Here is a 144,179-nt window from a genome sequence, read left to right on the forward strand (position 1 = left end):
CCACCAGTAAACACAAAGGGAAAAAGAGTAGGCTAAAACTGGTCTGTAAGGTGGAAGACTGGGTTTTATGTGAAACTGCATTAGTGGGCTACGTAACTTAGCAAGATGCTTCACCTCTCATGACCTCATAGTCTCTTCCTAGTATGGGGGGGCGTGGACTAGCTGATTTCCAAAGGCTTTTCTCTTCCCAAAATGATTCCGTGCATATCTTTAATGTGCACAGAAATGTCAGTGGTAACTGTTTATAGAGCATCAGCTGGCATCCTGAGAATTTTTAAAAGAGGCTATTTAATGAGAGGCCTGTGAAAGGAGTGGGAGAAAGGAAGTAAATGGTGGGTTGGGGATGGCTGAGAGTAGGAGACAGATTGTAACTTTCTACCTCCCAGTTTGGTGGGAGAACACTCAGAGTCAAATACAAGTGGGAAATGGAGCCACCCTTTCACTCCTCTGTCGTTTGTACCTTCTGGGTAGGTGGTGTCCCTCACTTTACTCAATCTCCCAAATTTCTAGATTACAGGAACTCAGTCTCACTTTCTTGCCTTTATGTGGTCCGCTTTCCCCATCTGAACTCCATATAATCTCTACCAACCAAATCCTACATATATGCAAAGTTTAACTTAAGCTCCATCACCTCCATGAAGGCTCTCCATAGCTCTCTTAGGCTATAGAGATCACTCACGCTTCGGAATGTGTATGGCTCTTGGGATGTCACCTCCTAAATCTTATTATAGACTGCTCTCTCATTTTAGCTACCCTTATTTTTATAGTTTAAATATGCTTCCTTTTTAAAATTTCATTACTTTCATATTGATTTTAAGTATGGAGAGATGCAAAGAAGAAAACAAGAATGAACCATAATCTTCCCCTTTCTAACACTGTTGACTTTTTTTTGTAAAAGTAATACCCATATAAAGGTTAGAAAATTCAAACTATGGAAAGGTGCCAAATGAAAAGCAAAATTCTTTCCCAACCATCCCTAGTCTCTTTCCCCACCATCCCTAGTCTCTTTCCCCAAGTTAACTATAAAATATTACATATGGTATTGTCCATAAAAAAAAAGAAAGCAACATATACCAGCATACATATGTATATCTATATTACAGAGCATAATCCTTTATCCTAAACCCTTGAGTCCAGAAGTATGTTGGAATTCAAAATTTTTAAGATTGTAACATGGTGAGATAGTGCTTGTGACATTTCGCATGTCACTCCCACAGTGGGGTTTGGGAGAGCAAAGACAGATTAGACATGTTCAATATTAATCAAACACATTAAAATTTGTCACACTATTTTGAGATAAATGAAGATTACAAATAGCCACATGTCAGTTAATATCAGGTTTTTCCCCAAACGAATTTGTGCCAAGTTTTGGGGAAAAAAAAAGTGTTCTGTTTTCAGGGGTTTTAGGATTAAGGAAGAGCAGATAAGGGATTGTCTTTGTATTCATATTCTCTCTCTCTCTCTCTCTCTCTCTCTCTCTCTCTCTCTCACACACACACACACACACACACACACACACACACACAGAGGGTACTATATACATACTGTTCTGCCCTTGCTTCCCTTTCTCCTGAATAACTTATATTAGGGAATTTTTAACGTCAGCCGATACAGATCTAACTTTTTCTTTTTGCTACCCCCCAGTATTCCAATGTATGGTTGCACCAATATTTACTTATCAAGTCCCCTACTGGTTGACATTTTGGTAATATCCAGGTTCTGGGTTTTGGTTTTGATTAGTTTTGTGTGGGTATTTTGGGTTTATTTATTTTATTTTTTTTTGCAATTACAAAGTTGCAGGGAATATCCTTCTTTATACTTTTTGGTGAACTTTTGCATTCTATCTGCTGTAGGGGATATCCTTACCAATAGAATTTGGTAAACTTTTATGTGTTTGGATCTTGTCTTTTTGGATAAGTTGCAAGCTCCAAAGAACAGAGTTTGTCTCTTTAAGTTCTTTGTTATCCACCTCAGAGCTTTGACATATAGTGCTAGTAAATGTTTGTTAAATGAGTAAAAATAATAAAGATAATGAAAAAAATAAGATAATGAAAACCCTTATGAAGGTCCTCATATAGATCTTAAAAATCAGACAAAAGTATGTAGCAAGAGCTTAAAAATAGCATAACCATTCGACCCTGTAGTGCATCTCCTAGTTATATTTTTCCTAAGGAAAGAATTTTAAACGTATATATTTATGAATAAAAATATCAGTTGGAACAGTATTCATAATAGCAAAACCTTTGAGAATGTCTAAATGCTCAACCCTGCTGGTTTGCAAAATGCTTGTTTGCAAAATGATATAGAGACAATTTTAAGATCAAGTGGGGAAAAAAAGCAAGGTAGAAATTATATATACAATTCTCAATTATCTAGAGGTGTTTTAAAGGCACTGTAATAAAACTGAACTAAAGCATGAACAGTGGCTGCATCTAGACAGAGGAATAATCAGGAATGTTTTTCATCTGCTTTATAACACTTTTCTGTACCATGCTTGTTATATTTCTACAGTGAGCTTGTATTGTTTTGATAATTAGAACCAAGATTTTTTTTAAATTAGCTAGAAGGAAAGTATCTTAGTCTATTTGGGCTGCTATAACAAAATACCATAGACTGGGTAGCTTTTAAACAACAGAAATGTATTTCTCACAGTTCTGGGGGCTGGGTAGTACAAGATTAAGGGGCTGGCAGATTCAGTGTCTGGTGAGGGTCTACTTTCAAGTTCAATAGACAGTGCCTTCTCTCTGTCTTCCTCCACATGGTGGAAGGGATGAGGGCTGTCTCTGAGGCCACTTTTATAAGGCACTAATCCTATTCATGAGTGCTCCACCCTCATGACCTTATCACTTCCCAAGGGCTTCACTTCCTAATACCATCACATTGGGGGGTTAGGATTTCAACATATGAATTTTGGGGGGACACACACATTCACTCTAAATCAGGAAGTATTCTCATTTTCATCTCCACGTGGAAGTGAGGGGACATCTTTTGGTACTTGCTCATATTTTCCTCCACCTGGTACCCTAGTGAATTCTCACAGGGTCCCTAGGATGCATTGCTAGCCATAAGGTATGTTCTGTCATGTACCCATTTTATAAACTCCAGCCCAGGTTGAATCATGCCTTCCTCAGAAAGTCTTCTTCTCCCCATCCCTGGCTCCACACATACCTACCCTTTGGACTCATTCTAGTTCAAATTAGTTAGGTTGACTACTTAATCATTTTAACAGCTTTTCATTCTTGGTATATTTTTCATAAGGGTTGGCTGGTCTCTCTCTCTCTCTCTCACTCTCGTTCTCTCGGATGTTTGCCCACTTGAAGTCCCCTAAGATCTGGGGAAGAGTCATGCCATTTATCAGAAGGAGGAAAGCCAAAGAAGTTAACAAGAGAGTCTGCTTGATTTGGGTCGTTGTCTGGCTCCACCTTTCTTCTGCCTGATTGGTTTCAGATGGATATCTTTTTCTGGGTTCTTTTTTCTTGCCTTACCTTTGGGACTTCATAGAGAGTGGAGGCTGTTTATAAAGCCAGGTCTGAGTAGTATCCCACCTCTATCCATCCAAAATTATGTTCCCAAGCCAGTCTTGCCTTTCTTATAGCCATGACCATATTTTCCCAGCTGATATGCATGATTACATGTTCTAACTGGGGAAAGGAGGCCTCTCATCTACATGCCACCTACCATGTGAAACACATTGATTCTTGGGACTTCCCTGTGGTCCAGTGGTTGACTCCGCGCTTCCACTTCAGGGAGCACCGGTTTGATCCCTGGTCGGGAAACTAATATCCCACATGCCACCCCGTGGCCAAAAAAAAAAAAAAAAAAAAGATATCTGGCTCCACCACAGATGCTGCAGGGTTTGGGGGTGAGGACTGGACATGAAAATGAGGAGAGAAGTCTAGAATGTCCCTCTGCTGCCTTATCTATGTGACTTCTCTTGTGGCCTTACACACCGGTGACCACTCTATTCTTGGAGCTCTCCACACTTTCTCCTCCATCTCTGGCCTGTTTTACTATTTCTTTCTGTGGCTCCTCTTGTGCTCTCGTCCATTATCTCTCTCCCATTAACCCGGGGTTCTCTCTTCTGTTGCCACTCTTTCAGGCACCTGGGTAGATAAAGGGGTCACTGAATTTACCCTTGGCTCTGTTGTTCTCGCAGCATCCTTCAGATTCTACCCAGAGAGGTATAGGTTCTAGAAGGAGTTGGAAGCCCTACTTAAACCTCTGACCTAAGCTATGTACTCCAACCCAACTTTCCTAGAGAACCATGTATTGAATTTTCAGCTTTTCTATTAAAATGATGTTTTGTCCTCCATTTGGCTACTGTTCTTTGCAAATCTTTCCCTTGGGAATCTCATGAGGGGAAAGGGCTGATTGGCAGCGAAGAATTTCAACATTTCCATGTACTATAGACAAATACCACCTAAATGCAAGCAAAATTTCAGCCCAATTCCCAACAGAAACCTTTTCTCTTGGTTCTCTTTTTTCCTCTCAGTCTGTTCTATCCCAGGCTCCATTACTAACCCTTCTTCTTGTGTCAACCCTTTACATGCTGCTGTGACCCCAGATTCTTTCTTTGTTCCTTTTCTCTTCACACTGTATACACTCTTCTTGATGAATCAAAAAATCTTTATCTCTAGTCTAGATTTCTCTCCTGAGCTTCAGACCCATATATTCATCTGCCTGCTGGTCATCTTAGCTTGGCTACCCCAAAGGCACCTCAAATCAACAGGTCCCAAAATAAATCAATTATCTCTACTCCCTCCCTTCAAACCTTCTTCTCTCCCTATGTACTCTTACTGCATGGCACCTCTGTTCCCCAAGACACCCAGGTCAGAAACCTGGGAGTCATCTTAGATTCCTCCCACTATACCTCCCTCACCACATTCAATCACTCACTCTGTCCCATGAATGTTACCTCCTAATTATCTCTGAAATCCACCCCTCCTCTCCATTCTTATTTCTACTATTTGCCCTGGTTTAGGCACTCATTATTACTCATCAAAAAAGAAAAAAAGCAACTATGGGAACAATCTGCTTCAAGCCTACCCCTTTCAATCCATCCACCAGACTGCCAGAGTGATTTTTCTAAATTGCAGAGCAGGTTGTGTCCCTTTCCTGCTTTAAAACCTATAACTCTGCAGAAAGTCAAGTCTAAATCCCTGTGTGTGGCATGTAAGACTCCGTATGATGTGACTTCTGCTTTGCACACTCTTCTTCAAATACATCCTGCCCTAGTTGTCTTGAGCACCTTGCATTCCTCAACTCCAAACACATCAAGCTATTTCTGACCTTCGTGCCTTTGCCTAGAATGCCCTTCCCCATACTACCCTCCCCCCAACAAATCCTGTAGCACAGCTTGTCAGAGCTTTGCTAGGTGACAAGCTAGCTAACATCTGATAGACATTCGCACCGAGATGGCTGGTGGCTACTTCTTGTCAAAAAATAATACTAGTAATAGACAATACTTATATAGTGCTTACCATGTGACAGGCATTTTTCTAAGTGTTTTCTTATATTAACACAGGTAATCTTCATGACGGCTCTATGAGATAGGTACTACAATAATCCTCATGTTCTCGATGAAAATACTATGGGTCTAAATCACAGTCACAACAGCTCGTGGGTGGTAGAGATTCAAACTCAGGCATTCTGGCTCCAGAGTGTGTGCTCTTGACCACAGCTCTCTTGGTGTCACATTTCCATAATTCTGTCACCACTTTGGGGAAGGGAGTATGGGCTCTTCAGCCAGAACTTATTTCAAATCGAAGCTCTGCCACTTACTCGCCATTTGACCTTGAACAAGTGAATTAACCTCTCTGATTCTCAGCTTCCTCTCTGTACAATAAGGATAGTTATTGTAAACGTTAAATGAGATAAGCAGTATTTGCGAATGCGTAGAACAGAACTTGATACATATTAAGTCTTTAATAAATACTACCATTGTTGATTGTTATAGTGAATAAAAACAATGACTCTAATGGTGATTTCAAATATCAAAGAGAAGGGAATATAGAAAAGTGGTTAAGAAAAGGACTTTGACTTCTAGCTCTGCCTCTTGATAACTGAGTGATCTTAGGCAAATTATGTAATCTTTCTGTGTCTCAGTTTCTTCATCTATTAAATGGGATAATAATAGTATCTATTTCTTAAAATTATTTTGAAGATGAAATGAGTTAATAGATGTAAAACCTTTAGAACAGTGCCTACATAACTGTTGGGTTATGATTCCCTTGAGGCCCTTGCCTCTTCTGCCCATGTGTATGGACCACCCTATATGCATCTTTGTTTTGGTAACATCTGTGCCAGATGGCTACTGGTTTTTAAAAAATCATTAGTGTCCTTCGTAGAGAATGGACTTGAGGACACGGGGAGGGGGAAGGGTAAGATGGAACGAAGTGAGAGAGTGGCATGGACCTATATACACTACCAAATGTAAAATAGATAGCTAGTAGGAAGCAGCCGCATGGCACAGGGAGACCAGCTCGTGCTTTGTGACCACCTAGAGGGGTGGGGGGAGAGTGGGAGGGAGATGCAAGAGGGAGGGGATATAGGGATATATGTATATGTATAGCTGATTCACTTTGTTATACAGCAGCAACTAACACAGCAATGTAAAGCAATTATACTCCAATAAAGATGTTAAAAAATCATTAGTGTCCTTAAAGGCAGAGAATTGACTTTTTCAGTATATCCCCAAAGCCAGCATAGTCTCTGGAGCATGGTCTGATGAGTCAATGAATAAATGAATGAATGGGTCTGAAGAAAAACATGAATAAATAAACAAACAGAAGAATGAAAAATTGGGTTGAAGTTCTGGGGCTGATATAATATCAGCAGGTTGGACCAATTTTTCTGACCAAACAGTAGAATGGAAAATTCTTTCCTGCCCACTCTGGGGACTTAATAAATATTTAATAAATGGCACTTAAATAGCAACATGCAAATGGCATATTCCATTTCATTTAGCTCAGTGTGCTGCCTCATAGTCCTTCATTTGAAAGAAAACATGACAGATCATTCATTTTGCCTTACATGTAAAGCATCAGAACGAAAAAGCTTCCTTTTTTCAAATCATGGCAGCCTGAGGGTCTGCAACTGATCTAGCTAAGGAAAGCTGAGGTTGGCTTTTGTGGATATGTCCACCTGTTAATTTTGGAGGCCCTCTAAGGCAAGGGTTTTCAATCCTGACTGTGCATCAGAGTAACTTGGGAGTTTATTAAATATGCAGATACCCAGGTCCTTTAACAGAACTACTCAATCATATCCTCCGGGAACAGAGGTCCAGGGCCTTGCACTTTTAAAAATCTGCCCTTACTCTAAAGCAGTGCCTTAAGGGTAGTTAAGATTGACCAGTAGATGTCACTGAATCCTTCCTAGGCTCTATCACCTACCTGTCCTGTTGTCTTAACCTTTACATACTTACTTGGAAAACTGTCTACAGCAAGTAGCTCTGACCATATCCCAGAGGCATCCATAGCTCAGGTCACATGGACCATGAGAGAGAACAAGGGCCCTGTCATACATAGCATCTGGAAACCAAATGTTTTCCTGGGCAGCTTGGTAGAGCAAGCTTGGTGAAGGCTGTGCAGGAAGCAGTCCCCAAGCCTGTGGTTTCTCATTCCATCTTGATGCATTGACTGCTAAAGTGATATAGTCTGAAGGAGCCACTGTTCCTTTGGGTGCCTGGAAATAAATAGATCTGTTAAATGGAGCACAGAATCAGAAGCAGCAATTTTGTTTTCTTTAAAAATGAAAGAAAAAGAAAAAGAGTTTAATTTGTAAATCGACTTCAATTTTTAATATTTCTAGTTCTAAAGAAACAAGGGGGGGGTGGAAAGCACAGCAAAAGAAGGTGCAGAAATAATCCCATCTGCTACAGAAGGCCTCTACAGAACTTGACCACTAAAAAAAGAAACAGACTGTTCCTTGCTTCAACAACTCAGCCTCTCAGGGTTCAGTCGAGACAATCATACCACAAAAGGATTCAGGGATTTGCTCAGAAATGTGGCTTTAGTTTAAAACACAAATGACCCCCTGCTGGAAAACAGTTGTGGTGCTCCTTGTCTGGGAAGGCGGGCACCACTCATTCACACACCACACACCACTGCTTCCCATGTTTAGGGGCCTCAGATCAGGGTGGAGTTTCCTCTTGATTTGTAGCCCTTTCCTCCATGGCCGCTGTGTGCACATCTGCATGTGCCTGAAGTGGGTTGGCAAGTATCTTAGTCAGCACGGACTACCAAATACCATAACAAATACCATAGACTGGGTGGCTTCAACAGCAGACATTTATTTTCTCACAGTTCTGGAGGCTGGGGAGTCCAAGAGCAAGGTTCAGCCGGGTTTAGTTTCTGGTGAGAGCTCTCTTCCTAGCTTGCGGACAGCCCCCTTCTCACTGTGTGCTCACATGGCCTCTCCTCAGTGTTCGCCCATGGGAAGAGACATTTCTCTCTCTTCCTCTTTTTGTAAAGCCACAAATTTGATCAGATTAGGAGCCCATTCTTATGACCTCATTCAACTTGAATTGCTTCCTAAAAGTCCTATCGCCAAATATTGGGGGTTAGGGTTTTAACATATGAATTTGGGGATGGCGGGGGACACAATTCAGTCCATAGCAAGAAGGCAGTGTAGGAAAACTGCAAAGAGACACCTAGACCGGCCTGCAAGCACCTTCTGGAAAGGCTCAACCGGGAAAGAAAAGCACATATCAGATGAGGGAAGGAGCCCAAACTCAACTGACACCGAGCCAGTCAGTCTGCACTCCCCAAATCCCACCCTGCCCCCCACACACCACCCTGTGGCCATCCCCGAAGGCCAGATGTGTACACTCTGCCAAGGCATATCGGCTTTAACCCCCATTTCAACAGGGACCCCGGCCAGAGCATTTATACTCCCTAAGGCTCAATTATTCTCCCTCTAAGGAGAAGGAGAAGTTGGATACATTGGGTACCAATTATCAGCATGATAAGTAAGAAAAATGAATACTAACCAGGTTTCACAAGAGCAGAGACGTGAAAGGCTTGCATAATGATGATCATAATTGCATTTGTAGAGTGTGGTTTACTTTGACTAAGTACATTCAGGTATGTTACCTATTTGATCAAAGTAAGTCAGGAGTTATTAGTCCCATTTGACAGATGAGGAAACAAGTACAAATGACCTATGACAGTGCCCAAGGTCACAGACCAAGTTAGTGTTGAAACCAATACTGCACTCTTCAATTTTTTTTTTTAATTATTAGCACCTTTATTTATTTATTTATTTATTTGGCTGTGTTAGGTCTTCGTTTCTGCGCGAGGGCTTCCTCCAGTTGCGGCAAGCACCACTCTTCGTCGCGGTGCGCGGGCCTCTCACTATCGTGGCCTCTCTTGTTGCGGAGCACAGGCTCCAGATGCGCAGGCTCAGTAGTTGTGGCTCACGGGCCTAGTTGCTCCGCGGCATGTGGGATCTTCCCAGACCAGGGCTCGAACCCGTGTCCCCTGCATTGGCAGGCAGATTCTCAACCACTGCGCCACCAGGGAAGCCCCAATACTGCACTCTTAAAGAATGTAAGCAGTCGTTGATAAATTAACAGGGCCACACTGGCCCCCTGGGCACCAGAAGTGCTGTTATGAGGACAGCACCACACAATTTAGCACTGAATTTCTTTCCTATTCTTTCATATACATTTATCTGGTCTCCTTGAATTGTGAGTTTCTCAAAATCAGAGACCTAGGTTTGTATATTATCAAATTGCCCATGAGGCTTAGCATAGGGCTGGGCCAAGAGAATGAAATCATTGAAAATACTTAACTGTTGGTATAGCACTTTACAGTTTGCAAAGTGCTCTCACATATACTATTTTATTTCATCTTTATGACAACCACCAGAATATCACTTTAGGAAAAGTCATTTTGCCTTCTCATTCTCATGATGCTTATTTTAATGCATTCATTTTATGAAATATTCACTGAGAACTTACCATTATTTTTATCATGAATAACTAACACTGATTGAGCACCTACTGTGTAACAGGCATTGAACCAGGCACTGGGCCTAATGCTGAGAATACAAAAATAAATCATGTGTCCCCACCCTGAAGGAGTCTCCTGAATAAATAAATAATGCCGTTTGATGAATGCCTGTTAGTGATCATTTGGCTTCTGAACTGTACTGCTCTAATGATGAGGATCTAATTATCTTCTAAGTAGCTTATCTCATTTTATTTTCCAGATAGTTCTGGTACAAAGCTCTTCCTTACCTCGTATCTCCTTTGCTTGCACCCCTTTGCTCTTAGACCTAGCCCTGGGGCCACACAATATAAGTTTTCCTTTTCACTTGACAAACTTCCAAATATTTGAAGGCACCTGGTATCATCAGCCACCCCATCCTAAGCTTCCCTGTCTCTGGCTCTGCCTGCCCTGGCTCTCCGACAGCTGGGCCCACTGATTTACCCCCGAGGACTCAGCCCTTCCCCAGTTTCCAGAGCAACAGACGCTTGAGGTCAGAAGCACACAAGTGGCCAGCCTGAGCCTCCTCCATTCCAAATTCCAATCACTGAAGCTCTGCATTAGGGCGCTCTCCTCGTTCTGTTAGTTTCTGAATCCCAGCTTCTTCCCCACCTGTGCCCTAGTTTGTAAAGCAAGAGATGAACCTGCAGCTTGAGCACCTTAATTAAAGGGGAGGAGGAACTGATAAGGGAAAAGAGGGGATTCCGTGGGTGGACCAAAGCGCTTGAGGAGATAAGGATGAAGTCCAGAGCAAAGGTGGAGATGATGGGATTGATCTTGATCTGGAGGAAGGATGCCTTATCCACAGAGACTGAAGGAAAATGGTGAGCTGAGCGGAGCTGTCGATAAGTCTGCTGTTGGAGAGGGCTGGGAGTTGAGATTGTTCCTGAGGCTGATTTTGACCTGGTTAACACCAACATGGTGACATCACCTGTTAAAGCTGAAGTGCTTTCTGAGTGGGCAGGGGTAGTCCTTTACCTATTGTTATATATTTTCTTCCAGATTCAGTGAGATATAATTGACATACAGCACTGTGTAAGTTTAAGGTGTACAACATAATGATTTCACTTGCATACATCATGAAACGATTACCACAATAGGTTTAGTGAACATCCATCTTTTCATACAGATACAACATTAAAGAAATAGAAAAAATTGTTTTCCTTGTGATGAGAACTCTTTGGATTTCCTCTCTTAACAACTTTCATATATAACACACAGCAGTGTTCATTATCTTTATCATGTTGCACAATACATCCCTATACCTATTGTTATATATTTTTAATAATAACCTTGGGTTCCCAAATGAAAACTCTGCTTTCACACTGAAGTGGGAGTTGAGGCTATCTGTGAGGGAGGGAGGCAGGCCTGTAATTGCAGGCTTCGGGAGAAGAGTGCTATGTGTGGAATACTTCCTGAGGGGAACAGGAAACTGGCCGAGGGCAAAAACAGAAGCTCTCAGCTGGAATTCGAGCCTCTGGCTGTGTAGTGGCACCAATTTTTCTTTATCTTTTCATTATCTTTCTTCAGCAACCACAACAGCTCAGATACAGGAATGGAGAATGCAGTTTAATTCATTCATTCATTTATCAAAAAAAAAATTTAGTGAGCACCTACTTTTTATCAGGCAGTATTCTAGGCTCTGAGGATATAATAATGAACAAAAATAGGGTCATTTACAGTATCAATATGTCTGCATAGGTCAGCATTTTCCCTTTCACTTCCTGGAAATTATGCAAGAACAACAAGGAGAATGGAAAAAAACTCTCCAAGCTCCACTTATCTACCAAGACAGATATAATCTCCAGACTCCAAACTGCAGCTGCTGAAAGTATTTGAGATAGGGGAGGAATGGGAAGAAGGCATGGGAAGTGAAGAAGCACTGAGAGTGTAGAAAGAACACAGAAGATCTTAGGAAGCTTCAACAAAAGTATACTTCCTGAAGGTGACTGGTACATCCTGAGGTATGAAAGCTAATTCCCTAGTTGGCAACAACAGGTCCAAGGACTAGGATGAGTACAGCAGGGGCAGATATCCTCCTAGACTACGTTTGACTCAGAGAAGCTGACAAAATGAGACTAGAGAAAGAACCTCACAGAGGAGCCATATTTGCTGTAAGATATCCATCTCTTTGCCTGCAGGGGATAGAGCTTTGGGGTAGTGAAACATGGAAGGCTACTCTGGCCCATTTTCCATCCCTGGAATCTCCTGCAAGTAGCTGAGACAGGATAATCCAAATCATTCAGGGATGGATAATAAAAAGAGAGCTGACATAGTGTTGATAAGAGTATATTATCTGGGCTTCCCTGGTGGCACAGTGGTTAAGAATCCGCCTGCCAATGCAGGGGACATGGGTTCGAGCCCTGGTCTGGGAAGATCCCACATGCCGCGGAGCAACTAAGCCTGTGCGCCACAACTACTGAGCCTGCGTTCTAGAGCCCGCGTGCCACAACTACTGAGCCTGCGTGCCACAACTACTGAAACCCACGTGCCTAGAACCCATGCTCCACAACAAGAGAAGCCACCGCAATGAGAAGGCCATGCACCGCAATGAAGAGTATCCCCCACTTGACTCAACTAAAGCCTGCGTGCAGCAATTAAGACCCAATGCAGCCAAAAATAAATAAATAAATAAATTTATTTTTTTAAAAAGTATATTATCTTTTAAAAGGTGGAAATGTGCAACAAAAACAAAACACCATAAACAATTTTGCCACTGAGTAGATGAAAATTGTTTCCAAAAATTCCTCCATATATTTAAAAAACAATGAGGTAACCAACTCTCTGAATGAAGAACACAAAACAGAGATGAAAATTCTGGAAGAGATAGTGATATAACAGAAGGTGAAACTAGCAGAACTCAAGGGAAGTGATCAGATTCTGGGTATATTTTGAAGATGGAACTGATGGGATTTACTGATGGCTTGGATGTGGGATATGAATTCCAATGCCCTAGGAGAGTTCCTAGCAATGGGTTCACATGGTAGTGTGTTTCTATAATATTTACAAACATAGGAGAGCTTAACCTTTTGGTTAAAATTGGTTAAGACTGCTATGATTGTCAATTTTATGTGCCAACTTGGCTATGGTGGCCAGTTGTTTGGTCAAACACCAGTCTAGATGTTGCTATGAAGATATTTTTTTAGATGTGATTAACACTGAAATCAGTAGACTGTGTAAAGCCGATTGCCCTTCATTATATGGGTACTTCCCACCAATCAGTTGAAGGCCTTAAGAGCAAAGACTGAAGTTTCCCAGAGTAAAAGCAGCTCTGCCTCAATATTTCAAACTTGTTAACTTCTCAGTCTTTCTCTTTCTCTTTCTCTCGCTCTCTCTCTCTCTCCCTCCCTCCCTCCCTTTCTCCCCTTCCTTATATTTTGCTTTTTTTGGAGAACCCTGACTCGTATAAGTGCTGTCTCATTCCACTCTCATTTCCCTCCCTTACACTTTCTCTCATGTTTGAGATCCAGCAAAGGGGAAGTTCAGCAGGAGATATATTTAGTTTGTGTTCAGTGACATATTTATGTGGTTTGCAGTCAGTCCTGTGTATAGATAAATCATTGCTAAACCATCCTGGTAAATGTATGACTTCCAGAAATACCTCCACCGTTCACTCTGCTGACTTATCCAGCATGGTAATACAAAGGTGCAAAGCCAGAGGTCTTATCACTGTATGAATGCATCTTACGGTCCTTGGCGCTGAAAGTGTGTGGGTACTGAAATAAGGTTTGAAATGTATGGATTCAGAAGCTAATCTGAGGAAAATTTCTTCAATCCCCTGGTGTGCAAAATGGTATGCAGAGTATTTGGTTCTCACTAATGCCTGAAAACAGAGGAAGTTTTCTTCTGTCAGAAATGTACTCAATAATACAATGTATACAACTATGCACAGTACTTTTATTTATTCTGCGATGGGAGTTGCATAAAATATAATTTATCAGAATTCTTCTGTGTATAGAGCACAAACCTGAATCAGTTCTACAAGTATAAGTTCTACTTCAAGTGTATGAAGTTGCATGCTTCAGCTTTCCAACTATCAATAATAACAATACATTTTGATCAACTATGCTAGTGGAAAGAGTAAATTATCTTCCTATTCTCTAGATAGGAAATGATATTACAAAACCACTGTTATATGAAGAAGCCAACAAAAATATAAAGCCAAGAGTGTAGGAAAAAAGTATTATAGAGGTGTGTTGGGCAGTTAATTCATAAAAAAATTTTTGCGTTGGTTTTCTTTTTTATTGTTATGTATGTGGTATTTGTCAGCTTTTAAAATTTTGTAGTTAGTTGTGATTTCTCATTCTAAATAAGTACTTTAATATCTGGTTGTGTATTTATAATTAAAAAAAAAATTCTCTTTCGTAAAGAGGGCCTCCAAGCTGTCTAAGTTTCACAATTCACAAGATGTGGATTAGCCCCTGTGTGTGAGAGAAAGAAAAGAGTTTTAAAAGATACATTTGTTTTTTTGGATCTTTTAACTTTGCTTGTTGGGAAGAATACATATGTTACATTTTTGTCACAGAACTAGTTTTTAACACCTAGCAGGTTACAAAAATTTTATTTCCCTTTCCCCTTTTCCTAGCTCTAGTTAGTTCCATGGGTATCATGGTGGCTCAGCAAATGCCATCCTTCTCTTGGCCATCTACTGCAACATGACACACGCCTTGATTACTTCCCCTTTTACCCTCTCTTGTTTGTGTGACTCAGCCCCCTACAACTGGATAAATGTGAATTACCATAGACTCATGGCTTGAAAGAAATGTCAACTATCCTTCCTTCCCTCTGTTTTGATCTTCTCAGATTTTTCTGGGAAATTTATTTTTGTGGATGTGTCTTCTTTGGAAAATGACATGTATAGTAGGAGAATGAAGTAGGTATAGCCAAGATGGGGGAATAAAATGTCAAGTGTGGGCAGAACCAGTGGGGAAAAAAATTGAAGTTTGATTAACAGATTTTAGGCCTGTAGAATATTTTCAATATATTTAGAATTTAAAGTCTTTTATCTGTGCCACATAGCCAATTTTGGATCCACGTGAAAGAATTTATAACCTGGGAGGTAGTATTTAGTCTTACGGAATCAAGGAATAGAAGAATCAAAAGGGACATTAGAGATCGTAATCCAGTGACTTCATATTATAGAACAGTCATTGGAGCTAAATGAGCTAACCAAGATCATAAATATGTTGGTGGTTGTCTCAAGGACTATAAACCATGTAAACCAATAACAAAAGCAACCAACATGTCTTGTTTTATCAGAGCAGTGAATCCAACCACTTAAGAGTTATATCTGGGGAGAATAGGCAGCTATTTCAGCATAGGTACTAAGGGTGAATGAAGAAAATAAAATGGCTGCCTACTGAAGTAAGGGTGTGTGTGATAGCTAATGTTCAAACTGGACTTTGAGGAACTGAAGAGGGGAAGGGAAGTAAGATAAATGCCAGGAAATCTTCAGCCAATGTTTCTCAAAGTTCTGTAGTCTCAGGACAAACTACATCAAAGTCTCCTGGGAAGCTTGTTAAATTGCAAATTCCTGGGTCTTATGCTAGAACTACAGGGTCAGTTCTCTGGGGGCAAAGCCAGGGAGTGTGCATTGAATAAACGCCTGCCTGAGGTGATTCTGATACAGATTGTTTGGAGAGGACTTCAAGAAGTACTCTTCTAGATTAGTATCAGAGAAAATAATGAAGCCATAGCAGTAGTGTCCTATAAGCATAAGAAAAAGAAGGTACTCAGAATAAAGCACGATAATCATTCTACTGGAATAAGAGTCCAAGATATCTGCGTTTTAGTTTCACAACCATCAACTGTAAAATTTGGGGTTAGTTGTTTAACTCTCACGGTCTCATTTTATTCACTTTGCAATGGAAGCTTTTGAAAGATTTTAAGCAGGGGAGTGACATGAATTATATTTGTTGCTGAAAAAATATAAATATAAATATTTGTGCTAAACAGATAAGAGAGTAGAACAAGAGCAGGCATGGCAGATCAGTTAATATGCTATTGAAATAGTCTAGGGAAAGATAATGATATCTTAAAATAGGTTGCTGACAGTAGAGTTGGAGAGCAGTGAATGGGTTTTGTTATTTATTTTGTTAGGATCAGTGATGGATCATATGTCAGCTATGAAGGAGAGGGAGGTGTCAAGGATGACTCATGAGTTCCTGGCTTGTGATGAATGATTGACATTTTAAGGGGTATGAATGATTTGAGGGTTCAGGTGATTGAGCATGAGGTTCAGATCAGGTAGGTCAAGGCTAAAAGCCTACGAGGAAATGGGGACGTCAGAGGACTTTGAAGTCTCTCAGAAGTCAAAGGGCAGATAGAGTAGGAGTAGGAGAACTGGGAGGGTGGGAGACTGTGGCCAGAGAGTGGGGTACTGGTGTATGTGATTTCTACGGTGGAGCGGTTCTGCGTGATGCCAAGGTCTGTGTTAGCCATGGGCACAGAGGACTCAAGTGGAATGGATGTGGGGGGTCTGTGGAGCTGGAGAGGGCAACGAGCTAACAGGCCAGGGCGCTAACTGGGCCTTTGAGCCTGGAGAGGACAACTGTGATTGGGGGCCAAAATCATCATCGCACTTAGGATAGTGACCAAATTGTTAGATGAGAGTAAACAAGGACCAGCTGGATGACAGGGACTTTAAAGGAGCCGGAGCTTTTTATACGAGTGGCAGAGAAATAACAGCTTAGAACCTGCACTGGGGAGCCTTTAAAGAAAATACCTTCCCCTTTGATATGTGAATTGTGGGAAAATGAACTCCTCCATTTTTGAGACTTTAAGTTGCAGTTTAAGGCAGGAGTTGTGGTATCAAACAAACAAGTTTTGCAAGCAACGAAGCACAAATGTGATATCATTTTGTTTGGTTGGTGAGTTCTACGTTTTGGTTCCAGGAGTAGCACTTTAAATTTTTCACTATTAAAAATTTCACCTTTACGCATACAAAAATATTTTTGGAGGAAATGCTATGATGTCTGGGATGTGCTTCAAAATAATATAGGATGGATGGGTGGGAGCTAAAAATGAAGCAAGATTTGGCATGTGTTGAGAATTGCTGAAGCCCAGTAATGGTGACATGGAAGTGCCTTGCACTGTTCTGTTTCGTGCAAGTTTGAATTTTTCTTTGATAAAAGTTAAATAAACCACTTCATCTTTATAGATCCAGCCTATCGTTTTGACTTGCACTTTTTATATTCTCACTTTGTGAAGCTCTCTTATCCCCTCTCCATGAGGTTCACAGGGATAACTATTTATCCCCATTTTACTGATAAACTTCTCTGATCCTGTTAAGGGATTTGTCCAAAGGTAAACATCTGTTAAGCGGCAGATTTAGGACTAGAACTCCATGTTCTTTTGACGTCTGGACCAGTATGTTCTACCACCTACTTGAGTGAGTTTTTAAGTTTCCATTAAGAGGTTGTTAAAATTTAGAGTAGTTATCTAGGGACTTTGATCTTGGAAACAGTCTTCATTTGGTTGCAGGTCTGACAAAGTGAGATTGCCTTTGCACATGCTATTTCTTTTGCATGGAATGTTTGTTCTCATCCCCTAGTTCACCAGGTTAACACCTGTGCATCCTTCAAAGCTCAATTTAGTTTTTCCCACACACATACACTCTCTGTTCCATTCCAACAATCATTCCCTCCTTTGCCTCGTACATAATGGCAACATCTAATATGGAGTTATTCAACAACTCCCACCAACTAAAACCATTGATAGAGGCAATAGGCTAATGAAAAAACATGGGAGCCAAAATAAATACCCTGGACTTGGCCAGTTTGTTTGTGTATCTGAGGAGTGAGTACTTGGATGTGGTATGAAATTTTGGTGCTGTGGAGAACATTTCTCTTTTTGGAAACCGTCCTGTCATTCAGGTGTCTTCACTCAAATACCACAGTGATTGCCAATCAATGTGGAAACTATTCTAAGACCAAATGACTTACACTTTTTTCCTCCAATAAAACCTTCCTTCAGGATCATGGCAGGGGAGGCCCACAGGATGGGAGGTGCAGTACCACAGAGATAAGAAGATTGGTTATAACACTGGATAATATATAGAAATGCTCCTACAATGTGATCTTTGTCACTTTTGAAGGAATGCTTGCTTTTTCTCTCCACAAGTGACTGCTCATTAAGAACTAGGTACAATATATTTCTGAAAGAAATGCTTCACAAAGCTTTGTAAGAAGGTGTGGTTAACTTAATGCTGTCTTCTTTGTCCTGAAAAACAGGAGTGGGCTTTCACACGTACAGTTTTCAAAGCACTCATCATAAATATGGAGGGAATTTAGCCCAATTTAATAAAAAAAATCAAATTTAGAACAGAATGAATTCTATACCCTCTCCCTATCCATTCTGCAACACCCATCAAGCCCAATTTCACTGTGAAAAGTGTCATTTCAAAGCCTGTGGGGATCTTATCCTCCCGGGTCAGGCTGGGACTCAGTGGTAAACAGGAGGCACAGAGAGGGCAGTGTAAAGGCAGCTTTAACATTTTCAGTGAAAAGAGCCAACTTGTTTGTGGTTTTGATTTGCTTTTAATAACAAGCTCCCTCAACCAAAACTGATGAATTGGCATAAGCACAAGGGTACAAAAGGAACATCAAGGGGCCTTCCAAAATGCTAACCAAAGGATGAATTCTCTGCTTTGGGTGGCCATCATTTTATCCCTTGGAACCAGGAGATAAAAAGATGCAAAGCTTTTAATATATGCTGCCCGAGTATATAAAGGAACTGATTAGACCATGTGGCCCGTGGTGGTGTTGTCTTAATACTTTATAATCACATTCCATACTTTAAGCAAATGCAAATTCTGCCACATGCTGCCCTTGAAAGGCCATTTCACTGCATACTGAATTGAAAGTAATCACTGACACAGCGTAAATAAAGCCTCTGTTGGGTAAACACCAAAGCATTTTCCACACAGTATTGCATTTTAAAATAGCTAAGTTTATTGTCAGTGAAAAGATAGGCACAAAAGTGGATTCAAACCTGCTTAACTTTATTGGAACTAGCTCAGTCAATTACAGAATGGGGTCTCAATCATTATGGGGCCACATACATTTTAAACCAAAGGTGATCCTTGTCTAGCCATCTGCCAACCCCAGCTATCCATTTTACAAACACATGCCATCAATCACAAGGGAGGCCAGAAGGAGGTTTGATGGCTCCATCGTTGCTACCGGAAAAAAATAAACAAACTCCCAACACTTGTCCAACTGATGATGGATGGTACTTGGAAGCTATATTTCCAAGGATCATGGCGGGCTAAAATTGGTGGCAATTAGCCCATAGCTGATGCCTTCCTTTGAAAACATGTTCAGTAAGAATGCACACATTTTAAGTAACACATTCCATATGTGAATGAGCAATTGAGATAACAGGAGATGGTATGGCTAACAGACATGAGAATATCATTTATAAAAGTTAGTGCATATGTATACACTTGAAGCTGCCGCATTATGAGTGTTTAGGCTCTTCATAAAAAGTAGTCTGCACAATCAGTTTGTTCCATTTTCCAATTGGTGTCCCCAACCCAACTGTGTAACAAGAAAAAGAATGCACGACGGGGATCTCGGTGTGTTTCCTATGGCAGATGACGGCAGATATTTCAGGTTCCTGCTATCCTGTCATCCTGAAGCTCAAAAGCAGCACTGAGAATAAATCCTTCATTAAAACAGCAATCAAGATACATGATCTTAAAAGACAGCTCAAGCTAGTTTTATTTAATAAAAAAAAATTGTTAATAGGAATTTTATATCAAGTAAAGTTTGTTCTAATGAAGTTTTTCTGTACATGGGACATTGGTGTACAACTGACTTAGAAGGTCCCCAGAGACCACCAGGCAGTACAAGTTAAGACAACAAGGTCACCCTCCTGTCCTGAGGTGCCAGTAAAATGCATAGATAGATGGGAGTCCAGAAAGATCCCCCAAACGTTATTACATCCACACAATCATGAAAAGGTGGCTAACTTGAGATTTCTCCCAGAAACCTGAATTTTTTAAATGACACCTATTAGAGATTTTCTGAAAAGGCTGGATCTATCCTCCTCGTAAACATAATACACTGACATGGACTTCTTCCACCTCTTAGATGTTCCATATTATTTTAGCAAATTACCTGCGATAAAAAATTGAGCCAAAAGGAACTGCCTCTGGTGTGAGGGGGCAGAGAAGTTGTGGAAAGTTCAAAATAGTAGTTGGCCGAGAACTTCCTCCTTTCCCCAAAATATATGAGTCTAAAGAGATGGCTGCCCCACAGTGTGGAATGTATGACATTTGTCACCTTACAGAATGTGATTAAAACGATGGCTCCCAGAGCTAGCAGAAATTCTGGCAATGTGTCATAACCATGAAAGGAGTAGATGAAAGGTTTCTTTTTATTTATTTTTTATTTATTTGAATAGAAAGTAGCAGTCCTGAAGTTTGCTACTTGTTGCTCCTACTATCTGAAGGATTTTTTTCCCCTGTGACTATAGGGTAGTATGAGTATTAACACAACTGCACTTTTAATTTCTATTTGGGATTCACTTGATGACTGAGGACTCGTGTAGGATGATCACTTCATTTTTTGAAAATGTCAAGACTGGCTGAAAAATCACATCACCTTCCCTCCTGTCTCTCCCTCACCACATACAAAATAATTCCTTTTAGGAATGACCAAAAAAATATTGTTAAATATACCATTCCTACACTCGCAGAGGAACCCTGTAAGATGATCCGAGATGGCCAATCCCATAGCAAGAAAAGTGAGGTTGATTTCTTAGGGGGATGTTTCATGTGGCTCAGTGTTGAAATAAGGATCAGGAAAGGGAAAACCTTGCAAAAGGCACTGCAGGAGAGGCAAGATAGGAATTCAAAACCTTGGACAAATTACTCAAGCCAGGGACATTTTCCAAAATGCATGTGCCCTGGGCCGTGTCAATGTCTTTTCTTAAAATGGGGCTTTTTGTATATAAGCGTTTCCCAAATTAAGCATGGTAATCGGCAGAGTGGAAAGCTGTGTTGTGTGATCTTGAAAAAGTCACTTAACCTCTCCAGGTCTCAGATTCCTCATTACTAAAATGAGGGGGTATGGCTATATTGCTAAAGTTCCTTCCAGCCACTATGCCTCACAATGTAATATATCAGGCCTACTCTTCTATGAATTTGGTTTCTAACTAACACATCCCCAAACCTCTACCCCCCCACCCTTACCTAATACCCCCCACTCCCCTCACCCCCCCAATACCCCTGAAAACTGATCTTAATGACATTGTCTATGGATTTGTCACCTTAATGAAGGGCAGAGAGGCGACACAGGGCAGAGACCTGTGGCAATAGGCAGCCCTTCTGTGTCCCTGGAGGCAGACCTAAGGCAAAGCTTGGAGCCATGGCCTCCTTGGTCCCTGCCCACATGTGCGTTTCCTGCTGCTCTCCAAAGGTATTCCAAGATGGAGTCACTGGCAGTGAGAAGAGGTAGCTGAGGGGACTGCTGCAGCCCCCCTCTCCCCTGACTGCAGCATAGTACTTTGGGCTTCTGATGCTATTCCCTTGGAGGTGATAGTCATATATGCCTTTTAAGACGTATGCTAAGAATTTGGGAAAACAACATGAGTTATTTCAAAGTAGTCACCAGAAATTCAAAGCATTCAACCTGTCAACAAAAACGCTTCCTCATTTTGCAAATGATCGGCAATTTGAGACTGGTGACACAGCCAGTGAGTTTGTGCTGGAGAAGAAATAAACACCAAGCAGGTTGGTCTCGGGAAAGGCAAGCGAGCTATGTTCCTGGCTACACACAGACCACACAAGTCTGCATACAGCACCTCATGCAACTCTCCATCAAGGCCTCGGATGGTCTAACTCCCTACGAGAGAAGAAGTTGTACATCACTCAGCTAATTTACTCTCCTAGCATCTGAAAGCAATATATTAATTATCCAAATGCATAAATTACTCCACAGTATATATATGAATGTATGAACCTCCACGAGGGAACCAAAAGAATCCACTTCCAAAGCACCACTGAAATAAAGATAAACACAATCTCCTGGCCCAGGGTAGCTGGGAAATTGGGAGGGAAAATTAGCTCCAGCACCCTTCCACACCCCAATACTCCCTACCTTTTCTCCAGTTTACATAGCTCTTAAAACTATTCCCTTTCATGTGCCCGAGGCGAGAGCTCTCTCTGGATGCTGCCTAGATGGAAACTATACAAAACAGCACACACCCAAATCCTCTCTGGCTTCGACTTCTGAACTACATGTTACACACTGTCTTCCAAACATACTGTGCTCTTCGGTAAAAGAATGATCCAGAATATGGAAATGCTAAACAAATTTCAGCACATTGAAAACATTGATGTATATCCAGCTATTAACAGTCCCAGAATTTGTATAAATCCAAACAATAAACTTTAGAGCACATTCTGATGGATCTGGCTTTAGAGGTACTCTCTAAGTGTACCAGAACAGACTGGAGTTCATATGGTATTACCTAAGTACTATGTTGTTTCAATAAAAAGTCCCTTTAAAAAACATCCCCCCACCCAACCCTTGTCCTCACCCTCAAAATAAGAACAAACAAAAGGGAAAAATGATTAAAAGCATTCTTGCTGATAAACTGCAGCTCTTGATTAGGCCATTTAGATGAGATATTCCACCATCTCTGCATCAGGCTCTTGTCCCAGGATCTGAATGGGAGCTTTTCTTTCCAGAGTACTGGAGTGGAAAACAGGGCCATCTAAATGGAAATAAGGGGTTAGAAAACACTTAGGGACAAGGTGAAAACTCAAATTTTAGAAGTGGCTTTAGAGCCCCCATTAAGCCTATGGCAAAGTGACATTGGCCCACTACACTCCCCGTCTTGTTCACCTGAGCATTTACTTTTACTGGGAAAATGACCTTGACTTGGGCTTCCCTGGTGGCGCAGTGGTTAAGAATCCGCCTGCCAATGCAGGGAACACGGGTTCGAGCCCTGGTCAGGGAAGATCCCACATGCCTCGGAGCAACTAAGCCCGTGCGCCACAACTACTGAGACTGAGCTCTAGAGCCTGCGAGCCACAACTACTGAGCCCGCATGCCACAACTACTGAAGCCCGTGCACCTAGAGCCTGTGCTCTGCACGCAACAAGAGAAGCCACTGCAATGAGAAGCCCGCGCAACGCAACGAAGAGTAGCCCCCGCTCACCGCAACTAGAGAAAGCCCCGCGCGCAGCAACGAAGACCCAATGTAGCCAAAAAAAAAAAAAAAAAAAAAAAATGACCTTGACTCATCCCCGTTCTATCCTGGAGAAGTCATTTACAGACTCCCTGCCCTTATCTCCTCTGATTCATCCGCTTTAGAACTTGAAAAGCCCTGCCCATAGGACCAGCTGTGCCTAAACAGCAGGCCAACCATCCAATCTGTCACTGAGGGCAGAACCCAGGGCTACCTGATCCAGAGAATTATTATTACCTGTCTTATCTGGATTGCAGCTCAAACTTGGTATAGACAAACGACGTGGTCCAGAACCCGCAGCTGGACTTGCAGGAGCCTCAGCCTGAGCCAAAGCTGGAGTTGGAGCTGGAGCTGGAGGAGCAGCTGCAGCCGGAGCTGGAGCTGGTGCCTGAGTCTGAGCTGGAGCAGAAGCCTGAGCCGCTGCTGAAGCCGGAACTGGAGTTGGAGCCGGAGCTGGAACCGGAGCCGGGGCAGCTGGAGCAAGCTGAACCGCAGCAGCAGCAGCAGGAGCGACAACAGCAGCAGCAGCAGCAGCGGCAGCAGCTGGAGAAACAGCGGCAGCAAGAGCAGCAGCAGCGGTCGCCGGAGACGGGGCGGCGGCGGCGGTGGCGGCGGTGGGCGCGGCAGCAGCGACAGCCACTGGAGCAGCAGCTACCATGGTGGTGGTGTTGGTGGCGGCGGTGGCGGTGTTGGTGGCGGCGGTGGCAGTGATGGCGGCAGCAGTGGCGGCAGCGGCAACTGGAGCAGGAACAGAGATGGGAGCGACAGCTGCGGTCTTGTTGGGTTCCGTTCCCCGTTCTGTTTGCGTGCTGCAGTCCCGGCTGCCTGTCTTGGAGTGAGCCGACAGTAGCGGAGTCGAGGGCGGCACAGGCGAGGGGGTGGAAGGGACAGACTCGGCACGGTAGTCTCCACCCAGGAGGATACCTACAAAGGAGAGAGGGAAGGAGCTTAGAAAACTACAGGCTATTCCAATATAGACATCTGATTACCTCTTCTTCCTTGCAGGAGGTTCAGGAGGAATAGGAATGGTCCCAAATTCTCTACTTTTGCCTCCAGCGAATCCAGGAATCAGTTTGTCAGGCACCTCCCACCGTGGCTAAAAGCTCCTTTCAGACTTGGCAGATCCCTTCTGGTTCTCATTCTCTAATCCCCCAGCGAAACATATTAAACCTTTAAGTGTCCTGGGTATCTGTTCTGATTTATTTTTCCAATGGTGATTGATTTCCAACGAGCTGTCAGAATGCTTCTACTTGGTTCCACTTATAACCAACACCAGCCATTACCAAACAGCTGGAAAGGATCAGGGAAAGAAGTCTGTGGTCGCAGAGGAGTGTGATGGTAATTGTGTGATCTAAGGTTCTAACCATGACCAGGGTCCCCCAAATACCTACTCTAACCAAAGGACACTGCAAGTGTCAGAGGACCAAGAAAGGTATTAGAAGCAACAAAGAGAGCTAAAATAAAAATATATATAGCTTGTTTCCTCAGGCTCCAAAAATGTGCCTCGTGGTATCCACAATACTTCTGGGGTTTTGATTAGAGGGGAAGGAATGGACAGGAATGGAATGAAAAAGTACATTCTGTTCTCATCTCAGAATATTCTGGTAACAGAAACCTGCCACCCAGCTCCATTTAGCTTAACTAGAACTCTGCGTCCTCCTATTATATGGGAGGAAAGAACACAGAAAAAGCTGGAATTTTGAAATTTTCAATGACACGAAAGCCACATGGGCTTTGGACAAAGACAAAACGTTCCACAGGGCAAAGGCCAAAGCTGAGAATTTTTAAGAGGAAATTGAAGTTATCTTCTTTCCCACCCAAACAGAACTCAGGATTCTTATCGTCTGGGGCTGTGGCTTCAACCAGTGTTCTCTCAGTGAGACTTCATGGCGTCTCCTAAATATGCAGTCAGCCTCTCAGGAGGACAAAACCCAACCCGTTATATCTTCCTCTCTAGAAGTAGGACCATTACTCCTTCTCATTGCCACGTGGGCACGTATCCAAGTCAGGGCTCTCTTTTAACGTGTCACTTTAATCTTCCTTATTTACTGTCATTACCTAGGCTCCCCTTCCAGCTCTTGTCATCCCGCTTCTCTTCCATGATGGGGGTGCCTGTCAGGGTGGAAGAATGGGAGAGCAAGCCTGATCCAGCATTGGAAATGGACATCAGAGACTTTGCTGGCCGCATGGATGACAGCTGCTCTGTCTTACTTGGCTCCTTCCGGGAACGCTGCTGGAGTACCTTGATCATGGCATCCTTCTCAATAATCTGGGCATGGAGGGTCTTAATCCTAGGAGCCAAAGACAAAGAACATATAAAACATTGTTGCCACCTCCAGGTTCTGGTCTCACTACCTGCATGGACTTGAGCTTCCGTTATCTTTCTGACTAGGGGGCGGTCTACTTATTTCTGAGTTGTAAGACAAGAGACAGTGTGCAACAATTTTTAAGGCACACCCATATGGGCACAGAGGAACATCCAGGAGTTGTCACTTAAACCTTAGGAAGCCAAAGAAAAGCATCTGTGAAAAGAAGGGCTGTATATGAGAGAGTAAACTGATGTAGTGGGTACCTTAGTGAAGAATCTGAGTCAATGGAAATGATGAGTCAGTCAGTGAGAAGATGAGAACTTCTAAGAATGGGCTACTTCGGCTAATAAGTAAATGATCATGCGCTTGTAAGAGACATCAGATGCCCTATCTCCGAGTTTGAGTGGATGTTCTTTTACCGAGCACTCTGCTGTACCACAGAGTTGAGGTGCAATGCTAGAAAGAATACCTCAGAGTGCAAATACCAACAATTCAGTTCTGGCAGAGGGCATATGGAAGCAATTTACCAAGGACAATGGGGAAAGCAGTGTTACTTGGAATTCCAGAGTTAGTGGGAGTGATCAAGGTAAAGGTCATTGCATCTCAAATCCTAAATAACAGGCTGGCAGGGGTGCAGGGGTCGCGAGAGGCTGCATTATCAGGTTCCCCTGTTGTGAATGAAGATGCTTGCCCTTCCCTACTGACCTATCTGGTCTCCATACCAACTTCTCAGATCCACCAGAGTCCAGATCAACATTTTACCTGCCCTCCATGTCAAGGCAACGCTTGTTGGCCATCAAGATTTCTTCTTCCTCCTTCTGGATGCGAGCTTCTAGAGCTGTGTCATAGCTGGTGTTAGGAGAGTGGCTGATGACTGTTGTGTCCCTGGGAAGGAAAATGGCAGTGATAATGATGGGAGGGCAACAAAATCTCTGTCCTAAGTCAAAAGCCTTAGGCTGGAAGGCCCTACGCTGAAATCAAACTTATTAGGAATGGTTGGTTTCTGGGTGACTTACTGATAAGAATCTCCAAGATGGGAAGGTTCAGCTTTCAGAGCTAGAAGAGGTTACTGACAGACATAACTGCAAAAGTCAGTGATGGATTCTATGAGAAGTGCACAGGCTTGCCTTCAGAACTAGAGAGACACCCTCCCAAAACCTCTGGCAGAAAGTCCCTTCAAGTTTGTAGATTATGACCAGGCAATAGGAAGATATTCATATTTCCACTTTATATGATTATTTATATTACATATGAGATATGCCCACTTTATTCTCTTGACAGTCATGAAGGGGAAAAGGCTAGACTTTGAAGGAAGTCAGAGAAAGTACCAAAGAGGTATTGCTACATTCAACAGCAGTAACTCCACCTGAGTGTTTGCTAGAAATGAACTCTAGACATGTCAACAGCCAAGTTCAGGTAGGGCATGGGAGCTGAGTGAGAAGCAGGGCCTTTGAGTCCGTGCCCCTTGATTCCTATCTAAGCTATATCTGAAACATTCAAGTGCCGAATCAATGAGTCTCCCCCAACTAAGTGACTAATCTCTTGCCAGAGTCCCAACTGCATGAGGGACCATCGTGTTCCATCTGAAAGTGTCTCAGGCCATTAACTCGAGGGGTAATTAATAAGGAGAAAAGTGTGTGTGTGTGTGTGTGAGAGAGAGAGAGAGAGAGAGAGAGAGAGAAGAGAAGTGAGGAGAGGAGAGGAGAGGAGGGGAAAGGATGTAACCCATGGGCAAGGCTGATGTTTAAACAGCACAAGTCAAAGACATAATGGGAATCCTATACCCTCCTGATAAGTGATGTCATGCATCTTTCTTTAGTTCATTTAGAACTAGTGGTAGAGAAAAGAGGGAAGGGAAGAAAGAAAACTGGATCGTATTTGAGTAACTTGGAGGGAAAGAAAACGAGTTTCGGAAGAATGTTGATGTAATTATATTGGTCTTAAAGAAAACCAGACTATAGGCTGAGGAAACAATGAACTGGCACTGCTGCGTTATACTTCCTCTGAGAATGAGGATCTGTGGGAGAACTCCAGGCATCTTTTCTGCTGGCAGCTGGTTATGTCCTGTTAGCATAGAGATTGTGACCAGTGCAGATGGCTGTGAAGGAGCAGGGGAATGAAGAGGCAGAAAGCTGGTATTAAAGTTGGGGAATTTTGGTGAGCTTCTGCAAAACTACTGTTCCCCAAAATGCTTGCACCTTGTATGCGAGGCAGAAACAATTCATTTGAGTGGGGAAATAATTGGAGAACAAGAAGGGAAAGGACCACAGTGGCTTTCATCATTTGCTAAATTCAAAATATTTTAGTATCTCGGAATTCTACACTTGCTCTAGTGCAGTTCACTTGCTTGTAGTCCTACTGGGAATGGCCCCTGTGTTCCAAAGTACCCAAGAGGAAGCAGCATTGTGTAGTGTTGAGAGCACAGGCCCTGACTATAGGCCACGCCAGGGTCAAGTTCCACTTTCCCTAGTCCTCTGCCACTAACAAACTCTATGAGCTCAGGAATTGGGTTAACTGCTCTAAGCCTCAGGCTCCTTGTTTGCAAAATTGAGATAATAATTATACTTATATCTCATGGCATTTTGGGGGGGATGAAATGAAAGTGTGCATGTAAAACATGCAGTGCCAGGCACAGTAAAAACACTCAACAAGTTATTATTAAGAGAGAAAAGTGTAGGTAGAAAGAGAATAACATGCAAGAGAGTATGAGTTGAATGAATTCCAGCTCTTGGTATGATCCTGGAGGCGATCCCCACAGTACAGAGTTCCAATGTGATGGCAGAGGCTTCAGAGCCGGGCCTCTTTTAAAAGTGCATAGTGTCTATGGACACTGGGGACTTGAACGTACGGTTTGTCCCTGGGGGAGCCACTTTCATTGCATAAAAGACCATTCTGGGGACACAGAGCCCTGCCAGCTAATTGATATGGACACTGTGAACTCCTCAGGAATGGAGCCTGAAAATGTGGGGCACTTAGTGAATTCCTACAGAGCTGCCAGGACGGCCTTAGACATCAATCTTCTTCTAGAAGACTGGGGCTACTGAGCAATGGCTTAAGCAAAAGCAAGCAGGCACAGCATTTGAGGGAGCAACTTGACCTGCTAACTTCCAATACTCTGAGCCTACCCTTAAGCACATCTGTAGAGAAATGCTGGGCTTGAAATGACAACCTACAGACCCCAAACCGCATATCCCTGAATTACTATCCTGCACCTCAAATTCTTAAGGAAATGGTTTCTGGCAACTATTCCTCCAGTCATCTTCTCTCTCCTTCCTCTGATGAAGTTATCCCCGTCACATTACTTACATTGCTTTCTAGAATGTCACCCATGACCTCCTCCTAATTAAAACATCTAGCGGCCTTTTAAACTTCAAGGCCATCTTTTTCGTATCGGTAGCACCCTTTTGTTTATTTAAAATGGGAACTCAACCATGAGTGGAGCACTGCGTTTGAAGTTCCTGGGAGGCTGGAGAGCGGATGGACATGGGTAAGACTAGTCCCCGACTGTAGGGAACTTGCAAGGGGAGGGGATAAAAGTAAATAATTAACTATTACGGAAATGAGTTTGGACTTTATTCCAATAGGCACTGAAGCTTATTAGAGCTTTTCAAAGGGAATGAAATGATCCAAGCTGTGGTTCAGGAAGACAGCATTATCTCTGCTGAAATGTAATGGAGGGATTAGAGGAGCCATAATACTGGAATCGGGCAGACCAGTCAGAAAGGTTATAATCCCAGCAAGAGATATTGAAAACAGGACCCGGCGAAGTGGCAAGGGAAATGGAAACAGGCTACAGGAAGCAGAATTGCTAGAACTTGGAGACTATTGAAATGTGGGTGTTAGGGAGAGGGAAGAATGAATGAGGACTTTGTTATTTCTAATTCAAATGACTAGAAAAGATGGCATACTGCTCGTTTTCTGTGATAGGAAACCAAGGAGAACTTTTTTTCTTTTTGGAAAATGCCTATAATGGGTTTTGATTTTAGTTACAGTGGACTTAAAGTGTCTTATGAATAGCCATATAACAATATCCATCCAACAAGTTGCTGAAAATTCTAACTTTAATCTTTAATCTAGAGATGTCAGAGTTACTATTTGAAGCTATAGTAGAGAACAAGATAACTAAGACAGAAGGTAGAATGAGAAGAAAGCAGAGAACGGAACCTGAGAAAGGCCTCCACAACGCAAGACTAGGTAGACATGTGTCACATGTGTGACCAGTTTCTACCTTCTGCTTTCCCTTCCTTTACTTCCTTCTTTCCCAGATTTACTTTGTCCCAAATAAAAGTGAAACATTGCACATTCAGAGAAAGGTAACAACCTGATTCAGTAAGTGCAAAGAAATAAATTACTGGTTGATCGGGTGTGTTATCTTTTTATCTTTTTGCTGCTATTCAGAAATAAATCACCATTTGTGAGCTGAAACTAAAAATCTGCACTGCCAAATCAGTTCTTCTGAGATGAACTCCTACTTGGTAGCAATTTCCCTCATCTACATTAAGCATCCGGAGAGGAATCTCTAGGAACACAATACTATGAAGTTATAATATAGGCCATGTTTTTGTGATTATTTATAATAATCTAAGAAACTAAATAATAAGCCTCAAATAGTAACTCTTGAACAGGTAATACTCCCTATCTCACCATCTTTGAAATCATCCTATCTGGGAGGCAGCAGAGTATATATAGCACTTAAGGTGTCAAAAATGTAGATTTAAGAAGTCCTGGTTCTTCTGCCTCTTAGTAGCTGTGTGATCTTAGGGGAATTATTTAATCTGTCTGTGCCTCAGTTTCCTCATCTGTAGAATGGATACCAGTACTTCTCTCAAAGAATTATTGTGAAGATAAGCAATAATTGTAAAGCGCTTAGAAGCGTACCTTATATAGTAAACACTACATGTGATTTCTTGCATTGACAGCTTTCCCTTTGACAAGAGATGCTTCACAGAAGCAAAATGCCGGAATGGGTATAAAACAGATAACCCAATATGTTTTCTCACCTGAGAAAAGACAGATGTCTATTCTTATATTAAAAATCTATATTTTATTATTCACAGTGGCCAAACACTGGAAAAAATCCGAATATCCATCATCAAGTGAATGCATAAACTGTGGTACATCCACGCTATGGAGCACTACTCAGCAATAAAAAGGAATAAACGATTGATATACGCATTAACTTAGAGCAAGCTCAAAGTAACCATGCTGAGTGAAAGAAATCAAACAAAAAAAGTACATATTATACGGCTCTTTTTATATGACGTTCTAGAAAAGGCAAAATTACAATGACAACAGATGTTGTCTGGGGTCAGGCATGGGAGGAAGGGATCAAGTTAAAGGGGCATAAGGGCACTTTAGAATGTGTCCTCTATCTTGATGGTAGTAGAGGCTACATTATTATATACAATTACCAACATTCACCAAACCAGACACTTAAAATAAGTGGTTTTTAAATATGTGAATAATACTTCAATTGAAAAAATTCTACAACTACCATTGTATGACCCCAGCAACATTTCCTAATTGCGCAACTTATTATTTATGTATGAGCTATTATTTTACAAATATATTAAGTTTGAGATACTTAATATCTCATAAGCAGAATACACAGAAACCGAGCAGGCTGGTACAATGTGGCACTAGATTTAAGGATTTAAGTTGTATAGAGTTAGAAAGCATTTCCTTTCTTCTTTTACTTCTTCCTTTCTCCCTCTTTCTTTTTTCTCCTTTTTTTTCCTTCCTTCATTACTCAAACATATGTTGAGCACTTTCCATCTGCAGCCAATATCCTAGGCACTTAAAAATTATTTTGGGGGGCTTCCCTGGTGGCGCAGTGGTTAAGAATCCGCCTGCCAATGCAGGGGACACGGGTTCGAGCCCTGGTCTGGGAAGATCCCACATGCCGCGGAGCAGCTGGGCCCATGAGCCACAACTACTGAGCCTGCGCGTCTGGAGCCTGTGCTCCGCAACAAGAGAGGCCGCGATAGTGAGAGGCCCGCGCGCTGCGATGAAGAGTGGCCCGCACTTGCCACAACTGGAGAAAGCCCTCACACAGGAACTAAGACCCAACACAGCCATAAATAAAAATAAATAAATAAATAAATAAAAATTTAAAAAAATTATTTTGGAAGAAAATAGAATATAAAGCCTTTACTACAGAAAGGGGTGAAGAGCAGAACCTTGGTCAGTACATTTAGGGTTGGGAGGAGGGAAAGTGAAATCACTGGACAGAAAAGAAATGGCAAGAAGAGATGTTGGAAGGGAAGGCAGAAGAGCCCACAGGTTCTGAAACAAAGTTTTCTGAATGTTACTTTCCAAATTTGAAATCTCATAAAGAAAGAAAGAAAGGAGGAGAAGGAAACTAATCTCCGTGGCAGAGCATAAGAAGCAAATCTTTGGAAAAATAGTATAATCTTAGCAATAGAAGGGTCTGGAGCAATCACCTAGTCCAATTCTCTCATTTTACAGGAATTCAAATACAATCTCTCAGTCTCTTCTGTGGGTTGTATTAATAGGCATGCAAAAGGTACACAGTCCAGATATGGAATGTTTGTCCGGGGAACTATTACAAAGTGTTCCTATTAGGTGGGAACTGGCTGCTTATTACCATATTAAATGATAAGCATGCACATTTTACTGAAAACAGTGATTGCATGGAAAGTTTCTACCTGGTGATTTAAAGGAATTCAATTTAAATTAAATCTGTTTTATGGGAGCCACAGATTCTGGAAAGAAATCCATCTGAAAGGGGATTCTCCCAATATTCAAAACTTTCCAGGGAGGAAGGAAAGGGGTAGTTTCTTTATACAAGGCCCCCAAATGACAACCTCCTAGCTTTCCTGCATTTTGACCTGGAGTCTATTCTGAAGTCAGTTTCAACAGTGAACTTCCCAGCACCGAGAACCCTGGCTTTCCAACATTTTCTCACACCACACACCTTCATGAGCTGTATCTTTCTAAGTTTCTGCCCAAAGATGACAGAAATGCCCTGCACCTCTCTGTCAGTGTTAGGGTTTCCCGAATAACCTCTGAACAAGCACTGGGCACAGGTGTTTTCTTGGGAACCAGCAGCTAAAATTACACTTCATTCTGCTTCTAAGCTGCCTACAAACTTCTCAACCATCTTCCAGCCCAGCTGGGGCTTCTCTGCACTCTATTACTACACTGGCATGGACCGAGCACACCATTCTCAGACAAAAAAAAAAAAGACAGGTACCAGTTTAAGCCCATGAGGACCTCAAAATCAAGGCACAGGCAATTTCAATCTGTTTAAGGTTTATAGGGGGTATCTGGAGACGGACAGAGCATGTTAGAGAAACGTAAGATGTCTTCCTGAAGAATTGGGAACAGGTTTACAAACCACCAGTCCAGCTTTTAAGCATTGACCTCCCTCTGATTTGGCATGAGAAGGACTCGAGAATAAATGTATCCACTGCCCCCTCCACACACATATTCCAACCCAAAGTCTGGCAAGTGCTGCCAGACTCTGCCGGCTCACCACATTTAGGAGAATGCTAAAAACAACGCCATGATTTTTAATAACTTTCTGGATAGAGACCTATCTGGGTGCAATATGCTATAGCCTGCCTTAGATACCCAACTCCAGACCATGGCTCTGTCTGTATCTCCAACAATCCACATCATCTCCTGATTTGAATTTAGTTTTTGTTTCTTTCCCAACTGATGATTACAAACAGCAGCGAGACAAACTGGATAAGAGCACTGTGTCCTCCAAAGAGCAATAATAAATGTTTATAATGAGAAAAGGGGAACACATAAAGGGCAAAAAATGAAAACGCCTCCTGCCACTTTCTCTCCCTTACCAAATGGAATGTGACTGCTTACATGTGATGAACTTGGAGGCACAGAGAATGTGGGCTTCAAATATAGACCTTGTCAAAGGGCAGGGATGGATTCATGTTCAGCACAGCCTTTGGCATACCTTGGACAAGCCAGAGCTATCAAATGGCAGTAGCCACTCCTGAGTGACATTTAGTTTCTGAGTGGAATTTCTCTGGAGAAGTTTTCATTCCAGTCCTGGGGCTAAACAAAGAAACCTACACATGTGGCTGAAAGAACCTGAGGCTTTGGGGAAGGAGGTGTGCGGACGTTCAGTTGATCCCATCTGCAATTGTTCTGGCTCCTGAAGAAAGCTGAACTATGATTCCAGTAAGTTCGTCAGTAACTTTAATTTACAAATCCCGGACCCTCTGCCCCACAGTTGTTCAGTCTCTGCATAACCAGATTGAAGAAAACAAAAACCACACACTTAAGCAGAAACTGAGAAAAAAGAAACAGAATATGATGGGAAAAAAAAAAACACTGGAAAATCTATTAATCAGTCACTTTTCTGTTCTCCACACCACCCCTGCCCTTCATTCAGGGACTCTACCAGCCAGCTACTTACCTCTGAGCAGCTACAGTGGCGGCAGCATCCAGAGCAAAATGTCTCATCACATTCTCCTCTAAATACTTCTGCTCCCACTTAGTCATGTCAGCTTCCAGGGCCAGGATCCTCTCCTCTTTCTCACGAAGGAGCTCCATCAGTGCAGCGGCATTGTATTCTGAAACATTGGTGGGCTGAGAGTTGCCCTGGCGCTGTTGGAGGAGATGCCGAGACCCCTGATGTTAATGAGTTAGGACCATAGTGGCTGAGTCCCATTTGAAGAGCCCTTCTTTTTGGAAAGGATTACTGCCCAAGTCACTTCAGTTTGGATTCCGATTCAGAAGCAAGGGGAATTCATAGGCTTTCTACCTCGGGCTTGAGTATGAGGATTTGGTCTCTGCCTTGCCCCTAAACTTGTTGTGTGACCTTAAGTGAGTCATGCCACCTTTCCTGGGTCTTGATTTTCTCTCATCTAAAAGTGAGGAGATGTATGGCCAAATGATTCTAAAGACCATTTCCAACCCTAAAATGTCCAGGAGTCTATTTGTATAGCGTCTTCACTTCTCATAGGGCCTACTGTTTCTGGGGTTCACATGAAAACAAACAGTGCAAGATAATAGGCATTAAGGATTTTGCTGCGATAGGAAGCTAAGGAAGCCAACTTCGTCTTTACAACTGGGAGGCGCTCTGCAGTAAGATCCGTTGGGGCAAAAAACCTGAAGATGAGCAAGAGTGTGGTTTTTTGATTCTATCTGACAAATAAGCAATCAGGAGCAATCTCATTTTCTTGAAGTTCTCCATACCTGCTGGATTCGGAGGGACTCCAGCTCTCTCTCCAGTCGTGTCCGGAGACGGTGCTCCAGCTGTTCTCGTTTTTCACATGCTGCCTGGAGCTGTACAAGAGCTTGCTGCATCTTTTCCACCTTATCTACGTACACTTGCTTCTTTTTCAGCTGAAAAGCCAGGTTGGGAGAATTACAAGATAGAAGGAAAGAGAACAACAGGGTCAGTTACACAGCCCCCAAATCCAGCCCTGTGTTTAGATCTCTTCCTGTCCAGCTCCAGAAAAGCATGAATGGCAAGAACGTCCTTCATGAGTATCGGGCTGCCTTGTATTTACCATACAGAGAATGTCTCAAGGGATAGGAATTAGGAGCTCCTTTTTCATCTTTCCCTCCTTCCCCCTCTCTATGTTTTCCCCAAGTCTATTTCTATCAGTAGAGTCTGTCTTAGATGGCAAGCTCTTAAGATGCCCATTTATGGATGTCCTCACCTCTGCTCTTCTTCACTCTAAACTGTAACATTCTGGGGGAGGGTATATCTTACTTTGGTCATTATAGTAGGGGAATGCTAAAAAAATAAAAGGGGGGCTCTCCAGGGAGAAGAGTTTAATTTGGAATGGAGAGGAAGCCTACCCACTTTATATAGCTGTCTCCTCTCCAAGTGAGAGAAAAAGGGTGGTCAACTGCTGCACGTAGAGGGAGGCCAGAACTGTCTTTCTGAACTCTACAGTCCTGATAATTACTCAGTGTAATCATCACTGCTCTCCTGGAATGTTTCTGCTCCTCAAAAGTGAAGCTGCTGGGACTTCCCTGGTGGTCCAGTGGTTAAGACTCTGCGCTCCCAATGCGGGGGGCACGGGTTCGATCCCTGGTCAGGGAACTAGATCCCACACGCCGCAACTAATGATCCCGCGTGCCGCAATGAAGATCCCACATGCCGCAACTAAGACCCGGTGTAGCCAAAAAAAAAAAAAAAAAAAAAAAGAAAGTGAAGCTACCATGCAATGGTTCATCTTTAGTCTCTTCATTGACCAGCACTGCCCCCACCTCAGTTCTTTATTAAAAGAACACAGGTCACTTGCGATTTCTGCCTCACTCATGAGCCTGAGTTGATAACATTGGACCGTAATCTCTCAACTATCACTCTGGGACCTTTAAAGATATCTAAAGATGCAAACTAATGAATCAAATCTAAGACTAAATGAGATCAAATATGATTCTTCCTCTTTGCAAGCTTATGAACCATAACTGAAAACAAAGGTAGAAGCAGGTTGAGACTAAGAGTTTGAGTTCTTTGTACCCTTGTAACTTCCAAGGCAAATCCCATCATGGTAAATCCCTGACTCCGTTGAAATGAAGGAATGAAGAGAATTTCAGAGCTTTTTAAAGAAGGCATACATACCCTCAACACCTAAGAAGATAGGGGAAAGTGCAGCCTTCCCAAATTGTTAGGAATGACCAGATGTGCGGGTGCCTCTCTTGCTAATAAAATCAACGCATGGACTCTTTCTAAAGTAGAAGTTCTTCCAAGCTGGTCACATCTGTTATTATTATTTTCGTGAAACCTGCGGTTAGGGATACTCTCATTATTAAGATTTAAATATGAAAATATTATTGATAACATGGTCCAAAGGAAATTCAAGAATTCAGCTCAACTCTAACTTTCCAACAAATTCCCAAGCCCTTGAGATACCTAGATAGACAGTTGCAATGTAAGAGGTTACCCACTTTACCAGCACTGCCCACATCCATTTAGCTGGGGCCAGACCAGCAGAACCAACCTGACACCCTCATTGCAGAAACCAGGTAAGACCTTCGTGGTAATGTGTCCAAATCACTGCTCTCTAGAATGTCCAGTCAGACAGCAATGGCATGTGCTAATGGGGAAACTCTCCTTGTCTTATAACTGCTCTCTCTCCAAATTAGAATTGCTGAACTTTCTCTAGGTGGAAGAAAACTTATATTTTCCTACCAGACTTGCATTATGCCTTGCCTAGGTGACAGGGAAAACTTTAAAAATTCGTGCTACACTTCTTGACATTTCCTTTCATTCCAAGGCCTAGTTCAATTTAGCCTTGTAAACCAGTTGAGGTGAGTTATAAGTCTAAATGTTTTTATCCATTAGACCTTTCCCTAGGAAATAAAAGAAACAAAAATTGCCATTCTCATCCTCTCAATAAGCTTAAACCTTTCTTTCCTGGGATATGCGACTATTTGTAATAACACTGACTAGGGCAGTCAAGACCTTTAGGCCATGGATGCCGCTGCCTTCCTATTTGCTAAGCTTTTGAATAATTGGAGAGCAGAAAATATCCTCTATTCTTTGCCTTTTGGGTTCTATAATCCTGATGAGCTATTTAAAGTTGAATGCATTTATTTGTGAATCGCTCTGAAAACCCTAGGGGAGCAGTGCAATGTTAATGCAGAGAGTGTTAACTATAATTACTGAGGCTTACAGCAGTTATACTTAAAGGCAATTAAAGTTAGATAGTATGCAGTTCTTGCCTTGATGGTAAAGTACTGCAATGTAAGCTCAGAGAACTGAAAAATAAGCAGTCAGGACTAGGTGTATTTCTCTATGCCCTGCCTTTCTTGAGAAAGGAATCCTCAATGTCTTAGCTAAGGAATCCCCAGCAGTGGAAGTCACCGAGCCAACTGTCTGGAAGGGAAAAGCAATAAAGGCCCAGAGAGTTTTCTGAGTTGGCTGAAGATAGTCACACAAGTCAGACAACTTCCACAAACCAGGCCAAGGAAAATCCCATTATGCTTTGCCACTGGGATGATTTTCCACAAGTTACCAGGACCTCTATTGTTGGCATAATTCTTCTACTTCCTTTTTTTTTTTGCATATCTTTTTTTTTTTATTGTGCAAAGTGCCAATCTATTATGTCAGCAGATCCAAATAACAATCTAGTAATATGGAAAACCAAAGACATTTGCAGATATTAAAACCAAGAGTCACAGACATTAAAGTCCCCAAAATAACTATTTTAATAAGAGAGAAAATTTTACAACATAATATCCAAATCCGCAGGAATTTTTCCAGATAATTTCAAAATTCTCCAAACCCTTTGCCTATCATAGTTTTCTCTGAGGAAAACTTTTACATCTTCCCTAACAAATCTCTTAACTTTACGACCAATTATGAAATCACAATACCCATATACAGGACCAAGAAAAAGTGCAGCTCAGCCATAAACACCAAGATCACCTAGTAAATGCTTAATCCCTAGGTAATTTAGGGTACAAAAGGACAACTGTTGGATGCTACCAGTGCAAGACCCTATAAAGATGCAATCCACAAAGTCAGCTATCTTCTAAGTTACATATTCTATGTTTTCTAGATCTCATCTATACATAGAAAGGAACAAAGGTCTATGCGGCTTATTAACTCCTCTAGTATCCTGAACTTTATATGCTTCACTTTTTCCTTCATTATGGTAAATCCCCTTTTCTGCCTCTCTTCTATAAACTTATCTCCTGTGCTAAGCTCCTCAAATGTTAGCTTAGTAATTAAGACATCCTAGATCCCCAACTTCACCTTTCAATGCCATCAGAAATGTCAATGGTTCCTTCTAGGTAAAGAGAGAGGCCATACAGTAAAATGGTTAAGGTCATGAGCTCTGGCCTCAGGCTACCCCATTCCAAATGTTGGCTCTCCCACTTACTAGGTAGGCAACCTGAGGAAAGCTACTTAATCTCCCTGAACTTCCCTTCACTCATTCATACATAACATAGAAATGATGATAATTTGATATACCTCTAAAAGGAGCAAATGAGATAACAAATGAAGTGTCTGGCACAAAAAGTACACAGAGTTGTTTTTCTTTTTTAAAGAAAAAGTTAATCCCAATTCACACATACTCTAGTCCTCTCAACTATGAACATTCATTCCAGATAGCCTTGACGTGGTTCTCATTATCTCAGTAACTCTAATTAACACATCAATCAAGACATTAAAAACACAGCCATTTTTCCCCAGGAAGACATATAACACTAGGCCTCAAACCCTTCATGCAACAGAGCTTCAGATATCTTTATAGGGCAAGGCCTTTCATTGGAGATACAATTAGAAGAGAGTACTGAGTAGCTGCAAGGACACCATATTCTCTCAAAATGACACGATTTAGAGGGCACCTCCACTTTGTGAGAGATACTTTACCTATAGTCAAAGGTACTGTTTAACTAAAGACACTTAGGCAGAGCTCATTCCCTGCCACACACACGCACACACATGCATGCACACACCAGGAATTTCTATTTGACAGCAAATTGAAAGGTAAAGGAACAAGGTGGCAATCAGGAGACTTGGGTTCTAGTCTTAGCTCTGTTTTTAATAGTAATTTGCTTCCCTGTTCTCAGCCTCAGAGTCCCCATTTGTAAAAAAAAAAAAAATGAGGGGGTTTTTGGGGGGTCAGCAAACCAAGATGGTCAGCAGTGGGCCAAATCCAGCCATGCCCATTCATTTACGTATTGGCTAGGGCTGCCTTCCTGCCATAATGGCAGAGTTGAGCAGTTGCAGTTGCAAAAGAAACTCTACGGTCCACAAAACTGAAAATATGTACTATCTGGTCCTTTAATAGATAAGGTGCCAGCCCTTGGAGTGATTTTCAAACTGTGTTCCACAGTCCTAGTGTTCTAAGGAGTGCTTCAGAAGCCACTACGATGGGTGAGTTGTATCAAGTGTCTCCTCTTTTATGTGTTTTACAATGAGGGTTCTACATAAAACTTAATTTCAAAAAAAAGACTGTTACATCTTTGAAGATACATATGAATATCCAGTTGACCCTTGAACAGCATGGAGGTTAGGGGTGCTGACCCTCCCTGCAGTCGAAAATCCATGTATAACTTTATAGTCAGCCCTCCATATATGCGGTTCCTCCATATCCACAGTTCCATATCCAGGGATTCAACCAATGGCAGATCGTGTAGTACTATAGTATTTACTACTGAAAATGTCTGCATATAAGTGGATTCACACAGTTCAAACCAGTGTTGTTCAAGGGTCCACTGTATATACGTTCTTGTGCTTTGTCTGTTTGCCCTAAAGAATGGGCTTCCCATCTTACCTCACTCCATCATCTTTTCACACTTGACACTTCAGCATGGTTAAATAACTTTAGGTTCCCGAGGACCCCCTCGTATTTTAGCCCTCATTGCCTTTGGATATGGCATTCTCTCTCTTAGGAACGCCTTGCCCACTAGGTTTTAAGAAGTTTAAAAAAAAAATGGCAACAGTAGGATAGACAGATGTCTATCTAACAGTCTTTCAATTCACAAATATTTTATGAATCTAAGCTTTCCCTGTTCATCTTCAACACTGACCAGTAACTAAGGGGACTGGACAAAATGGGATCCTAGAAATCTGTATAGGCATATTCTTGGAGGTAAAAAAACCCATAAAAGTCCTGCCTTCGTTTGTGTGTATGTACATGTAAGAGACAGATCATATAAGGTGTGTACTCTCCATAGGATCCTAGATGATTTATTTTTCTATGTCTTTAGTGTTCAAGGAAGTGAAAGTTCACTGGAAAAGTTTCTAAAGCCAAGGTAGTGGTTCTGGTGTAGAGACGAGTACCCACAGATCTCCAGAAGAAGCCAGAACCAAATTCCCTCTAGATACTCAGTGAATGGGGGAACTCATTCCATCCATTTAAATTTTCTTACCAAATGCCAATTTTCAAAAACCTGTCAAAACCCCCCTTCCCTAGCTTTCCCTAAACCTGTGTTCTCCTAACATCGTTCCTTAAATCATTCTTACTTTCTGTCTTGATCTTTTAGACCCACCTTCCCTTCCAATTTCATCCCCATCTCCTGCTATACCCCAAAGGTCCAATCTATGGTAGTTTACTCTTTTACCTCTATACTGATGGTTCTTAACTGGGGGTGATTTTACCCCCAGGGAACATTTAGCAATGTGTGGAGACATTTTTGGTTGTTACATCTGGGGGTAGGTTGCTATTGGCATCTTGTGACTGGAAGCCAGGGATACTGCTCAACACCCCGCCGTGCACAGGGCAGCCTCCTCCATCACTATCACCAAAGAATTATCTGGCCCCAAATGTCAATAATGCCGAGGTTGAGAAACCTTGCTCTCCACTTCAGTACTACTGGAGATTTCCTTCATGCCACAATTCTCACAACTGCTTATATTCATATTTTAATGTTATTATGCTCTCTTTAGTCACAGACCCCTAGCTGAGGGCAAGATTTCTCACTCTGACACAATGTGCCCCAGACTGCTTTCATCTTTATCCAAAATGATATCCCTTCAATAGTTCAGCCATTATAAACATTTATCCTGTTTTTCCAGTCTCCAAATCTTGGAATTATTGTCCTTTCTTCCCTCTTTCCTTTGACCACCATATCCAATCTGTCACTATATCTTAATTTTAAATAACATCTCTCATATTCTTTCATTTCCTTATATTTTCATAGCCTACATAGTTTAAGTCCTTATTTCACAACTAAATAATTAGAATAATAACCTAATAGATCTTCTTACTTTGTTGCCCTCTCCCATCTACACACAAGCACATATGCACAGATGAATACACACACACACACACACACACACACACGCACAATCAGTCCATCTGACATACAATTGCTATAACAGACTTGCTCAAGTAGAACATATGGCACTGCCTTATTTAAGAACAAGAGCAATCTACTGCTAGCACATCCATTGAACTACTATTGATTAGGTACCTACTATATATCGAAGGTAACTTTACACCTCCTCTCTCACTTCTTTAGACCACAGCTATTCTTTCTCATCCATATTTTAAACCACTTGGTATTTTTCAATTCACCCCCCGATCAACTGTCTCATTGTCCCCTGTCCGTCCTAGATATGCCTCTTAGAAATGCCTTTATCAATGTTCTAGGCTCCTACTGCCTTACAATTCTACCAGGCCTACTATGCAAATGATCAACCTTTGTATTAGTCTGATCATTTCTTCATCCTTCCTCACCATATCAGTAAACTCTCTAGGAGTTCTTCCTGAATAATCTTACCTGACCCTGATCGCTGCTTTTCCCTAGAGCCTCTTATAATGTGCACTCTATTAGCAGTCATTTTATAAGATTTTGTTCAAGTGTGGATTCATTCATTCATTCATTCAACAGATATTTACTGAATGTTTATCACACACCAGGCCCTATTCTACATCTGAGAGCAGTAGTGATGCAATGGGAGGCAAGACAAAGTCTCTGCCCCATTGGAGGGCAGTATCCCATAAGCCACTTAAGGGTAGGGCCCTCTATTTTCCTTCATATTTCTCTTAGGTTCTAGATCTAGTTCATTTTTCACTACACTCTTGGTGACCAGTTAATATTAAATAACTGTCAAATACAAAAACAAAAATGAGCAAAGCATAGCTTAGCTATAACACTGAAAATATAAAAATAATAAACACACACATTCATAAATGTATTCACTTTGCTTGGAAAGTCAAGATAAGGGTTTCAGATCATTCCTATTAACAGATAAGTTTTTAAAGGGGAGTCATAAAATTGGGAGGAAGAACAGCAGGAAGGCAACCTATTGAAGAATAGAGCAAATACTCTTGAGCTCAATCAATCATGTTTTTCCATTGCACTTCTGCAATAATTTGAACCCATTCCCAAGCATTTGGCAGATCTCTTAACCCCCTTCTGACTCAGGAAAATCTGATCCCTGCAAATGAATACCACGTGATGGCATCTCTTCCCTCCTTCCAACAACTGCAGATGTCTTTCAAATTTATTTTTTCAAGGATGGCTATATACAAAATTACCTCTAGGGCCCCTAAAGCTACCCATTTGTCTCAGCCATTTGTAAGGAAGTGATTTAATCATCAACCTTCTCCATTTATTCACTGGTGGACAAAGCATAGTATGGGATATTTTGGAATTAAGAGATCTGGGTTTTCTTCTAGATGTATTACTAACTGTATAAACTGTCTGCACTTTAATTTCCTACTCTACTGAAACTTCCAAGCTTCATAGTGGGGATGTAGTAAGTATTTGGAAATATTTTTGAAAGGTTAAAAATACATGGTAGGAATGAATAGGCAGAACACAGAGGATTTTTAGCACAGTGAAAATATTCTGTATGATACCATAATGATGGATACATATAATTACATACATTTACCAAACCCACAGAATGTATACTACCAAGAGTGAACCCTAATGTGCACTACAGACTTCGGGTGATTATGTGTCAATGTAGGTTCATCAGCTGTAACAAATGTACCCCTCTGGTGGGGGAAGGTGATAACAGGGGAGCATGGGTAATGCTGTACATATGTGGCAGCAATGAGTATATAGGGAAGTCTCTGTACCTGTCCCTCAATTTTGCTGTGAACATAAAACTGCCCTAAAAAAGTAAAGTCTTAATAAATAATAAAAAATATAATATGGATAGAGGGGGTGAGCTACTATTATTAGGTAGATGAACACCAATATATACACACACTCTGATGACTAAAGGACATTGAGACTAATAATACAGAACTCAGTCCAGTGTCACAGAGGCCATCCTTCATTATGTCTGATTTTCATCTTCCCTTCTATCGCCCAGAACTCCAAACACTCATGGTGTCACAAATGTCACAACCGAAGTGTACTTTCTTTGATCCTCTCCTTCATACAACTAAGTTATATGTTACTCCATGAGCCTTCAGTGATTTCCATTTGATCTTATTTAGCCTTGCCCAGGAGCCCATGGCTCCAAGTAAGAGTTCCCTCTGAAGCAATTTGGTAACACTACCCTGGTATTAGCAAGTTGCCTGTGTCCATTGCCAAGAAGCTGTGGTCCACTGGTAGATATTAAAAGAATTGAAGAGTAAAAAAAAAAACCACGCCTAGAAAGTTGCTACCAAGGGAATGGAGTTCATTCTCTTAAGGAGGCTAAAGAAAAATACACAAGACTTTCAATTTGGGAATTTCAAAAGCCAAAATCATAGGAAAAACTGAGAAAATCAAGCTTTGAGAAGTAGCTCCACCTCTATTGGGGGTGGGGAACATAATTTCTTATACTGAGTGGAGCAATACCTACTTCAAAGAAAATATGCTGCCATAAATATGGGAAAAGTCATCCTTAGATGAAATGCCCTTCAAATAAGTCAACAGAAGATTGACTCTGGAAGATTCCTGGGTAGATATGTATTTTATCTGAATTCCTATCAATACTCTCAATGCACACATAATTCATACCGTCAGATCTTCTATCACATTTATAATCCATCATAACTATTGTATGAGTTTTACCTATACCAACAAAATCCTACTGTTTGAGGATTATTTTGGATTAGACATATAAATGTCTATGCCTAGGACATCTTCCTCTAATATTGGGAAAGAAGGAGACTAGTTATGGTGCTGTGTGGATAGGTGTGATAGCAGAAAATGATGTATCTCTAAAACCAAAGAGACAAATCAAATAAATGGCAAGAGATCTAGAAATAAGAGAAAATATGAACCATGAAGAATAATGGTGGAAATGAAGTGAAACAATATGAATTTAGTTTTGGAGAATTGAGAGGAGTGGCAAAATGACTCTGGAAAATGCACCTCCACTAAGAGTTTTCACTGCAATGTCTAAATGTCTGCACCAGACATTGCAGTTGAGAAAAGGTTAACACTTGGGTCCTTTTTTCCCCTGAATCTCTGTGGCTGTCAATCTAGCCTAAAGCCAAAGAACAAGGCTCACTGGCTCTTTCTGCCAGCCCTCCCACATTCCGCTCTATCCCTTCCTATGCACTCTGCTCAGTAAGCAGCCCACCCGCAGCATCTTCCCTCTTTGATCTTGCCAGGGCCTTTTTCCCACCATCCCTGAAACAATTACCCAAGCAGTGGCTCGGCTCTGGATCATCATAAGACAGCAGCCGGCCAGAAGCCTGGGCTGCCTTGAGCCTTCTGAGTGGATATGCCAGGCATCTGTCAAAACTCTCCAGTGAGGTCAAATTAGTGGGGGGCAGAGGGAGGTCTCTTTGAATGGGAGAATACCATGGTTGCTGTAGGACACAGAATTCTTTTGACTTGGAGTTTAATGAACCTCCACTTCAACAGGACCTACGTGCCCCGAAAGATAAGGGCAGGGATGGAAAGGCACCATTTACGCCAGCCAGCTGCCTGCTGCATAAGCTGTAGATTGGTGGCAAGACCTGGATTATAGTGAATCACCAAAAAACAGGTCTGCTCTTTAGAGTGCTATCCCGTTCCCGGCAAGATACCGTATCCCTCGATGTCAGCAGAGCAGGGTCCGTGAGAGAATCTGTGCTGAACTTGGAAGAGGAAGGAAGTTGTGATTGCAGGAGAAAGTTCTCTGTAAGCCTGAGGCACCATTTCTGTATAGAGCTTAGAGCACAGTGAATGTTGAGTGTCATGGGCAAAAGACTTAATAAGATTAGAAAGATGGAATGGATTTTAGGGAAAGTATCTAAATGAGGACGTTGTAAAGAGAAAGACATAAATATATGCAAGAGTCTTCAGACCATTAAAGTAGTCATAATCGTTCCCTAACCATCTTTTTTTTTAAATTGAGATATAAATGACTTGTAACATTACATGAGTTTCGGGTGTACAACATAATGAGTCAATATATGTGTCAACCTGACCATCTTGATGCAACGCAAAATAGTTAAACCTGAGTGGCCTTGCACTTAGTAGGCTAAGAAAATACTCCCTAGAAAAAAGGCTTAATTTGGGAAAGTTCCCCTAATTCTCATTTGCTAAGTAGACTAGAGAGGTTTTCCCTAGAAGAACTTCTAAGGAAAATGCATGGTGCCATTTGTAAGCCATAACTAAATTATCTGTTTCTATGAGACATAGGCAGGCATCTGACATATCACTCTGCCTTCCAACATGACCTGACTTGAGCCATCTCCAACAGATAGAGGGATATATTTTCTATTTGTGAATACTCTTATTGATTTAGAAATGCTCACTAATTTTGTGAAGGAATCACAATGAAGAATCCTTACTAGATTAGTTCCAGGGCTACCTACTCACCTTAAGTACCTCCTAAATGTTCTGTACTTAAAAATTTTACCCCAGGAAAAATGAGACCTAGTGGGGGTTGAGTCACAGCAAAAAAGCAAAACTTCAGTTATCAATTCCTGTCTTTGAAGATAAGGGAAAGGAATGTTTTCCTTTGAATATTATGGAGGAGAAGATAGGACAAATACCACCCAGGAGCAGACTCAGCTCTGATAGGCTACTAAAATGAAAAGGAAAATAGGAATCTGTGGATTTTCCCTGAGATGTGGTTTCAAGCCCCTATATGTGCTAGAGGCGATCTGGCTTGAGAGTCTGGAAGGCATTACATGGCCTCTGCCTCTGATTCCACCGGGTAGAAGCTTGCTCTCCCCATCAAAGGTTCCGCCTCCTTTAGCAACAGCAGCTCAGAATTTCCCAACAACTAGACTCCATGCAAAAGAAAAGGTTGGATGAGGACTAAAAAATTAACAATAATTGATGAGTTCATGTGAGATATCTCTGACCACTAGATGCCATCATTCAATCCTAGCCCAATATTTAGAGCTTCTTCTTTAAATTGTAAATCTACATATTTTGGAGCAGGGCCTTGGAAAATGACTAAAAATCTCTGGAACAAATTCCCAGAAAAGCCTCAGAAGTCTGAAGCCAGAAATATATGTCAGGCAACTGTTTCAGTGAGGGCTGCCCGGTGGGAACTACAGACTAACTGGTTGTTAATAATGGAAATAGTATACCAGTCAGCCCTCAGACACTGCAAACCAAGATGGTTGCAGAATCTTTGTATCCATTTATCTCCAACTGGATGGGCACCCTTCCAGGAGGGGCAGTGGGGCTGTATATATACCCCAATCTCAAAGCAGTCCAGACAAGCTTCTCATAGTCTGTTGAAAAACAGGGGTCCAATGGGTAAAGCAATTTCTTTTCAAATTAAAAGATGCAGAGGTTACTAAATCTGAACAGGCGCCCACATTTTCTTTTTGGGAGTGGAACCAAAGGATGATTCAGACGGGGAGACAGGCAGCAGGGTCTAGGGAATGAAGAGTCATGAGATTCCAGTTTTATTCCTGGCTCTGCCCAAGACTTGCCATGTGACCACCAGCAAACAACTTCTCAGCGGGTCTCTCAGTTTTCCCTTCTCTAAAAGAATACAGTCTTATCCCCGGTCCTGTAATTTACTCTGTCATTTCCTTGCAAAAAGGGAAAAGAAGGGAATATATGAGGTATGGCGAAGGGCTGGCTAAAGGGTGTGCTAAGCTCTTAAGACCTGGACACCAAGCATGTACAAGTATCCCTCACTTTCAATAAAGCAACTTGGCAGTATTTCTGATCTAGACAACTGATGAAGCAGAACAACAGCGTGACTTTATACAACCTGAAGTTTAACAATTAAGCAATTCAGGTTAAAGGACATCATAGGTTAGATGGCATCACCTACTAGAAAAGCATGAGCCCACAATATAGCTCCAACAACTGTGTTAACACCCACAAAAGAAATCAAAGGATATCTGTAAGTCAGGAGATCTTTAAGAACTAGACATTCTTACTAAGGGAGAGGAAGCAGGCAGTGAATGAAAGTAGGAAAGATACCTCACCTGCAATAGCCAGAATGCTCAAGGTTTGGTCACTAAACACTTTTTTAATCTCAAGTTTATAAAGATTTCAGCATCTTATAATGGAGGCTATTTTTTTTTCTTTTAAAACAATTCCAATTTTAGAATAGACAAGTCAGTGAGATGTGAAATTTTCTTTACCAAGTTACATTTTAGCATCATTTTTTTGCTGGAATATACCCATTGCCTGAAGTGCAAAACATCTAAGACCTAGTAGTACTCCAATACAATGACAACTAACATCCAAGATTAATGAATGACAGGCCAGCAGCAAAGTTCCCTCTATTTCATATAAACACAGCTTAGTGTTGCAATTGAGTAACATCTACATTGAGAGTAATCAGATACATATTAATCAGATGCTTAGTAGTTTGGGGGCCCTTGCATTTGTCAAGGAAAGTCTCCATCCTTGCACACAAATAACTGAGAACTTCACCCTACCACATACCTACATTCCAGAACCTAGCCAGTAAGAGCCAGGGCAGAGCTCTTGGCCTACCATAAACTGTAAATGGTCCTTGGATCCCATCCTGTCCCAGGCACCCCAAGATTGCTTCTATTCAAAAATCAATCTGCAAAATAAATCCAACAACAAGAGGCATAGCCCTCAAGATTCATTTTTTTGCCTGAGAGGACCAACTTCCCACTGAGCATGGGGAGACAAGGACCATTCTGATTTCAACATCCTTGGGGTACCTTAAAATATCCGGAATCATTTTCTAGCCCTTCCAAAATAAAGCTTTAAAGCCCTGTAAGAGCAGGACTATATATACATACATACATATATATATATATATATATATATATATATGTGTGTGTGTGTGTGTGTGTGTGTGTGTGTGTATGTGTGTGTGTGTATATACATACACACACGTGTACATATACATATGTAAGTGTATATATATATATATATATATAAAATCTGTCATAGGCTTAATTTAAGGCAGGGCTAGGTACACAGTCAGAACTTAGGGAAGGCGGGTGGTTAGCTTATTATATGAATAAGCAAATGAAAATTTATCCTTGACCTTGGTGACTTTCTATTCTGGAGCAAAAGGAAGGAACTTGAAGAGAAGAAAAAAGAAATCAAAGTCTACTCACATCAGCACAGTTATAACTAGAAGTAGCAGATGGCACCTTCCTGTTGGGGGATGATGCAGCTGACAGTTCGCCAAAGTGGGGGGCCCCCAGTGCCCTTGGTTTCCCAGCTCTTCTACCCTCAGGCTCATATGCTACCCGAGGAAACTACACATACCTCTTCCTCCAGCTTTACCACCTTGGCCTGGGCGTTGCTCAGGGCCTGGTCTCGGATTTCAATGTGTCGCCTTTGGTCCTCGTTGGTAGAACGGGCAGTGGCCAGCTCCGCTTCCAGTTTCTCCTTCTCCCGCTGGCTCTCCTTATCTATCAGGACATGAAATATCAATACTGCCATTCCAGAGCTAGCTCAAAACCTTACCTGAGCAAAACTGACAATCATACCCATTACTAGACGTTCTAAGTGTTCTCACACACAGCCACAAGAACCAGGACACCAAGATCTGGACTCTCATCACTGGCTCTACCACTAACTTGCTGTATAAATTCAGAAGTCACTTAACAATGGTGGTTGTGCAGAAGCAGTGAGAAAGTAAATGTAAAAAGTGTTGTGGAAAGTATTATACAAAGAAGAATATACACACATACACATACACACACACACATATGTCAGAAGAACAGGTAGGCTTGTCTCCTCAATTTTATTTCTTCAAACAGTCTTGTCTTGGCCAATGAGCAATTGAGCCTCTACAAATTTTCCCCATTGTTTCCTCATGACAGTATATTACATCAATATAAAAATGGTATTTCATAAAATGCATAAAACCGCAAATCCCACCCTTTACTCACTAACATGATTTTCTAACTGAGGTCAATCCACGATCACATTGTAGCTACAGATGACCATGACACATGTAGTTATGCCTCATGCCTTTCTAGGTCCCTCCCCTTTTAACTAGGACAGACCTCATACCAGAAACTCAAATGAGCGGTTTTGATTCTCATTGGGAGGTAGAGTGCCCTTCCTCTCAAGACATTGATACATAAGTTTGTAGGAAAGACTTTAATAGGACAGCCTCACCTTCCTGCCCACTCTGACTTTACATATCTATTCAGATGTACCTTGGGAAGAAATAAACATCTGTTGAATACTTATTGCATACCGAGTATTGTACTAACTTAATCCTCAGAACAACCATACACGGCAGGTGTTGTATTATTCTCTTCTCCATCGTGCATATGAGAAAACAGAGCCTCTGAGGGCTTGAGTAACTTGCACCAGGTCCCACAATTGGAGAGTAAGTAGTGGAGCCCACACTTAAGGCCAGGTTGTTCTAAGCTTTTTGTACTGTACCACACCGCCTTCTCCTAGGATTGCGTTGGTCTGGCCTCTCTAGGGGGCCTTTTCAAGAGGGCTTTCTTGGCTCCTGACATACTTCCAACCATGTGGCGCCCTGTTGATGCCCAAAGGCAAAAGAAATTAAAGTCATGTCCTCTTCCCTGCCTACTAGGTAGAGTTCACTTTTCCCTTCTAGAACCATTTGACAGTCTTTCACCCTGCTGTGAATACAATTTGACCTACTAAATTACCACATTTTATAAACCAGCAGCAGAACTCCTAGGACACCTGAAATACCATCTCCATGCAGGGAGAAGTGTGAAGTAGCAGATCCAGGGCCAAGAATCCATACATTTTCTGTTTAGTTTTATACTGGGAGGCTGCCACCCTCTCCACCAGTGAAGTAGCTTCCAAGGTAACTGTGACACTGGCAACTTCACAACAATTTACACTAAGCACTGATGACACCAGAAAAACTACATTCCTTTCTCTAAGACATACTGACAAAGGAACAGGAGGCTCAGGGAAACGAGGAAGAAAAAAAAAAAAGCCCTAGTTCTAAAGCCAAAGCACAAGAGAGCAACCCAGGAAGGGAGGGAGATATTGTTAAGTGAAGATCAAACAACTTGTAAAAGCTGACTGGAAGCCGCATGGAATGACTTGAAAGGGTCATGTGGAGGCCCAGCAAAGATGGGGCCTGACAAGTCCCCATCAAGCGCTCCTCCAGCTGGGAACCGCACTGGTGGAGGCTAGGGGTAGGGGACACCAACTATGGGCATCTGCAGGAGTCAGGGTAGATCATCTGTTTCCCCCGAAATTCACTCTCCCTATGGACTCAATCCACTGTGTAGTTTTTATTGCTGGTTTTACTGTGGCAATTGGAAAGAATGAGGCATTGTCTAGCTGGGTGGAGTCCATTAGGGACCCAATAAAGAAGAGGATTAATTCATTGTCAGGGTCCTAAGAGTATTTCCAGACAAAGGAAACACTATTTAGGAGGAAGACATAGCTCTGCCCTCCCCCACACCCTCCAACTCCACACCAGAGTCACTAGTTGAGGCCTTAGCAGTGGTCTCCCTCCAGCTACCCTTGCAAACCCCCAACATGGAATGATACGATATAATACAGGGTGTTTAAGGGAGCCCCAGGTACAAGTTGGGTATTCTAAGCACTAATCATCCATCCTGCATGTTAATCCCATCTCTTCCAGAGCCAACACATGGAGCCTTCAACGATGAATCCCTTCAATATTAAGGGACCCCAAGTTTATCAAGGTCCTTTTCAGCTAGCATGACAAAAAGCAGGGATTCCAAGGGGCTTCTCTGTTTCAATACGGAAGGGGTTATGTTGATGTGACTAGATGTTGCAGCAAGCAGCCTTCTTGGCCGGAAGGAAAAGAACACAATCTCCCAACTTCATGCTTGAACAGGAAAAAGAATCCTTAGATGACATTCACTCTGCCCTGGCTGTTCTAGAAGGCTAAATAGAACTGTGTAACCTTTTCATACACCTCACTCCCACCCACACATTAATACCTGCTGCTGAAGCTTTCAGACTTACTTTTTGCAAAGAGCTGAGAGATGGTTTTTCTGGTATCTTCTGACCCCTCATATTCCTTCTCTGCAAGCTGCTTGTTGGCCGTCTCTAGACGCTCTGTGGAATTTGGAGACAATCAACAGGGCCCTAAGGACAAACTCCCAAGCACATGCTATTTGCCCTCTAAACAGTGATCTTGGGCAAAACAAGCATGTCTCTTCTTGTTACACAAGAAGGGGTGACACAGATATAGGTTTGCAAATGTGGATCCCAAAACAATACTAGACCATGACGGGGAAGGAGGAGGTGAGTACTTTAATACTTTCACTCCTCACTGACAAAACCTTAGTGCAGATTTCTAAATTCCAACCAAGGAATCCATCCCTGAATATACGATAGCTTTCATTCACCAGGAAAAAAAAAAAGCATCAAAGTTATTACAAAATCTTTAAACCTGGAAAGGAAGAGAGGTAACACAGACTATGGGGACAGGCCAAGTGGGTCCAGGAGACCCGGGAGGGATACTGTCTGATTCACACATCAGTTCATCCCACTTTGATTAAGAAAGCTTAGGACCACACACTATTGTAGTCACAAAAACCTAGCCTGGTCTATGCTCTGCAATTTGCTGACTATCCTAGTGGGCTGGACAAGACCTAGAAGCCTCGCCATGTGCTCCTTAGCTTAGCCCTTCCCTTCACCATCCTTTTTTTTTAAAATTGCAGTATAGTTGATTTACAATGTTGTGTTAATTTCTGCTGCACAGCAAAGTGATTCAGTTATACATATTTATATATATACATTCTTTTTTATATTCTTTTCCATTATGGTTTATCACAGGATATTGAATATACTTCTCTATGCTATACAGTAGGACCTTGTTGTTTACAGTAGGACCTTATTGGTCCCTTCACCATCTTGACTGATGCTTCAGAAGTGATTCCCTCACCTCTCAGATCCCTGTTGAAGTCATGCATCCTCCGAATCTCGCCCTCAAGCTTGTTTCTCATGGCTTTCTCCAGGGCCTCTCTTTTGGAGGATGACTTCACAAGGTTCTCATATGCCTCTGAGACACGCTGGATTTCTGTCTCCACCTGAACAACAACAAAAATGAAAGATAGTGATGATGACAGGAAGTTGATGGGGAGGACGATCTGAAAACATATATGTAAATCCTTAATGAGAACTTCTCCCAGGGCTTTACAGATGGCCAGGAGGCAAGCATAACACAGTCAGATGAGAAAAGTTTCCTGGAAGAATTTCTAAGTTCAACTTTGAGCTCAGTAATTAACTCACCGGGTCACGAGATTTCCTCAGGTTAAAAACAAATACATGTTTCTGCCTTCAGAGAAGGTGGTAGGAGAGGATAAATTTCATAAGTATAGTTATAAATGATTTTCCTTTCCAAATAAGAATTTCTTAATTTTGAAAATATTAATAATAATGTATATAGTTATTGCAGAGCGTTCAAAGGGCTTTCATATGTTTATTTCAATCCGGGATGATATTGGCCTACACAAGGGTACCTCTCCCCATTTTAGCAGAGAGAAGACTTCAATGGCCTTTTCTAGAGCAAGTCAGTGGCAGAGGTGAACCCTAAAAACCCTAAGCCTCAGCCTCATGTAGTTAGTTCAGTTCAATTTAACAAACATTTACCAGGGGCCAAGTATTACAAGAACTCTTTAAAGCACTGTAGGGTGTGTAAATATGAATGAGGACATTATAACTGCCCTCAAGAAGCTTTCAGTCTAATCAAGTAAAAGAATATAGGGAAAGATACATTATTAAGAAAAGTAGGAGTAAAGTTATAAAGTGTAGGGGAGGAAGAGGTTATTCCTGCTTGGGGGTGAAGTGAGAGGAGAAGAATTTCAGGGAGGAGGTGGCATTTAGAGTCGGATCCTGAAAGCTGGGTCAGATTTCAATGAGCAGAGGTGAGGGGAAGGGTATTCTATTCTGAGTGAGCGAATGCATTCCCAGAATGACCAGTAGTCTCGTTTGGCTGGACACTGTGGGGTACACAGGGGGAAGCTGGTGAGATCTGGCTGCAAAGACAGATTGGAGTCAGATCATAAAAGGGCTTTAATGCCAAGCATTTGGACTTTATCCCGTAGTCAGTGGGAAACCAGAACAGATTTTTTAACAGAAACTCACGATCAGAGTTGTTAACAGAAACTCATGATCAGAGTTGTGTTTTATGACACCCCAGCAAATCTTGTAAAAGGGAAACACACACACACACACACACACACACACACACACACAAAAACCTCAAAGAGAAAGGGTCCTGCCCTGAATCAGCCCAAATCAGGAAGAAAATAAGAAATTAGACTCCAGAGTCTTTCTGGAACCAGTAGAGTTTCATTGCACATATCACAACCACAGAGATATTTGCATATGATTTGTATAAGACAAGTAAACCTCATGGCCTATTAAGCAATTTTCAAATAAAATTTGACTCCTGCAACCATTCTGCATTCCTTCTCAGCTTTCCACTATCCTCCTTAACAAAGCTCAGGGTACTTCATGGGGACAAATATCAGGCCCCCCGTGGGAGACTCGGAGAAAGGTGGGGTTACCAAACAACTTAGATTCCACCTGTCCCAGCTCCAAAATGATGCCTGAGGCAGGACTGCCTGCAAACAAATGAGGATTACACCACAGAAAAGAGCAGACTTGAGAGTGTTTTTCTCCTTGCAGATGGCACCAAGATAGCAGCACAGAAGGTGAAAACTGGTGAATGGCATTTAGAGACAAGATCTGCAAGGCCTGAGCCTGATAAAGCTTTTGCATGAAATTCAAGTGCTCAGTAGAGAAAATACACATTTCCATTTGAAAGAGCAGGCTTGGTATTGGTCTGCTCTGGGCAGCCTTTAGGGTACAAGGCTTTCCAGTGCCCCACAGAATGCCACACCTGGAAGGCAGTCCCCATCTTTTGTTTGTTTGTTTATGGTTTTTTATTGAAGTATATCTGATGTACAATATTATATGTTACAGGTGTACAATACAGTGATTCCCAATTTTTAAAGGTTATACTCCATTTATAGTTACTATAAAATATTGGCTATATTCCCTGTGGTGTACAATATATCCTTGTAGCTTTATTTATTTATTTATTTATTTTATTTATTTTTGGCTGCGTTGGGTCTTCGTTGCTATGCGTGGCTTTCTCTAGTTGTGGCGAGCAGGGGCTACTCTTTTTGCGGTGCGTGGGCTTCTCACTGCGGTGGCTTCTCTTGTTGCAGAGCATGGGCTCTAGGCACACAGACTTCAGTAGTTGTGGCACGCAGGCTCAGTAGTTGTGGCGCACGGGCTTAGTTCTGTGGCATGTGGGATGTTCCCGGACCAGGGCTCGAACCCGTGTCCCCTGCATTGGCAGGTGGATTCTTAACCACTGCACCACCAGGGAAGCCCTGTAGCTTATTTTATACACAATAGTTTGTACCTCCTAATCCCCTACCTCTATCTCTCCGCTCCCCCTTCCCCTCTCCCCATTCTTAACCCTAGTTTGTTCTCTATATCTTTGAGTCTGCTTCTTTTCTGTTATATTCACTAGTTTGTTTTGCTTTTAGATTCCACATATAAGTGATAATGTACAGTATTTGTCTTTCTCTGTCTGACTGATTTCACTAAGCATAAAGCCCTCCAAGTCCATCCATGTTGCTGCAAATGGCAAAGTTTCATTCTTTTTTATGGCTGAGTAGTATTCCATTGTGTGTGTGTGTGTGTGTGTGTGTGTGTGTGTGTGTGTGTGTGTGTATACATACCACATCTTCTTTATCCATTCATCTGTTGATGGACAGTTAGGTGGCCTCCATATCTTGGCCATTGTAAACAATCTTGCTATGAACATTAGGATGCGTGTATCTTTTTGAATTCGTGTTTTTGTTTCTTTCGGATATATACCGAGGAGCGGAGTTGCTGGGTCATATGGTAGTTCTAGTTTTAGTTTTTTGAGAAACCTCCATACTGTTTTCCACGGTAGCTACACCAATTTACATTCCCACTAATAGTGCACAAGGGTCCCCTTTTCTCCTCATCCTCGTGGAAGGCTGTCCCTTTACTCAAGCTGTTCAGAGGACTCTTTCAAGATGTTGTACCGATCCTTTCCCTACCCTCTTTGTAGATACTGTTCCCTCCAAAAGGGCAAGTTGTACATCTGTCAACAGGACCTTCCAGAAAAAGAAGTCACAGAAGGGCATATCCATTGGTTTGGTCTGTGGGCAGGGGAGAGGGAGGATGGTGGTGGGTTTCCAGACTTATTCAGTCTACTTATTCCCCTCATGAGCCTTGGACCTTCTTCTTTTTTCTAGTACTAGCTGATATCTACCTTATTCTCCCCACTTTCCTTGTCCTCTTCTCCCCCACCTGTGCCTCTAATGCACTGCTGCACTGGGTCGGCCTTCACTTCTCCCAACACTCAAGCTGTCCCGATTACACCTGGTTGAGGCATCTTTCCCCATACTGGGGAACAAAACAACAACCCAAATCCTATTCTGCTCCACTTCCCTGCCACCCACCCTCCCCCTCAAAAAAAAATTCACCATCCTCTGGCAAAGAGAGCCTGCAGAAGATCTGGGTCCATCCTTTGTTTACTGCATCAAAGATGGGGCCAGGGCCACCATGAATAGAGAGTTTAGGGAGCAGTGTCAACTGTTAAACCTAATCAGCCAAAGGGCCAGTCTGCTTCTAGTGTGTGAGTATGATTAATTTATTGTACCAGTGTGATGGGGGTCAGGTATGAGAGGAGGGAGAAAATTTTAAATTGTGGGCAAAGCTGGGAAGAAACATTTCTTATCCAACAACCCCCATCCAGACTTGGGAACATTGGGTAGGTGGTAAGCATTTTTTGCTACATAAAAATACTTAGCTGATAGTAAGCCCCCCTCTTCATTAGGACCCAGATCTGGTGTTTACATATTGTCAGCTTCATTCAGGCCCCTGAAATTTCCACTCCTGGGTGTCTCCTAAGGACAGAGTTGCTGAACAATACCAGGCAACATTCCTTCCCTCCTCCACCTTCACCCTCACCTCCCTGAACAGTCTGCATTGTCGGGAGATCAAACCACAGGAGCTCCACAATGACAAAAGCTGTAAAGAGGCTGCCAAAGGCATAACCCCATTCACCAACAGCCACTGGAAGCCAAGAGCTAAGGTTCCTAGCTTAGGGCACTCAAGAGCTAAAGTCCCAGCTGCAGTAGACTCAGGAGGGGCCCAGGAAAGAATGTGAACTTGGGACATACACTCCTTTTGCTACTTCCTCAGCCTAGGGCTGTCACCTGTCACCCAGCTGTGGTGCTAAGCCCCTCCTGCCCCCCACACACACCAGAGAAAGAGAGCAGATGTTGAATTTGATCTGCAGGGAAGGACCAAAGCAAGAAGAGGGAAAAGGAAAGGGTGTTGAAAAAGGGTTACTGTGAGAACTGCCACTCGGAAAAGTACTCTAAGCCCTTTCCAGAACAAGGCAGGGCAGGATCTAACTTCAGTGGTGAGATTTTTCTGGGAACTATGGGTTTATATTGAACATTCAAAATCAGTATTTGGGAAAATATAATCAAAAGGAAAAGTCTTTATGCTGGCAGGTCCTTCACCTACGCAGACCTCTCCAGTGTTCTTGACCTTCTGAAGCAGTTTCTCTGCCTTTCATAATTCTCAAACACTCAATTAAGCTTTCTTGAGGGCTATGGTGTCTGTGAAATGTTACTTCTGCTAGAAAGACAGGCAGAAGGCTTGTCCAAAGTTTGCTCCATCTATAACCTTGAAATATAAGAATCCTGAAGACGCGCCCATAAGTCATGCAGGGACCCACAAGTGGAGACTTTTACATCGATATTAAACCAATAAGATTTCAAAAAGACTCAAATATCCCCATGGGGGGCCTCACCTTCTGCAGTCTCGCCACCTTCTCGTAGCATCCTTCCAACTCCTGCCGCAAGTTCCGGTTCTCATCTGAGAGAATCTCAACCATCTGCTGGGCTCTGGAAACAATGGCAAAAGGGTCGGCTGGCATTGGCTGATACGAAGCAGACGACTGCTGAGCCCGAGGCATAGCTGAATAGGCTTCTCCCGGCTGCTGCTGCTGCTGCTGGTGATGGTGGTGATGGTGTGGCGGCGGCGGCGGCTGCGGCTGCTGCTGACTCAGGCCAGGCTGGGGGAGACGGTAATGATCCCCCTGGTGGGCCTGGTTAGCAAGGAAATGCTGCTGTGGCCTAGGCAGGTGAGCTGAGTGGTCTCCTTGGTTTGGGACCAAGGGGTGTTGGGCAGGAGACAATCTAGTGGATGGTGGAGACTGCAGCAAGGGTAAGGAACCCCCAGACGTGAGGGAAGAAGTAGGGCTGTGAGGCTGAGAGTTCCGGGCTGACAACGGCAATGAGATGTCCTGCGTTGGCCTGGAAAACACGGAGGGTGTGCTCAGGTTAAGCTCCCTCTAAAGGCACTGGGGAGAGGGGCACAAGAAAGGGAGACGAGGAGGCTCCCAGGGCCCCCAGGCAGCTGAGAAATGAGGAGCAGGAAGGGTCAGACTACGGGGTCCTGTGAATACCTGACCGACAGAGGTGTGATCCCGTGCAGGATGGAACGAGATGATCTCAAAGGTTGCTTGGTGAAAATCTAAGTGATGCATCCTTGTACACTGGTTATTCAAGGGTAAGCATTTCAAATTCGTCTTCAACTAGGTAACTGTCACCTCAGGATTTTAAACTAACCCTTTGCTGGCATTCTATATGTGGCCCAGCACACAGAAAGAGTCACAGTTAGAAAGTTCGTTCCACTTGCGCAGAAGGAAACGGCAAACCGTCGTCAAAACAACCCTTCATCGTATTATCTGCAACTCTCTTGGATAATTCATATAGTCACAAAAAATTACTTGAGGATATATAGATACTTATTACATTAGAGACACCAAATAATTATTGTTGATTACAGTTAATAATTGAATGATGCCTTTTAGCAGCAATAATCCCAAGATTTGGAGGGGATTACAGGCAACGCTACCATACTATTTTTGACTTAACTGAATCACAAAATGTAAGGACTGGAAAGGCCTTAAAGAAATCCTTTAGTCCAACTCTGTCATTGGACAGAGGGAGAAACTGAGGTACAGAGAGGGGAAGTGATCTGCCAAATATTACAGAGTGAGTTAGTGGCAGTTCCAGGGTAGAACCTAAGTCCCATTTTCTGGTTCTTTCCACTACTATAATGCATTGATTTCCACCAATGTTCAGATTCCCAGCCTATTGCTTATAGAAAGTTCTAGAAAGAGAACTTTGGTACATGGTTTAAGGTGACTCTTCCATTTTTGTACCTAATACTGGACTATCAGCCATTAAGGGAAACAATCAGAGTCTGCAGATGGATCACTTCTACCATCACCACGACCAGGAAGAATATGTCGGTATACACTGAAAACAAAAAAACCTGTTCACCCCCCAGCCCATGCCCAGCTACCCTCATATACTCCCACATCCTGTGGATGCCTGTCCTACAGTTGATATTTCTCAATCCAGGGAAGACAGATGGCTAAGAGCACAGGATTTGGATCCCAACAGAGTTTGGAGACCTTTCCTACTGCTTACTTCATCTGCATGAACCTATTTTGTTCCCGAGGTCACAAATGAATTACAAAAATACTGGACTCTTCTCAGTTTTGAGCTCCATAGGAATTACAAAGAGTCTCCTATCTACCTCCCAATGAGAATGGTTGACCCTGTTAGTGATTTTACTTATGGGATATCCACTTAATCTTTGCACTAAATTGCATAAAATTTGTGGTGAAACTGGGACGAATCACCAGGAGCAATTAACTTTTAACAGGCATTCCAGATGCTAAAGCACATCCCTCCCACACATACTCCAGTTGTCATTACTGTTCATTTATCTCTCTCTACAAGAGATCCTCACTATGAGGGATTTTTACAGCTACAAAACCATTCCAAACACTTGCTCACAGATATCCAATAACCCAGATGTTCGCCAGAGCCCTCAAACCTGCTCAAGCCGAAGGTTGTCTCTCAGCCCCATCAATGCGTCTGGTGTACCCACATTCTCCCAATTTCACACATCTGTCACTATAAATAATTGTTGAATATTGAAGAGGGAAAAGTTTTTGTAGACAGAAGAATTTACATGGTTTTTATGATTACAACTGGAAAGTTGCTACCATACATAACCGTTATGTCGAGGAGCTCAAAGCACTCATTCAATCAAAAGCCTGGGAGCTGTTTATAAACTTATTTGGGGGAGAGTCTTCCTGCATTTTTCATGCTGTGGATCTTCAGTTTCCTCAGAAGTAAAATGGACTATGTGCTCTCCTTCCACTTCTAGTAAGAGCTATTATAATTTTTATATATCCCTAGAGTTAAAGCATGATGTCCTGGGATTTGTTGGGGCTTTTGTATATCTTGCGCAGAAAAGAAGGGCTTAAATTTCATGTTCTTCAATCCAGCTTTCAAATTTTAAGGGGTAAATGACCATATTAACCTTCATCCTCAGTGCCACGATTTGGAAACCCAAGGCCCGGGAGGTGTTCTCTTTTAAAGACTGAATGCCCAGTTGTGAACTGGGCCTCCTTCCCACAGCTCCCCTGGGTCCCATCAGCAACCCAGACCTCTCTCTCAAACAGACTGGCCACTGGCCTCCCTCCTGCCCTGGCCTCCCTCCTGAAAGGCCCCTCCATGCCCTGGACAGAACATGGCCTCCCAGGGGCCTTGGGAAAGGAGAGACCACAAGGTCTCTGGGAGGAGGTCTCCAGAGTAGGATAAGCCCAGGATGGCAGTGGCCCCGGCCACGACTCTGGGCTCTGCCTAAAGATAAGTGGAGAAAAGGCAGCTGCCCCTTGGGTTCCCCAGGCTGGAAAAGGGAGCAGACTTCAGTGCACCGTGATGTTGGGAAAACCAACGCAGTCCGCCCCTGGCAGGTTTGCAAACACGAAGCAAGGTTTGGGCAGTCGCAAAAGGAGAGAAAGCCCTCCAGCCAACGAACTCCATCTGGACTCCGGCATCCGCCCACCATGAAAAAGTAGGACAGTATTAACACTCCTGTGAATTTCCCCCTGAGAGAAGGGGGCTGAGGAATGACGGGAGTGGGAGCGAGCTGGGGGAATGTCAGAGGAAGCAAAACTACACTCAAGATTAAAAAATAATCAGAGTAATAGTAATAATAAAGGTGGCAGCTGGGTGAGCGGCACACTCCCCAGGTCCTTCCACTGCACAGCAGCAGGAATCTCTCCCCACTGACACATTAACCAGGAACAACAAGCCGCCTGTAGACAACACAATCACATGATCCCATGGACGCCCTGACCTGCCTCCCTGCCCCTTCCCTCCCTTCATCCTTCTCCTTCCTAAGACAACCTGGGCCCCAGGTGCTCTGCGGAAAAGGAGACCTGACATACACGCAGGACAGAGGCCAGTGACCAAAATCAGCATCTCCTCAAAGCCGGGGGAAATCTCTCCCAGAGACAGCTTGTGAGGACACAAAGGGAAAGCAAAAGCAGATCCATTGAGCTGACACAGCAACTTCCACCCTGCCACCTCTCTGACTGGAGCCCCTGCCCTTCCCAGACACACAGCCCCCCACACACACCCCCAACGCACACTATACACTCCTGGCCTACACGTGTGCAAGCCCGCACATGCACACTCTCACCAGAGCAGGTGCCAACAGCCTGGAACCCAATTTATTCTCCCCACAGAAACTGTGCCTTTCCCAGGCTCTGTGATGGTTACTCTCTGAATCCTGGAGAGGGCTGCAAATTCCTGATTGTTTCTCTTGCACAACCAGCTCCGCTCTGAACTACAGAGTTAGGTCACCCTTAGATTCCACTAAAAAAGGATTTCAAGAAACCTCAGATCTGGGCACGATTTCAACAATTGAAAGGAGGTGGCTGCTTTACAAACAGAAAGGATTTAATTTTTAAAAGCAGTTGATAAATGTATAAACCCCGGATGCAGAAAAGGCTCAGCACTTAGAAAGACAAAGATTCAGAAAAGTTTTAATTCTTCAGATGGCTTGGCCTTGTTTCCCATCTGGAGTTCTGGGCATTCAGGATATTTATTTTTTAAGTGGGGAGGAGGACATAGGGAAGATGAAGTAATAAAAAAGTCTGTTTATAACGTTTTGTTCATTTTAACAGCAAATCTCTAGCATTTCACCGCACCTCTAAAGGCCAACAAAGGTTTTTTGAACAACAGTTTGTTCAAAGAGCTTACTCTGAATCTTGATCTGTAATTTGTGGATTAAGAACTAAAGATTTTGTCTTCTAATCGTTTGGTGCTAGTGGCAGTTACTTGGAAAGGTACTCACAAACTGTCCAGCTAGTTGGTTAAAGGAAATAAAGGAGGAAAAATGTGCCACCACCTAAAAGTGGTATAATTACGGAAAGCAATTCAAGGACCTCCCCTTGCCAGTAATTTGTCAATAGGGGCCACACCCTCACCCCAGGCTCTGCAAAAATTTTATTGCCAGAGTTTGTCTGCTGCAGACCCAAAGCTCACAAAGAGCATCTTCTGGTTAGGATTGTCTTAGGCTTGATTATTCTTTGAGCATATCAAGCACCCTATTCCTCTCCCATAGAGGAAAAAAAAAAAACTGTTCCAGCAAACCTGTGTATTAAAATACCGCTCAAGAGAAGGTAATCAGCGTGGAATCTACTGCTTTGGGGAATAGAGCGAGAGAGCCACAGATAACATAGGAGGGAGGAGAAAATACAAATACCTTCCGGTTAAATATATGCAGCTAAGTTTCTCTGGTGGTTTAATCAGTATGGGGAGGGAAAAAAAATCTCTCTTTGGGCTCCTTAATATTTATTTAGGCAGATCAAAGGGCTTTTCTATCTAGCTTCAAACACTGTGGGAGTCATTTCAGATCACAAACAATGCTGGTGAATGAGTTCTGAAAATAGCTTTCCTGGGAAGGCGGGCCATGTGTTGAGCGGGGCTTGGATTCTGCTCCACACCCCAGCCAACACTCTCCCCTCCCACAAGGCAATACACTTGCAGCCCACTCACATACAGGAGGGAGGCCCACACACTCTTCCATGCTGATGAGAAGAGCAAAATAAAACCCCCCAGCTTCACTGCCATGTTGCTGGTTTGGATGGGTTTCCATTAAGCTAAGCAGTCCAATGGACCAACCCCTCCCTGGGTCTTCCGTTTCGTTGGGCAGATGGGAATTGGGTTCTTGCTCATTTAAACCGGAAGGGCCCTGTCCATTACCCCATTTCCTGTTTCAAGCCACTTATCAGACATTAGGCTCCTGCCCTTTGAAAGCTGCACAGAGGAGGTTGAAAAAGGTTAGGAAATCAGCCTGGGTTAAGGAATTAAAAAAATCCTAAACTGGCAAAGTTAGGGGTGGAGCCCAAAGTGAATTGCCTCTGGCTAAAAAACAGGACCTAGAGGTGAAAAAAATGAAATACCAGGAAATGCCAGGTGCATTCTCTTACCTTCACCCTACTCCACCCCCTGACTGCCTTCTTTCTTGAGTCACCCACTATACTTCAAGCCAAGAGACTCTTTCCCAAATGAGTAAGAGGGGACAGGAGGCAAAAAGTTAGGCATCAAAGAGATCACAGGCCTCGTCTAGGGGCTGCCTATAGAAAAAAGCCACCCATAACTACCCATGGTAACAAGGCAGGATACCACACATAACTGCCATCATTTTTGCCCAAGGTTGAAACCTTCCCTCTGTCCCATATGCTTAAATACTCCTGACTGGAGACATGGCCCCAACAGGAACAATAGGAACAATGAACAGAATCATAGAATCATAAGGTCTGGTTGATACAGCAATGAGTCAATGGGTCCCTGAATAATTCAGAAGTACATTTGGGAATTAATGAATATACAAAACAGTCCTCCTGAACTAACGGCAAGTTGTACAGAAGCCATGGGAATATTTTTCCTTCTGCATTTTAGCATCTATATGATATGAGGTGAATTTAACTTTGATGTTTAAAAACGTCACCGGCAGCTAACAAACTCTCTACAGAAGAAAGATGAAGCAGTCCAGACTTCATGAACTGCAAGGAAGTACAAGGCAAGTCACATTCTGAACCTGCACATATATAGTTCTCCCAACAATAATATCTGGATGTTTGTTTAGTGTCTGAGAAAATCATACAAATTCTGCAGAAAGATCTGTTTGCAAAAATTAGTGAAGAGAGCTTTGTGGAGGAGAATAAATGAAAGTGATAGGATATTCCAGACTCAAGCGCAAGATAATTTACTTCCCCTCAAAGAAGGGCTTAATAACTCACAAGAAGAGGAACACTGACTCTTCCTTCAATATCTGAGGAGACAGGACAGCTGAAAAGCTGCTGAAATCAAGACTTGTGCTCCTGTTCAGCCACTAGGCAGTTGGGGCCATGCTCAACCTATAAAGTCAAGGGTATGTTAATACAGGGCTAGTGACGGCTGAAGAGGCTAGAAATTCAGGTTGGCAGGAAATTTGCTAAGCCAGGGGCCAGCCATGCACTGCAGAGTTTGTTATACCAAACACCTGCCCATTCCTTCCCTTAAGATTCCCAACACACAGCAGAAGCTGGTTGGGGATGAGGTCAGGGAATGACAGAAAGGGAACTCTCTTACCTGGCTGCTCCATACTCAGGGGGATGCTGATACCTCATCAGTTGCCCCTCTGTTCTCCCTGGCTGGTTCAGACGATGCTCACTATAGAAGTGCCCTGGCTCTTGGGGCTTGCACACTACAGATTGGGGTGGCATGCCCTTGAAGGGATACTCTGGTGGGGGGCCTCGGTGTTCCATGCCCTTCAGGCTATGCTGGCTGGGAGGTGGCCCTTGGGCCTTGTAGAATTCACTGGAACTTGTGGGATTCTTGTAGAGGTCATTGGGTTGTGGTGGGGAGAGGGGAGCGCTGGTAACAGGCGGATGGGCCTTAACTCCACTGGTGGCCAGTGACATCTGCATTAGTCGTTCACTCAAGGAGCGAACGTGTCCTTGCTTAAGGTCTCTGAGTCCTTCATCCTGATGCATCTTTCCAGGATTGAGCCGCTGAACTGACGGGCGTCCCTCAGTCCTCATCTTCTGGTTGGTCACTCCAGTGACATAGAAGGCAGCTCCGACACTGGCATGCTGTTGGCCCCGAAAGTACTGGGACTGGACCTTGGCTTCCTCATAGGTCGGGAGTTCTTCATTATTCTGCATTCGAGGGGAAAGCTGCTTCTCCATGATGATGTTTTCTGACTGGATTTCCTGCCCCTGGGGTTCTTGTCGAGCAGCATGAGCCACAAGCTGTTGGTGGTGGTCTTGGGGACTCAACACATCATTCTGAGGGCCTGGGTTCCCACTGCCACTGGGGAAAGGAGGGCCGTTCCCTGTGGCTTGCTGGTGTATGGCAAGCAGGTTGCGATTCTCATTAGGATTGCCATAGCGGAGCTGCTCTTGTAGCAGACGCTGCAATACTGTGGTTCCTCCACTTGGCTGTTCTTCAGAATTTCTCATCTCTATTGCTGGTGGTGCCTTGTGAAGAGAGAGAGAAATTGGGCACCTGGGCTGCCCTTGACCTGGGAAGGGGAAACAGGAAGCTTAACATCCAGGTGATGGATAAATCAGTCCTCTAAAGGGGAAGAAAATGAGTATTTGGGGGTGAGGATTCCACTGCAGAGACAAAGTAGAGAACTGAATCTAGAATTAATCGGTTAATTGTTGGCGGCTTCTGGCTCTAACATCGACATGATGAGGAACTTGGAGGCATAAGAGCCCTCTGTTTCCTCTTTTACTTTTAGCCTGGGTTAAGTATTCAATCTTGACTTAACTCTTAAAAGCACTGGGGAAACGTGAAGCAGCCAAGTAGGGTGATCAGAGAGGGCAATTTTCCTAGGTCCTTACAAAGTTCATCTCTCTGTATTCTACTGAAATGAAAAATCCAACTCTTATGGTTGTGGCAGCGGGGGAAGGACCGTGAGGGAAATTACCCCATAGGCAGGATCTGTAAAGCTGTTCAGCATGTGGAGGGAGCTACAAAATGCCAAATAATAACTCAAATAAATAAAAAGTGAAGAGAGCTTGGCTTGCACCAGATAGAAATGATCTCTGCTTGATGCAAATCTTTTTCTCTGATCTCATAAAACTCTGAAACATATCTTTTTTTTTTTTTTAATCCTTTTGGTATTGTCCATTTTGGATACTCCTTGGCTTAGTAAGAGAAGGGCTTGGGATAATTGTTATTGACAAAGTTTCTCTTTCAGCCATCCAGAAATAGTCATTGAGAATTTGTTGTTGTTGTTGGGTAGGAGGAGCTTAAAGGGGAAGCCCTCTTTATTTGAAGTGTGCCACTGACAGCATTTAGAAATTGAAAAACTAAAAGGTCATCCTTCTGGAAAGGGTATGATTACCATATCCCTTCCCCCACCCCAATTCTTCTTAGGGAAATAATATGGGCTGAGTGAAATGGATATCAGTAGTAAAGACAACTTAAGACTCAAATTCTAATCATGCTATGGGTTTACAGGTTAACCTAAGCAATTGATTCCTCTTTTCTTGTCTTCCGTTTTCCCACCTGAAAAATGGTAGTAGGTGACCTCTCTCTTCTCTCTCTCTCTGCACAGCATAGTCTACGCAAATTCATTAGAGGCTCATAAAATCTTTGGACAGAATCTGTCTGTCATGTTAAGTCCTGCAATTCAATACTAATATTCAATAGTGAAACTTTCACTTCAAGGATCTTAAGTAGTGTTGGAGAATGGACATGATGTCACACAAAAAGTCACAATTAGGTCAACCTAACCAGCCTCGGGTTCCTAGATGAGAACTTTGGAGTCCTGGCTCCCAGGCCCTGACTTCTATGATTTGAAATAGTCTCCAGTCTCTCTGGAAACATGACCCCCTTTCCTTTAGTCTTGCAGGGATTGACCCAGAAGATGCGTGTGGTAGATGGAAAAAGGTCATCCCCCCCTCCTTTTGCACGTCTTGCATGATTACTGCTACCTGGTTTCTAATTGTTCTACTGAGCAGTTTCACCCCACAGTTAACCTTCCAAAGGCCCCTTTTAAATCCCATTCATCATATTTTGGGGGAAAGTACGCACCAAGGGGCTGAGCAACCTGCCCTTAAGTCCACTTTCCCTCTCTCGCAGTGACCCTCTGGGCCTCCTGTACTTAAACTGTCAGATTGCAATTTTCTATTAGGCTGACAGGTATAACATATAAATTTCTGCTGGTGCCTGAAACTGGAAAGATGACTAGAAAACTACTTCTCTTCTCTCCAAAAAATAGAAATGGGAGCATGCATGGTTCAAACAAAATCACTTAGAAACCCTTCCTGAAAGGCAGGGAAATGCAGACTCTGAAGAGCGCGCCACCCCCTCCCACCCCACACCCGCCCCGCCCTGCACACACCCGGGCTTGCACGCACACACCGGCACCCACTCACACCGATGGTCCATACCTATTTCTGCTTTCTTTTAGGCTTAAAGCCTTGCTCAGGATAGGGAATTCTTGCTTATGAGCAGCTCCAGAAACCGCAACGGCAGATTCCCTCTCCCCTAACACTCAGGTTCAGGGTAAGCGCCGCCAAGAGTCCAACCACTGGTCACTCTGAAATGGTCAGGAGGGGGAGGGAGGGAGAAATAAAAACGTCGTTTCTATTTTGCCACCAATGGCCAACAGTTAACCAAACCAGTCCTTCCAAGGGGATGACTTTACCTCCCGTGTGCTTGCCTTTTATGTGAGTGGCAGAGTCCATTTCCACAAGGACAAAAAGAAACCTCACTCTCCAGCGGCTGTGTTCAGGGGGTCGTCCAGTCTCCAGGGGATGGAAATGTTCAGGATTGCTCTGCTCTAGCCTCACAGCCCCCAGGAGCAGCTGCTTCCATTCTGACTTGGAATGGTAGGTGACGACAAAAGCTATAACCACTGTCACCTTTTGGGTGCAACATTTAAACTGCTATCAGTAGCAGGAAAGGTGAGTGAGGCTCACTGGCCCACATCCCAGAAGGGAAGGCAGTCATCAAAAGGTAGATTTTAGACAAAAAAAGAACACTCAGTGAAGCTCCTGATTTAACTGCTACAGCCTCAGAGGGGCAGAAGAAAACCCAAGCTTCTTTTCAACCAAGTCATTAAGTACTTGGTGCATCCTGGCTATTCCACACATTTGCCAGCCTTGTGCTAAACACAATGAGGGATACAAAGGACGCACAACACATAGTTCCTGCCCTCACAGAGCTTACAATCTGATCAATGGCCCATCCATTCTTACTGGAGTAGCAAAAGTGATTGCCCTTCTCCACACATAGCAGCAACTCTTCTCCAAGAAGATACCTCAACTTGCTTTCTCAGCACTTCCACTGCCCCGGTATCTCCACAAAAGGAAACTACTGGACTCACATTATAGAGACTAGATGCAAACGCCCACCAGATATGGATCTGACATAGTCCTCATTTCGAATTACTCCTTTGACCCTCAGAAAAGCCCTGCAGGTCCAACCAAAATGGTTATGAAACTGAAGGGTTTGTGTTTAGGTGAGAGGCACATGTTCTACATTCCTATTTTCTGCCCTGGCCTAGCCATGACTCACTCATATCGCTTAAAGGAAAGCCTTTAATCCGCACCAGGGACACCATTTGAGGAGCAAAGCAATGCAAAGGAAGCACACAAGCATCCCTGTATTTTGGGAGCATGTCCAAAACATCCAAGTTTAAAAAAAAAAAATCCACAAAACCACACAGTGATTAATTTAACATTATTTCCTTGCAATGTTGCCAAAAATAAAATGAACAGATATACAGTGAACAAACATGGAAATTTGTCTTTCCATCTTGTTTCGGTCCAATGTATAATCACAAGCAAAAAGCAAAATCATCTCCAATATGCAAGGTAATTATTTTTGGGTGTCTCCCCTAATTTCAAAACAGAGGAACAACTTCTAATTGGAATCAAAGCTGGGCTATTAACAGAGCTATGGTAAATAACCGCCGTGCTTCTATTGTCCAATTTTGAACAAAACAGTTGTCTTTTTTTTTCTTCAACTGAAACACACAGAAAACAGCCCAAGGCTTTTAAACTTGAGCCCCTGGTGAGAAACCACTACAATTCTTCTCCAGTACTATTTAGATTCTTCAAGCTGATTTTGACTGGCTTGCTCCTGACACCCAGCTCCTCACCAAGAAAACTTTACATATCCAAAATCTTACTCTCTTCCTTTAATTTTGTCCCCTCTCCTCCATATCCTTTTCAAAACCCAAACCACTTTATGTCAACCGGACACAGATTGTCCCTCCCCACCATCCCGCCCCCTGGCCTTTTTTGTTTCTGTTTAAAAGAGGAAAAGAAATCCGTCTAAGAAAAAAGCTTTGCTGATTCCTCTCCAGTTTACTGATTTTTTTTCCTTAAAGAACTTATGTTCATCTACATGATAAGAGTCACATAAGACGGGGAACACTACTCCATTTATTTACTAGAGAAAGGAAAGGAAAAGATTCCTTGTCTCATGCGCAAGAATTAAAATAGTTATGAACTCTGCAACCTTTAATCTGCCCACAGCTTTAATCATGCCACTGCCAGGGGTCTGACATCATCTTCAATCAATAAAATAACCTTGTTTCCCCTGGACAAACAGACTGTCCCTGAGGATACTTGATAGGGGAAGAAAGGATATCCATGGTTCTCTCTTTAAAAATGCAATTTGAATCTATATATTCAACTCTTTTGTAACAACAACAGGGCAGCAAGGCCAAGCTAAATTCTTACTCCATTTGCAGTCATCGGCCACTCCCAGTATACCTGAGGGGCTGAGCCAAAATGAAACACATTAGTGAGAGCCCAGATATTTCCCAAGCCAAGACCCAGAAAATCAACATTACAAGGTGGGCAGGGCAGACCGAATTCCTACCCTTCAATTAATTTTGAAATCTGCCTATAAGATCTTCTTTCTATCCCTTCTACCTCCTCCTCCTATTCTGCCCCCACCCCTCACTCCACCAACCAGGATAAAGAATCTAAGTCTAGGAAACCTGTTTCTCTGCTAAATCTTGGTCAACTTGTTTCATACCATTTTACTTCCAGCTAAATGGAAAGAAGCCAGTTCAAAGTTTCCCCTATACCTACGTGCATGTATTTGTGCATAAAACACACACACAGCCTCCACCCACCCACACACACCCACACACACCCACACACAACCTCCCACACAAAGATGCAAAACAGCCCACTGAATTCTCTCATGTTGGTCCATATTGTGGCCTGAAGTGTCCTAGAGAACAGCTTTCCCAAGAGTCTTGCAATGCAAGATACTAATTGCTTCCTTTGGGAGGTAAGAAACTAATGGTCCCTTTGCAGGTTATCCCTAAACTTTCACTGGGTAATGGGCAGGCAGTATAAATACCATGGTTAAAAGCCTGGGTCTAGAGTCACACTGCCCAAGTCCAAATCCTGGATCTATGACTTACTAACTGACTTCATACATGTCTCTTGATCTCCCTAAGTCTCAATTTCATCATCTGCAAAATAGGGCTAACGGTGCTCATACCTCAAAGGGTTGTTATAAAGATTAAGGGAAGTAATCTATGTAAAGTGCTAAGCTCAGAGCCTGGTACATAGTAAAGGCTCAATAAACATTATCTATGAATATTATTATTTCAAAGGGGTCTTCTTCTAGAAGGGTACAGCAATTTTATGAAGTAAGGGTTTTTTCTTTTGAACCCTTTATTTGCAACTCAGTCTTTTGTGCAGGTGTCCTTAGATAAGTGAAGGCTAGAAGCAGGAAGACTCTTGGGAGACCATCTAGTGCTTCAACCCTCTCTTTCTATAGATGAAGCTGCCAGAGCTTAAAAGTGGTCAGAGCCAGGACCAGAGTGCAGGTTTTATTACTCCTAGGGTAATAGCACTTCCACTACAATATATTATCTAGCATATTAGCTCGTACATAGAAGATGCTTAATAAATATTAATTAAATTGAATCGACTCTGGTTTTAACAGATTATAAACCTGGCTTAATGCTACATTCAATTTTCCAATTCCATTGTAAGTAAAATGTTAATGGCAGGAGGGAAAATTCAAAGACGTAAGAGGAAGGTGTTTAGCCAGAAGTATGGCAGAAGGACCCTGCAAAATCTCTCCTCTTTAGGCCACGATATGCAGGTAGGTTGGAGAGCAACAGGAATCTCCACTGATCAATGTTTCCAGGACCCTGTTCTAGGTCTTGTCAACATCATACCAACTTGGCACTTGCTGTTATTTAAGTTCAGCGCTAGCTTAAGAACAGGCTTTGAGTCGGCCCCACCTCTTCGCTCCTATCTCTACTTCTATCTAGATTAGGTTGGAAAATTATTTTAAGAACCACAATAAGTCCTTGGCATTTCCAAATCTTGGATCAGTGTCAGTTATCTGTTTCGAAGATGATAACTCAAGGCGTGGTCAATTTGGTAGTTTTACTCTTCTGAACTCTAAAACAATTAGCTTGAACATGGTAATAGGCAACAAAGGTGATTAACCCTAAAGTGTACATGAGCAGTGAAACACTGAGTAACAAGGAGAATCCTGTTGCCACCACCCCTCCACCTCCCTCCACGCACACCCATTCCAAGGGAGGAACAGATCACACCATCATGTCCTATTTCTTCTTGCCTCAGAAAAAGTATACGCAGTCCATGAAATCAGATTGAGCATAAACTGAGAAAAGTTTAAGAATATACCTACAAGCTGCCTGCTTTACCAATCTCCTGTCTTCACTGGCATACTACCCACTTTTATTTTTACTTTATTTTACAAGTAATATAAGCACAACATGCAAATATTGATAACAAAGAGAAAAAAACCACTCATAATCCCAGCACCTCAACCCAAGCATTGTTAGCATTATAGAATATTTCCTTTAGTTTTTTTCCTATGTGTTTTTGTATTTTTACAAAGCAGTGGAATATTAATGTACATATCATTTTGGGTCCTACATTTCACTTAGTCATCAGCACTTTCTCCATGCTGTGGCCATAGACTTCTTAACAAACATTGTGTGTAATAGTCCATTAAACCAGTGTATCAAGATTCACCAACCCATTCTCCAATTATTAAGAGATTTAAATTGCTTTTCATTTTCTGCTAGTCTAAATCATGTTACAAAAACATCTTTGTGATTTAGCCTTTTTTTCAATATTTTGGATTGTTTCCTAATGATAGTACCCCGGAAGTGAAATTAATGGGTCAAGGAACATGAATGTTTTCAGACAACCCACTAAAAAAATAAATAAATAAAACTAACAAAACACCAAAGCCCCATGAAATCTCTCCATTTAATGAAAAGTTCTCCTGCTCCCATTTTTCCACCAGGGCAGAGCAGGACTCCTGGGAGGGAAAGAAGCCAAGAGGAGCAGTGTAGTATCCCAGTGGCTTGCGAAATGGCAGAGTGGAATGTGGGCTCCCCTGTGAATCCAGCTTGCATGCACTTGCCCCAAATTGCCACCCAGCCAAGAAGCTAATTAGTAAAAGCATCGGGTGGGTGAGAACAGGTTCATGGCCTGTAATGGCTGATATCATGTTTCATTTTTGCCCTTGGAAAGATCTGACAGTCAGCTCAAAGACATTCAGTTCTAGTGACCCAATGTGCTACATTCTGAGACTTAAATCTGTTAATTTTCAGAACCAATCTTCAATATATTTTAAAGGGTATTTTGCTGTATAGAACTAAGCATACATGACCCATGAGCCTGTATGTGTACCTCTATTTTCAACCACGGTTAAAGAGGCACATTTAAGGTCAGCCTTGTTTAATATTATATGACTAAGTGGCACCTGTCTTACATGGTCAATGTGTTATAGACAGAGGTTTATTTGCAGATCCGACCATAAAAGTCATCCAGTCCTAAGGCAGGGGAGGCAACTGGCCAGAGATGCCCCTGGCTTAGCAAGAGCAGACACAACAAGCATTTCTTTCCTGGGCTGCTTTGTCAGAACTCTCAGAAGAGGGCAGTTCCGCTCTCCACCTTCTCCTTGAAGACTTTTCCCTAGTCCTTCTCCATCTTCCCCCTGCCCCCAGCTCTGCTCAATATGGAAATTTAATTCTCTCTTCTCAGTCTTCCTACGGGACTTTGGACACACATCTCTATCACAACATTTATCACCATATTTTCCACAAACTTTATTGAGCACTTACTATAGCCAGGTACTGTATAGGCCCTAGGATGGATAAAAAGGAGAAATAAAACAGAGTCCAGTCCTCAAGGAGCTCCCAGTCAAGCAGAGGGGTCACAATCCAATGGGAAACCAGAGGTACGAGCAGATAGCTCAGGCAATGCAGAGGACCCTGCAAAAAAACTCTGGGCCACCTGAACAAAACTTCCTAGAGGAAAAAACTCATGAGCTGAGTAGGAGACATAGAATCTGATAACCAATGTTGGGGAAGCTGAAAAGGGAGGAGTCAAAGATAGGTTGATATACATCTTCGAGAGTTATTAGCATATGGATAACAGGTAAGGTCAAAGAGTGGGCTGGATCATATAGAGTAGGAGCAGAACAGAACCAAGGATGAAGCTAAGGATAGACGCCTGAAAAAAAGTGATCATTCAAGGGTCAGGTACTTTGCAAATGCGGGAGTGAGAGAGAAATTCCTTTATTTACACTGCACGGGTTTTCCCCCACATACCTTCAATCTAGACCTTGTAGTACACCGCTCCCGGGACAGAAGTCCCCAGTTACAATGCAGAGAGAAAAAATGAAGTTAATTCTTGTCTTTTATGCTTCTAAGTACCCAGGTAGAAATCATTATAATAGGCTGAGCCAGGAATGGAAGTTGCAATCTTAGAGGGCATGGACTGGGTGCATGATTTTCCTCTGTATCCTTCCCAACACCTAAAATATCAACTGGTACATAAAGCATGCTTAATAATTGCCTATAACTTTCCAAAGACTTTGCTAGAGGCAACAGAAAGAGAAGAAAAGGAATGAAAGACATAGAATAACAATAACAATAATACTCTTACCTTAAGTTTCTCAGCCTTTCTTCTAAGGAGACAAGAGCTCTTTCACTTCTGTTATCTTATTTGTCCTTCTCCGCAGCTCTGTGAGGAAATAAAGGCCGATGTGATTAATTCCATTTTACAACCGGAGAAGCTTAAGTCCAGGACAGATAGCTCATGATAATTAATTTGACCAAGGTTTCACTCTGGCTTACTGGTGAGGTCAGGATCAGAACCCAGGTCTTGTGACTTCCTGCCCTGTGCTGGGTTACTAGACACAAACTTCTACAGAACTGACTCTCCAGTTATTAAGAGGACAGTTCACAGGAGAAATTCATTAGGAAAGCAAATTCCCTAGGGAGTCCAACCGTCTCTTGAGCAAGCCAGCGCACTGCACCTGTAAGAAAATATCTAAGACATTTCCCCATACCAACACTAGAACGGCTGGATGTAATCGTTCACAGTCGTGCTCCACTAACATAATTGGGAGCTCCCCGTTTTGTTGTACCCCTTTTGAAGGGAGCTCCATCTGCCTTCAGTCTGGTTTTTGTGTCTGAGTGGGGCTCAGGTGCTGATTGCAGGTGTGGCATCCAGCAGGTGCATGGACAGAAGCCAGCATTTCATATCTTCATACCAAAGGGCCTGAGTCACTCCCCAAAGGCAGCTGCTCCTCCTCCCTCTGACTTGCAAGCCCCAGGAGCCTGTCTTGACTGAGTTGCCACTGCAAAACCAAATCTAGACCCTGACTTCTCAGGAAGGGGTAGGGTGAAATCAGTTAAACTACAAATTAGATAACTCAGCCAACTCCCCCACTTACTCTCCAGAACTAGTGCAGGCATATGCCGCAGGCATAGCATCAGGGAATATATGTACAGAATGACTGTCCCTTACTAGTTATGGGGGAAAGGAAGACTACAGCAGACCCATATTACATATTTAGCTACAGAGCACTTATTCTATTGCAAATGGCCTTGAACCCTCAGGAGCAAGTATTCATTTCCTTACATAAGATGGAGTACAGTAGAAAGAACATGCTAGAAATCCTGCACTCCAGTTCCCATCATAACCACTCTCCTTCAGGCTGCCAAGGGAGAACCACTCAGTGTAGTCACAAAAAGTACCAGGACAGAAAAGTCATCACGTTGTCCTAATGGAAGCCTAACTGAGAGCCTGAGGCAGACAGAATGTTCTAGGGGGTAAAGGGGGGGGGGGGTCATCAAATTTTTCTTAGCTCCAAAAATTTTTGTTTTAAAAAGAAAGCAGGGGCTTCCCTGGTGGCGCAGTGGTTAAGAATCCTCCTGCCAATGCAGGGGACAAGGGTTCGATCCCTGGTCCCGGAAGATCCCACATGCCACGGAGCAACTAAACCCGTGCGCCACAACTACTGAAGCCCGCGCACCTAGAGCCCATGCTCTGCAGCAAGAGAAGCCACCGCAATGAGAAGCCTGTGCACCGCAACGAAGAGTAGCCCCCACTCGCTGCAACTAGAGAAAGCCCACGCGCAGCAACAAAGACCCAACGCAGCCAAAAATAATAAATAAATAAATTAATTAATAATAAATAAATTTATGTTTAAAAAAAGCAATTTGCCTCCACCAAACACACACACACACACACACACACAGCAAAGAGAAACTAATTGTAGGAGGAAAAAAACCCCAAATGTTATTTTAATAGAATGGTTTATTGTCATTTGTCATATTTCTTCAATTCATATGGGAAACTCAAATTAACAAGCTTTAGTTTACAGCCCATGATCCAGAAAGTAAAACTGGCTACTAAACTAAAATGTGATCACTGTATATAAACAGAGTGAAAGAAAAATCTGAACTGAAAACCTAAATGTAATAAAGAGGAGATTAGATTTCTTCAAAATAGGCAATCTAAATAATTTTCCCCATCTGTGATTTTTATCTTAGTTTGCTATCACATGGAAAAGAATGTCATTAATACAATGCAAATCCATGCCCCTTGAAAACAACCAAAATGAGTAAGTGATGTACTAATTAGCTTCCTAATGGGGAAGGTTTTAATTGAACCATTCTATAACAACCTTCATCAAAGTTTCCAGGGCAACTTCATAAAAGGATGTCAAAGCTGGCCCATATTTTTATCCCCTTAAAAATAATTCTCAATGCACAGAAACACGGAAAGCTTATTTCTCTTCAATGCTGTTAACACTCAGGCCACTACATTTTCTGATGTCAGCAATCTCCTTCCCACAAATATTCCAAGTATGCACCACCGTCATTCTCCTTTCAATTATGTGGTTTCTCTGCTCCTTTACTGATTGAGTCCAGGCCTCTCGGATAATGAGAAGCATGTGCAGGGAAAATATGCTCTTAAAAAACACATACATCAGTTTCATCTGCATTATGAAAGGGGGGGGGATCATTTGTCCATATCAAAAGGATCAAAATGTGAAGTTTGCTATGGGATATATAAAGGAAAAAAAAAAAGATCAGCATCAATGCCTAAAGTTGGGGGGCAGTTATTGTGATCTGAAGCAACACCAAAAAGAATAAAGAGGACTCCCCCAATCCACCCTTTCTAGCTTGGCCACATTTATACTTAATGTTATCTTAATGTTGCTTTGGGGGGTATTTAAGTTCTGACATACACATGGAAATGAGCCACGAATTGTACAGCAAGCATAAATATTCCATCATTAATAAAAACCAGCTGTGTATAAAACACTACAATGGCTGGGTTTCAGTTACTGGCTATCATCAGTATGTGTCACAAGCAAATGTTACTCAAAACTTTCCCCCTTAAAACACACACACACACACACACACACACACACAGATACATGCAGAATTTTTTTTTTTTACTCTTTTTAATCTTTTGGAAGAGCTTTGAAGAACTCACTGATCTCTATGGCACATACCAACTAATGTCTCTTTTTGAAGCTATTTTTCATCACCCCAGCAGATGCTAGAGTCCTCTTATTAGAACTTCAACTTACCACATAAAATGACAATGCTTAATTTTTTATAAAAGCCAAGAGGGTCAATAATACAAATGTTGGGACAATCAATTATAGTCAGTAGGGCATTTGAGGCACCAAAGGGCACTGTATAAGAGAGCAAAGCTCATTAAAAGTGAACACCTGCTCAGAACCCTATAATAAGCCTGCTCCGCCATCATGCAGACACCTTTCATCCAATGACCTCAAAGCATGTGCCTAATATGAAGCATGCCTAAACACCTCTGTGAAATATTAATATCCTTGCTTCCCAGAAGGGTAACTGAAGCTCAGAGCATCTAATTCATTTACCCTTGGTCACATGGCAAGTCAGAAAGGGTTGGGCAGAGAAACCCAGAGCCTGGCTTCAAGTCACGCAGTCTAATGGTATTTCATGGAGTCGGGGCAATAGTGAAAGTGACTTAACAAATGTCAAGGGCAGCCTATACAGTTAAAAAAAAAGTAGATTTTCAAAAATCACCTTAGGAGATGTTAGCAAATATATCCATCTGCATTTTCCCCATGAACACATATCATAAAAAATGTTCCTGTACTTAACTTGGTACTTTCTAAGTACTAAAACCCATACTTTACTTTCCTATCCTGGCTAATGAAATTTAATCTAATTTATGAAGAGCCATTGGTTTCCAGGAATGAGTCCATCCAAAATTGGAGATCATATGTATACTATACCTTCATTATCAAAGGAAAATTAAAGGACCGTGTAACTGAACTTTCATTATATGGTAAAGCCTCAAATGAAGAACCTCTTATGTGTGGGTCATCCTGCTACACCTACATGTCTTTTATTTAATTATCTAAAGCCCTTAGTTTCCTTACTATTATTTATTCTAATTTAAACATATTATTTTCAAAGCTATTAAAAATTTTTGTGCTTTCCCGCTTTTCCTTTCTCATTTGGGAGATTTCATAGTCTACCCAAATTTGTACTCTCTTGATGCGATATCATGATACAGTGATTTAAGAATCATTGCTAATGATTTAGACAAAGTAAACAGTGAATCCTAGTTTTCTTTCTGCTTAATAAGAGTGGAGGAAGGGTAATGAGGTCAAGGGAGTAGAATTAAAAGCCTTGCTACATACATGAACACCCTAAATTACAGAAATGGTTTAGGGATTACTTACTTACTAAATCTGTTCGTTTCTTCTGGCATTGGAGGAACAAACATGTGTGATTCCTCATATGTACTCAGTCAGGTTCTGACTTCATTCCTCCACATAGGTTTACAAAGCTAAGTCTTAGGTGAGCTCTTTTTAAAATTTAAAAGCAGCATTGTACATTTCTATGACCTTCACTCTGTAAAATTCATACAAGTACAGAAACAAGGACTTGAAAGGAACTAGGAAAAATGAAAACAGGTGATCTGTTAGGATGATGGGATTCTTGATGAAGTTTTGGGCAGGGTCTTAGCTTTTTAATTTGATATGTTGTTAAAATACAAAACACAATGCATTTATATTGATATATTGATTATTGATATCTCCTTAGAGGTCTTTTTTGTTTGTTTTTTTGTGTTTTTTTTTTTACATCCAGGTGACTACATGATTGCACTTCTAACAACCGTTGCACCTCATTCTAGTAGGAATCATTCACATTCACACCAGAAATCGAGGCCTAAGAAGAGAACCATAAGCTTTTGATAACTGGTTCTCAAAATCACGCTGTCCAATCCCCCACAATTTACAGAGGAGGAAACTTGCTAAGGGTGGTAAACTGATTTAGAGTTGGGCCCAGAGCCAAGTCCCTCTCACCAATAGGCTCACTAGGAAAGCTTATTGTGGATTCTTTGATTAAAAATGGCATCAGTTGCTATTATTTTCGACAGCCTTGCTAGATACATGAACAGAATACCAGAAAAAATTTTCTGGATCCTTGGGTTATTCAAATACAACAACTAGAATTTAAATCTTTTACCTATATGGGATAGAGTCCCATCCTTAGACTTACCAAAATCCATGAAGTCTGATATATTTCCAGAAAATCATACTAGCTCTCTTCTACAAGTAGATGTAGGCTGGGGCTAAACGTGGCCAGCATTATTACAAGCCAGAATGATTTAGACAATTAACTCCATGCCATGTAACTAAAAGATTTCAAAGGCCAAATAATGGCCTCACTTAATTCAAGAAATAATCATTACAACAAAATTCTAATGCCTTCCTTTATGCAATAAATATGTTTCTGAGCAGTCTCAGTTATAGTGAATTTTTATATATCAAGTCATAGTTCAAAGGCACTAACTAGGAAAGCTATTTCTTTCAAAGAAAACTGTAGTGAATTCTTTTATAAAGCAAATGACCTCCTATTTTCCTGCTTTTTCCTTTTTTCTAGTTCAGATTTTGTGTGTTGTGTGTGGAAGGGGAGACATCCCTCCTTTCTCTGTTTTAAAAGGGGTCAGAAGCCCACCATGGAGGAGAGTAAAGCAGTATGGGCAGCTTGTTTAATGCCCCCTTAGTTCCTGAGACCAAATTCTAACCTTTGACTTGGGGGTGGGACCCTAGATTTTGGACCAAAGTCCACAAAAGGCAGCAAGAAACGAAGAAGTAAGCAAGACTAAAGACAACACATCATAGTAAACCACCAACGAAAATTCCTGGAGACAGGAAATCAATGGAGCACAATTCTAAACAAATTGGTTTAGTCCCAAGCTAATTAACTTGTCAAGCAGATCTCCAAACCCACTCAATCCATGGGGGAAAGAGGTGATGTAATAGGAGATTTGGGAACATTTACCCATTTACCATCCTAAAAGGCTCAGCCACGACCACACACACCTCTCTCCACTCCTTTCAGTGGGTTTAAGCTGGGCTTAATGGGTGCAAAGGACAATTTCTTCCAGACAGTCCCTAAGAATAGACTGTTCTCATGCATTCCAAATGCTCAGTCTCAATGGAGGAGGCTACCTGGTCACAAACATGTCTCAAGAAGGAATATATCCTCAACACTTCCTCATTGGTAACACCCCCTCACCCCAACAAAACACAATTTCTAACCATCCTGAGAACTTTGGGGCACTTTTGGGGGGAGAAAGGAAAAGAAACCTTAAGAGGAAAGTAGGAGAATGTGAGAAACTCCTCTTGTCTCCAAATGGAAAAAAGCCCTTAAAAAGTTGGATCGGAGGAAGAAAGGGGGATGGGGGAGAAAGACTGCTTAATTACAAAGACACCCTTTTAAAGAAGGCACAGGCCCTGGGAGAGGGCTCTTAGGAGAGGCACAGAAGCCGATGTACCCACTTAGCATTCTGGCACTCAGTGGGACCTCAAGGTCATAGCATCCATCCCTCTGCTTTCTGAATAAACTGTTCTTAAGGCATTCTAGAAAGAGACTGATTCGTTCTTTACAAAACTTCAGAAAAAGCAACTCCACAAAACGCCTTACTAATGCATTAGTCTAATAAATCCTACTTCATAAACCAGAAATGAGATTTCAATTTCCAAATCCAAAACAGTATTGAATGTGAATTTTTAAATTCCCTTCTAAAATCTTTTAAATAGGTAAACAGATCCACAACTTTCACGTAAAAGTCACTCTACATATAAGCATGGTCAGAGGTTTACTTCATATCTAGACTATGAAGTAAGAAAAAGCACTTTCAATTTTACGGAGCCATAGACTTTTCCAAAGAAAGAAGTATCTTAAAATGAAGTATGATGTAGTGCCAGAAAGTGTCTGTAAATGACACCGGATAAACCCATACAGAATAGCTGGAACCTGAGTTATCATCTGTAAATAGATGCAACTACTCTACAACCACCTGGCTATTAAAATGTCCCAGGCCAGTTATAAAATGTAGTTTGGTCAGGCCAACTTTTCCTTTCCAGCTGATCTGAAATATGATAGCCTTTAAAATTGTCACCCTGTAGTGTTCCTTCTCTCCTTCCTGCTTTCTTTTCCTCCATTAAAACTAACTAATGAAATTAGGTAAAAATATAAGTAAATAATTTGTTCCCAAATAAGCAATGTGTTGGGGACATCTTTGTAACTGGTTTTTGAACACCACCATTCTTATAAGTTTGCCACACTTGCTCAATTGGAGGTAGGTGGGAGATGGGTGAAGATTTATCCCACAGCCAAAATGGTATTTCAAACTGTTCTTAGCTAGTAAATGAGGGTGCTGAAAGGTCTAACTGGGAAAGCTTCACAAAGACTGTCCTGAGAAAGGACTTTTCACAAAGCCTAGTTCAAGGAGACTTACATACACTTAGCCCTCCATTATTGAAGATTATGGTGACTAATTATCTTCCTCTCTGAATGGGAGAAGAGGGTTATATTTTTAAAAGCTTTAATCTGCCTCCCGACTTCCACTCTTCATGGGGATGGGGGAGGACAGGGAGGATGAAGGAAAACAAAATTAGATACTTGATACACAAGGTGTCAGAAAATTCTAAAATACATGCTAGAGATTGGAAATGCCGTTTTTCACAAACTGCCCTTTCCTCTCTCATTTAATTGTACTTAGTCCCTTGCTGCAAATTACTATTGATATTATATTATTATTAGTGGCAATTTACCAGGGATTGCTCAGTCTACAAAGACTGTCACTTTCCCTCTCACTTTTCCTTCTCTTCATTTGCATATACTGATAAGTCCATCTTGCTGTTGAAGCACCTACGTACAGTGACCCAGGCTTGGGACCCTCAACACACCTGCATGATCAGGCAAAACTAGTTACTAACATCCATAAAGCAAATAAGGGGCAACCCTCTCCTCACGACCACACACACACATATACCTAAAAGAGTGTAGCACTGCAGATCACTCCAGGCTAAGGCTTCAAGAATTCACAGCCCCTGGCGGAGGGGAGTGTAAGCCCCCACCCCAACCCCAAGCATTAGGAGTAACGCATCTAACAATCTGAGATAAGCGCGTACATTCCAGATGAGCTAAACGTAGCTCAAGTTTCCTTTGGTCTTTAATTCCTTTTGTGCTTAATGACCTAGAGACCTACAAGGACCCCAGGAGGCAAGAAAGTAAAAGTACCATCTAGTAGTGGTACCCATTAGCATCTCTGTAGGACGGGGAAAGGTGCGCAGACTCTTTAACCTATTTAACTTGCTGCACATCCCGGAAAACTCTCGGCCAGCAAAGTAGAACACAGGCATCCCCACACGCATCTAGACTGACTCACTCACGCCGAGGTTACGATCAAGTTCATGCCACCATGGATTCCTGCCCCAGTTCCCCGCGAAAAGTAACCACGCGTCTCCTACCCCTGAAGGCAACGAAGACAAGGTGACGACTCTGCTCGCTCAAGTGGCTTCAGTCCCGGGCCAGAGGCCAGGGATAGGCAGGAGGGAAGCCCCAACTCCCGGCTGCTCCCCTCCTCGCTGCTCCGTCCGGGCTCTCCTTGGTGGCAGTGCACAGGCAGGATACCGGGCCGGAGGGTGGAGCAGCGGATGGTCCGAGGCGAGACAGACTGGAGGTGGGGGTGGAGGGGGCTGTGAGAACTAAGAGAAGATGAGGCGAAGGGGAGCGGAGATGGAGGAATAAATCAGGGGGTCTACCAGCTTAGGCAGCCAGAAAGCTCCTCGGAAGGAAGGGGCGTGACTGCGATGAAGGCAGCTCCTGGGCAAAGGATTGGAGGTAGGGGAAGGGGGACGAACGGGTGGCTTTTCTTCTTGCGGTGAGCGGCTAGGACCGCCCAGGAGCCGGGGGGCGGTGGATTGGGGAGTGGGGCGGAGTAGAGGGCGGGGAAAGAAGGGAGGGAGTCGGCCTGTACCCTCGGGGCGGGGGGTGGCGGAAGAGAGGCGGGGCTAGGGGGCGGGGAAGTTCAAACAATTGAACGGCGGGGTCCGGCCGCTCCGGCGAAAGCGGGGGGGGGGGCCCTCACTCTGGTCCTCCCACTAAAGTGGTACGACTCGGTTACAGTAGCCCTGAGAGTCTAAGCAAGGACTGGCTGGGAGGAACGAAAGGGTTTTGCAAAGACTCCAATAATAGTGTACGGCAACAGCGGAGCGGAGTCGCGTGGGAGAGCTAGTGCAGCTCCCCGCCCCACAGCGGGAGGAAGAAAAACAAATAATAGAAATGCTGAAAAGCAGCTTCTCGCAAAGGTTGCTTAAAATAATTCAGGAAGGAGCAGCGATCCTTCGTTTTCCTTCCCCTCTTGCTTCCCATGACCAGCAAGCCCCCACCCAGGTCGCAACTCGGCGGGACACCCTCCTTTCTTCCTCCACTCCCTCTAGCCACCCCCTTCCTCCCCCGCGCCACCCTGCGTCCCTGCCCCCCTCCCGTTGGCAGGCCGCGCTGGCGGCAGGGGTGGCGTGGGCGGAGCTCTGCCAAGCCTCCGCCTCTGGGGCGGACTGAGAGGGCCGGCCTGGGCGGAGCCAGCCCTGAGGAGTAAGTCCCGCCCACCATTTTTTGGCAGCTATCGGTTGGCGAATCCTGGCCTAGGGTTCCTTTGCGATTGGTCACTTGAGTCGTCGATCCGATTCTTTTGTCCCACCCGCCCTCAAAATTAATAAAACTGAACAAGAGGCTATTGTCTAGCTCTCGGTTCTCCCCCAGCTACTGCTGAGAAAAGAAAGATGAGACGCTTGGTTTCTCAGTCTCCTAAGAGAGTGCGGCAGTGTGTCGGCCGTCTCTAGTACACCTTTATGGCACTGCCCGGCCCTCTGGGAACAGGTAACTTTTCTTCCCCCTTAATTCATTAGGCCAAGAGGGGGGGAAAGTATGAGAAGTGTCAGTGTGGTGTTCACATTTCCCGGCTGCGAAAAAAATGATATTGCTTGAAGAACACAGAGGGTTGAGAACAGCCTCCTGGGACACTGAAAATCAACCATTTTACAACCGGGAAACGAAAGCACAAAGAAATAGCAGAATAAGATGGAATTTGGAACTAAAGGAAGAACTCGTTTCAGACTCAAGCACTTACCAGCTAGTTGTGCGACTTTGGTTAAGTCCCTTAACTTCTCTGAGCCTTCATTTTCCTATCTGTAAATAAAGGCTATAAAACATATCCTATTAACTTACTGGCACTGGTATATGAAAATAAAATGAATTGTTTGTGAAAACTCTGTAAACCACAAAGCACTCCACACGTGTATGTGTTCCTACTTGTGTCTGTCACATGGTGGAGATTCTCACATGTGTTTGGGAATCAAATATTCTTCTCATCTGTTTTAAGCATTCATAGCCAAGGTGTGTAGGTTTTGTGGCTTTATTTTAAAAAGTCAACTCTTTCTTTTCCTACAGTTTTCAGGGTGGATATGAATGTGGCTCCCTGCAGTTAGAATAATAAATTACTCCTTTTCTATCCAAGGTAGGTGAGATTTCTTTTTTAAACTGTTCTGCAGTGGCGCCACGACCTAAGTCTATTGTGGTGCTGGTACTGAAAGAGGAAATCATACTGTGTATCTCTGAAGAGAACTTAAGAAAACAAATATGAGGGAACATTTACCATGGAAACCACCATTCTCTACAGATCCGTATTTCCTAGAAAATACTACAAGGAGGAAGCGAGTCTGTATGTAAGGCCTTGACAATGCAGAACTATTATAATGAACTCATGCCAATGAGAAAATGACACCCAATTCAAGCCTGCCTACCGGGAGCTTCTGAGGGGCCATGGACCAAAGCATGCAAGAGGAAATGTGCTCAAAGGAAATACCATCTCACTGTGAACAGGGTCCCGGAATATAACCAGGTACAAAGTAGTGGGGTAGCCTCAATGTGCAGAGGGCTCTGCTAGAGCTGCTGCAAGAATTCAGAAGCCAGAGCATGGGCAACAATTGATTCTTGATATGATTCAGTTTACGTGTGAGATGAAGTTATTTGGGTGATTTTTCCTGGAGAAAGTGAGGTTTTGAGTGTTAAAGACATGGAGACACCTAGTTTGTGAAACAAAGGAAGATTATTCCAGCTTTGTTTGGAGGGATGGACAGCAGAGCTGGATAGGATGGGTATATGCTGCAGACGACTACTGATCAGAATGACAATAGGATACTTGCTAAAATTAACACTGCTATTAAAGTGGGAAAAATAAAATATGCGGGCTTCCCCGGTGGTGCAGTGGATAAGAATCTGCCTGCCAATGCAGGGGATACAGGTTCAATCCCTGGTCCAGGAAGATCCCACATGCTGCGGAGCAACTAAGCCCGTGCGCCATAACTACTGAGCCCACGTGCCACAACTACTGAAGCCCACGCACCTAGAGCCCGTGCTCTGCAACAAGAGAAGCCACGCAATGAGAAGCCCGCGCACCGCAACGAAGAGTAGCCCCCGCTTGCCGCAACTAGAGAAAGTCTGCGCACAGCAACGAAGACCCAACACAGCCAAAAATATATAAATATTTAAAAACTAAAAATAAAATATGCACATGGTAAACTGAAAACAGTACTGAAAGTAGGACCATAAAGAGTTCCTCTCCACCACTCTGTTCTCATAGTCCCTTTCTCCCTTTCTCTCCATACCTGTGTATAATCTTCAAAATATATTATTTGCATACGCGCACACACTTTGCATTTCTTTACTCAGCAATGTCTCTTAAATATCCTTCCGTCTCAGGATAACTTCCTTTGCCTCATTCTTTTTCATGATAGTTCTGTGTTCCAATGCATACATGTGCCAAAATTCTTTTACTCATTTCCCTATTGAGAGGTGATTCAGGCCATTACAGAAGATGCTGGGAAACAAACCCTGGTAGCAAAGATCTGGTGGCTCTGTTTGCAGAATGCCTGTCCCCAGCCTTGAAGTTGCCCTCCCAAGACTTTTCCAAACCTGCCTTCCCCACAGCTACTGGGGCCTTCCTACAATGGAAACCCCTAAAACACTTAATTCTTTTAATACCCCCCTCCTCAAATCCTGCCTTGGGCGTTATTGATCTCCTCCAATTTTGAATTTTGTTGGGGTAGAGCAGAGCACAGCACTGAATTTCATGGTGGATCAGGCCCCGTGTGAGTCACTTTCTTAGCCTGTGGCTAATAACAGGTTTTTTAATACCTCGTCTTTGCCCAGGTCTTCTAAGCGTCTTGGGTGTTTCTTCTCTTCTGCCACGCAAGACTTCCTTCTGTTTTTACCCTGAAAACCCTTCAGTTTGTTTAAACTGAGTCTGAATGTAAAGCTATGCTTTGCCAGCTCTACTTAAAAGGAAGGGGGAGGGGGGGGGCCAACATCAGCAAACATTGATGGAGCTGCTATTATGGACAAGACTGAAAAAACAAAGAGGGATGAGACTTGGCTCCTGCCTTCAAGGGTATATACAGAAAAAGACAACTAACAAGCATATGCTAAGTGCTAAATGAATGGGATTGACAGTAAAAGCTGTGGAAGTTGAGAGCAGGGAGCGAATACTAGTTCCAGAGAGTGAGTTTATACAGCGAAGTATGCCACACACATTTAACTAATCCCCAGAGCATCCCTGTGTCTTCATATCCTGACTGTAAAATATAGAGAAGCCTCTGGGGGATACCAGGAGCATTAACCACTAACTGTAAAACACCTGTGTAAAGATGCAGGGTTACCTAAGTACATTAAGAACCTCCACATATCGATAATGGATGTAATGATCATTTAAAGAAGTCAAGAATCTTCATCCCAAACTATCTGTCCTATTTGACTTTTTTCTTTTTTCAACGAAATGCAACTCCTCCTTTAAAATGCAGTAAAAAGCGGGAGTGGTTAGGACTCGGTGCTTTCACTGCCATGGCCTAGGTTCAATCCCTGGTTGGGGAAGTAAGATCCTTCAAGCCGAGGGGCGTGACCAAAAAATGCAATAAAATTCAATGTCTATGCGCTAAAAAAAAGGCAATTAAAAAAATCAAGGTCTCCCTTAAAAATATTATGCTAAGTGAAAGAAGCCAGACACAAAAGAACAAATATTGTGTGATTCCACTTATCTGAGTTACCTAGAATAGGCACGTTCACAGACACAGAAAGTAGCAGAGTGGTTATCAGGGCCTGAGGGGAGGGGGGAATGGGGAGTTATTGTTTAATGAGCACAGTTTCTGTTTGTAATGAAAAAATTCTGGAACAAGATAGTGATGATGGTTGTACAACATTTTGAATGTATTTAATGCCACTGAATTGTATACTTACAAATGATTAACATGACAAATTTTATGTTATGTATATTTTACCAAAATAAAAAAAAATTTAAGATACCAACCCTCAGGTTCAGTGTCAAGAGACAAGGCCAATTATGGAGGCTGCTAAGAAGGCAGGACCCCTCTAAAGGGGGCAGCTTGGTCAACACCACAGGAGATGCAGGCCCAATGTAGCCAGGACTTCTGATTTTTCAAGGGAAACCAGAAGTCAAATGTTTTAGTGTAAAACCTCCTGGTTTTTTATTTCGGCAACTAATAAATATTTTAATTAAAAAATCTGCCCTTTGCATGCAATATTTTCCCCAATGTACAGGAAAAGTACAAAGGAGAACGTGGTTTATAGTTTATTCCTTGATCCCTGGCTAGATTTTTCTAGAAGGAAAGACCACAAAACCATAGTGCTTTGTATTGAATGACATTCTTCCCCACCCACCAAGTCAACTGGGAGTGTGAAATGAGCACATCTTCCTCTAATTGCCTGGTGAACAACTCAATCATTTAAATGTATTTAGAAACAAAAGCGGAGGCAAGCACATACACCAGGGAAAATAAATCCTAAGGATTTATGGGTCCACATAACTCTCCCTCTTCCCCCCAACTCCAGAAAAAAAAACACCCTTCAAATATATTCGACAAACACTGAGAAGCAGCCTTCTCCAGGACACCTCTTAAAGTCAGTCTCTTATTTATTCACAAGGATACTAGCCGTTGCACATACAGAAGCCAGCTGATTAGAAAATAGCAGCTTTATCTGAACAGGAAAGGATCAAAGGGATACATATGCAATACAAGCATTGAGTTAAATTCTCTTCCTTTTGGGCTCCCCTCCTCCCCCCTTCCACCCTTCCCAAGCATATAAACACACACACAAACGTGCGCGCACACACAGTCCAGACACAGGAAGCTTGAAGCCTGATCCATGCGTGGAAAACAGCAATGTGGGAATTCAGGAAACAACACCAGAACTGTGCTCCAAGGCCAAGACCTGCTCCAGCATTTGGGAGCCAAGTTACTCCTGGGGTACTTGTGGGCCCCAGCATTTTGGAAGTAAATCGGCTGTAGAAAAATAAAGCTGCCTGCAAGTCTATTCCCCAAGCACCTCCTAGGGTCCTGTTTGAGTAACCTGGGTTCGCCTCTTTATGATTTATGCAGGGCTTCACTTCAGCTTAACTAAATATCATATCTCCTTCAGCAGCTTGAGTTTCTGGAAAGGCCCAGACTGTCCATACTTCTCAGTAGGGTTTGTTTGCAAAGTCCTAGGTTAGCTGGTGCAAGAGGGAGGTAGGGAGACCGAGGAACACACATCAAAGTCTGCACTCTAAAAGGTGGTGTGGGATGAGAGGAAGAAGACGATTTAGTCAATGATAAAGAATAAATCGCTGAAAGCAAGTCAGAGGCAAATCACATTCCTGAGCCAGTAAGCTGTTTAACTGTACAAAGTTAGCAGGATTTAAAGGAAGTTCATCCTCTGACATTACACTTTGCAAATAAACTCTTGATTGATTCGGCGCTTTCTCTGTTTCTGTAGTTGCCAGAGTGTCTGAGAGTTGTTATCCCAGTTGGAGAAGAAGGCTGTGACTGGAGTAGAGATTTATCTTCTCTGGCATGCTGCCCCACTTCAGTAACTACAGGGAGAGGGTAGGTCAATGCCATTCCGGTGTGATTTAAGGCAGGCTCACCTTGCAGCCCCCAATTAGCCTTCTATGCACGTTCGCCACGGTCCCGTGAGATTCGCACAGGAAAGGCCCCTGTTAAAGTGCAAATATGTAACCTGGGAAGGGTTAAATATTAAGCCATCTTTGGTGTGCTCTGATGGAAAGGGTGTAGGCTTTTGGAGTCACTCAAGCCTGGATTTCGGTCACAGCTCAAATACTCACCAATGAGGTAAATTACTTAACCATGCTGGGCCGTGGCTCCCTCACCTGTAAAGTAGGGCTAATAATTTCTCCACCATGATGGAGTTGCTGTAAGGATTAAATGAAATAACATATTTAGGGGCCTTATCATGATTCCTGGCTTTTAGTAGTCACTTAACACCGTTTCTTTATGCCCCTCTGTTCAATCTTCTTAGGGAATTCCAGGGGTTAGGACAATGGGTTCGTTTAGTGGCCTACAGGGATTAAGGCTCTGGTAATCACTCTTCCCTACTAACCCTGCTCAGTGGGGCAGTGTCGTACTAAGCATATGGGTTTTAGCACCAAATGGACCTAGTGTCACAGTCTTTGTTCTGTCACTCACTAGCTATGTGACTTTGGGCCCATTGGGAGCCTGTTTCCTCATTTGTAAAAGAGTAATAACAGCACCTATTTCACTGGGGGAGTGATGAGGATAAAATGACAGCCGTATGCAAATATTAGCTAATATTTTGTGCAATGGCTGACTAGAGTTTATTTTTATACCAAGCAGTTACTAGTGAATGGTTTTAGCAAGAGTGTTGAAAATCCTTAAGCAATAACAGCGATGTGTTCCTGGTTTCCTGGTTTTGGCTAAGGAATTTGGGGTGCCGCTGGAGTAGCTACAGACATCTCAGTTGCAGGCAATTAGACCTTCTCCCCTCTCCCAAGATTTTCACAGTGTTTTGGCAGGATATGAACAAAACAGGGATTCCTAGGAGGTGTTGCAGGAGATTCTGGGATAATAGAGTATTCTTGTTGTGGAGTGTGGGCCTGGGACACTCAGGCCTCCAGCTCTTTGAATCCCACACTTTTTCCTGCCTTAGAACCCTTGCCCATACTATTCTTTCTGACAAGGACCCTACACATACCTCTCTCCACTCCATTCTTCACCTCGCTGACTCAATCTTATTTCTCAGGCCTCAACTTAAATGTCACTTCTTCAGGGAAATATTCCCTAAGCAGTAACCTCTACCCTAGTCTCCTGTTTAAACATTCGTGTGAATTGCATATTCTATGTGATAAACTATATCAGAAGTGGTTTTAGTATACAAATAATACTTAAATTATTCAATAGGTAAATTATTTAATTTTGTCTTCCAGTCTAGAAAATCATTGGTCCAGGAAGAAGCTTCAGGCGTATCCTATAGCTTTGTGTATGGCCTGGCACCCTCTTGCTTACTTCCTTAGGGATACACATGGGCTGGCCTGAGTTGGTCATTTGTTAGAGTTCTTCCTGTACTAGGTGGGCACATTGAACTAGATGATCTTTAGGGTTCCTTGCAACTCTTGACTGCTGACAGTTGTCAGATGCTGACAAGTTTGCCGAATGCTGGAGTGGGAAGCAATGTCAGAAGTGTCATCCATATCCTCCTGCCTCCCAGTTCCTTGATCTTGGTGTATAACGGGGAGTTTTGAAGTATGGCAAGGAAATGTGGGTGTGAACTGTTTAAGCACAAGGTGGTATATTTATTTGGTGGCTAGCAAATGAGTGCTGTGAGATCAGAGGGAAGACAGTGTAAGTATGAGCGCTAGGGAGTATATTCATTAAGAGTGTGACTGGCTGGCTGAAGGCCTTTGATGGCAAGAAGATTGTTCCAGATGACTTTATGGATGGTGTCGCTTCCTGTATTCCCATCAGAACTGTAAACCAGGAATAGTTTTACCAAAAGGCAGCCTAGTATAGTGGGAGAAACAAAGCAGTTTTTCATTCAGACCGAACTGGGTTAAGATCCCCACATTCAAGTGGCTATATGACCTTGGATAAATCACTTAACCTCTCAAGTCTGAATTATAATTTGTTGGTTGGACAAATATGTACTGAGTATCCACTGTGTGTTCAACAGTGTTCTAACCACTTGGAATGCATTGGTGAACAAAACAGGCAAAATCCCTGCCCTTACGGAGCTTACATTTTGGAGGGATGTGGGAATGGTGAGTAGATATTTAACGATCTGTGAGGATTCACAATGTTGTCCACACAGTCCTGGAACATGGTAGGTACTCAATAAATAATAGTAGTAGTAATAGTAGTTATTATTATTATATTTTTAGTAAAGCAATCAACATCTGTGAAGCCAGGCAATTTCTATACAAACTCAAATGTCTATACAAAGGGTTGTTAAAAAGAAACAAGGAAATAAACTCAGGTGAAGCCAGGTAATTTCTACATAAGAGATAATAGATGGCTTGAACAAAGTACTTGAGATTCATGTAATTAGCAATAACAGGTGGCTTGTGTGAGTTTTTCCATCCTAAGTGGCAATATTTTTTCCTACTATTTAGTAGCAGTTCCCTCTGTGGCAAAATTTAACCCAGGGTGACCCTAAGCCATAGGTTTAACCTCCATTTGGATAAACTTTCCTCTTCGTTATCTCCAGGATATCAAAGATCATAAATCTGGGATCATGATATTCCCCCTCCAACCACTCCTGGCATGCTCCTCCCCAGGTGACATTAACCAACCAAACTTTTTACAGAAGTTTGATGTCCTATGCCTCTAGTCCCATAGCCCCCTTTCTAGAAGCATAGTGTCAGGGGCGGGGGAAGAAGGGAAGGCTGCTCATAGTTTTTCACAGTTCATGGTTTCTAGTTTGATAAAAAAAATTTTTTTCAGTTTTTACCTCATTGCAGAACAATAGAACCACAACTTTTGTTTCACAGTTTATGTAGTTCATTTCACAAGGTGTCATGTTTCATGTACTATAGGGTTTCAAACATTTCAATTACCACTCCCCTCCCTCGGGAGTGGGACAGGCATTGAGTCAGGGTGTGCTGTGGGCTAGCAGCACCTCATCCCTAGCTCCCTCCCTCTTTCCCTAGGCTCCAGTTCCCTTCCTAGTTCCTCTATCAGATTACTTTTCATACTGTCTTGTAGCTATTTATTCTCTTGATTCCCAACTAGACTTTAGGTTCCCCCAAGGTCATGGACAGTGTCTTAATCACTGCTGTATCCCCAACACCTAGCACATGCTGTATCTGGCCCATAGTGGGTACCTAGGAAATATTTGTCCGGTCAAGGAAACATATTTCATGACACAGGTTTTTTTGTGTAAATGAGTCATTTATAATCCTTTCCAATTCCCCATCTCACTTTGTGTTTAAAACCAAAATCAAAGCTATTTTTCTCAGCATCTGTGATGAACCGAGCAGGCAAAGTCATTGCTCCGGTGTACCCCTCTGCCCCAGGTAAAAAACCCCTGAAGCCATTCCAACCCTATCTTGGTGGCTTTCCCGGGATACCCTCAATATTTTAAAAACTCATCTCCCTGTTTCCTTGGAATGCAGAATCTGGATTCAGAACTATTTCAATGTAAAAACCTTTTCAATTCCCAGCCTTCTGAAAGCCTGAAGTTTTTTCACAGCTCTACCATCCTGACCGTTTTTTTTGTTTGTTTGTTTTTTTAATAAATTATTTACTTTTGGCTGCGTTGGGTCTTCGTTGCTGCGCGTGGGCTTTCTCTAGTTGTGGCGAGCGGGGGCTACTCTTCATTGCGGTGCGCGGGCTTCTTATTGCGGTGGCTTCTCTTGTTGCAGAGCACGGGTTCTAGGCATGTGGGCTTCAGTAGTTGTGGCATGCGGGCTCAGTAGTTACGGCTCGAGGGCTCTGGAGCACAGGCTCAGTAGTTGTGGCGCCTGGGCTTAGTTGCTCCGCGGCATGTGGGATCTTCCCAGACCAGGGCTCGAACCCTGCATTGGCAGGCGGATTCTTAGCCACTGCGCCACCAGGGAAGTCCCTACCATCCTGACCTTCTAACTTCATTTCTGTCCCCACCCTCTCCAGCTCCCAAGTGGGTCACCTCTCCCCGTGGATGTACTTCTTTGCCGGCCATTTCCCACCTTGGTGTTTTGTCACTAAGAACACTGGCAGTAGTGTAAAAGTAGCACTGGATATGAACTCTTGAGAGATTTGAGTGTGGCACTGCTATTTACAAGCTGTGAGAACTTGGGCAAGTAGCTCAACCCTTTTGAGCCTCAATTTCTTCATCTGTAAAACTTGGGAGAATCATCTCTGTCATGTTTTAGGACCACACTGGCTTGTTGTGAGCTTCAGATCAAACAATGGGGGTGAAAACACCTTGGAAACTGAAATATATGGTTATTTTCAGGACACCTGTGGTTAGTGTGGTTACCACCCACACTAACCCTTCCTCCTCGCAATTAGGCACCAAGCATTTATTTAGTCTTAAATGCTCTAGCCCCAGGCTATAGCTGGGTGGGGGAAGCATTGTTCTTCCTATCTTCTTGACAAGTTGATCTCAGCTTAAGACTTGTTGCCCTCAGGTCTTTTCAGTCAGCATCTGGGGGGAGCCCCTCCCTTGGTTTCTCAAAAGCATATTTGTCAGGTGTTCTTTAGATACTCTGTACTTTCTACCTTCAGGCCTGCTTTGTCCTCCCTAGTGAAAAGTAGTTCCTGTGGGGGAATGGGAAGGGAACATTTCTAACCTCTTCCCCTCCTGCATCAGAACTCCCAGGGTCCCCAGACTCCAATTTTTCAGGCATAATTTCTTTATATCCATTAGGGTCTACCCCATAAGGTATTTTAGACTGATCCCAGGCAGGTGAGTTACATTTTGCAGAGATTTTACTTATTCCCAATGTGCAGTCTCAGCTGCTTGGTAATTACAAAGCCCAGGACTTCCCCTGCTTTGTGGTCAAAAAACACCCTGAGCATTTGCCTCTCCTTGACCCCAGCTTCCAGACTACCTTTGGGTCTGCTCTGAAAGCTCCTGGGGGAGTTCCCCAGCTTTAATTTGGCCAGATGCTCAGTGTCCTGCTGAAATCACACTCACCGATTCTTTTTCCACTTTGAACAGCTTTTGCACAGACCGTTAGATTCACTCAAATCTGGCTCCCTCCTCCAGCTAGTTCTTCGTGCTGGGAGTGTTGCCCTATTTGGGGTCTGAGGATCACTGGGTAGTTAGCCTTGAGTTTAGTCTTTCCCTCATTCAGAATCCTCTTCACCATAAGCATTCTTCAAGCTAAAATGGAATTGAAGTTTACACACACACCACCTTCTAGAGCAAGGGTGGACAAACTGCTACTAAGAATCCTTTTAAAAGCATTTTTAAAGAGTTGTTAAAAGAAACAAAGGAGAATGTGCTGCAACCAAGACTATAGGTCTATAGCTTGCAAAGCCTAAAATATTTACTAGCTGGCCCTTTACACAAAAGTTTGCTGACTCTTAGACTTTTCCTCAATATCCAAAAACAGAGTTTGAAGCTGTTTTGACCCTATCACCTTCTCTTCCAAGGCTACAGGAAATTTCTGACTTATTTATTGCCACATTTAACCATCTCCTCTCTCTCTTCCATTCAATTTCTAGCCTGGCCATGAAGCATTTAAAAGGTTTCTCTTCTACCTCCTGAACTCACATTTCATTTCTTTCCCAGAGAATAAATGAACTTCCTTTGGTGAGGCCAGCTCCCTGCTCCCTCCCCTCCTGCCTCTAATTAATATTCCTTTGACTTTGGTGGACATTTTGGAAAGTGAGAGCTCCTTGCTCATTTTCACAGAATCTTAGAAAAATGCCCAAGGTAATTTGAAGACGGAGCAGATGTTAAATATGGGGAGATTTCTGTGGAGGACTAAACCATGGAGACACTTAAAATCCCCCTGCTATGGAGACTAACTCTGTTTCACCCACAAGGTGATTTATTTCCATTGCTCTTTGGAAGAAGACAGGATCAGTTTACTAAGGCTCAGCTTACTCAGCAGAAGGGCTAATCTCCTCTGTTAAAATGTATTTTTCTGCGGAATTTAATCTTCCTTTCATTGGTTTTCCCTGTGCACTACCTTCCTAGTTATTGAGGGTGGGCCACACCTAAAGAATGTTGCCAGACTCAAACAAAGAACATCGGTACTTAGTCCAAACACAAATACTTACCGAACAATGAACAACTATTAGATACCTAGCATGTGATTGGTGCCATGTGGGGTACAAAGAAGTCTAAACTTGGACTCAGCCTCCAGAAACTCCAGTGTAGCTAGAAAGATAAAATGCTAAGATAAATATGTGAAGGGTTCTCTGATATAATTCAGATGAATGAATATCCTCAATTTTAGATAATCTCTCCTGATTGTCTCATAACACAAATTTATTTGTCAAACTGTCATTTTATCCTGAATATATGGTTGCTGTAACCATGCTTGCTATATAATAAGGAAGAGAAGGGAGAGAGCTGTATGAACTTTGAATGGCAAAGAAGGTATATTGTATGTGTTCAATGAAGATTCCTTGAATGACTGTAGCTACATAGAGAAGTTAGTAGAGGGCATTTCAAGCTCATGGAATAACTATTTAACTCTTGCATTAGAAGAGTTTACAATTTGAAAAACTCTGGTTTGTTTTCAGTACAAGTGAGTTGTCGGTTTGTGTAGAGGCTAGGAAAACTTCAGTTCAGATGTGTAAGGTTGGACCAGATTTTTCAGGAACTTGAATGACAACTAGAACAATTGGAACTTGTTCTTTTGGAGGTTTGGGAGACTAATGAAAGTGCTATTTTATGAAGAGTAACCTGGTGGTGGTACAGAATGGTTTAGAAGGTCTGTAAACTGGGGTCAGGGAGACTTTACAGAGCATGAAGAACAATAAAGGCCAAAAGCAGGAGTATACAACCTCTTGTTCATTCTGTCAAATTCTCCTTGATGCATAAGTGCGATTTAGTGAGGGACCAAGACTGACAGGTAGCAAGTTTGATTTTCTTGGGTCATTTACCACCCTTTGAAGAATACATTAATTACTGTGTACATCACATTTCACAACCAAAGTCCACACACCTATCCACCTATCCTGGGTCAAGAGCAGATTGAGTTGGGCCGGCGGTGGGGGCGGGGTGCACAAGGCCAACCGGTGGCCAAGATCATAAAAGTATTTCAAAGATACCTGCAAGTTTCTCCCCCCTTAACAATGTCTCTTCCACCTGCTACTGAGCCTTCAGAAGTCAGACTTTTTATGATCTCACAGAACAACAAGGGGACATGTTGACTGATTCCAAAATCAATACCATCTGTCATATGTCTTATAAGACCCAGCTATCAAACTGCATGGTGAAATCCCCTGAATGTCTCATAAGCATCTCAAAATTAACACGTGTAAAGCCAAACATATCATCTGCCTCCGTCCCTACACGTAATTCTCATTTGCCTCTTCCTATATTACCCACCTCCTTGAATGACACCACCATCTACCTTATTGCCTAATTACCCAAGACAGAATCACAGGAGACCTACAAAAATCTCTCTCTCTCTCTCTCTCTCTCTCTCTCTCTCTCATTCTCTCTCTTTCCAGAAATTATTACCTCCCTGGGGAACGCTCCCTCAATTCTCCTAGTGTATGTTAGATGTTCCTCTGTGGCCTCTGCAGTATTCTGGTTATAGTTTGAATATAAAATAATGACATTCAACTCTATTGTAATGGTCTGTTTGTCTTTCCCACTAGAAAATGAGTTTCTTGAAGGAAAATGTCCATGAATTTTTTCTATCAATGATGTCTTCACATAGTACATCCTTCAAAGTATTTATTATTGGAATGGATGAATAAATGAATTTGACCATATTCACAGTGATATGTAAAGGTTCAATACCTGATCCCTCTGGAGAGCAGTTTTGACAGGTAGAGCAGGGAAATCATGATGGTGACAGAGGATTGAAAATATGGGGGGAATGTTGGTATGTGGAGTATTAGGGGATGCTATGAGCAGAGAAAAAAATCATACTGAACGGTCCGTAGAAACTGCCCATCATTGGAGAGGGCAAGCCTTGGCAATCTAGGAATTTCTGTTACAACAGAGAGAGAGTGCAGCCTAGTTAGGAGAGTCAGCTGACTTCCTGGGAGATTGAGCAGGAGGCTATAGAAGGAAGAAGACTTTCAGATTTTGGTCACAAGAAAGCATCTGAATGAATGCATCATCAACCACCTCCCCCTTCTCCCCCACCCCTGAGTGATTCTCTAGAATGAGAGTTCCTTAGACCTGTGTAAGACAATCCATGAGATATTCAAGGGATGCGAGCACTGGCCTTGAGGCACTGACTACATGATATGATTTGAAGGGCATAGGCATGCTCTACTCGTTTCTGCCTCATCCCATAAGGCTCGAGGCAGAGTCTTGAACATAAGGAGGTATTCTTTCAATGTATAACATGTTTAATGAGGCAGTGGGGTATAGAAGAAAGAGTATTGGACTGGGAGTCAGAGAGACATTGGGAACTAGTTCTAACTTTTACACATTCCTGCTGTCTGACCATGGGAAGTCACTTCAATCCTCTGTCCTGCAGTTTCCTTTTCCTTAAAATTAAGATGTCAGTATCTACTTCACAAGGTTGTTGTGAAGAATACAGTGAGCTGAGTGAGTGAAAGAAAATGCCTGGTCCGATCAGGCAAAGAACACATGCTCAGTACATGTCAGTTGGCACTGAGTACATGAATATGAGAGGTTACAGAACCCCTGCCCCAAAGGATTCATCCACCGCATGTCAGTGCATCATTAGAGCTATGTTCCTTTTGGTTCTGAGTGCTTTTTGATCTCTAAGATAGCCCTGTTTAAAAATAAAATACTTCTCTGAGGGGGTCATAACTCAACCTGACACTTGTTATAAGTTAGTACCTTAGTGGGCAAAATTACCAAAGCCAGGCAAAGCAAGAATGTGACAGGGACACAAGTAAGGGCACCTTCCTGGGGGTAGGCAGAGGGGAGAAGGTGGAGCATGATAAAAAAATGGGGGTCTCTAACTATGTATATGGGAGTGAAATAAAGACAAATACTGCCTATTTCATCAATTTGTGAAAGGCTTGCCATGGAGGCAGCAAGGTCTGGCTTGGGCTCTATTACTGAGGGTGACATTTAATTGGCCTTAGGTTTGCACCATAAACCCTGAGGTGAAGGCCTCATAGTGTGCACTAAATGAACTGTGTATTTTATTAAATTTTGGGAATGAAACAGTGCCACAGTGTGGTCCCTGCATAGTGTTTCATAAAATGTGTGAGAAGTTCCTCATTTTAGAGCAGGAGATAGAGCATTGGGAATATGGATTCACTGGGAAAGATATGGGCAGAAAACCAAATGTAAAGCTGTCCTAGAGCCTTCCCCCTTTCCACTTCCCTACTCTCCTCCCATGGCCACTTCAGAGGGACAGAGAGCTATGTGAATGTGTCATTGGATAAATGGAATAGTCAGAAATGCCAGGAGAAATCTAGTCTTTAGAGCACCTATATACCCTCTATATATGAGCAAATAAGACAAAAAAATATGTGTTTACCAGGTCACAGGGTAGGGAAAAGCACCTGTGGGGCCCTGGAAATGTCCTAATCCATCACAGAAGATAAGTCTGCTTTAAAGCAAGAATAGGACCTGTCTTATCTTTGTCTTTCCCCGGTTCCTAGCATAGTGCCTGGCACAGAGTAAATTCAGTAAATGTCTCATGGATACCCAAATAAGGGTGTGCTTTAGTTTCCTAAGGCTACTGTAGCAAAGTGCCACAAATTAAATGGCTTAAAAGAACAGAAATTTATTCTCTCACAGTTCTGGAGACCAGAAGTCCAAAATCAAGGTGTTGACAGGGCCATACTCCCTCTGAAGCTTCTAGGGGAGGATCTTTTCTTGCCTCTTCTAGCTTCTGGCATTCTTTCACGTCTGGCAGCACAACTCCAATCTCTGCCTTTGTGTTCACATGGCCATCTTCCTTCTGTGTGTCACTGTGTCTCTACACAGTATTTTCCTCTCTGTCTCTTCTCCTCTTCTTATAAAAATACCAGTCATGTTGGATTAGGACCCACCCTAATGACCTCATCTTAACTTGATTATATCTGCAAAGACCCTATTTCTAAGGTCATATTCACAAGTACTTGGGGTCAGGATTTCAACATATCTTTTTGGGAACATAATTCATGTCACAACAGGGCCCAAATGAACCCAGGTCCCTGATTGCATTTCCTGGTTATTAAGTTTGGAGAGCACAATCTTTCTCTGAACCTAGCTTCAGGCTTGATCTCTACTGAAGTCAAGCTCTCACTTCCTCTCCCAAAGATTTTTTTAAGGGGAAAAAATATAGGTACAATCTTTTTTGAATGGCCACGTTTTTAATATCTTAATTCACTTGGACGAATGGTACATCCATCCCCATTGTGTTAGGTTTGTTTACTTTTTTTTTAAGTGCTCTTTGTTCAAATTCTTTCAGTGTGACAATGTGTTTATTTTCTCTGGTTTGCAAATATTGGGGTGGGGAAAGGAGGGCTCTTGAGGAAGCAGGAAGTATCGAGATGCTGATGAAATACACAGAAAAAGTTCCTGTCCTACCCTTTGATTTGCTAGGCCTGGTTAGCATGGCTGTCCCATATATTCTTCCATATCCTATCTCATGTCAGGGCCTTTGGGTTGCTGTAATCAGCCCTCCCTCCTCCTAGTTGAATACCTAGCTTGGGGCTTACCTGAGTCCCTGGTTCCTGATCAGTAAATGAGAAAGGAGGATAAGAGCAGGGTTTCTCAATCTGGGGTTCACGGACTAACTAAAATCTGCAAGATTGTGAGTGAATATGTGCGTTTCTACTAGTTTCCTGTGGCTGATGTAACAAATTACCACAAACTTGGTGACTTAAAATAACAGAAATTTATTCTCTCACAGTTCTGGAGGCCAGAAATCTAAAATCAAGGTGTCAACAGGGCCGTGCTCCCTCCAAAGGCTCTAGGGGAGATTCTGTTCCTTGCCGCTTCCAGTTTCTGCTGACTGCCAGCATTCCCTGACTTCTGGCCACATCTCTGCCTCCATCTTCACATTGCTTCCTCCTCTTCTGTCTCCTCTGTGCATTTCTTATAAGGATACTTGTCAATGGATTTAGGGCCCACCTGTATAATCCAGGATAAATTCCTCATCTCAAAATCCTTAATTTAATTGTATCTACAAAGACTTTTTTTCAAAATAAGGTCACATTCACAGGTTCTGGAGATTAGGACATGAATATACCTTTTAGGGAGCCACCATTCAACCCACTACAGCGTTGTTGTTGTTGTTTGGGGGGCAGTTCCAAAAAATTTACCAGATTCTCAAGTGTCTGTGATACAGAGAAACCTTAAGAACCAGTGATCTTTGGGCTTCCCTGGTGGCGCAGTGGTTAAGAACCTGCCTGCCAATGCAGGGGACATGGGTTCGAGCCCTGGTCTGGGAAGATCCCACATGCTGCGGAGCAACTAAGCCCGTGCGCCACAACTACTGAGCCCATGCGCTGTAACTACTGAAGCCCACACGCCTAGAGCCCATGCTCCGCAACAAGAGAAACCACCGCAGTGAGAAGCCCACACACTGCAACCAAGAGTAGCCCCCACTCACCGCAACTAGAGAAAGCCCGCGCCTGCGTGCAGCCAAAAATAAATAAATAAAATAAATAAATTTATTAAAAAAAAAAGAACCAATACTCTTTAAAGCCTTTTGAAGCCCAACATTCTGCTGTTCTGTAACTGATGAGATAAATGTTACCTGGCCTTAGAAAAAGACCTTACTTGTAAGAGATGCTCAGTAAATTTTTGTACATTTGATTTGACATTGGAGTTATAGAAATATTGATGTATCTAACATTATCGAGCACTTACCATGTACTAGGTGCCATGTACTAGGTGCTATTCTAAGTGTTATATGTGTATCAACTCATTTAATCCTCACAACAACCTTATGAAGTACCATACTCAACCCTATTTTTCATATGAGGAAGCTGAGACACAGAGACATTAAGTAACTTGCTTAAGGTTGCACAGTTAATTGTTGGCAGACCTCAGACTCTATTTTAGCCAGTCTGGCTTCAGAGCCTATGTTTTTAACTACTATATTTTGTGAAAGAACCCTGTTTACATTTTAAGATTTATGGAGCATCCAATGTCATAAAAGATAAAGAACAGCTGTGGAAATATTCCAGATTAAATGAGGCCAGAAAGACATGGCAGCTAATTTAAATACCCTACCTAGACTGGGTCCTGTATGTGAGGGGGACAGTATGCTACAGAGGACATTATTGGGCCAATTGACAAAACTAGAAAACAGATGGTAGATTGGATAAAATATCGTACCAATGTTAATATCACTGAAGTTGTTAACTGTACCGTGGTGTGTAAGAGAATATCCTTATACCTAGGAAATATACACCAAAGCATTTAGTGGCAAAGGGTCACGATGCATGCAACTTACTCTCAAATGGTTCAGAAATATAGTTAGATTAGATAGATAGGTAGATAAAATAAAATGCGGTAAAATGCTAACAATAGGTGCATCTGGATGAAGGGTATGTGGATATTCTTTGTGCCTTTTTTTTTTGGCTGTGCGGCATGGCTTGCAGGATCTTAGTTCCCTGACCAAGGATCGAACCCTGGCCACATCAGAGAAAGTGCAGTGTCCTAACAACTGGACCGCCAGGGAATTCCCTGTGCCATTTTATTCTTGCAACTTTTCGAAGTTTGAAATTATTTCTAAATAAAAAGCTATTTTTTTTAACGTATGGAACATTTATGTATAGAACATAATGTATAGGGAACTGGATGGCTCCCCTTTGTTAAAATATTTGCATTTTATGCTAAATAAATAACATATTTTAGGTTTATAATTCAAAGATGCTAACGTTATTGAGTGCCTACTATGTGCTAGGAACAGTTACATATATTATCTTATTTAATGATTCCCCCAAACACTATGCTATTTATTTCTAATCCCATTTTACTGATGAAGAAACTAAGATCAATAGAGGCCCAGTCAAAGGGGACAGACAGGCATGCCTGTGTTAGTGAGAGCCGCCCAAGGCTACTCAGACTGGGTTAGGGTTCAGATGGGGAGTTTATTCAAGAAGCAGCAGGGGCTGGAGCAGAGTAAATTCCTAAAGTATTCTCATATCATTGCAAACATGGATGGGCATGCAATCTGATGGGCAGAGTCAGAAGAGATATGAATAAAGTTTCTGCCCTCTTCAGGATAATGCTGTCTAGAGGAACCTTCTACCAAGATGGAATGTTCTATAATCCTTGCTATCCAACCTGGTACTGTTAGCCACATGAAATGTGACTCATGCAACTGAGTAACTGAATTTATAATTTAATTAATTAATGCCCCCCCCAACTTTACTGATGCATAATTGACAAATAAAACTGTATGGTATTTAAAGTGCAAAAAAAAAAATAGAGGCCCAGTGATTTGCTTAAAGTTCAGGACAATTATGTGACAGAGCTGTCATTTGAAGTCAGCTTCTCTGACCCCAGGTCTAGTGCTTTTTACACTATGCTACAACTACCTCCAATTACAAACGGCTGATTGCAACATTTCTGAACATAGACATCTTTAACTATTTTCAGCCTGACTTTCTGATCCAGTGGTCAGAAGGTCATTGGGAGGGTTTTCTCCCTTCTCTGGCTGCTAGTGATTATAGCCTTGAGCCCTGAGGAGCCAAAAAGGGAGGATCAGTCTAAAGGAACAATGTTTCTGTCCTTGTTTGATAAATGGAATTAGCATTCCCACACGAACAGGAAATGTTGAATTGTTAATAGCCTCCCTTGGGTTTATTATATATATAGTATATCTATATCTACATGCCTTAGCTATACCCAGGAGGTATTCAAGACAAGTACTGCCACCTGAAAGTAATGCTGTCCTGTTTTCTGTCAGTCTACTGACAAGAATAGAGGTTAAACATACTGATTAATTTTCTAATATTACAACATGGCACAAACATATAAAGTTAGTTACAGGTTGATTGAAACCTCCTTTATGATGGGATGGACATAAACCAATCAACATATTTATTGAAAGCCTACAATATTCATAGCACTGAACTAAGTACAGTGGGGAATGTATGGTAGATATAGACTAAGTCCCCAGGACTTAGAAACTAATTAGGAAAATGAGACATGGAAACAGAAATGATTACAATACAAGGCAATGCTTAGGTAATGACTACATAGGCCAAAAGTGCTACAGGTGCCCCAAGGGTAGATAATCACTATGGTCTGAATCCCTTAGGGAAAGCTTCTTGGATGAACTGGAGCTTGAAGGATGAGTAAGATTTGGACAGGCAGAAGAAAGGCGTTTCAGCATATGGTCATGGAGGTGGGAGGGCCTAGGTTTCATGAGATAGAATTGGGTCAGATTTTAAGGAGCCTTGAAGTTGGTCATTGGAGGCTTATTAAAGGTTTTGAGCCAGTAAATTACATAATGAGAGCAGTGCTTGCATTATATAAGTCCTGGCAGTAGTGAGTAGAATGGAATAAGCATTGGTTCGCAACCTTGGATGTACAGTAAAATTAACTGGGGGCTTTGCAAAATACTGATGCCTCGATCCTAACCCCGAAATTCTGATTTAATGGTATGGGATGTAGCCTGGGCCTTAGGATTTTTGAAAGATCTCCAGGTATTCGTAATATGCAGCAAAGTCTGGGAACACTGTAATGGAGGAAGGAGAGATACGAGCAAGGAGACCAGATAGAAGGCTATTATAAGGCAAGCTTAAGATCATGAGTTCTGGGCTGCTAAAGTGCGTGACAAAGAGAAAAGAGAAGAAGGTTTGGATATGGGCGACATTTCAAAGGAAAAGCTTACTTAGCTTCGGGATAGACTGAAGACAGAGAAAAAGAAGGAAGATTTAAAGATGCCAGCATGATTTCTGGGCTCAATGTCTTCTTCGTGGTAAGCATCCAATTAATATTTGTTGAAATGAACTTAATAGAGTAGTTTGGAGACTCCTGCTCCATTAGCAGAAATCAGGGAGGAAAAAGTCAGCTTGGGAGGAAGGAGGGGATTTTGTTCCTCGGCCAAGTATGAGATGGCAATAAGTTATCAAAGTCATCAGTCACTTTTGAGAGGTAAGACTGGGATTCTGAGGCAAAATCACAGCTGGAGACCGCCACTTAGAAACCATCTTCATACTTGATAGTTGAAATCCTGAGAGTGATGGTATCACCTAGGGAAAATAATAGAGTAAGAAGAAAAACAGTTTGGTGATAAAAGTTGAGGGAAGGCAGAATCATGTCTTTATTGTTGTTTTTAACAGTCAGAAGGTCCTGTGCATGTAAGTAAGCGAAGAAGAGCAAGTTAAAACATCTAGCTGGAGCGGGGAGCGAAGAGATGCCCAGCATTCTATAGCTATCCTGAGAAGTAGAAGTCAAGGTCCCTCTCTTCGGGTAGATTATAATCCAGTTGTATAGACAAGCCACAGTGCTGGCTGTATTAGTCATAGAGCTGTCCATACCAAATGTGACAATAAGTACTTGAAATGATCACAGAAAAGGCAGGAAGACTGAGCTTGAACAATGACTGGTGCACTCTGGTTTTGAGATTGGCAGGAAGGATGAAAAGATGAATTCGTAGATTAAAGTGGAGGTAGACAGGAGAAGTTTACCTCTTAAATAGCAGGGCCCACGGCCCATATCTTCTCTGTCGTCTTCCCTGAACACTTCAGCCCATTGCCTACATCTTCTACCCTCCACAGGCCCCACCCTTAATGTATCACTGCCTCTCAATCCAGCTGTGCCCTGAGCCACTAGACAACTGGAGCAATCCCCTTCATTTGCCTTAGCCTAAGATGTCCCCGGGGGGAACATTTAAGAAAATACTGCATGGGTGACTTTAGTCCATTTCAGAACGACATGAGTTTTTCCTTAAGGTTCATTCATTTTAAGTATTTAGTGAATGAATGTGTTCTACGTGTTCAGGATGGTTTATCAAGACGAAACGTGGGAGGGTGGCCCAGACGATTCCCCAACTTCACAGTGTTGCCGTGGGGCAGGCTTGACTGTGCCTCTCAGAATAATTTCAAGTTGCCAACCTACAGTGTAGGCACGACCTGAGACGCTCCCCAGGTTACTGAATCAGCTTATTATTTGTTCAGTGCCCTACCATTTGTTTGACATTATGTAGACACAAGGCTCTATTGAATGAGGCGAGTGTGCTCGTTGGTAGGGTCATAACTGGGGCCTTGGAATTACAATCCAAACAACCTGTCACACATTTCAGTCACACATAAGCAGCAATATAATTCTGTTGCTTTGGAAAGAGTTAAAAGCTAGTTTTACAATAAGAAGACAAGCTCTTGAAAACAGGGAGGGGCAGGGTTGGGGTGTGATTGACAGACTGTCATTAGTATTTGACAGATATCCATGATTGTTTTTTCTAACAGGAAAATGGTGATTTTAAAAGCAGTTTTAGATTCCTGCTTCTATTTTTTTTATAAAGAAGAAAACCTCAACTTTTCTGTGTAGTGTCAGTAAATGAACAGTTTCCTCTCAAATCATGCATGTTGCCTTGCAGCCTTCAACTGCGTAGTAATACATCACAAACATTTGGATGTGGGCAGGGGAATGGCCAGAAATAACCATTTAGGTCATATGGGCTTTCAAATGCATCTGTTTACACACAGAGGGTCCCTACAGAAGACTTTTATTTCAGGGAATATTTTACCCTGATGACAAACTGTAAGTCAGTGAGTCATTTTCATGGTCTGACATTTTGCTGTAAAAGTGCTTGAGAGAGGGTACATCACTTTTACAGGCTTGCTTGTGTCCTGAAGCAAAGTTGCAGGCATTGTGCATGACACACATAGGTTATATTGGATGGAGGACCTTTATGAGACTGGGTTAAAATGGAAACTTGTATTTTTCAACTTTATTTCAATTACTTTGTTATTGAATATAATACTAGTTGCAATAATGGGTAATTTGAGAACTACAGAATAGGACTGGTATAATCTAATCACAATACCTATAATGTTACAGTTTAATTTGGCCATGATCATTTTCTCCCTGATTAAGACTCTTCATTTTCATATATCTCTAGATTCCCATTGATACACTCACTGTACTTCCAAAAAGAATTCAGGAAGTCCCAAAGTTAAGTTCCAAAGGTTTGTTTTTTTGAACTCAGAAACAATTTTCCCATATGAACAACGTTATAAATTATGGGCGTATTCCCAAACCAGTCTACCCGAAGCTACTTAACCCATAATGTGCTTGAAGTAAAGTAGTGTGTATATCATATATAATAGCATTTCTATGAAAAAAAAAGTTCAGTTCCAACATGAGAAGACCAGAATAAATTTACCTTTTCTTCAGTGACCCCCCCCCATCTAGTGCTGCCTCCGACCCCAACTCTGAATCCTTTATCAGTCAGGCCAAGTGAAGGGGAAACATCCTTGGCTCCAAGACTGATATGATTTCCTTAGCGGCAGGAAAGAAAAAGGAAGGCAGAGACTTTTAGGCAATTGAGGCTCACCACCCCCTTTCTTTTCCATCATCAGGTATTGGACTGCCTGCTGCCCTGACAACACAGTCTCTTTAAGAATTTTTTTTTTAGGACTTTTATTTTTTTAATTAAAAAATTTTTTATGTGTATAGCAAAGTGAATCAGTTATACATGTACATATAGGACTTTTATTGATAATAGTGGTGGAAACAGGGATCAGAATGAACAGATCTGTGCCTCCCCTTCTCTGTATTCATTCACTCACTCAACAATGCATTAATCAATTCCTAGGTAGCATTCCACTTCAATCTAAACCCTGGGGATACAAACATGAATGAGCCCTTGAGGTTCCCCCAGTCTAGTAAGGGACACAGACCAATAAACAAACCATTGCCATGCAGCATGCTACCTGCAGTGATAGAGGGCTATACTAGGTAGGGTGGTGGGACAAAAGAGGCAGTGTTCCGCTTGGCCTGAGGAGTGGGGAAGGTGTCAAAGAAAGCTCCACAGGGCAAACACTAAGGCTAGTCTTGAAGGATGAGGTGGTCATCAGGCAGATAAGGGACTCTGAGAAGGCATTTTAAGCAGAGACAAGAAGTCATGTTACTTCTCCCCATGTTTGGAAAAGTAAGAGCAACCTGGTATGGTTTGACCAGAGATACAAAATAGGGAAGCATTAGGAGATGGAACTAGGCAGAGGCTTCAGGTGAAGAGCCTTACATGTCAGGCTGAAAACTGCATTTTATCCTATAGTGGTTAATGGGGAGTGTTGTGGTCAGATTCACCATTCTAGTGACAATATGGAAAATAGATTGAATGGGAGATAAAGGGAGACAGAGGCCTTTTAAGAAGGACAAGAGGAAGAGAGAGAAACATTTTCATTTAGCTATTTTAATTTTTTAAAATTTTAATGAAAACTTTTTTAAAGTGTGGTAAAATACATGTAATACAAAATTTACAATCTTAACCATTTTTAAGTATACAGTTCAGTGACATTAAGTACATTTACGTGGTGGTGCAACTGTCAACACCATTGATCTCCAGAAATCTTTTATCTTCTCAAACTGAAACTCCTTACCCATTAAACAATAACTCTTCATTCCCCTTCTCCCCCCATCCCCTGGAAACCACCATTCTACTTTCTGTCTGTGAATTTGACTACTCTAGGGACCTCATATAAGTGGAATCATAAAATCTTGGTCCTTTCGTAACTGGCTTATTTAGTTATTTTAATTTTAAAATAAGGGAAATGCATGTTTGTGTTTTAAAAAATTCCAAATAACATCAAAATGTGCAAAATGAAAAGTAAAAGCATGGAATGGCTGGTAGATTTTGTTAAGGAGATTTTCGATGCCCATTTGGGAACTAACATTTGCCGAGTGTATGCCATATGACACTATGTTGAATGCTTTACATATGTAATTTAAGTTGCCTCTTAAGACATATGTGATTTCATTTACTCATCGTACTTTATCATTTCATCATATTCAGTCCCTAGGGAGAGGGGTTCTGACAGGAACTAGGCAAGCAGTCAGTGTTAGTGCCATAAAGACTAGAATGCAGAGAAGAACTTTTGTGCCAGTAAGAGCACTAGAATATACTCTGGGAACCAAGGAAGCCCAGCCTTCAACACTGAACAGGGCAGAGCAAGGCAGGAGGAGGTTATTTGCCCAGGTGGGCCTGGAGTTCACAGGACCCTCCTCAGACACGCTGGTTCCTGAGCTTGAAAGACTTGTCAGACATGCTCCCTGGTGGGGTTGATGTTCTTATCAAGCTTTCTCTGGGTTGACTTAAGAACTTTTAGCTTGGCTGCCAGAAACTTCTGACAGTGTCTTGGTCCTCCAGTATAGATACCAATTAATGTATGTCACACCTATTGCTACACTAGCCTAGACTAGCATTCTTTAAACTGTATTTCATGGAAACATACTGTTTTTTCTAAGATGTAAATATATAGTTATCAAAAAGAAACAAACAAAAAAACCCTAGTCAAATACATTTGGAAAACAGTTCATACTAGATGCTTCTCCTAAAGAGTGATAGCACATATGAGCTTATTAAGACCTCTGGGAAGTCCTGTAATAAATAATAGATCTGTTAAACTTTTAAACCACTATTTTCCAAACATTTTGACCACCATGCTTTTTTTTTTCTTTTCTCCTTAGCAGCATGAATATACATTTGGTGTGACACTAGTATTCTATGGAGCCCAGAAGCACAGTAATTAGGTAGCATCTCGGCTAGGCTATATCAACCATACAGGAGTTGACAAAGGCTGCCCTGAGGCAGCATCCTAGATATACAGGGTTCAGAACTGGACTCAATAAGCAAAAAGTCAAGGAGATGTCCTCAACTTCAAATGTGATTAGACTACCTCCAAAATGCCTAGGGTGATGATTTCTTCCAAAAGGTTTAACTAAATTTCAAATCCATAAGTTCAAGTTCTTTAAACCTCTTACACAGAGGCAGCCTACCACTTCCTACTTCCCACTCCAATTCCATAACTGTAACTGTCAATAATCCATGACTTCCTAGGCTACATTTTCTCTTACCTAGGTCTCTGAAAGGCATACAAATTGATACAAATTTGGAAGGAAGATGAAGGGAAAACCACCTTCCAACTGAATATAGTCAATGTGAATACCAGCTCACTTTCCTCCGTGTAACAGCTCTGAATTCTCCCAGAAATTTATGAACATTGTATTTCATCAAGGACTAGAACAGTGTGGGATTATCAGTCTACTTTAGCAAAAATGTGATCTACCCTAATGTCCTTGCTTGAGTGACTAGAATACCTCATTCAGGACAGACTTAATGACAGCATGAATTCTACTTTAAAAACTCCGGAAATGTCAATTCAACCCTCTAAGCATCAGGTTTCTCATCCTATAAGGAATGAAGATACTACCTACCAAGGTCCACATCATTCTCCAAGTATCAAAAATATACCATAAATTGCCTATTCTTTTCAGGTTTCATGGTAGATCACCAGCATTCCATGGGAAATCTATGGCATAATGGTAAGAACACAAACCTTGGAGTTGGATAAACTAGATTTAAATACCAACTCTGAAAATGAATACTTTTGTTATCTTAACCAATTATTTAAAATAGAATAGCAATACCTATCTCAATAGGGCTATTGCCACATAATGTATATAAAATACCTGGCATAATGCCATGTACATAGTAATAATAATAATAGAACAATTGACTGAATACTTAATATGGGCTCATTGTACTAAGTACTTTGTATGCATTGCATAAATTAATATATCCAATACCATTTTGTTCATGGTCCTTCATAATTCTGGGTTTGAACATGGATGTATCACAACTTTGGAGCTGTGTTGCCGTTCATTGTTTTGAAACTGGATTCTCTCAAAAATATCCACAAATACATGCACCCTTAGGCAAATATCCTGCTCCCTGTCTTTCCTTGACTATTAAAACTCCAATTGAAACCTGAATTCATCTCCTGGATCTGGAGGGTTCATCTCTGACACCTTACTGATTACATTACACTTCTCTCCTGTACATTATCCCCAGATCTTTGAGCAATGACTCCATTTCTATACCTGTTATAGCAAAATATACTAGGTAGTAAGGTTGCCTTACTACCTTCACTGGACTTCTCGTAAGATTACATATTTCATAGATTACATATCTATCAAGAATACTCTATTCTATACCAGATGTGGTTTTCACCTTTGTATCTTCCAAACCATGCCCACTGCTGTCTTCATTAGACATGACTAACTGACAAAGATTCTAACAGCACAAATATTCTTCAGCAAGCAACATCCTAGGACAAACAGTCCCAATCTGTGTCAAATTCCTGGAGAGCATCTGAACAGAGGTCTGAATCTGGACTCTCTTGCTCAGAAAATTAGATTTTAAGTGATTGGACGCTGTCGTGGTTTTATCTTGGTTTTTCTGTTCCTTTGAGGAACTGCTCCTCCTCCTCTCCAATCATGTGACTTTTGTGACGGAGCTGCTAAGCATAGTGCCCTATCTCACTGGCCCCAAGGTTAGCTTCTGATCCAGGCCCTTCCAAACAAAACTCCATTCCTCTAACCATACCGATTGTTCTGGGTTGAGCATGTGACCACGCTTAGTCAATTCGAATCCTTCCTCGAGGTTTTCAATTTTGAGCTAGAGAAAAATGGTCTCGCTTTTTAAGTCATAAATCTAGAAGAAGAAAGGAGCTACAAGCAGTTACCATCCCTGCCATAAGGAAAAACCTACCTCATTAGAGGAGAATGAGGCCAACAAACAAATGGAAACAAAGACAAAAGATGGACAGAGATATCCCTGATGGCATCATTTGAGTGTCTGGTCCAGATAGTCTAGATCTATCTAAGATTTCCCAGTTATATGAGCCAATAATTTTCTTTTTCTCTTCAAGTGACTTTGATTTGGGTTTATGTCGTTTGCAAATGTACTTTCTCATAACTTCCATTGTCTATCTGGTTGCCTGGCTCTCTCCATACCTCAGATATATTCTGTGTTCCAGCAACTCCTTCTCCTTTTGTGTAAACAGGACCCCACTCCATACCTGACTTTACCACTGAGTGCCAATCCAGCAGTATTAGACTCCACTGGTAATCGAGCAGACATTTTGGAAGTAGCCATCTAGTCAAGAAATTGCTCTTCAACATCAGGGTAGTGTGAAGTAGGAGCAAATAGTATTTACAATGAAACAGTGATGCATCCTAATAGAGAACATATTACGATAATGAGGAAATTCAGACATGGGCAATACTCAGAACACGAAGATAAGAAGTTAAAGTTGAGAGAAATGTGATTTTCAGGTTTTTTGTGTCCTCTAGTTATTCTAGCTATCTCTAGTTAACTATTTACCTAGTTACTCTGGTTGTATCTAGGAACCCATAGTTATTCAAATGAGAAATTGGAATTGAGTGGAATGTGTATTTCTGATCCCTTTGGCTCACTCTAGTTATTCTGGTTGTCTGTAGTATGTAGCTATTAGTTAGCTTGTTACTAGTTAACTAATTATATAATGTTTCTATTTGTCTCTAGTTTTCTAAAGTTCTCACTCACTGTTCTAACAAGAAATAAAAAGTTAGATTGGAGAGGAATGAGTTTTTGAGCTTCTTGGTTTACTCTAGTTACTCTAGTTATTGCTAATCAACACTAGTTACTTCTAGTTACCAATAGTTATTCCACCAAGAAATGAGAATTTAGAGTTGAGAGAATAAAGTATCATTCTGAGCCTCTTGGCTTACTCCAGTTATTCTGGTTATCTAGTTATTAATTATCTAGTTATTGGCTAATTTTCTCCTCTATTTTTTCTAGTTTTCTATAGTTCTCACTTATTCTAGTAAGAAATAAGATATTAGATTTGAGAGGGATTTTTTTTCTTAGTTTCTTGTTTTCATCTAGTTATCTCTAGTTACCTCTAGCTAACAAGTTACCAAGTTGCCGCTAGTTACATTTACTTATCAATATTTGTTCACCAAGCTTGTTTACTTTTCTTAGGGACACAGCTGAACTATCTTTCCCAGTCTTCCTTTGTCTAAATGGAGCCACCTGACTGGTTCTCCCCCATGCAATGTGGGCAGAAGTGATGTTTTTTCTGGGCAGAAGTGCTAAGAGTGGATGTGTTTTCTCCACACTCTCTTTCTTTTCCCTCCATGATGATCTTAGAGACCATGTGCTGAAGATGACGGTGTTATAAGCTTGAAGGAATCTAGGTCCCTGAATGACTGGTTGGAGTAGAGACCCCTCTGCCTCTTCCTGATCACATTGAACTTTGACTTGAATGAACAAAAAAACTTTACTGAGTTAAGCCACTGATACGTTGAGGTTTGTTACAGTATTTAGCCTACGCTGACAAATTCATCCTATCATAGTACTTATCATATTCTATTATAAATTGCCTGTTTTGTTTCTCTGTCTCCTCCATTAAGACTGTGAGTTCCTTGAGGTCAGGGCCGGTGTCTATTTATTCATTATTTTATCCCTAGTATTTAGTGCAGTGTTAATAATTACAGCAATGGATATTATTGTAAGGATATAATAAACAAATGTATATGCACTGACAGCATCCCCTTTATTGTCTCACTAATAAGGATCACTCTTAATTAAAGAGGAGATGCTAATTCTTTACTAATGTAGACTCAGTGCTTCTCCCTTAAGTTTTGATTGTAGGTAGGTAGTGCAGGTAGGTAGAAGAGATTTGTAAAGATTTCGATCTAAGTGATGGGGTTCAAAGATCAACCAGTTGCTTACTCACAGTGGACTTGGAGACCCTTATTCTACATAGTTGAGTCACATTTTAAGTTGCCTGTAAGCAGCCAACAGAATTTTTCTAAATAGCTGAATTTCTTTTATGGAGTCCATAGATGTCAGTATAACATAAAACAAATATACTGAAAACTGGCTTCATGGAGTATAAAGTGTATGTAGCAAAGCTATTTTGAAATTCACGTATATGGGGGTCTATGAAATTGCACTTGTGATTAGTCATTCTGGATAAAAATCCAACCAAACAAACAAACAAGCACAATTAGCCTAACTAATATTTGGCAACATGCAACCAAAAAGAAATCTGGCTATTTGAGAGACTTTTTCACTTTTACAAGTTGAGCAATCATATATAGAAAATGAGCTCAGTGTTTTTAAAATGAGTGTTTATAGTCTTCAAGCAAATTTAACTAAAATCTCATCAATCTCTAGCACATGTTTTGAAATGTGCCAGGCATTTTCTAAGCTGGTAGGAAAGAGAAATTTGCAGTGTTAGGCGGAAACGTTTTTCGTTGAGTGTTAGAAAAAGTCACTGAAAAGATTTCTGAGAAACTTGTAGAACATTCAGGCTATGCCACTTCCTGAATCGGTATGTCCAGTTGAAAAGGAAACTGAACCCAAAAGAAACAAAACGAAACAAAACTGGGGGTTATCTCAAGGTCTACTTCATGCCAAATAACCATTTTGCTTTTATTTTTCAACTATCCTTTTGGCTTTGTTCGATGCAACCTGAGTATGTGAGGGATTACAGGGCTACAGGGCACTGTTTGACTCGGCTATAATTCAATATACTGAGTATACTTGTTTTTACAGTTCTGAACATATTCTCATAACAGATCTTCTAAGGAAAGTGCAGAGTGACAGGCAGCTATTGTGCTACTAAAAGACAATGAAGATAAGGTTGCAGTTTTCCAAATGAAAGTTTTTAGTTATAATTGCATATGTAGCACATTCCTTAAACCACGTGCATAGAAGACATTACCAATTACTTCTGAGAGTCAAAAAGGAACAATTAGGTCCATATTCATACACTAATAAGCATTGCATTATTTAAACCCGTTCTTCTTTTTAATCTATGAAAATGAGAATGAGCAGTGGCAATGGAAACATATACAAGTAGTAATTACCTTCCTCAAAGTGCAGCTTTTCACATAAACGCATTTCAGCTGGCAGGTTTAGTGACTATTTTTCAACACTAAAATTTGGTAAATAAACCTCATTTTCTCTTGTAGAAGTTGCCTTTAAAATACAGAATATCACGTTACCTTAAAAACATCTCTAAGGAAAGAGAAGTTTGCTACAAATGCTGCAAACTTCCCATTTCTTATTTTTAAAAGCTTGCATTCGTAGAATATGCTAGAACCTCCATTTCATTTTTTTTTTTCCTTTTTAGAAAAAAATTCAGCAGGGAGAGGAGCAGGAGGTATCCCTGTATTTTCGTTAACTGGCATTTGTTGTGAGACTCCAGAGAGATTGGGGAACATGGCTATTTTAGGTGTTGGAAATTAGTCCCAAAAGATCTCACAGAGTATCTCGGTTTTGACATGTGTCTCTCAGAGTGAGTATTCAACACCAGGCTAATGTTTGACATTTGTTAGGTGGGTTGGATGATGGTTAATAAAAATCAAGCCATAAGAAAATTACTCCCTGACATGCTTGAGGGGTAGATTTTAATTTACCAAGTTTATCGGTAAATAAACAATCATGAAATCCAAACGAAGCCACACCTTAATCAGGGTGTTTCGTGGTGTTTAGGTCACACTGCACATGGATTATTTCGCACATAATATTGGGCACTAGCTCATTATTGAACATGAGCTGTCACATCTGCATCATGCCAGTTTCACTGAGCGACCTGCCTGTCTGCTGCTTCTGCACAATGTTTAACATACTGAAAACACTAGTCGAAATAAAGATGAGCATGGCACACACCGCTGTGAGATTTTCTTCACAATCAGGACTCTTAGGGGATAGAATTATGAGTTCTTCAGATACCTCCATTCCTCATTTACCTTGCACAAAAGGCAACTCATTCTTATGCATACCAACTCACAGTGCAACCTTGGGTAAGTCACTTAACCTTTTTGTGCCTGAATTTCTTCATCTTTCAAAAGCCTATATTAATGAACACCTGTCCCACAGGGTTGGCATGAATATCAAAAGAGAGAATGGTCATAAAAGGGCTCTGTAAATCGTAAAGTGTTGTGAAAGTGCAATGTTTTAATAATAATCATCTGTTAAAAAATGGATGTGGCTTTTGTTTCTGCTGCTGCCTTTGTGCCTTAGAGAAGCTAGACATTTGCCTTCTTGCCCTTTGAAAAATCAGAAATTCTGAATCAATCTATCCGCCTACTCTGTTTATGAAGTTGTTCCAAGGTGAATTGCCGTTTAGCAAATTGCACAAGCTGCAACCTCCAGTTCAAACCAGAAATAAGCTAGAAGGTGTGCTCTGCAGCATTTGAAGTCTGGTAAAAGTTTTTTGTGCACAGGACGGGATAATGTGGTCAGAGCAGAATTGCATATAAAGATTCTGCTCAATATGCCATATAAGCAGGAAAACCAAACAAAGAAACAATCACATTTTGAACCTAATAAGTGCGAGTGAATGAAAAAGGGTTACTTGTCACCTTTGCTTTTCCCCATGAAATAATCCTAGATATTTATCAATTGCATAGTGAAACCCACATATCATAGAAATCCTGTTAGTCAATGCGATAATGAAAAATATAGATTGTGTTACATAAAAAGCACGTAAGACTTTGTGACCTGTGAAATCTCAATGTGCAACATATTGTTAGGTCTGCATGAAAATATTCCTTTGGAAAGCTGATCTTACTGCTTACCCAGATGCTATGATTTCCCAGGTGCCAAGTGAGTCTGCTGCCCTTGGAAATGTGTCTGTCCACTAGTTGACCAAAAATCTGCATGTTCCCTTTTTTTTTTTTTTAATTTTATTTATTTATTTATTTATTTTTGGCTGTGTTGGGTCTTCGTTCTGTGCGAGGGCTTTCTCTAGTTGCAGCGGGCGGGGGCCACTCTTCATCGCGGTGCGTGGGCCTCTCACTATCGCGGCCTCTCCCGTTGCGGAGTACGGGCTCCAGACGCGCAGGCTCAGTAGTTGTGGCTCACGGGCCCAGTTGCTCCGCGGCATGTGGGACCCTCCCAGACCAGGGCTCGAACCCGTGTCCCCTGCATTGGCAGGCAGATTCTCAACCACTGCGCCACCAGGGAAGCCCTGCATGTTCCCTTTTAGTTGGCACTTCATTCCAGGGCCTTAAGAATTTTACTCTTCTAATAAATTTTCCTTATTAATGTATTCCAAGTACTTGTGTCTTATTCAAGATTATAAAAAACGAAACTGTTATTTACAACTGAAAGTTAAAAACAAAAAAAGAAAAAAAAAAAGATGATCTCCTGACAGTATAAAAGGAGTGATCCTCTAGACTAAGAGGCTGTAAATCCTTTTGTGAGAGCGGGGTTGGATCATGAAAAAGCATTTGGGGAAAGAGAGCCTGAGGTTACTTCACCCACGGAAGGGGTGAAATTTGGGAACTAAAGAGGCCTCACCTACTTCAGCATTTTCCCCTTGTAGACACTTGCAAAAGAGACATTTTATGGTTGCCGTGACCTTGGAAAGACAGGATTGCACAATTACACACACCTGTTACAATGGCAGTCATCAGAAGTTTGCTTCTATCAGGCATCTGGCCAGCTTGAAAGAATTTTAATCGAGAAGAGGTTTACGATGTAACATTGCTTGTACTCTCCTCTCTGAAGCCCTTTTGATACCAAGCAAAAGGTTGTTCGGTCGATCAGTTGCTTATCGGGCCTATCTTAATTATACCTTGGAAATCAGTATGCAAGTTAAATTGTCGTTAAGCTGTTACTACACTGTCTTAGAAAGTGTGCACTCTGTTCATTTCTTTTTTTAAGTAAATTTATCTTTTTAAAAAAATATTTATTTATTTGGCTGCACTGGCTCTTAGCTGTGGCACGTGGGATCTAGTTCCCTGACCAGGGATTGAACCTGGGCCTCCTGCATTGGGAGCGCAGAGTCTTGACCACTGGACCACCAGGGAAGTCCCTGTCTATTCATTTCTGAAAGGAGATTTTCTTCCTCTTGAGCATCACAGCTGGAGCATGACTAAAACCTAACACTAGCCAGGAAGCCTCCTGCTGTGTACAGTTTCTTAGCTTTCAGCATAATTATGCAAATCCATCTTTGACATTAGAGAAAGGCCAATGACAATGTCAGGCAAATGTTTATCCAGTTTTCACTTAGCCTCATTTTAGGTATTCACAGAGCTGATGTTCAAGCGCTAAAATATGAACATCATTTAAATGTCTAAGGGAGTTGCAGTTTGGTTCCTGCTACAGGGGTGGATCAGTTAAAAGAAGAAACTCATCTGCGCAGAGGCCTCTCCACTTCTAGCTCGTCAACCAGCAACGGTGCTTTCAGTTTACTGGTATTCTTGTAACACTCCCAAGCGGCCGTTTCCATGACACTGACCACTGCGAACTCTGCTATTCTGGAATTCAGTTGTGTCTGAATGAAAAACAGAAGCACCTGCAGCCAACATTTTATCCTGTTTTGTTTTGTTTGTTTGTTTTTATGTATCTCTACCCAGCACAGCCGCAATGGTCTAGGAAACCATAGCCGTCATGTGGCTTTTCAAATGGAATAAAATGGTTACAGAAATTCTTATTGATTACAAAGGCTACAGAAATAGATTTGTGGACATGATGAGCTGGAAACAACCATAGTACGACCTCGAATGGCCTCTACATTCTGCATGTGAGTTACCAGAAGCCTGCAGCAAAGGACTTGTCCAAAGTCTCTAAGTAAATCAGTGGCATAGCTAGGAGGAGAACCCAGATTTTCTGCCATCCAATCTGTATCCATTCTACTACATTACACTGTTTCCAGGAGATGTTTGAGCACTAGGGTCCCCAACATTTCAGAGAGGCAATAAGAGCATCTTCTTATGCCATGAAATTTGGAAGGTTTTCAAAACCTCTTGGTGAGGGCCAGAATCCAAAGCCTTACTTCTACAAATTCAGGAAGCTTGGATATTTGCCCAACTACAGTGGTGACCATGAAGAGCAGATGATCCAGATGATGGTGTTTTCAGGAAAGCTGATTACAGAAGAAGATTCCTACATTCCAGAGAAGATCAGTTGGCTTTGAGAGACTGATGACTTCACTGAATTAGGTTTCTTTGGTTGGGCAAGCTGGATTCCATCATAGCTATGTTAGCCTTGGGTTCCAGGAAGTCTGAAAAATATACGCAGTCCGTTAAGAAATGTGTTATGGGTTTTCAGGCCTTTTCATAGCGTGACTTGGGAGATAACCAGGGTTTTAAAGGGTTCAGGCCAGAGGACAAAGAGGGTGAGGCAAGAAGGATGGAAGGGGAAAACGAGACCAATATGGATGAGAGGATAATAAAGCAAAAGAGAGATGTAAGAGGAGGAATTCAAAGAAAGGAGGCAGGGATCCTATCTTAGTTTCAATAATGGGTTTGCAGAGCGGTTGAACTTTTACTGCTGAGGTAGAAATAGCAAAGCCAGATTGGCAGATTCTATGAATATTATAGACAGGATACAGGATACCAAGACTGGATGTAGTGTAAAAGTAGAGCTGCTGATGAGCCAAGCTCTGATACCCAAGTCAAGAAACTGTCTCCAAGTCTGAGCAAAAACAAACAGAAACCAGAGTTGGAAGGGACAAATCTGATAAGAACCAATAAAGTGGAGCCAGTTCACTGGCCAATTTGTAGTGTTCTGTGTTGGTGGTAGAGCAAGCCCCAAGTAAGGAAAGTACTGTATGTTTCTGCAAACAATTTTATTTCCAACATCTGTCATAGTGCCTGGCACAAAGTAGGAATTTGATAAATGTTTGTTGAATGAATGAATTATTGAAGCAGGTTCTCTCTTAAAGACCTATTCTTCTGAATTGGGTGATTGTCCGTAGGGACAGAAAAAAAAATCCAAAGCATACGTCGAATGAGAAGAACATAGCAGAAGGGTGTGAGGGTAGAGTTTGAGGGTGTAACTTGGGGGGCCTGGACAGATGCCTAAAAGATAGACTTACTAGAGATTATTATTTTGCTGAAGGCAGACTTTGGATTTTCTTTTATATAAAATGAGATGATGTCCCTTTGTGAGCATACTTTGAAGTTTGCAGTGTCAATGTAAATATGAATTATTATCATCATTGTGCACCTTAGCTGAGTCAAGATATGTTTGTTCTTTCTGATCCATTCCCTTGGGGCTTTTGTGAGTACAGAATGGGTGTGGGATATATACATAGATTTGATAAATCTCAATGTATTTCTTCTCCTCCTTGTATGAAAAGGGCTAAATATGAAGACATTTCTTGTTAGGCTCGTATGTCACTACTTGTATTGACATAAAAAGGGAGTCTTTAATGCCCTTATGATCAAAGGGTACAAGCAGAGTCACTGAGTTACCATGCCAAAGTATTTATTGGTCATGAAAATTCAAAAGCACCCTGTTCATAAAAGAGTCTCCCACCTCCTCAATTGTTTGCTTCTCCACGTTTTCATGGCAAATTGCAAATTGACTTCAAATTCTAGTTCAATTTAGGCTCAACGGAGCTACTTAACAAATGTGTAGTAAATAAATGAATGAACGGATGAACTCAGAAGCAATTATATCGTACAATAAAGGAGATGTTTGAATGCCTCACTGGTACCCATTAAAGAAAGAAAACAGTATCATAACCTTCCTTTCTCCAGTCAACTTCTTATAACCCCAGCTGCTAGGTCATGATGTCCTTGGCATTCAAAATGGTCCTTAATAGTTTAGCCTGTGTTTGAGCTTGTAGTCTGCCTACGCCTGTTACTTGCTATTAACTTTGTGCAAGTTATTTAGTCTCTAATCTCTCAGTTTCCTTCTCTGTAAAATTATGATAACAGTATCTATTCTGTAGGGTTATTATGAGGTATTATGATGTTAAATGTAAATCATTTTGTAATAGTGCTTGGAACACAGAAAGCACTCAATAAATGTTTTCTGTTATTATTTTTCCGTTATTATTATCTTAAAGATTTTATCAGCAGATAGATGGAAGACTCAAAGAAGAGCTGCTGGTTTGTCAGGAAAGATGTGGGTCTGTTTTTGGCAGATTGAGTTTAATATGCTGGTCAAATATTCTGTAGTGCCATCCAGCAATTTGTTTTAAATATACAATGGTGTCTTAGGATAGTAATTGAATTGTTGAGAAATAGACTAAGGAGAAAGCTGTACGGAGGTGAGAGCTGAACCTAAAAGAGGAAAGAGAATACCTTGGGGGAAAGTGTAGAAAGAGAAAAGGACCTCAGGCCTCAACCTTGGAGGAAACTCACATTTATGGAATCAGAGAAGGAGCTAGCAAAGCCAATAGAAGTACAGCTGGAATACCTCCACAAAACTCAAGGGAAGAGATATTTTTTAGAAGGGATAGTCAAGAGTTTCAAATACTTCTGCAGAGAGATCAAGGATGATTAGGTTGAGAATTCTATTCATTTTTGTTAGATTGCTTTTTGATAGCAAGTACTGAGTTTTATTGATATTTACATTCATTTCCCCAGCATACTGCCTGGCTCGTGGTAGGTGGTCAATGTATACTTGTTAAATGAGTCAGTGAAAGGGACATCCAAAGGAGGAATTGCCATGGAGTTTTCATGACAAATCAGATTGCAAAATGTAAAGAGTAAATTGGATGATGAGAAGATGAGAGGTGCCAAATGAGAAAATGGTTATAACACAGGTTGGAGATTAGGATGGTAACTGAAAGAAGTCACAGGGTAAACAAAAGGCCTTTTAAAAAATGTGGAGGTGATGGGGGAACGGGGCATGTTTTTAGGTGGAGCGATGAAAGAGAAAGAGATTGAATCGGCCCCAGGAGAAGGGGTGAATGATGGAACAAGGATGGATGGAGAAATAAGATGAAAGAAGAGAGTTCAATTGAGGCACCTCATCCTCTAGTGGGAGGAAGAGAGGATGGGTGGCCATATACAAATACTGTGATTTAGGAAAATGTGGCAAAGGTGAGATGTGAAGATACAAAAGAGGGGACATAAGAGATATCACTTCAGGTGGTTTAAGTATCCTTGGTGTTGGAGAAGATGGGTGGGCCTAGGGATTTGAACAGGAAAGATTGAAAACAGCTCTACAGAACATTCCATCTCTCATCTATGGGGTGAAGGAGTAGGCCAATTGGCCTTAGCCTTTGGTTAAGGGTTTCATGTATTCCTTGGGTTCTGACATTATTTCCTAAAAAATTTCGTACACTCGTAATAATTTAGTTTAAGTCACTAATGCTAAAGCTTGAAGAAATATAGATAAGTCTTTTAAGAACCAAGCAGCACTTTTAAAAAAATGGCGTACCATGATGTCGGGTTCTAAGAATTTTGTTATTGTCAATAGCCATCTTGGCAGAGTGTAATTCATTTTATTTCATGTACTTTCTAAACACTAAGACAATAGCATTTTAAGTCTAGCAGAGAGATGGTTTAGTGTTTTCATGAAAATAATTCAAATGTGTAAATTACTGTTTTATAGCCACACACCTTGCAAATGTCGCTATCACATTTGTAGCCCTATGGGTTCCAGGGTTTGAGTGTAATCAGCCTTTTGTTAAACAGTTTTTTGGTAACTTTTGTTTTGTTTTGTTTTTGTGCTTTCACTTTTTTGCCTCATCATTTTTTTGTTTGTTTGTTTCAGAAGAAAAGGATTTACTGTATGCCTGCATAGGAGCAACAGGACTGAATCTGAGCCAAATATTTCAACTTAATTTGGTCCATTTTCCTTAGAGTTTTGGGATTTTTATAATAGCTGAGCTGATTTCAGTAATTGAACTCTACTACAGCTAAGAACCGCTCAATCATGTATTCCCCATCTCCTCTATCATGCAAATAAATTATACTAGGCTTCTAAAATATGAAACCCGACAACAGCAAGGGTGTATGTGTGTGGGATGGGGAGGAGGAGTACAAGGATGGAGGAGGATGTTTATTACAAGAGGTTGTTACAAGAATTTCTAGTTGTTTCTACTTCTGCAGCTGTAGCAGCCACATGAGAAATATGACTTTCTTTTCTTTGTGGCTTCAGAGGGTTTTCAGGAAGTGTAATAGAGAGTTCAATGGCTTTTAACATCTATATTTCATCCTCAGGACCTCTTTCCTTTTACTTCTCTTTCCTTTGGAGCGATTTTTGTGAGTCCTGCCATTTTAGGTCTGGATCAAATTTAATAGTTGGTTCCTCTTTCCATTCTGGGTTGGTGTGTAGCTTTTGTACTGGTCAGTTTATAACAAAAGCTAATATTTTCCCCTTGCAGTTCCTCGTGATTTCCCCCTTACATTCTGTTCTTTGGCAGCAGTAGAATTCTTTAAAAACTTCAATGTGTGGTTAAAAATCTGAACTTCGATTGCTGAGATTTTCAAGGTGTTTTGCTTTTTGTTTTTTTAAGACAAGATGCTTTGATTTTTGAGAATTCATTCATCAACTATCAAGCTTATTTTTCATGGATTTTACATTTCTTTTTAATGTATTTGTCCTTTGTGTTCAGTACATTTAGGATGGACATTATTATTATAACCTTTGGGTATGAATTCCTGAAGCTCAGATGCTACCACATTTTATTCGTGTAAAGATATGATTTTAACCTTCAAGCTCATAGATGCAAAGGCTGCAATCAGATAATTATATCCTGTGAGTTTTATAACTGACCAAGTTTCCTTCTTCACTTTAGCCAGTAGGTAGCTTAAAACCAAATTTGAAGCTCACTTTCAGTAACTACATATGACTGTAGGTATACTTTTCTGGTGGCTGATCTTCCCCTTGGTTTTTATTATTTTTCCATTTTCCCTGTTTCTTTAAACTATTTGTGTTTTTTCTCCTTCTTTTATACACGCTTATGACTTCACATCCTTGGCAGAAGGAGGTGGGTGATAAGTAAATACATACAAATGGTGTCTATAGCATGGACTTCCTTTAACCTCCCAGTTTTCTGGAGGACACTTTAGGAAATTTGTTATCACCTCCTATAACCAGCACTTCTCAGGATATGAATGTTTTCCTACTCACTTCCTAAGAGGTTTCTGTACCACCCCCTTACTGTTACAGGTGCAAGCATCTCTCTGGAGGAGCCACACTACATATATCTGGGGAAGCTTCCAGCCACATTGACTCTATTATTATTTTACTCCTGAAGGGTCAATAGCCTTGGAGACTGGTTATTTGAAACCTAGCTGTGGAAAGTATCTTAACAAGTTAGAGGCACGCCATCTTACACTCATGGCCGCTGCAAGTATTGCAGTATTCAGAGGTGTCTTGCTGTGAACTCTCTGAATATGCTCCAACTTCTGTCTTTTGTCATCTTGAAGCATAAATGCTTACCTGGAGTAAGGGAATGTGAGATTATGTGATACTGCTAAGACATTTTAAAAATGGATTTTGAATGGCAAACTCCAAGAATGGTCCATCCTCTTTGAGAGTCTGCACTCTATAACCTTGAGTCAGTAAGCACGGTGTTAATATAATTCTCCAGAGCCAGAATGAAGGTTAGTATATCTGAAATGACTTGTAGATTTTGGGGGACAGCTGCCACCTGTGTTATGTTGACTCAGTTGGTCAGAACTCTCTGTTTGCATATTTTGAGCAGGATTAATATTGGTAACTACCTTTTTGATTTAGGAGACATTTAGCAATGCTGTTTCACTGTCTAGATGCTTTTTCTGGGCCATTACAAATGTCAAATTGAATCTAGTCCAAAGTTTCACTATGTCCTCCATATACAAGGTGATTCCACAGAATATTATTTAAGAAATCATCAAGCAATATTGAATCAGATGGTGCAACTGGGGTTGTAAGCACTGAGAGCTGTTTATTAGGATTTTGATATGTACATTTCTGAACTCAGGGTGGAAATATGATTCCTTAGTACTTTGAGAATTTTACACAATATACTGATCTCAGGTGAAGTTAGTAAGGTGAAAGGTATTAAAATGGCATATGTTTGCGATCTACCAATGGTCAAGGACACTGCATGAGTCTGCCTAACATTTTAAAGCTCTATTTCATGGTAAAATAGAATATCTTGGCACACGTGACTTCACTGAGTGTGCAAAGAGACAATACTAACCAGAGTGCCTTCCCTTCCCCCCAACACACACACCTCATAGGAAACATCAACTTGCTTCCTGGAAGAGGAAATTTAGTAGCCTCTGAAGGGTACAAGCTGAAACTTTCTATTTATCTGGCAGTCTAGATTTGAGATGTTATTAAGGCTCAAGAAGAGAAGTAGGCTGATGGGGCAACAAGTAGTTAAATTGACTTAGGCTCATAAAGAATAGGTGCTGGGTATCAGCATAGCTGAACTTTCTACTGGGGACAGTTTTAGCCTGTACTTCTGACCTCCCTTGTTCTTTTTTGATTGAATAAATTTGACATATAACTGTGTAAATTCAAAGCGTACAACAGGTTACTTTGATACATTTATATATTGTAATATGATTGCCATTGTAGCAATATTTATTACATTACATAATTATAGTTAAGTATTGTTGTCTGTATTCATTATGCTGTGCATTAGATCTCTATGGCTTATTTACTACTCATTGCAAGTATGTACTCTTAAACAACATCAATCTTATCCCCCACCACCCCCCATCCCCTGGTAACCACCATTATACTCTGTTTTTTAGGGGTTTAAATTTTTAGATTTCACATGTAAGTGATATTATACGGTACTTGTCTTTCTCTGTATGACTTATCTCACTTAGCATAATGTGCTCAAGGTCCATCAGTGTTGTCGCAGATGGCAGCATATCCTTTATCATGGCTTAATAATATTCCACTGCATATATTTACATCTTTTTCATGCATTCATCAGTTGATGGACATACAATAATCCTATTAAAAAATGGGAAGAAGAACTAAGTAGATGCTTTTCCAAAAAGAACATCAAAATATCCAACAGGTTCTTGAAAAGATGCTCAATACCACTAATTATCAGGGAAATGCAACTCAAAACCACAGTGAGATATCACCTCACACCTGTTAGAATGGCTATCATCAAGAAGACAGGAGACAACAGGTACAGGTGAGGCTGTGGAGAAGAGGGAACCCTTTACACTGTTGGTGGGAATGTAACTTGGCCCTGCCACCATGGAAAACAATATGGAGCGTCCTCAAAAAAGTAAAAATAGATCTACCATACGATTCAGCGATTCCACTTCTGGGTATATACCCAAAGGAAATGAAAACAAGATTTTGAAGCGATATCTGCCCTCCCTTGTTCATGCCCTATAAATAGTAATCAAACTCTGAGTTCCTGTGTCCCTGACACTTTCACCTCTGGAAAACTATAACTCTACCTTCTAATCTCCATTTTTAATACCCAGGCATGATACAATAATTTCACCCCCACTGCCTGCCTGTTTTTTCCCTCATGGTTTCATTTCTCTACTTGATCCCTGACCACCTCCAAACTCTGATAAACCCAGTCACTGTTACTCAGAAGCAAGGGCCCGGGTCCTAAACACTCTATGAAAACGTGTTTGAAGTAAAAAATATATAATTCTCTATGCTATGGCATTCTGTTGCTAGGAGAGATATTCAAAATATTTAGCAACCAGAACACAATGAACACCAACAGTCAAAGGTGACCCTGCACTGAAAACTTTTAAGGCCGTAACTGTGCACATCAACTAAATATCAGCCTTAGCTATACATTTCCACCAGATGAATCCTGAAGAATTTTACAAACTTAAAGTCAGTCTTTCATTCATTCATTCAATAAATATTTTTTGCAAGCCTACTGTTGCCACACACTGTGTAAAGTACTGGTTAAAATAAGACCTGTGAGCTAAAGGAATTTACAAGCTAGTCCTATAATTATATGAGGGCTGGAAACTACCTTAAATTTCCTCTTAAATCTAGAAAGTTAAGTACTCTGGGCTGATGGGAAACTCTGATCCTACTGATTTGGACAATATAAAAATAATAAGCCTTGGATTTACCTTTTTATAAGATCAGTAGGAGAAGGATTTAGGATTTTTTTCTCCTTCCTGGAGCCCCAAAGAGCTGTACAGGAAAAGTTGAATTAACTAAACCCTTAAGAGTAATGCCTAGAAAGAGGAGAGAATATCATTTGCATCACCATAAAGAAAAGTAACTCATATCACTTCTGGGTTTTTGTATTTTTCTTAAATTAAAGATAGCTTATTTCAAGCAGCACTATCCTAAATTTCTTCAGATGGTTTGGTAGTTGGTGAGCAGCTGAAACTACGGATAGTAGATGAGACAGAAGGGAGAAAAGACATTCAAGGTGAGCACTGAGGAGAGTTTGCATGCCTAATGATCAAGAATTATGCAGAATCCTGTGTTGGGGGCTCCCACCAGGCTGGGGCCAATTATCCAGATGTTGTGGCTGGGCTGAATGGTGTGGGAGGATTTGCTCTACAGGAAATGAACTTGATGAATGTTCCTTTTCTTCAACTTGTGGTACACTGAGCACATATTCCTCTCAGGATTGTATTTTTACAGCAAAGCCAAAAAGAGATATGAGTCTAATTTTTTTTTCAAATTAGCATTTACTTTGGATATCTTCTGAGTAAATAAAACATGAACTAAAGTATCAGGCATCAGGAAACTCCTGTGAAAGAAATGCCTCTTAGAACTTTCTGGATATCAGAAGGGTTTTGAATATCTTAGAGAACGTGACATTTTTTGGACACTGACTTATCTTTAAACCATCTCGAGACCCCAGTTTAAAATGGCAGGTAAATAGTAAGCAGCTCATTAAATGATGCTGGCTGCATGAGTGGATATATAGATGTATTGAAGGGGATGCAAAAAGCACATGGGTATGGGTATGGATGGTGTGACTTTGCTTTTGCTTGAAGAACTGTTTTGCTTTGTTTTGCTTGTTTTTTCTTGAAGAATGAGAAAATTTGAGAATTGTTATATTTAACAGAACTTTCTGGCATAGATATTGACATCCCTGAAGGCTCCATACATTTAATGAAGGGAGTTATCAATTGTTTATCAAAGGTAGAAGCAATTTTGATCCTTATTTCCTTTTCTCATAAAATTCTCTTCCCTCACAATTTCTTTTCCTCAGTGATGAGTAAAAATATATGAATTAATTTGTCTGGTTTACCTCCTGGGTAGGTGCCATTGAAGGTTTGGTCAGAGCAGTTGAGAAGGTATAAACAACTCTGCTGAATGCAAAAGGAAGATAACTTAATAATTATTTAAACCTCTTTAGTTGCCTTGATCATGCTTCTAAAAATTTATCTATGGAGCAAATTATACTTCTAGGAGTAGTAGTGGTTTCACAATTCCCCTTCACAGTCTCCTCTATCATGGGTAAAATACATCCTCCAAGGGGGACATTTTTAAGTAAATATGGTAATCATGAATCTCTGTGCTAAGTTTGCTGATAAAAAATGTCCTTTCAGACACTTCATCCAGAATAGTAAAATAAATTTAGACATGTTTCATTTTTAAAACCGCATTAATAATTTTTTTGTACTTAACCAATGGTACTAAATTATTTACTTTAGTAACAGTACATCTAAATACCATGTATTTGTAAAAACGTGACTGTCCTGGAAAGATAGAAAGGAAGTTATAACACTTCAGTTCTTTTCAATTCAGATCATGTCTACATAATGTTTTTTTTTTTAATGTATAAAGACGTTCATTCTATTTTTTAAAAATAAATTTATTTATTTATTTATTTTTGGCTGTGTTGGGTCTTCATTGCTGTGCACGGGCTTTCTCTAGTTGTGTTGAGCAGGGGCTACTCTTCATTGTGGTGTGCGGGCTTCTCATCGTAGTGGCTTCTCTTGTTGCGGAGCAGGGGTTGTAGGTGCATGGGTTTCAGTAGTTGTGGCACATGGGCTCAGTAGTTGTGGCTCGCGGGCTCTAGAGCACAGGCTCAGTAGTTGTGGCGCATGGGCTTAGTTGCTCCGTGGCATGTGGGCTCTTCCCAGACCATGGATCCAACCCGTGTCTCCTGCATTGGCAGGTGTATTCTTAATCACTGCACCACCAGGGAAGTCCCCATGTCTACATAATGTTGACCTTAATTAACAAATTACATGCTTTGGTCCTTGATGAATCTCTCTGAGGAAACTAAAGAGTATCCCCATTTACATACTCAAACTGTTATATTGTTCAGGAATCACTCATTCCATCCTTAGCATCCTTACAGGTTGTAGCCTCCACAAAGTCTTCAGAATGACTGCATCTTGAGAGAGAGCCTAGCTACTCTTTGTTGAACAAGTATCCAGTTGTAAGTGCATTGGGACATATTTTTCAAGCTTGGGAAATCAAAGTGGCTACACTTTCTCGATTGCAAATCTTCAGGGAAAGGGCTCAAATTAAGTTAATCTTTTTTTTATTTTTGAGCACCGACTAAATGTTCAGTTAATTATACCAGGTACTGGGTCTGGAGAGGGAGATAAATGAAGTAGAATGCAACCCTGCTTATTTAGAGCTCAGATATTTGGCACCTGCAAATGGCCAGAATATTTGCAAACTGAAATAAACAAAGACGCCTCCAAAATGCAACCATTCTTTCCCAAAATGGCTTAGAAGATGCAATGTGTTTGGCTAATTTTCCAAGCAGAATAAAGGACTGTTCTGTTTGACTAGTAATGATGGCTGTGCAAGTCAAACCTTGATAGTGACAACGTATTCCAATTTTCATGAAATGGAAACAAAAATATAAAAATAAAGTTTATTTTCACCAAACTGTACCAAAACTTGGGCAAAACTTGTAGTTTCGCACTGTATTTAGAACAAAATGCTTAAAAGACTGAAATAGTCAAGGACCAATTTTCCAAGGACTTCTCTTAAACCTTTGATATTCAAATCATTTTCTCTTGCTGTGTCTACCTTGGTATTATCCTCGTTATTTTTCTTTTCTTTATTTGTTCACTGGTTTTACTCTACCAGATCTTCAGTTGTCAATGGCATTGCATGTGATCAGAGTACTTCTTCAGCATCACTTTCATCTACTGCATGCAATCCTGAACATTTTGCAAGATTTGCAATTTCACTTTGAAACTGGTTTGCATTGTATTGTCTGACAATATCAGAAAATCTGCCACATACTGATCAACATAGGCTCATACTAAGCAGGAAGAGATGTTTGAGTAGAGAATAATTTTATAGGGAGTCAGTTCCTTAGTGAATAATTTGCATTTTGCTTTCATTCATATCCTCCTAACTTTGGGGACGTGGATAATGGAGACTCAGATAATGAAGACCACATGTTAAATCAGCATAAACTCAAACCCAATTAACACGTAAGCGATTTGATAGGTTGTGTGAGAGATTGGATCACAGCAATACCAATCAAATTATGTGGTTGACTTAAAGAGCCAAATGATCTTTCTGAAAAAAATAACTCAACAAAAACTGAAATAGTGGGCTCAGTCTGGGGATTTTTAGTTAATGCATCCTCAACATGAACTGAAAGGTGCTAGGATGCCAAGTCAATTATACCCTCCCCAACACCTGATACTGGAAATTCACCCTAAGGGATTTTATTTCTTTATTCTAAGGTTTTACCTCTGACATTAAAAAAACAAAACAAAGCAAAACAAAACGAATGTAGGAGTGAGGTAGCATAGGATGGTAGGTGAGCTAATAGGTCTCCAGTTGGAGTGCCTGTGTTCAAATATAAGCCCTGCCACTTACTGAGTGACACTGGCTAAGTTGCTTTGCCTAGCTCAGCTTCTCTTTCTCAGCTGTAAAATGTGAGATTATAATTACACCTATCTCATAGGGTATTAAATAAGATAATGTGTACAAAGCACTCAGAATAGTACCTGGCCCATGAAAATCACTCAATAAATGTTATTATTATCAGTCATTGATTTCTTGCCATAGGCAAGTTTCAGACTGTTTCCTGAGCTAGGATTCTAGGGATAGTGTAGGACAGTGTAGGGTGTGTGGTAGAGTTGGGGGTCAGAAAATGGTGAGGGACAAAATTTACTTTCTGAGGATTAGATCTGTCTCATGGCATTCCAATTCAATCTTAACTTTTTCTTTTCCACAGTTTGGACAAATCTCATTCCAGACGATGTTTATTATACTATATCTATATGTCATGTTACACTATAAAATTAGCTCTCTTGGCTGCACTGGAGAGGAAAATATTCTTAATATGTTAATTATAATATTTATGCAAGTGATGGCTCCTAGTAAATTATTTTGTCTCTTAGAACAGAGCACTTGATATGGCGACTGCAAAAGAATACTGTTAAGGGTGTCAGAGCTCCATTTTCCAAGAAATTGCTATCAGAAGAGAAGCAATCACTTAGCGGAAAGAGAGCCTTTCTCAAGGCTGGCATATTTCTTGTCTCTTGGAAAAGTTGCTGGGGTGGAGGCTTGGGTATATAGGCTGAGAGGCAGAATTAGTCACTTTCCAGGTGCTGAATGTATTATTTTAATGCTGTCTGTGATATTTGGGTTTCTCAGGCCACCCAGCAATGCTTCTGACTCATGACTTTTAATTTGTTTGTTTTGTCACTCAAGTGTACACTTGACATACTGTAGGTCACCATGTCAAATCTCCTGTTTGATTTTGTTATGATTGTTGGATTGGGGAGGTAAGGGACGGTTAAGAGAAGAGGCAAATCTCCCAAGACACACAGCCTCAACCCTCAATCCTCGGCCTGGAAGCTACATTAGCTTTTACCATTCCCATATCTTATACACTTTTCCTTGTCCCGTGTCTGTGTAAAATGCTCCATGCTTTCTTACCCCTGTGTCTTTGCTTATTAATTAAGTCATTTCACAAACGTTTATTGAACACCTGCTGTGTGCTGCGAACTGTGCTAGGAATTAGAATTACAGTGGTGAATAAAACAAATGTGATTCTGGCTTGAAATACATTTTTCTTCCTCTTTATCTTTAAAAATATCCACCATCCTTCAAGACCCACCTCCAAGTCATCCTATTATATGTACCTCTCCCTGATAAACTCAGCCTACAGGAGCTCTTCTTGCTCTCAACTAGCATTTAATTGGTACATCATTCATTTGACTCTTATCATATACTCTATAGCAATTGTTTAAAATGGTTTGGGCTGCAAATAATAGAATACCTAATTAACAGAAGCTGAACCACAAGGCAGTCAGGAAGAAGGTGGCCCTAGAGTTGATCTGGCATCTTATAACAATGTCATTCAGGAGCCAAGCTGCTTTGATCCTTCCACTCTGCTTTCCTCAGTGAGTCAGTGATATTTTCCCTCATGGTTTAAAAATGGCTGCTGTAGCTCCAAGTATTACATCATTGCATTACAAGCAGGATGCAAGAGGGCAACAGTGACACTGAAAAAGCTTCCTCCTTCTGTGCCTTTTTCAGGAGACCCAGACAATTTTTTGTCACTGGCAAAGGGCAACAGGATTTCCATTGCTGGCTTAAATTATTTAGGATTCAGCCCCTAGGTCTGGACACATTGCTGCCAGAACAATACTGGGAATCTGTTAGGAGAGAAAGAGTGAGAAATTGCTGTTGGCTAGGAAACCAATCTCATATACCAGAGTTTTTATGATTTTGATTTGTACATTTATTAGCTGTGTTACCTTGGACAAATTAGCTAACCTTTCTAATGCTCAGTTAATGCATCTGCAAAATTGGGCATAGTAATACCTATCTCACAGGGTGGCTATGGGCATCAAATGAAATGCTGCTTGTAAAAATGCCTCACACATTTCTTAAGCACATAGTAGGTGCTTAAGAAATGTTTCCTGTATAAACAGATTAGGCATGGCTCTAGAACAGGGGACCCGTAACCATGCTTCTGGATTCTGATCTGTAGTCTTTGTCCCAGCTTATACAAATACTTATAGTGGAGCTTTGCAATGTTGGTTATATGTATGAGCTGAGTAAGTGATTGCCTATGATTGTAATACATGGAGTGTGGAAACAGGCTCCCAAGTCTAAAAACACCCTCTTCACAATTCCTGTTGCTCATTTCTCCTGTTATATTTCAATGACCCTTACAAACTATTAGGCAGTAGTGTCTTGGTGTGAATTATGTGATCAGAGCTTTTCCAATGATACCTTAGAGTAAGTTGAAGGATAAGGTATAGGTCTAGAGCACCAAATAGAAGACAATTGACTCATTTTCTTCCTTCAGGTTCCAGAGCTCAGGATATAATAATTTAGTTCATACTAAGGTGTTAATATCTAACTCCAATCTAATGTGTTAAATAGCCTAGTCATATGTAGACTTTCACATCTAGGTAGACTGTGGAATCAGACAGATTTGAGCTTGAATCCCATCTCTCACTTAGTGTGTGATTGTTACCAAATTATGTAGCCTCTCTGGGCTGGTTATCCACCTGTAAACTAATTGAAAATAGTAACAATAATCTCATAGAATTGAAAGCATTAAATGAGACTATATCAAAGGGTTTAGCACTTGTCTGGCACATGCTAAGCTTGTCCAAACGTTCACTATTATTACTGTTATTTATTGAGATAAATATTATCATCAAAATCATCTTATGGTATAGAAATAGCCATGAAGATGATTCTTACCTTGCCTTTGAAGAAATGGATACATAGAGTTTAATCGATTTGTCTTACATCTCCCAGGAAGGTAATGGTAGAGCCAGGACTAGAATCTAGGCCTCCAGCACAGAGCCAGAGGTTCTTCTGCCTGGATTAAAGAGTCTCTCAAAGACCTCTATGCTTTTCCTGACCAAGGCTGATTCCTAATGACACAGCTAATTTGTGGCAGCTTATTTATTAAAGGAACAGGGTTAAAAACGCTGTGTTTTATTAACAAGCAATGTATGATGCAGACACACCTGGCACTTATTCCATCCACCACCTCATCCTTGTCACCCAGGCTCATCGACTGGGAATCAGAAGTGTGGCAATATGGTCTGGGTCCAGACACAACCGTATTAGTCTTGTTCACTATTATATGTGCTTCCAGCACTTAGAACAAAACCTGTCACATGGTAGGGGCTCAATAAATACTTGCAAAATGCATGAGTTGTTTGGTAATGTTTAAGAAGTGAAAATTTAATGGTTAGGGTTTTTTCTTTCTTTTATTTTTAGTATCATGAACCTACCTGATTTTTACAGTTGGATCATTTTGAGCAGCACACATCTTGTTCTAAAGACAGAACATAAAAATGAACCAGCCAGGCTGGGGTTTTTAATTTTCCCAGCACAGACCTGGACTTCGGACAAGCTTTCATTTCATACAGGATTTGACTTTAATGTTAGTCTTCTCTCAAACTGCTCACAAATCACTTCCTGCAGTGAGAGCTAATTTTCTAAAGGAGCAGCAAAGCTCAAGCCTTGCGGGCAAACTCAGCTAGCTCTTTCTGGCTTCTTGAGAAATGAAACAGTTACACAGTGGTTTAACTTAAAAAAAAAAATCAAACAGCACAGATGTAGTTCCTTGAAAAATAAATGGATGAAGCAACCCTGAATTAGGAAAAGATAACAGTCTCTTTAACAATGGACATTCTATAGTCATGACTCATTATTCTCTCCCTACACCTCTTTTGGGGCCCTGATAGTGTTTTTGTTTTCTCCTCCATGCCTATTTCCAGGAAATGATTTCTTTTCAGTCCTTTAGACATAATGGTAAATATAAAATTGCTCATTCATTAATTCATTCCTTTGTCATTTTGTTTACTGTGTGTTTGCTTTCTGTCAGACACTGGTAAAAATCCTGAGGGGTCAGAGATGAGTGAGGCATATTCACTGCCTTCAAGGAATTCACAACCTCGTGGGCATAGACAGACATGCAAACAGATGAATTATAAAGTAACATAGTTAAGTGCTATTACCAAGATATGAGCCAAATGCTGTGGGAGCCCAGTTCTCTTTCCCAAGAGTATCTGATTTATCATCTTTATCTCTAATTTTGAAACAGAAAGCGAAGTCCTCATTAAATGATTTTAAGCCTCAGAGAACAGACTGGAGAGATATTTTTGGCAAAGGACACCTTCCTGTTGTCCCTGAAATAGCACTGAGAGGCTGCCTACCCCATCTCTGTGTAAGGCCAGTCTTGCTAATAATAGTATGTCTTCTAACAAATTAATAATACAGCATCTGGCTCAAAAGGAAGTGCTCCCATGAGTTAGCTGGGAAAAAAAAAAAAGAAAAAACATGTCTGCTGTGATGCATCTGAAGCAATTCTGGGGATGAAGGTAGAAAGACATGGAGGGTTACTTATTTTCTGGGACTGCCTCTGAAAGCAATCACCTCATTTGGCATGGCAAGTTTAATGGAAACTAAGCAACTGAAAGAATCTAAAGTAAAACAGTTTCTGTAAGTGCTCAGACATAAAAAGTTGTTGAGTCTTTTACCAGTCCAAATGGGCCATTCAGAAGTAGTCTTTTTCAATTTGCAAAGGGATACTGCCATTCCACTGCTCAAAAGTGGGGAAAGGCCCCTAAGATCTGGCCCTCTGCCTCTGAGTTTGAGACGTTTCACACATGACCTACCTAGCAGTGGAAAAACTTAGGCAATGTTGCCTATTAAGAAAATAACAAAACAAAAGAAAACAACAACCAAAAAAGTATCTCTGCTTCAGAAAGTGTTGGGGAACCTACACATGATGAATGTTGAGTTTGTCACGGAATTGTAGGATATTTACTTTTTTTTTTTTTATAAAGTCCTTCAATCAGTTCTTTATTTATTTATGGCTGTGTTGGGTCTTCGTTTCTGCGCGAGGGCTTTCCCTAGTTGCGGCAAGCGGGGGCCACTCTTCATTGCGGTGCGCGGGCCTCTCACTATCGCGGCCTCTCTTGTTGCGGAGCACAGGCTCCAGACGCGCAGGCTCGGTAATTGTGGCTCACGGGCCCAGTTGCTCCGTGGCATGTGGGATCTTCCCAGACCAGGGCTCGAACCCGTGTCCCCTGCATTAGCAGGCAGACTCTCAACCACTGCGCCACCAGGGAAGCCCAGGATATTTACTTTTAAGTGATGTTTCATTTTGTCTTTCTTGAATGCTGGAACCACTGATGACATTGTTTTCTTGTGGATGTTGATATCATGTGTGGACACATCCTTTGCCAAACTATCGCGCTCTCAGTAATAGTGTGAGGAAAGAGTAGCGTGCTCTCTAAATTGGAATATCATTTATTTTAAGGCCTATTTACAAGTGTGATGAAAAATTCAGAATGTCTGGTGCTATAGACTGAATATTTTATGCCCCAAAATTCAAATGTTGAAACTTAGTTCCCAATACAATGGTATTAGATCATTCAACAAGCAAATTTGATCATGTAATACTGAAGATAAAAGTTTTTTTTCTTTTTAAAAAAATTTTATTAAAGTATAATTGATTTAAAATGTATCAATTTCTGCTGTATAGCAAAGTGATTCAGTTATACATATATATATTCTTTTTTCATATTCTTTTCCATTATGGTTTATCACAGGACACTGAATATAGTTCCCTATGCTATACAATAGGACCTTGTTGTTTATCTATCCTATATATTATAGTTTGCATCTGCTAATCCCAAAATCCCAATACTTCCCTCCCCCACGCCCCCTCCCCCTTGGCAACCACAAGTCTGTTCTCTATGTCTGTGAGTCTGTTTCTGTTTAGTAGATATGTTAATTTGTGTCGTATTTTAGATTCCACATATAGGTGATATCATATGGTATTTTTCTCTTTCTGACTTATTTTGTTTAATGTGACAATCTCTAGGTCCATCCGTGTTGCTGCAAATGGCATTATTTCATTCTGTTTTATGGCTGAGTAATATTCCATCGTGTGTGTGTGTGTGTGTGTGTGTGTGTATGGCACATCTTCTTTATCCATTCACCTGTCGATGGACATTTAGGTTGTTTCCATGTCTTGGCTATTGTAAATAGTGCTGTGAAGCTAAAAGAATTTTAATGGCACATTGTTAGTTATGTTTGTGTTGAAAGAAAGAAATATAGCCAGGAATCCAATTCTCTATTCCAATTATTTACTATGAAGTAGAGTATTAGTAGTAACATCTATTTATTGACCATTTGTTATATGCCGGATACTAGGCTAAGTGATTTACATATATTGTCTCATTGAATCCTTACAACCTTTCAAGTAGGTGTTATTATATCCATTTCGTAGATGAGAAAACTGGAGATAGAGAGGTCAGATAACACAGGAAAGAAGTATGATGCTAAGACTGGGGCCCAGTACTCTTTATCCCTTCATTACACTTCCTCAGGTGAATGTTGGGCAGTAGGGTAGAAGAAGAGCCTGGGTTAATGTTGGGAGTGAAGCAGGGATTCCTTTGAAAGACTCAATTTCTTACCAGGATCTTCTACTTTGTCTGAACAAAAATATGCTATTAACCATTCTTAGGCTCAAATTGTTCACTCTAGGGTTACAATAGGTTTCAAAAAAGTGATGGATCTCATATGGAATATGTTCAACCTTAACTGGGGAACCTAGCTAAGTTGGAGGTAAGAAGATCTGAAAAAAAATACTGTATTTTCAACCCAGTGACTAGAGATGAGGGCTTCAGCATCTCTTACTGCAGTTAGGTTTTAACAGCTGGAGAGTAAGGAGCACTTTATAGGGAAATTCTAGTTTGGATCTACTTTTCTGATTTTGGGTGAATTCTGGTCTGTGAAGTCTGTTTGTCTTAAGTTAAATATGTTGGGAAATGGATGCTCACCACAGAAGTTGATTATTTCCTTTGAGACAGTGGTTCACAAAATGTGATCTTGGAACCAGGAAGAGCAGCATCATCTGAGAACTTGTTAGATATGCAGATTCTTGGGCTTCAGTCTGAGAATCAAAGACTCTGGATGTGGAGCCCAGCAGTCTGTTTTAACAAGCCCTCCAGGTGACTTTTGATGCACACTACAGTTTGAGAGCCACTGGTAGAGCTATCCTTGGGACAAGGGTTTATGTGTTTTCTCCCTAGTCTGCTTATGAGGACAGCTGTATTGTGTTAGTGAATTGTCAATAGACAATTTGTAGTGTGTAATTGGGAGATACAGCAGTCCTCAGAAGAGAAAGAGTCTATTCTCTCAATTTCACAGCCCTGCTCTCAAGAAACTTATAAATCTTCCTGCCAGGACTGAATGAGAAGACAGTTATGTGGTATAACCCTGATATATACTAAAATTTGAGAATCACTATTGTAAGACTTTAGCTAACTATTCCAGTAGCTGTGATGTGGTAGATTAGGTTTATAGGTTTGGTACAATTGTGAAGTTTACCCAGACAGAACTAACTTAAAACAGAAAAAAAGTAGGAATTTAGGTTCCTTTGCTTACTCTACAAAACCATGAATGTTTCTAAAATTAATGTGCAGATATGGAAAGATACCAATTACGTGGGGAAAAAAAGCAAATTGCAGAAAATCTGTATCGTATGGCTACATTAAAAATAAAAAAAAATTCTTGTGTATGTATGTTTGCATATGCATAGGAAAAAGAATTCACAGCAAACCCTAACAGTGGCTACCTGGGGATAGTTGGGTAGGGTATGGTAGCTACTTTTAAATTTCACTTTATACACATTTCTACTTTTGAATTGGTCACAATGAATATATATTATTTTTAAAATATATTTTAAAATGGACCCGTTTTTTATTTTTAAAAAAATTTTTAACATCTTTATTGGAGTATAATTGCTTTACAATGGTGTGTTAGTTTCTGCTTTATAACGAAGTTAATCAGCTATACGTATACATATATCCCCATATCTCCTCCCTCTTGCATCTCCCTCCCATGGACCCATTTTTTAAATTGAAAAATAATACCCATGTGTTAATTCAAATAGTATACAAGTGTAGGCAATGTTAATAAATGTTCTTAAACTTTTAAAGTTAAATATTTTAAAATGCCTATTTCTTTTACAAGTGACAATAGTTCATATACAGAGTGAGAGAATGCTTCTAAATACCACTATGTTTTATGGAAATATATCTTAAGTTAGAATGAATAAAGATCTTGTACACAAGAAGGGAAAAAAAGCAGGATAAACATTTAACACTCATTGTAACAAGTAAGGATAAACCGAGATATATAATAAGTATGAAATAAAAAGAAATGCTGGGGCTTCCCTGGTGGTGCAGTGGTTAAGAATCCACCTGCCAATGCAGGGGACACAGGTTTGAGCCCTGGTCCGGGAAGATCCCACATGCCGTGGAGCAACTAAGCCTGTGCACCACAACTACTGAGCCCACGTGCCACAACTACTGAAGCCTGTGCACCTAGAGCCTGTGTTCCGCAACAAGAGAAGCCACCACAATGAGAACCCCTGCACAGCAACAAAGACCCGATGCAGCCAAAAATAAATAAATTTATTTAAAAAAAACAAAAACAAAAAGAAATGCTACCACTACTTAGGCTGGCTTCTTCTTTCACCAGCCTCAACTGCTGTTAAATAAAGCTTGGTGTTTCTGTCCACGTTCAAGGAAACCTTTCACAATTCTCAGCTACAGTGCTTCCAGGCATTGAAAAGTTCCGGCACTCTGTATTTTCACAGCATCCTGACAAGGGCTGGCAGTTTTCTTAAGCTAGTATTCTAACAATCCTCAAACTAACAATGGTCAAATCTCCAAGCTCTGCCCCACTCTCTGTCCTACAGGTGTCAAAAGCTGGCAACTATCTTTTCTATCCTTTCTGGAAACAATTCACTTTTTTAGTGCTGCTAATTAGATTTGGAGTGCAATGGCAGTTCTTTGCCTTCTTTTCTTTAATATTCATGGCAAAAAAGGTTTTCTGGTTCTCTCCCATTTGTGTTTATTTTCCTCCTAAATGTCTTGCCTCTAATCAGAGTAAAGCTCCCTGTGGAAACCAAGTTACCAACTCATTCGATTGACTTCCCCTTCTTCTAGATGAATGGCTTATGTCCATAAAAAGAGGGTTCATTATCATAATGCTTCAGGTTTACTATTTCCCAATCTGCTATAGACCTTCACTAGCCCTATGTTTAATGAAGACTGCTTTTAAACCATGCTTTGACCTTTCCCCTCAAAATGTTTTAAAAGATATTTAAATATGACAGGCCAGATTTATTTAAAGAGTAAAACAGTTCTCTCTTATGCCACACATGTGCTAAATTTGGAAAAAATCTGGAGAAGATTAGAAGAGGAAGGATGACGTCAATTTACAAAGGCTATCATATATTTTCCTTACTGGGATAGTAAATATCCATCTTAAATCGACAGCTAACATCATGTGCAATGGTAAAACCACAGATATATTCCTATTAAAATCAGAAACAAGATAAAAATAACTGCTATCACCATTATGATTTAAATTTTTAATTTCCGAGACTTTTTAAAGTCTTTATTGAATTTGTTACAATATTGCTTCTGTTCTATGTTTTGGTTTCTTGGCCATGAGGCATGTGGATCTTAGCTCCCCAACCAGGGATCGAACCCACACCCCCTGCATTAGAAGGTGAAGTCCCAACCACCGGACCACCAGAGAAGTCCCTATTTTCATGTCTTGATGAAGTGACTCTAATTCCGTCCTAAAGAGTATATAGTCAAGAATAATAAGTACAGTTGACCCTTGAACAACACAGGTTTGAACAACTTACAAGTGGATTTTTTTCAATAGTACACACTACAGTGCTACATGCTCTACGGTTGGTTGAATATGAGAAGGCCAAACAGTGGATACAGAGGAACACTGGATGCAGAGGGCCAACTATAAATTATACATGAATATTTGACTGTGGGGAGAATGGGTGTCCCTAATGCCCTCTTTGTTCAAGGGTCAATTGTATATTCTAAAAAAGAAGACTAATGAGGAGGACTTGCTCTGACAAATAATAGAAACTGGTTCAAAAACTACAATAATTAAAACAGTATGGTACTGGTACACAGATTTTTAAAAAAACAACAAATAAATGTAACAGACTGTAGAGCCCCAAAAGAGTGAAATAAAGCTTAGTATGTTTCACCACAAGTTCAGGTATGTGTTATTTTGGACCTGTTTTAACACAGTGATGAAAGGATTTGTGTTGTGGCAGCTGTTGCTTTCATGTTGGGCTCCTGGATTATTTTGAAAGGAACACTGCCAGAAAGTCAGAGTCCTTGACAGTCTGTAAGCTCTTAGGGGAAGTTAGTGGGCATAGTTTTCATGGTCAAGGATTTCTTCTAATGCTTCCTTCTCCTTCTTTAGTGAATGTATATGCAACAAGGGTTGAATTGCTTATTTTGGCAGACAGCCTTAAATATTTAGAAGGTTAGCACTACTTCTTGATTTTTTTGTAGGTTTCAGGTTAAAACAGAAGTATTTCACATTCCTACCCTCTGATCTAATCTTTTAAAGTGTAATTTTAAGATTCTATTTCCTTGGATTAGTTACCTCAATCAGCACAATGTAGCATCATAGTCATCTTTTGGCAGGCTTCATTTTAGAAGTAAAGTACACAAATGGATCCCAATTCCAGATCCTTTGCTTTAATCTACACTGTGTATAGAACCAAATATGTGCCTTTGAAAAAAATTGATTAACAATATATGAAATTATGTCCGTATAAGAAAAGGCAATTATTCCCGACTAATAAGCACTAAATTGAAGACAAAGCATTTTAAAAAGCCTTATGTTATATTTCTTTTTGTAAATGAAATGTATCAAGAAATATTTGATGTTGATGCTATCTAAAATTATATATATTTTTTTCAAAAACATTCTACAGTTGTACTCAAGTTTATAACTATGGATGAATCAGGTCCTTACTTTATGCTGGATAATTTTGTCTGATTTTTCCTATGTAAAGAAAACTATAATTTGGCAACAAATTATGTGCTTATTATTTATTTAATGGAGAAATATTTATTGATTGAATTTGCTAGGTTTTATACAAGATATTACATTGTTACAACAAAATAGACACATTCTCTGCCCTCATGAAGTTTTCAGTCTAGGGGAGACAGACAATAGGCGTTTAAATGGCCAGATAGATATATAATTACAAATGTTAATAAATTCTATGACAGAAACAAACAGAGTACACAAAGAGAGAAAATAGCTGGAGTTACATACTTTAATTTTGTTATTTAGTTTGAGCATAAGGGAAGCTCTCTCTGAGGAGGCAATATTTAAGCTGAGATCTGAAGAATGAGAAGTACCCAGGCATGGAGAAGGTGGGTGGAAGAGTGTTCTGTGAACAAAGAACATCTCTTTGAAGGTGTAAAGCATGCTGAAGCATCTGAAAGGTCGGTGTGGCTGAAGCTTGGAGAGAGAGCAGGACAGTAGCACGAGGTGAGTTGAGAATGGTAGGCAGGGACCAGATTGTGTAGGGCTGTACTGTAGAACTTGCATTTTATTGTAAATTCAAAGGAAAGCCATTAAAGGTTTTTAGAGGAGTAATATGATCAGATTTACATTTTTTTAAATAAATTTATTTATTTATTTATTTATTTATTTATTTTTGGCTGTGTTGGGTCTTCGTTTCTGTGCGAGGGCTTTCTCCAGTTGCGGCGAGCAGGGGCCACTCTTCATCGCGGTGCGTGGGCCTCTCACTGTCGCGGCCTCTCTTGTTGCGGAGCACAGGCTCCAGACGCGCAGGCTCAGTAGTTGTGGCTCACGGGCCCAGTTGCTCCGCGGCATGTGGGATCTTCCCAGACCAGGGCTCGAACCCACGTCCCCTGCATTGACAGGCAGACTCTCAACCACTGCGCCACCAGGGAAGCCCTACATTTTTTAAATGATCATTTTGACTTTAGTGTGAACAGTGGATGGTGTTGGGGAAGAATGGATATTGGGAGAAGTTGGCTAATAATTTCTGGCTGGTGAGAAGTATGCCCAAATAACTAAATTAATCCTTGAAAGGCAAAAAAAAAAAAAAATTTCTCTCAAACTACCATATTTTGTTGTATTTTACCTACACTACACTCATAGTCATTCTCTTTGAAGACTTTGTGTACATGTTTTTATAGTATTACACAAGTTAATAAACGGTGACAACATGCTTCTTATTTTTGCCTATGAAACATGTTAAACATAATACTCTACTGAAAGTTGTATTTCTTAACTATCTAGCTTCTATTTTGAAGGCTAAGTTCACATATTATTAATATTTTGGTTATGCATATTTGTAAATAAGTACTTTTTTTTTTAACCAATTCATTCTGGATTCAGTTCTGTAGAGCTTATTCAAGGAAAGGATGGATCAAAGAGTTTAGAAGGAATTTCTGTGATTCCCCAACCAGAGTAACCAACTCTCTCTTGGTGGATTTTCTCCACCAGCTTCTTTTTACAATCCAGCTATTTATGTGTTATCAAAACAGTTTGAATGAACAAATGCTTAGGTGACTTCTTATTTCAGTAGAATGAAAAATATAGTCACGAAGAAACATTCGCTTTGTCAGAAATTGTTATATTTAATGAGTGCGGGAAGAATTTATGTCATTATAAAATTGTGGTCATAGTTTCTGGAAAATTGCCCCCGGGGACATGGAGAAACCAGTTAACCTGGAATGTCCTGACCATCTACTGGGCCAAGGGCACGGCAGTGATCTCTACTCTGCAAATGAGTTGAGGACAAATGGAACTTGGTGGGTATTCCTGAAAAGAGCACAGAGCTCCATCCAAAAAAAAAGGAGGTAAATAGTATCTGATAATTTGAAGGAGGTACCACAACTAGACCATTAAGAGAGGAAGTCAAGTGGTTGATGAGTCCATCTTAAATGAAGAGAAATGAGTCAGAAAACTATAGACAGAGAGATCTCTAAGGAGATCTGTGAAAGAGGTCACTGTAAGATCAATGATTGACAACATGCAGCTGAAGAAGAAATCTTTGAGACCTAATATGAATTCACTTTCCTTTGAAGAGCACCAAGAACTAGGTAAGGCCTGAGTGAGGTAGGTCTCAAGAGAGTTCGGACATCTGCCAAGTGGAAGTCTAGCATGAGCAAGGGTCAGAGTCGATGAGGGAACTACTGTCCAGAAAGGAATGGGATATAAATCCTAAGAGAAACCAAGGATCCTGCTCATCTGACAGTGGTGTCAACTCAAATCTACTCCAGATTAAAAGTCTGAATAGTTTATTCCAGCATACTCATTTTTTTCCTAGAGTGAGGTGAAAGAAAGTGAGATTTTTTTTTTTAAATTGCGCTAGCCAAACTATGCTGAAGTGGACTTTAAGTTAAAATAACATGTTTGCTCTGAGATATTATTTCTTGCTCTATTTCTGATTTTGCTCTATTTTCCTTCAGTTTTCCTTATAAAGGCTTTGATTACAATGAGTCAATCTTATCTGGACTGAATCAAAGTAAAAGTATTTTCCAGACATCAGGAGTATAGATGGGAAGAGAACTAAGCACCCTGCATGACACGTACAAGTAGCAGAAACCATCCAGAATGAAGTAGTGGAGCTGGGATAGATGGAGATCATAGAATTAACAAAAACTCTCCGACAACTGTGGATGTGAATACCCTCCTGGGTCCTTTGTCATCTTGCTTAAAAACCAAACAGACTTAAAGCAGAAAATCAAGACTGCTTTAAAAAATGAAAGAAAAGAACCCAAAGCAGAAGGGTCACAAACTTCTCTTGGGCTGCTTAAAAACAAATCTCAAGAAAAGATAGTTCAGCTTCCAGAGGAAAGTAATTCCTGTGGTTGTGAAACTCCAGACCACAGGCCAAGCAAGTGTCATTCAGAAGGAAGACATGAGAGTAGCAGCAAAGGCAAAATCAGTCAAATCGATTCTGTGTCTTAAGAGACCACTATTATATGGTCATGGCAAGGGAAAAAAATCTCTCTGGATTTGATCTATTGCCACGTTTTATGAACAGAGTCTGAAATGAAACAATGAGATTGTTTTGGTCATTAAGGTACCCTAAGGCAAACCTATTCATTTTTTTCTCTTGAAACAAAGGTACTTAATGCAAGACTCTGGGGTTTGCTGTAAATAAAAACTATAAACTTCACAGCTAGTCACACTTATATTTTTACATGGTTCAGAGCTTAGTATCACCAAATATACAACAAATATTTTGGTAATATTTTTTTCTATGAAGACAATTAAGTTCCTAAAAAGCATCTATTTTATGCATACCCAACAAAGGCAATGTTTCAGTTTACACATCATAGATACTTTCTGAAAATGCCACAGAATGTCAGCTTATATGCTAATCAAAAAACAGCAAGAATATTTTTTTCTGAGAGCTTGCATTGGATCAGGTAACCAATTTAGCCAGGACATAAAAACAAATACTGTAGCAAATGTCTTATACTTAACACTGACTATAGTTGGTTTCTATCACTGTGAATACTTCTTTGAAATAAATATCACTATACTCAATATCTTGTAATAACTGATAATGAAAAAGTATCTTAAAAAGAATATATATACACACACATATATCCATACACACATATACATATATATACGTTTATATAACTGAATCACTTTGCTGTATACTTGAAACTAACACAACATTGTAAATTAACTCTACTTCAATAAAAAAAGAAATAAACGTCACTTACATTTATGTATAATCTATATTCCTAAATATTTTATTAGAGTAAAACTTTTCTGATTTGCTAAAGCTGCTCAGTAAATTAGAGATAACAATGCCAAGTGCTCATTTGAGGAAACTAACAGGGCCACATGACATGAGGCAGGTGATGTATTGCTGGGAATTTGGTATAGGCTTGGAAGTCAGGATAATTGGGAAAAATCTAGATTAGCACTAACTTACCACAGGAGATCTTGGGCAGTATAATTTGGGGCTTGGAGATGTCATTATCCAAAGGTAGGATGAAGAGTCCTGGAATTCCTTAGGGATGATGACTGTAGTCCTTATGGGAAATGAGAGGGGAGTTCTAGACCACCACTGCCATCGAAATAGGTCTTTTTGACTTGTTTAACAACATATCGAACTTCTGTGTAAGATTCAATTTGAAGCTAGGCTATCATGGCCAAAAAAAAAAAAAAAAAAAATCACTGGATGAAGTACCCCTTCAGCAAGATCCCTTCAGGATTTACCATTTTTTTGACACTAATTCAACTGGTTTTCATGCCTTTCATTTGAACTGCAATCATGAGGCAAGTGAAATATTTTCACCCTTATCTCTTTCGATCAGGATCGTGTCAGCCATCTGTGTGACAGTGAGCATTTAAGGTGCATCTTGCTTGTTCACCATGCAGTGATTTAACTCCTACCATCTTCACCATAATCATCTTTCCCTCTCCTTTCCTGTCACTCTGAGTGACATGCCAGCTGACAGTGTTATGAATAGGAAAGTTTGGGCAGAGTGACTGTCAGAAATATTTTTACCGTGTGAAAGGACATTTGTGGAATCTTATGGCATCGTTGCCTCCTGCCCCTTAGAGAATGTGGCATTGACTATTGGGCTCTTGCCACTGTACCCAGCATACCAAAGTGAGTTCCTGGCCTCATCATACATTGCAAAATATTTAAATAATATCCCTACCTTATATATCCAAATGTATTGATTTTCATGTTCTTCCTTATGCCCTAACTTAGATTTTATACTTTGACTTAGATAGGATTTAGTTGAAGTCCGTAGAACACTTTGGTAAATGCTACTACCGGAATTAGAACATGCCCCCTGAGTTGCAGTGAGATTTGTGCTAAAGTTCACAATGCAAATTTGATAGCTCTAAACATGAGATATGTACTTGCTGCGTTTACTGAAAGCCCTCAGTCCCCTATCACTTTCCTTAGATTTCAAAGTTATGGAATTGTCCAGTATGTTTGCTCAGAATGACCTG

The 144,179-nt window shown here is 41.2% G+C and overlaps 1 protein-coding gene and 1 long non-coding RNA gene across 3 annotated transcripts in view; both read right to left on the minus strand.

Annotated features, from left to right (window-relative positions):
- LOC133081526 (uncharacterized) overlaps positions 1 to 7,451 on the minus strand; it is a 24,316-nt gene extending 16,865 nt beyond the window's left edge. The window contains exon 1 of the long non-coding RNA XR_009698859.1: positions 7,424 to 7,451. This is a non-coding gene — a long non-coding RNA (uncharacterized LOC133081526). The remainder of the gene's footprint in view (positions 1 to 7,423) is intronic.
- Positions 7,452 to 21,228: 13,777 nt separating this feature from the next.
- On the minus strand, positions 21,229 to 81,688 carry AMOT (angiomotin). Of its 2 annotated transcripts, XM_061178599.1 has the most exons (14): positions 81,274 to 81,688; positions 73,098 to 73,175; positions 66,573 to 66,721; positions 63,757 to 64,690; positions 57,057 to 57,561; positions 52,125 to 52,269; positions 51,200 to 51,292; positions 48,521 to 48,666; positions 34,688 to 34,837; positions 33,906 to 34,096; positions 26,261 to 26,383; positions 25,248 to 25,480; positions 23,427 to 24,113; positions 21,229 to 22,712 (listed from the first exon to the last, which is right to left on the minus strand). In XM_061178599.1, exons 4-14 carry the CDS (start codon positions 64,626 to 64,628, stop codon positions 22,615 to 22,617), a joined length of 3,243 nt encoding a protein of 1,080 aa, XP_061034582.1. In that variant the 5' UTR covers positions 64,629 to 64,690; positions 66,573 to 66,721; positions 73,098 to 73,175; positions 81,274 to 81,688; the 3' UTR covers positions 21,229 to 22,614. The 2 variants fall into 2 exon arrangements, with proteins under 2 accessions (XP_061034582.1, XP_061034583.1); XM_061178600.1 differs by lacking the exons at positions 63,757 to 64,690; positions 66,573 to 66,721; positions 73,098 to 73,175; positions 81,274 to 81,688 and adding an exon at positions 60,818 to 60,843.
- Between the last annotated feature and the right edge of the window lie 62,491 nt (positions 81,689 to 144,179).

The sequence above is a fragment of the Eubalaena glacialis genome, chromosome X (genome assembly GCF_028564815.1).
Source record: "Eubalaena glacialis isolate mEubGla1 chromosome X, mEubGla1.1.hap2.+ XY, whole genome shotgun sequence".
NCBI classification, from domain to species: domain Eukaryota; kingdom Metazoa; phylum Chordata; class Mammalia; order Artiodactyla; family Balaenidae; genus Eubalaena; species Eubalaena glacialis.

Coding starts and splice junctions, on each gene's coding strand:
- AMOT (XM_061178599.1), bottom strand. CDS start 64,628: ATGAGAAATTCTGAAGAACAGCCAAGTGGAGGAACCACAGTATTGCAG. Junction 34,097..34,687: donor AGTCCCTCCGAATCCAGCAG/GTATGGAGAACT, acceptor CTCCTCCAACAG/CGCCAGGGCAACTCTCAGCC. Junction 24,114..25,247: donor GAGCTGGAAGGGGAGCCTAG/GTAATGACAGTA, acceptor TCTCCTTTGTAG/GTATCCTCCTGGGTGGAGAC.